This window comes from Polyodon spathula, chromosome 21 (assembly GCF_017654505.1).
Source record: "Polyodon spathula isolate WHYD16114869_AA chromosome 21, ASM1765450v1, whole genome shotgun sequence".
Taxonomy (NCBI): Eukaryota; Metazoa; Chordata; class Actinopteri; order Acipenseriformes; family Polyodontidae; genus Polyodon; species Polyodon spathula.
The window spans coordinates 9,560,409-9,670,819 of NC_054554.1; the positions used below are offsets into that span (position 1 = coordinate 9,560,409).

Consider the following 110,411-nt stretch of genomic DNA (forward strand, 5'->3'; position numbering starts at 1 on the left):
TGCACTCTTAACAATGGTTTCTTTGCAGCAATTCTTCTAGTTAGGCCAGCTTCACGCAATCTCCTCTGAACAGTTCATGTTCAAACATCTGTACTTCTAGTAGCATTTAGCTGAGCTTGTATTTCAGGGGCAGTTAATCGCTGGTTTCGCAGACTTGTGACTCAAATTAACTTGTTCTCTGATTCTGAGGTCACCCTTGGCCTGCCTGATCTCATGAGTGCCAGTTTCTTCAAATCGTTTGATGGTCTTGGCCACAGCAGTTACAGACACTTGCAATGTTCTTGCGATATGTCTTAAAGATTGACCTTCATTTCTTAAAGTAATTACAGACTGTCTTTTATCTTTGCTTAACTGAGCGTATTTTGTCATTTTCTGCTCCCTTACATTCAGGAATGACAAACTTGTGCCTATGCTACCTATATTTATAATAATCATGGACCCTCATCTGTTAACAATAATTGGTGACAAAAGGTTAATTAGGTAATATGCTAGTTAACTCAGGGAACATCTAACAAAGACACTTTTATACTTAGGCTAGTGTTCTAAGACAGTGTTATACAGATTTCAGATTTTTAACTGACTTGGGCTTCAGACTGAAATCCTCTTGCTTTGGGTGACCATTTCATTGAAACTGACAAGATTTACATTTTCATTTAATTTTTGAATGCAATTCACTTATGATTATCAGCTTATATAAGTACATGTATCATAGAATGAAACAGTAAGTGTTTATAGACAAGTTTATACAGTTAAAAGCATAGATAATCATGAAAAACCTGGTTTCAAGCAGGTGTACTCAAACTTTTGACTGGTACTGTGTGTATATATATATATATATATATATATATATATATATATATATATATATATATATATATATATATATATATATATACAATCAATTTAAACAATCAATTATACAATCAATTAAAAGTCTGTCTGTCTGATCGAAGATCCCTAGCAGGCTCGAAACAGACAATGATCTCTCCCTGACTCTCTCCCCCTGCCCTCTCACCCATATGCTCTGCTGCTTCAGTGCAGATGCCTCCCCCTTATTCCCCTCTCCCCCCCTTCTCTTCCACCTCACCCAGGGGGCCTCGCAGGACAGGCTGCAGCATGCTAATAGCCAGCTTTTCTCTCCTTTCACTTAGGCACAGATGTCTACTGGACATCTGAATTGATAATTAGCTGCTTTCTCTCTCAGCCTGTGTCTTTCAATTCAGCAGGTGCTCACTACAAATTGGGTGGCATTGATTTTCTCTCATCTGAATTAATTTATTTTTCACATTGCTATTTTTCCTTTGCCATGTCCCTCGTTTTAAACAAATTACAGAAACCTATCCCATTTTCACCCTGTGTTTCTGGGTGTGTGTGTGTGGGGGGGGGGGGTGTTGTCAGCTGGTGAATTATTGATGTGTGACAGATGTTGGGTATTACAGTGATTTCAGGCTTTCACAGACAGCATGCTGTCATTACATTATCTTAGCACATAGGGGGTTCAAGAACTAGTTAATTTCAGGTACTATAGTAACCAATTTTTATTGTATAAAAATATACTATTTCACTGTTTAATGGCTTGTGTTGCAGTTGTAATGTAGTAATGCATGTCCGTTATAGCGCTTTGTTTTATAATCCAGTTCAGCTATTCAAAGCATTTCATGTAATTTGTTACAACCTGAAATTACAGCCTGTCTCTTGGAACTAAATAATTATTCAATGGTCTTAGACCAAATGTTTCCATTATGATTCATAAGTATGAAGAAGTTATTAACCTTTCCCTGGTTTCAAACTGCTTTTAGTGATACTGCTTCAAGAATAGGTTAAGATAGATCAAGAATAGCTTAAGATAGGTCTAAATGTGGGTGTCTGTGTACTGGTAATGTTCACACCCAATTCATCCAGCATGATAAAACAAGTAAATCAATTCACGACCAGGCAAGTACAAAAAATAATTTGCATGAGAGGCTGGACGAGGGTTTGAATATTCAAATGCAAACCCTGCCTAGCCTAGTTTTAGCCTAATGAGTGACAAACCTTCCAGATACAGCTCTCATCTCAGCTACCATCCATCAGCCATGATAACTCAGAGGACACATAATTACTGGGCTCTGTGCCTATTCAGCACAGAGCCTTTTCTCACTGCTAAGTGTCTAGATTCAGCAATTATGCGCTGCAATTGGCAGAGTAATTTAGCAATTTCCAATGCTTACATTATGAATGTATAACAGTGTGCCGTGTTTTTTTATTTACTGTAGTTTACCAATCAATTTTTCTTTATGATGATTTCCTATGCTTCAATACCGCTGAGTAAAAATGACACTGTGGAAGGTGAGGGTGGCTCTAGAGTGCATTGCATAGTGAAGGCCCAAGAAGAACTACTTCAATGGGTTTCTCGGTCATGTTGCATAGCGAAATCATATATCACATGTGTGTACACTGTGTGCATTGCTTACTAGTTTGATTCTTCTTAATCTTTTTCCTTCCACCACAAAGCATGCTAATCTGAGACATTGACAGTCAGCTGAACACAGAAAAAGGGGCCAGGATCAAAGTTGCAAAAAGAAACACCTTTATAAACGATCATAGAACAGCACATGCCAATGGGACAATGGGAAAGCACTTCAGCAATGCTGGATGGGGAGATACAGGAAAGTGTAAACAATGCTATTGGATTACATTTATAGTACTGCTGTATTCTCCTGAAGAAAACCTAGTGCAATCCCAGTATTGCCAATAATGCTCGAGAAACTATTTGTATGTCAAAATATGAAAATATGTTACCCCTGTAGTACTATTCCAAACCATTGTAGATGGTAAATTACCATTGTCACCAAGTACACAACCAATGCATTGTCATTGAAGATGATTTGGTAAGTAGTAGGTCATGTTCTTAATGGCCAAAACAATTGTGTTGAACTGTCTGTGTATGTGTATTGTACTTGCAATTCCAACAAAGAACTGAGACTGAACTCAGAAACAAATTATATTACTACTACTGCTTCAAATAATAATAATAATAATAATAATAATAAAAACAACAACAATTTGTCGATTTGCGTGGGGTGGGGTGAGGGGGTGACCACCCCCCCCCCCCCCCCCCCCCCATACACACAAAGAGAGAGCCGGGGAGGGGGGGGGGTGTTTAGATCTGTTATCTAAGAGACAGGAGAAATAGCGCCTGTCTGCCGCCTGTGGCTATGTGACGCTAATGTATATTTTGCAGTCCACGTTCCTCGGTGTTCGCACTGCAGAAGCGATTATGTCTCTTTGTTAGGAATTCTGCAGTCTGAGGGTGTGGCACCGTTTTAAAAACCAGGAATTGAGCACTGGAAACTAAAATCTTTTCAGACATATTTTCCGTTATTTACCAAGTACTGTAATGCCGTTTTAGTAATCCTTATCCATTCTGAGTTTTTCTGTCTTTCACAGAAGTTTTTACCCTTGGGTGCAATTCATTTTTAAAAGACTTAATGCAGGACGCTCTTCAGTATCATAACCTAAGCGTGTTTTTTTTTTTTTTTTTTAACTGAATTTAGAAGTAATGTTTTCAAGTTTAGTTTTATGCTATTTCGGATAAGACAGTAAATTAACCCACCCCCTGCCGCCGTCCCTCCCCGACTGTCTGCAATGTGGGGAGTGGTCATAGAATGCTATACACTTCAGCTCAGCTGTAGCAAAATTGAAAATCAGTCAGTCGTATTCTGCATGTGACAATCGTTACCGTGGTTAAAGTGATCGTTAAAAAATACACAGAAAAGGAAGCAGAAACTAATCTGTTAAACTGCAATCATTGTGTAAAATTCAATGGTACTACTAGCGATGCCTCCGCAGTTGAGCTGGTCATTTTCTAAAACAACGTTTTGAAGACTAAAATGTTCAAGTTGCAAAGTGTACATTGTTGTAATTACATTAAATGAATCCAATATTATACATAATGAATTAAGAAAATATTGTATTTAGCTAGAAACTGTTTTTATCCCCCAAGGGCACGCCAATAAATTCAAGCATTATCAATTTTAAAAGAATATTCCTTTTTAAAATCATTTTATTTTATTGCATTTTATTTTACCTTAGCTCCAATCTGATTGCCACATTGGCCAGCCTGAATGTGAACAATTTCTCTCATTCTTCCCTCTGGTGTGATAGTGAGTCCTGTACAAATGCAGTGTGGGGATGCGGTGGTCTGTTCCAGGTGTTCCAGGCAGGCAGGCAGGCAGGCAGGCAGGCAGGCAGGAGAAGACTGTGAAACTACAGTCTCGGGGTTTTTATATTGCTCCTTGTGCTGCTGCACTGCCTCACAAAGAGAGATGCTAATTTCAACGTGCCGCTGACGTAACTTTCCCCAGGAGAGGTGCAAGGCAATGCCCAATCAAGACCATCAGAGAAATACTGCAACATCCCTGCGTCTAATCGCTTCTCAGCTGCGATCTGTAGAAGCCAGCTGCATCAGCACCGAGGCGGCCTGGCTGAGGGCGAGTCACCTGTCATGAGATCGAATAGCAGAATTACTGTACAGGAAAACTCCTGTGAGACTGGAAATCCGTATCGTTTGTCATAAACTGAAGTTTTCAAAATATACTCGTGCACTAGATTTGTGGCTAGCGGTATTTATCAGCACAAGAACAAAGAACGAGGGTTATTTACTTTAACCAGGGCATTAGGAAACATGTTGCCGTTTACCCTAAAACTTTACTGCGGTTTAACACAACATCGCAAAGGGTTCTAAAGTACAATGCAGTCCTGGAGGTAGCGCTAAGCACGCTCAGCTGTTTCCAGCAATATAGTTAACAATGCCACGCCACACTTACCCTTTGTGCAAAGTAAACATTTGCATCACGACAACAGAGTGGGTATGCCTAAACATCACGACCTGAACAAAACGACGGGGAAGTAATTGGGGTATTTTTTAATATATATATATATATATATATATATATATATATATATATATATATATATATATATATATATATATATATATATATATATATATATATATATTTATTTGGATAAACATGGATAAATTGTGTAATTAATCCTTTTAGTTTTTGTTTTCTACAGTCTGTGAAAACTCAGCAAGGCATGGGTCTTTGTGTCTGAAGCCGCACAATGAAGGCATTCTTTGTACATCACAAGAGCCTCACATCCCATTTCAGCTGGCTGCCTGCTTTTCACAACGTCTGCACGTGAACTGCACAGATTTCAAAACTTCAAAGGTTTTTTGCAGCTGACCTTATTTCAACAAATAACTCAAGATGTTTCGATATCTTGAACCCTGTCCCACAATCATTCTTTCGATATATTTTTATGTTTCTATGTTCTAAACTCCCTTACAGCAGTTTAGCCCTGGATGTGCACTCTACTTTATCAGAGCCTGCTTTCTGGTCAGTTTGTTCGCCAGATATAGTTTTAGCTGATATTTTCCTGCTGGTCACTGTGCTGTTCTAGTAGGAGTATGCTTCTGCTAATACTTCAGAGTCATTACTGTCCTTATAAAGCTACCAAAATAACAAAACAATACATATATCTGATGAAGATAACAGATAGTTTTAGTTTATTCAGTATTAGATAATTGCATACAGTTTTTTGTTATAAATTGCAACCTACTTCAAATGTAATCCTTGGGTAAATTATAACAGTAACCCAATTAAGCCTTTTCTGTTTTGTTCTAAGTGGGTTAATTTCAAATCATTTCAGGTACATAAACATGTAAGCACAATCATTCTCAGTTCAAATAAAATGAAGGATGCTAAATGTGGATTCACTGCAAAAAAAAAAAAAAAAAAAAAAAAAGAATTACAAAATGTACATGGAAGTTGCAGTTCATATAAACAGGCAGTTTGTTCGGTGCATAGTTACAATAGTATGGGGAAGCTGCTGCTTCATTGTTTAGCTACAGGGGCTTTGTAGCAGCCTAAAGGAATATTCATGAGTCATTGTAGAACCACCAGGCTCTGTATCCAGAGTAGAGCAGTGCCAGGACTGTCTTGCCTAGCCTAGTTGGGGGCAGGGAGGAATCAATGATTTAACAAAATGATTGAATCCACTGTACAGGTTCAAACGTGTTTACCAATTGCAGTAGTCAGCCCAACCCACTGTTTTCAACCTTAATGTTTTTAAAAGGTATTATTGGAGACTTCAGAGCATGATTCTGCAACAATACTGGTTATATGTTCAATACGAATGATGTGTCATGAATGTTGTTCAGCAAGAGATTGCCTGCTGTCCACTGAAACACAATCAGAACAAGAGGATTCATCTCATAGGGCTGTCCTGGTGAGCAGAAAATACATGTTGCATTTAATGCAGGACTGTCTGAGGAGTAAAGAATGTTCAAATGTTCACTCCATTCTAGAATTGGGAGACACTTATAAGCAGATGTTATAAATCTGCTAGGGAGGTCAACATTATTAATGTCATACATTTAAGATGACTGGCTATACTGATAACCTGACTGAGACCTCATCACCATCTGGTAGTAATATCCCTGCGCACCAAAATGGAGAACAAAGGAACTATTTTCCTCTATGTAGAAATGCTATGAATGAAGACCGCCATGTCTTCAGTGACATATAACTGCAATAATACCCCCTCAACAGGCATTACCAGCGATCATGGATGGGTAGAAATCAAAAGATTACAAACCTCTGACTCAATTCTGTTAAACTGTCTACAATCTTTGGTAATTCCCTCTGTATCAGGTGTTCATGCCTGACTATAATATTACTAATTATTTCTTAAAGAATATTATCAGGTGATATAAATATACATACACTATAATGTTTATTCAGCAAAAAAAATGAATTGCTAAACAACTTGAACCTCCTGAACCATTCTAGAATGGTTTAAATTCTCGATTTGCATGGAAAATTCATGCAAGGAATGCATAGACCTAATAAGTTTTAAAATCAATGAAATATTGGTTTAAGCAGCTATCAGGAGCAAATGAATTTTGTTAGATAGTTAGATACTCTTTTCTTATTGTCATCATGAGGGTACATTTTGGATGTACTCATTTTACTTGGCTAACTTGTCATGCAATTTGAATGTGAGAGAATTGATTGAAAAGTTTCAAAGTGATTTCAGTGCTTTTCCATTTGACAGATGGGGTGAGTAGGGACAGCTGCACTGCACCCGAGGGCAGCTCTTCGATTCTCTTAGGATATTCTGTGTTGAAGGAGGGCGTGTACTTGGGCAACGTGAAAAAAAAAATGGAGTCACTTTAAGCTTAATAGTGAAACTGTAAAAACTATTTAAAGGCAAGTAAGATAGAAACTCTTAGTTTGAATCACAGCCTGAATTAGCAAGTTTCAAAGTGGGCTTAGAACTTTTGTATTTGACAGATGGGTTCAAAAGAGACACCTGTATTACACCTGTATTTGAAGCTACTGTTTCAAATGAGCAATGACTGCATGTATTTTGTTAACTAATCTAATCCGTTTAGTAATAAACTGCACACCATTTTGAATTGGTGTAGTTCAATGACATACATATTTATAACTGTTAGAAAACAGTCACTATTTAGCTTATAAAAAGTTATGTTGGTGCATTAGTAATAAATAAATAAATAAATAAACAGCTGACAAAAAAAAAAACCTGATGTTATAAGCACTCAAAAGATCCTATCTATTAGTCATCCTGTTTTATGTAATGGGCCCGTTTTTCACGGCTTTACAACATGCAAGGATAAGGGCTCCCTCTAGTGGTATTATTGTAGCATTGCATTGGCTTGGATTTAGTTATAGGTCACATGCTTGTCCGTTATGTGGTCTCCCGTAAGGTTTAAAAGTAGTTTTAAAATTACCTCGTGCCCCAGGCCCTCTGAGATGCTGGTAGCTTTTTAGGGTGCCAGATTAACACTGCCCTTATGGAACATACATATATTTTTAATATATGGTAGAAAAGTATGATCCTTATACTTTCTTATTTATAGAAATGGGCCCCTTTTTTATATATTTAAATATATGGGATATATTTTAAATATATTTTAGTCTGTAATCCATAGATTTATTTTACAATGTTTACAGACTAATGATCATATATGGTGCACCATATATTTTCAACACACACACACACACACACACACACACACACACACACACACACACACACACATATATATATATATATACACACACACACACACACACACACACACACACACACACACACACACACACACATCTCTAAATCTATTTTCATGATTATCTCAATTGCATTGGCAAAAAAATTACCTTTCAATAACTTAATTGAAAAATAATTTTTCACCCCCCAGACACACCCAGTAAAGCTGAAAAACACACCAACATATATAACTAAAGAACCACTAGAGATAGCCTTTGGCCACATAGACATAAATCTTATCAAAAACATATCATTCTGTGTGTACAATTACATGGGACAGCCATATAAAGATGTGATATCTACAATTATTATGGCAATGGGTAACTACCAGTAACATGATTTCTATAAAACGGGACGTTGTTTTTATAACTTGTCACCTTTATATACTGTAGCTGAGGAATGTTTTCCACGTTTTGACTTTTTATTTCTCCTAACCTATTAACAGATACAAGCAACATTTAGATATGCATGCGTGTCAATGTCTCTACAGAAACTGAAACGCAGAATGGCATTGCAGAAATTGGGATTGCTATGATGATACTTTAATTTTCCTATGAAGTTCAGTCCTGCATAGGGAGTCGCAGTAGCTGCTCTGCCTTGTATTCTTACTTGCACACTCTTACACTAAAACACTCTTACCCATATATATTTAAGCAATAGTTTGTGTTTACAGTCAGACATTAGTATTACCGGTACTACATTTCCTTTTTATGCTTACAAAATATTCAAGAGAAAAATTTTAAATCAATTTTTAAAGATACAATTTTGATACAGGACTGGTATACCCAAGATGTATTTTACATATTTCAGATTTATTTTTGATCTGGCAGCTGTCACTTACCCTAATCAATACAAATAAAATTACCAAACAGAAAAGGGACATTAGCCTCAAAAAAACTGATCAAGGACAGATGTCACTACAGTGTACAATGCCTCTCACGTCACTCTCTTCCAGGTGGGTCAATTCAATATTTAAAGAGCTACAGTGAACAAAGTAAGGTTAAGGGTTCTGTGCACTTAATGTCAAAAGAACGTTTGCATTCATTGAACAGAAGAAAATTAAGAACAAGAGGAAACCATTCTGCCCTTCTTGTCCAGTGGTTAGTAGCTGATTGATCTAAAAACTTTGTCAAGCTGGGTCTTAAATTCAACAGAGGTCTTTCTAATTGTAATCACTGTACAATCATGTTTTTTTTTTCATTATCCATAAATCAAAAATATATGGTAAAAAGTTTAAAGCATTTTGGAGTACCCGAGAATCCACCTAGATTGAATGAACCTCAGATGTGTAATGGTAATACAGGGGTAAACCCATGTAGGTATATGTAGATAATACAATCCAGGCTGATTTCCCTGTGCTGCAAAATGCTCTAAAACAGATGAGGTTTATCATGGCGTGGTACATCAAATCAACTGAAGTCACATACACAAATATTTCGGTTAGTGCCTACAGTTTAAATATTTTCTCTGCTTTTTTTTCTAAGTTTTACTTTACAGCTTTCAAACCAGTAGAAAACAAAACAAAACAAAAAAAAACTTGTGTTAATCTCTATAGTATTCTCGTTAGGAAACCCAGGCAGAACTGTTAGCAAGCCACAACATTTCCTGGACTGACTGCACAATGAGTGGATGTTATGTGGACATGGTGTCTTGGTGCCATAATGGATTATCAAATATCACTGGTATATCAAATATGATAGTACAACTATTATACCATCTTATCAATGGCTTACTTGACTAGCTGCCCTAAATAGATTTTTTTTTTTTTTTTTTTTACATTCTATTTGTCTGTATTTAATTTTCAATGTAAGAATTATAACACTCTGAGCCTTAGGTCTAAAGATGCTTCTTGGCAATCAATGTTCCATCCCGTGCTGCCTGATCTTTTCCAAGAGTGAAGTTCTGTATACCATCATGCAAGGTACAACTGCACCCAGGCACATAAGAACAATAAAGTGTAAGTGCCAAATTAAAAAAAAAAAAAAAAAAAAAAAAAAAAACTGAAGAGCTCTGACATGCACTTTGCTGGTCTCTTACTACTTCTGCAACGTTAGCAGTAGCCATTCACAAACAAAACGCTGCAAACTTAGAGTGGTGTGTTGTGAACATGACCTAATGCTCTTCACCATTTAATACTGAATGAAAGGTGCTCAGAGGGCTACTGTTCTACAAATTCACAAAAGCAATACTTTTATCTGCGATTATTTTTTATTTCTAACCGTTTTAAATCCTGTTTTTCTAGTTTTCAGAAAACAAAGGGCCATTCTCTTTGCCAAATTGATCCCCTTAATGTTTCTAACTCTTAGCAAAATCACATTTTCTACTTTGTTGTTTATGTGGTAAAGGTCAGGAAACCATTTTACTCTGGTCTTGTGAGTCTAATAAACAGAGAGATCCATAGATACACTGGATAGTCCTAAGAGTTTATAAATAACAGAGGCAACAAAAAAAAAAGACAGCAGACATAGCTTTGGGATATTCAAAGCTGTAAATAGTTATAATATTTAACTCCTATATTCTTGGATTTGTAAACCATAGGGACAGGTCTCATGGTATCTGTAACTGAAGCATGTACTGCAAGTATATTATGTGTTGGGAATCAGACTTTTGTTGGTTATATGCCAATTACAATTCTAAAGCTACTAAGAAACAACTTAACGAACAATTCACACTCAAAAAAATATCTGGTTGTTTGGCAATGCATGTATAGCTGCACAGAGATATATATATAACCTTTATATTGTAATGGTGCATACATTTTAGCTTTACACTAGAGCTGAACCAAGTTACACTTTGTGAGGTTCACACAGTAAACGTGATCGTCGACTCCTACAGCTTTGGCAAGTTTTGTAGCACCTAGAATTTTAGGATTGAAACAAAAGAAAAAAATATATATATATATATGAACATATTATAGACCTTTTATTTCACATCATGTAGTCACAGGAACTGCCCTTTAAACCATTCTGTGGTTTTATTAGTTGAAGCAGATTTAAACACTGTGTTCTGCATTCTGAAATAGCTCCCAGAAGGAAAAAAAGAATAGAATGTAAAGCACATCCCCCTCTGTAAACAGTCTGAGCAGTGCAAAACGCAAGCAGCACATGTGCCACAGTGATTTTATAAGATTCAGCTATCACGAGAGGGGTAGTGGATAAGGCTGCCACTTTTAAACATGTAAACCCACAATAAAGGTTTAGAAAATCCATAAACTATAAACTATAAGGAGCTGGAAAGTCATTCATCTCCAGATTGTTTTTTTAAAACGTTTTTATTGAGTTGCACTCTCATACTGATTCAATGGCATTAAGATTCATCGTCTATATGGAACAGGTGATGCTGTAAGAAAATGGTAAGTGAAGTTCAATTCATTAAGAGCTGTAGTTGAGGTTTATCGAATGCTCCATACTCCTTCAATAAAGTATCTTTGTGCAAATAATTTTTTTTATCTTGTTTGTTTGGTTTTTTTATTATTTATTTTGTAAATTTAATGAAATCCTACTGGTATATAGGCATGGTCTGAGGGATTGTTTTGCGTGTTTAATAAACTGTAATCATCTTTGTACGCCCGATATTCCCTTGGCTCTGTGGGAGACTAAATAAACTAGCCAGCCCAAACACAATAAAGCCAGCAAACTTTTACATGCAAAAGGATATATTGACTTATCACTTGAAGCCAGTAGACTACCCTGTTCATGCCCAAAGTACTCTTCTCATATTATAATATTTACATAAAATAAAAAATAATCACAAAGTTTTTTGTTACCGTAATATTTATTTTTAATAAAAATAATTGTTGATTATGTTTCTCTGTCACGTTTCTAGTTCCTCGTGTTCTCTGTGGCTCCTCTTGCTTCTGGGGGGCCTCTCTGAGGGGAAGAGTCAATTGTTTTTGTTTTGCCCTTCTTCCCTCTCCCTCCCCTCTGACGCTTTTTTCGAAAGAGGGATTCTGGGGGTCCAGGGTGGACAGGGCTCTTCCTTGGTTCCCACATCTTCTTTTCTTCCTTGATGCCTTCCTTCACCTCAATCTCTCCTTCTACTCCTCCCTCCATCCCCTGTTCTTCCTTCACTACTTCCTCCCACTCACTTAGGTCAGTCTCCTTGTTCCAAGTTGGTGGAGTTGGAAGACTTTCCATGAGAGGAGGTAGAAACCACATTCTCTCCTTGTCCCTCCCCCTGATCTGCCTTATCCTTTGTGGTAAAGGAGGAAAGATTGGGGGCTGCAGTGTTTCTTGATTCAATGAGGCCTCCGTGTTCCAGAGCTTCTTTCTGTTTTGTCTCCTTCTTTTCCATTTTTCCTGTTCTTTTACTATCGTGGTTCCTCCTCCCTCCTCCCCCCTTTCTTCCTCCTCCTCAATCACTCCTGCTCCTCTCTCCATCTCCTTTTCTTCCTCTGTAATATCTCCTTCTGCTCCTCCCTCCATCCTCTTTTCTTCCTCCACCTGAATCTCTCCTTCTACTCCCCCCTCCACCCCCCTGTCTTCCTCTACTCTGCTCATGCATTTGTCTTCATCCCTTTCTATAACCTTCCACTTTTCTTCCTCCTCTCCCTTTATTCCAGTCTCTCTCTCTCCAGTTTTTTTGTTTTTCCATTGTTCTTCTTTCACTATTCTCCCATCATTTTTCTTTATTTCTCCATCTCCCTTCCAATCTTTAACTCTCCCTCTACAGGTTCTTTCTCTTCCCCTACCTTTTTCCCTCATAATACCTCCACAGGACTCTTTCGTGATACAGCACAGTATTTTTCTCATGTTAGCCTTGTCTGTGTCTGAATAAACACTGCTAGAAAAGCAGCTTGAACATTCCTTTACATCTTTGATTACATTACCGAAATTGTGACCTCAACTTTGACAGACAATAGGTCCATGATGACATCATGGGCAAAGCAGTGACAACAATACAGGAAGTTTTAAACAGACTAAATTTCACAACAAAAATATAGTTTCACTTGTATTGTAAGAAACAAAACAATTTAGACTACAGGACTGTATTACTATCAGTAATATTACATAACCACCCACAGACATTTTATTAATATTAGTACTGAAAAAAATATATTGTATTTAATCATTATTCTATGTTGCCATGGTAATAGAATGCTTTATTGAAATAAATATATACTAATATTATATGAACATACAGGTGAAAATGTATGCCTTTAAGACTTAGTAGACATTGAAAAACTTCTAGCAAAATTATTTGTCATTGACTTTAAGTTTTGTATAGTATTAAAATACATGTATAATTGAACTGGTTTTATTTTTATGTTATTAAATGTCTACAGTACATCAAGACAGTCTATAAGCTGTTAAGGGAATGGGAAAGCTTATAGAAAACCAGTACTAGAAAACACAATTCTGCTGGTCATGATGGGTTGAGCCCGCAAACTTAGGCAACGCACTTTGAGAAGCAGCAGGCATGTGACAGTGGCCAGAATCACTGAAATCTTCAACACTAGACAAGACATGCTCGTTTCCTCTTGAACATCATGGACTTCAGTAGGAGGCACTTTTTGCTCACTCCATGTATTTAAATCCCTGATTCAGTGTTTCAAAGCCGCGGTGTTAGTTGATGGTGAAAGGTAACACAGGACTATGTAGTCAGGAGAAGACAGCTGGAGCAAGGAGAAAGCAGAAAGTTACAGGCATCTACACACACAAGGCTGAGACTAATTCAATAAACTAGGAATGCACGCACACCAGAGGCGATTTGAATCCAATGACCTAATTAGTCAAACAAATGTGTGACAGAGAAAGTGAACTGACAAATGGACCAAATGTTGCTTGCCAGGTCTTAACTGATCTTAATTTGCAATGTAAATAAAAAATAGACAGCTCTGTGTAGTGGCTGGTGTGGTATGCATTGATTTGTGGGCAATTAAGGTTCTTCACAAAATTTGCATTTTCGGGCCCAGGGTCCATGGTCACCGAAGTCGGGTCTTGAGGGAGGTTTCCAGCTGGCATTGATTTAGGAACCCTTACATAAAAGTTTATAACTTTGGTTCAGGATCTATGACTGCCCCCACACTCGTTACAACATCTACTACCAATCAGGAGATTATAAATAAGCCAGACACTTACTCCTCCTTATGCGCAATTGAGTCATATACCTCCCCCAGTCGGGGGTCTCTCGTCTCGTCCAGCCAGCCAGCCAGCCAGCCAGCCAGCCAGCCAGCCAGCAGGTGGCCCCTCTAACCAAGCGGGTTTGAGGACAAATGACTCATCTACATCGTACTGCACAATCAGTAGGAATATCACTATTCTCAAATTCTGTCAGGGGTTTGTCCAGAACTACTGAAACACCTTTCAGCGTGATTTCATGCATAGAATACAGCTTTCTCACCAAACATACTTTCTTATGACCATCACTTTAAGGTTATTAAAAAAACGAAATAAATAAGTCCTAACAAGATGCTTGTTTACGGCTTCACAAAAAGAAAGGCCCCCTGGAGCAAGACAATGCTACTGTATCTTTTGTTGATGAGATATCCACATGATTTTTTTTGGACAAAATGGTACAGAAAGGGATGTTTAATGAAAGACAAAAACAACACTCACTCACATCAACCGCTCTGGGGTGAATGGTTCCTATGAACACATTATCTCTTCTTTTTTGTCATGTGTCTTCTGTGAGAAATTGCTTTTTGTCAGTCCTGTCTCACATGTTCACACACCACAAAGGGAATAGTTGATGCTTTTCTAATCTCATAACTGGTTCAAGTTTCAAGGACGTAGAACCAAAAGCAAGTCATTTTCCCAGGTGTGTGATGGTAAATAGCAACACCCTTTTGTAATGTACCCATATTTAAATGTTATAAGTAGATCAAAAACACTATTTTACAATGGAATCATTGGTCTTATTTGGCTCCAAGCTATATAGGCCACATTTATAACATGATGCAGAAAGTAACAGAGGTATACAGTACCTGTTTAGTGCACAGAACTGCAAGAAGGTTTCACTGAGGGAGGAAAGTAGTGTTAAAGTAGCAATGTCTTAAGCCTGGATGAAAAGGTTTAACTTGAACAACAATGAAGTCTGAAAAAGCAAAATAATCACTAATCTAAACACATTAAAATAAAATATGTTGTCATAACAACAGGGAATAAGATATTATTTGTGTGTGCTTTATGTATCCCGTTAACCTATATAAAATGCATCATTGTATTTGCTTTAGCTAACCTCAGATCATCAGGTTAAAGAGTTTCATTTCCATTTCTTTGTTATATTTCCTTAGTTATGTTCTATGGTTTGTATTCTGTCTGAGTGGTAGAATAATGACAATAACTCAATATTGGAGAAAAAGAACCCAGAACTACAAAAAATAAAAAATAAAATAAATAAAACAACATTTGGTTTCTCTCTTTTTTTTTTTTATCAGTGTGGAATACATCAACATTGTTCTGGAAACCTCAGCTTTAGAAAACATAACAAAACAGGTGGATTTTAAAATAGATAAATAGTTTCAGGAGTTGATGGGCCTGATGTTCTCCGCTTCTGAGGTTTAGTCCTGTGACTGTTAATCACAAATCACTAAAGATCATTTCCATGGGTCTTTATCTCAAATTATACATCGCTGCACTATCTCTGGCATATACGTTCCTAAAAATACTGAATTCTCATGAGTGGCAATTTTCATGAGTGACATTTATTTAATTAAATGGCCATAAAAATCACAAAATAATTGTCTAAAAACAGATCTGTGATACTTTAATCACCAGCCAGAGACCTTGTCACCAGAGGCTGGAATCCCTGTGGACCAAAACAGGGCCCAGCTCAGCCTTATTAGTGTCAAAATCGGGTCCCAGTCTCTGTCAGGTATAATTTCTTTAATATATTTTGCACCTTTTTCAGCTAATTTTTTTTTTTCGGAATATATATTTAAAAAAGCCAAATTTATTTGTCATTAACTGTTATATTGACATGGTTTATTATTAATATAAAAACAAAATTACACCATTTTACATTTTACAATATTGTACACAAGGCACAACAGTTTGCTTTTAGCCTTTACTGATGTTCCATAAATCATACTTTTTACTGCCAATCAAAACAAGGAAAGCATTACAGTCAATAATCAGTAATACAAAAACTGGTTGTGTTACTTTAAGATAACAATGTTTGAATCTGTTACCAACATTTGAGAACTCTAAACATAATCTTCTTTAGAATAACTATCCACAAAAAAATGTGCATTGTTAATAACATGTGCTCTTGAAACACAATAACTAATGAGTATAATAATAACTACTAATTTCAGAATAATCCAGGTTTTGTTTTTTTAAATATAACACTTGAACAGAAGGTTGTATATATATATATATATATATATATATATATATATATATATATATATATATATATATATATATATATATAAACATTTCCATCTTAGCTTTCGTTTAGTGCCAAAGCTCCAAATACCTGTTCATATCTCATAATTGGTAAATAGGTAATTGGTGCTAATTGGGGAATGGCACACACACACACTATTTACAGAAGCAGGGCTTCTGCCACACTGCACAATAACAAACTGACAGAAGCCAATGTGAATATACGGTAATATTTGACTTGATAAAAACAATTTTGAAAAACATTACAATATTGTAAAAAACAAAAAAAAAAAAAAAAAAAAAAACAGTTTTCATCACACTATCAGAATAATCACCCGCACTTCTAGGTGAACTTAATTGATTCACATTATAGTTCTGCTAGCAAATTAAAAATCTCCTATGTAAATAAAACAAGTAGTAATACTCATTTAAGTTGTACACTTGTCACTGATTAGAAGCTAACCAAACCCATTATGAAACAGGAAATATAGTAAAAGGGATTAATTACATATCCAAGACTAATACTTAAAGCAGGGGTCTCCAACCCTGGTCCAGGAAAGCCCCAATCCAGCAGGTTTTATAGGTGTCTTTACATCATCAGTGGCTAAAGATCTGGAACACCCGTTAATCTTGACTAATTAAGCCAATAATTGGTTCAATTAAGTAACTGAGAGATTGGTTAAAACGAAAACCTGAAGTCCCAGTAGTTATCCAGGACCAGGGTTGGAGACCCCTGACTTAAAGGGACTTTGTTGACTGACCACATAGGACAGTGTTTCCCTACCCTGTCTGCTGGTTTTCGTTCCAATGCAGCTCTCAATTGCTTAACTGAACCCTTCATTGAACTAATAAAGTGATTAACTGGGCATTTCCCCATTATTTTCAAGATCTTCTTTTGTTGATATGGTTCCATTAAGCAATTGAGCGCTGCATTGGAACCAAAATCAGCAGACACGGTGTGCCTCCAAACAGGGTTGGGAAACACTGATATAGAATCTTCCTAAGATTTACATTTTCCACAATTTGTTAATTAGATAAAATCTTCTTTCCTATTATTTTATTGGAAACATTCAGATTCTCTTTTCGATTTGTTCCCAATTGAAAATGTAAACTTGTATCTTACATAGTCATTTAAATTTGCATTTCTAGTAGTTTTCTTGAGTTATAGTTACATTTTCATTGCTCTTGTGTAATTTATCTTTTAAATAAAGCTTGTTTAGGTGATACAAATCTTTTTAATTGTGCTTTTTTAAGAGTCCATAAATTGCACAAGATTTTTTTTTTATATTCTATAAACAAACTTTATTCATAGTAGTTTATCTTTTTTTTTCATAGGACCAATTTCATTAAAAAATGTGTGTGTGTTTTTTATTGATGTGCCTCTTTAATATTGCTTCATCTGAGTCCGTTGCTTGTTTTAAAGATTAGTTTTCAATCCGCTGCTATTGTTACAAAAAAAAAAATGCTGTAAAGAACTTACATGCCAACATAAATGCCATATATCCATCATTTTTAGCAATATTCCCAACTGCACTGCACTGTGTCCAAAATACTGCTTTGTACTGCATTAATTGAATATTATTTATATCTGCACTGACTGTACAGTGTTCTGCTCAATTGCTACTTTCAAGTAAAATAAAGAAATTCCAGAACAATAATCTCTACTCAAATTTAGCAATTTTAAAATAGTAATCTTTAAAAAGGGTTATTCAAATTCGACAGCTTTATTCCATGGTCTTGTTCTGACTTTCAAAGCTCTCGCTCTCCAAGTGTGGCTGAAAAAACTGACACACAGGACAAAAATTCTGCATGAACAACCTTGGTAAACCATAATAAAAACAAAATAATATATATATAAAATATAATATATATATATATATATATATATATATATATATATATATATATATATATATATATATAATATGCATTTTTGTGTTCTGTTGCATTAGGAGCATCAGCAATTTACTCAAAGCATCCACTAGTGTTTTTTACTAACTATTATGACAACTTTGACTTGCATAAAGAAGTAAAAACATTGAGTGAAACAGCTTGCATCACTTGATTTTGAAGGTGTGGTATCCAAAGCATAATCAACAAGTACAAACACCATCTGTAATTGACAAACCCAGGACTGGAATACTCAAAAAGCTGTCTAACAAGGATGAGCAATACTTGAAGATAATATCCTTAAGAAATATAACGAAGACAATCTTTGAATTGACGACAAAACTGGCAGAAGGCACAGATGCCATTGTCCATCAAATCAACAGTACGAAGGTCACTCCTGAAATCAGGACTTAACGGATGTGTTGCAGTAAGAATACCTCTGTTAAGAAAGGGGAACCAGACTAAAATGTTAAAATATGCACAAGAACACAGCGGTGCTTTGGACTGTTTAGACTGTGCCTTCAAAAGGGAGAAACAGAAACGCAAGTTAGACTAAGAGGTTGTTTACAGTTTGAACAAGACCGGTACTGTATTTACTGTAGAAATATTGCATGAATCATTAGTATAGGGAATTGGGGAACATGCTGTAGGAACGTTACATCCGAGGCGTGTTATAATCGAGAGCCTTATAGCGAGGGAGCACTGTATATAAAAAGCTGATATTTATTTTATAGACATCTAATCTTCAACTGAACTTAATAATGCCACTGAAATGTTTTACAAAATGAATGAAAATGTACGTAATAAAGGGAATAAAGGGACATTTTATTAATACTATAGCAGTGCATTACACCAATACAATGTTTCTGTATAACGTTCTACAGTATAGATATTTGCCTTAGTGCTTTGCATGCATTGCACTGCCGTCAGTTAAAGGCATTCTATAGATGTATCCTAGTTTTTAGAAATGTGCAAAATTCTCTTACCCAGGTGTTATTCACTCTGTTAGTTTCTAATTCTGTTTCTTGTTTTCCCTGAAACATAAATCAGCTACGCCTTTAAGTGTTTTATCATACAAATACATTTTTTTATTTCCTTAGTGTTTGCTATTAAGCAAAGCATAGGCAACAGTGCAAACCAACAAGTGCAAAGCATCAACTACCAGAAGCAAAGTAGCAACTCCTTAAGCGTCTTTCGGAGTTCTTGACTTCTGAAGGCATAGATAATGGGGTCTATAAACGAGTTGCAGATGATCAGTATTAGAAACAGGTTGAAGTGGTTGAAAAAGCAGAGGCAGTGTGGGTTCTTGGGACAGGTGACAATCAGGGTTAGGTGGAGGAAGAAGGGACCCCAGCATATGAGGAATACTCCCAGCAAAATGAGCAGGGTGACTGCCCCCTTCATGCTAGTGGCCTGGTTTTGGCGTCGGTTCTTGTAGAATGTAGTGATGCGCTTGGCATGGAGGTGGGCGAGGGTGAACATGTGGAGGTACATGGTCGCCATCAAGATGAGCATGAACAAGAAAAAGGTGATGAGGCAGATGAGCACGGCGTTGTTCTTGTAGTAGGTGATAAAAAGTGTGCTGGAGAGGGTGCTGGCCACCCAGATGGCAATAATGATGGCAACAGCCCGTTGAGTGGTCATGATGCTGTGGTACCGCAAGGCGTAGAAAATTGTGATGTAGCGGTCTGCTGTGATAGTGCCCAGGAAGGAGAGCGAGGACACCACAGAGCTGCAGATCATCATGTCAATGATGTTGTCCATGTTCCGGATGATGTTGAAAGCGACCACCAGGACCCCTTGATCAATCAGTAGCATGAACATGGTTTCCACCACATTGCTGACGCTCACCAGCATGTCCGATACGGCAAGGCAACAGATAAAATAGTACATTGGAGAATGCAGGTTCCTGTTTTTAACAATGGCTAACACCACCAAAATGTTCTCCAGGAGACTCAGAAGCCCAATAGTCAAAAAGAGTTCATGGGGAATAATGATTTTGTTGCATGCCAGAGTCATTGTGTTGCTGTAGGAAGCATTGCTGGTCGTATTGTCTGAGTTGTTCTCAGAAGCAATATGTTTCATCACCAAATAATTAAATGTACTGAAGTTCATTTTGTTAAAGTCATCTGAAAAGCAAGAATGGCCTCTTCAAGCAGGTTTTCTATTCTAGTCTGTCTTCTGCTGAAGATTGGTAAAATAAAATACAAGTTAATTTCTTTAAAATGGGCTAAATCACATAATCCAATTGATAAAAATGCAGATTTGTTGGAAGGAATTGGCCAGGGAGTGAGGGAGAGAGACAGGGGCCTGGATAATGGTGCATGTCATTCCATTAAAGCAGGGTCCCCCTTTGGAGAATATCCTAAACATTTACAGTGAAGACTATTTTTTGTATTATTTATAATGACTTTTCCCAACAGAAAGTGAAAGATTCCTAAATTCTTTGCATCCAAGTTTTAAGAATGAAGCCTGCTGTTTAGTTTTCTGTCCTAGTCTGTGTGAAATGATATGTTAAATAAACAGGATTATTGTGACTTTTATTGCAACTGTGATACCATTAAGTGAGCAAAAATTGCAGGGCACTTTAGCTGAAACCATCCGACAGAAGGGGTACAGTTTTTAAAAAATGATTGAAAACCCCTGACTTAGAGTAATAAAGATTGAATATGTTTCATTTTAATTTATTATAAGAAATTATATTATCCATGCAATAATAACAGAATGTTAACTTATTGAACCAAATAAACATCCACTCCTGGACGTGTTTAACTGTATCAACACATAAATATAAAGTTACAAAGAATACAGAATTTTTACAGGGACAGCAACCTTTTGTGGTGTGCATCTCTACATGGCACACAACCTACAAAATAATAAGCATTTAAAACTGATACAGCTGATGGTCTGTGAGTAATACAGAAATAAAACTTACCAATTCAGCACATTTTTGCAGCAAGTGAGGATATGTGTAAATTGTGCTCCTCAGCACTTCTTGTTGCAAGCCTTCCTTTGGCACATATCCTAGAGAATTTCAGATTACCTGTGACTTACACTTATTTATTTTCCAAATGATGCAAGGAATCACATCAAGTTCTTAGAGAAGAAATAAAGTCGAGGGAACTGTTTAAACATTTACATTTGAAGAAATGCATTCTATTCTTTGAGTGTATTCAGCCCAACCAAGTTCAACAAGATGTTGACGTCCTGAAGGCTCAAACAGTTCTCCAGTCAATGTTGCTCTTTATATTATACTATGGTCCTTGTTTGTGATGCTGAATGCTTTCACTTTTCACTCACTTTGCAGATGCTTCCTTTTTCGGTTTTCTTATTTTAGGTTCTAGAATCGTTGAGATCATTCTTCTGAAGCAGCCGATGGCTTGGTTTGAGTCTTTGCATCAGGCAGCTGTGTAAATTCCAAGAAAACCAACTAAAAATGGTTCCTTTGTAATAGAGTGATAATTTTGCTTTTTTTTTTCCCTACTTCAACTCCTCATGTGACCAACCACATGATAGACTTCCAAACAGCTGCATGCCGCAGCAAGTGTCACTGAAGCAGACATTCACACTCGGTGTCTAAATGTGTCTTCAAGATTTATGATAGGTAAAGCACACTACTATGAGATATTTAACAATGCTAATGTCTTCTGTATCCTTTTTGAGGTTGCACATTAATGCAAATGTCCTTGCTTTAAAACACTTACTACTCAAAACATATTCGCTCAGTGGATGAAAATGTTCTACAGTGCAGTATTTAATTACTATATCTAAAAATGTCTTCAAGAGTTATGACAGGCAAAGTACACAGCAGTGAGATATTTAACAATGTCTATTTCTTGTGTATCGATTTATGACTGCTTTAAAATAATCCTTGAGATCGATTGGATTATCTCTCACTCTCTAAACCATTTAAAACTTTAGCCTCTACATTTAACCTCTGTATATATCATGTTGTATCTGTGTATTATCACATGAAATGTGTTATTAGTCATAATGTTTAATAATTTACATTCTCTGTGAAAAGCGTGAGCCAGATAGAATTTCAGTATTAAAAAATTAAACAGTTAGATATTTTCCATTATAAATCTTTAACAAAGTCAATGGGTGGCGATATTACCAGTGGGTATCCTTAGTGAAATCCTAATGAAAATAAAACTTAGAAAACATAGCCCTTTGCAGTCCAATTATTTTGACCCTGTCAGGATGGTCAGGTCAGTTAATTTTAGGGAAGTTATTATGGCAAACCCTTAAGACAATGACATTTGCAGCTTGGTAGAATTACTGCCCCTAAGCGATTCATTTTGCAAGTACAATATCCCATGATCAAGCCTGTCCACGAGATTAAAAAGTACAGTAGTGTACCGACCAGCATATTAAGTGTTTGGTCAGAAACCAAAAAGTCACATGATCACCATATAGCAGCACTTGTTTGGCAACATAAAGGATCTTCACAGACAGGTGCTATTTGCAAGCTGGTTGGTTAATGAAATTGATGTAAAACAAAAGATAAACACTACTGTCTAAGCATATAGATGCACTTTACAGTGTAATGTACTAAAATGCGTTTATAAAGCATAAGAATTGACAGTGCAGGTAGCTATTAGATACATGTTAGAGGTGATCTGACTTGTAAAAGCTGAGCTGAAGAAGCTGCTTCTTTGGTCAAAATGAAATAAAAGTACCTAAATAAGAAAAACAAACCTTGAAGATTTAATAACCCTACAGATAGACCTCACGTTTTTATTATTATTATTATTATTATTATTATTATTATTATTATTATTATTATTATTATTTTATAAAATAAGTACGCTCATCTCAACCTCATTATTCTTTTTCATTAAAAGAAGCACGGTCGCTTTTTTCTGCTCTTATGTAATTGAAGTCATGCAAGCAACTGTCGTCAGCGTTGCCATTCTAATTATGAAACTCAGTATATGAATTGAATTATTTCATATTCCTCCTTGTGTAACTGTTATTTAGCTTAATAAAATAACGCGCTTTCTCCTATGAATAGCTGTTTTTCTTCGTTCCCTGTTGTGTAACTAATTGTTTTTTCTCCTCAGATGCTGCATAGGAGTTAAAAAGTCCTCCACAGGTGATGTAGTTTTTTTTTTTGTTTGTTTGTTTTTTTTAATTGCCACTACGACGCGTCCGTAGAAACCGACTAGGAAATATTATTATTATTTTAGTAGATATGTAAGTATATTAATACATTGTAAATAATTTGTTAAATAGAAAGGCTTGCTATTAAGAAAATGATAACCAAGAATTTGAAATCAATGTTCTTCTCTTCGTTATCTTAATTAGCATTAGCAACATGGTGGAAACCCACCAGTTTGCATCTTACTTTGCTCTGGTGAACATTGTCACCTCGTGCAAGAATGACTGTAGAGGAGACCACCGACGAAGAAGACAGTACTGGAAGCCCCTCATGTGTAGGCAGCCGTTTGGGGCCAAGAGAAGGGCCCTTCAGAAATCTCGCTATAAGCCTCCTTATCAAAGCCCTTCTGACAAGAGACAGGGTGGCAGTAGTTGAGGGAGTGTCCAGAGTCTCCCCCAGAAAGTTAGCCGATCTAAAGCGGCCCTGTGATATCGGTTAGAGCTGAACTCCTTGAGGCTGAGAATGATGAGCCCCTGGCATGTCTGAATCCAGACCTGCGGCTGGGCTGGGCTGGGCGCAGGGAACAAAAGTTCTCAGTGCTTGCCTTGCTTTATGCGTGGTCTTCCTTCATGTCTGCTCCAAAATGCTTGTATTTCAAGGTGGCAGACAAAATTGCTGGATCAACTGTAAGATTTTTAAAAATGTCATTCTTATGACCTGTGGGTATTTTATGGAACCTGCAAGCCCTTTTTAAAGTAGGCGCTATCCCTGAAGGGGTTTGCCAAACTGACTCCACAGATTGCCACATTTCAGGGTTAAAGGGAAAACCATGAAACCTATCAGAAGCAGGAGTGTCTAGAATACTCATACATCCAGTAGACGTTCCTGCCCTGCCGCCTGCTGGACATTCAGAGCCACAATATGTTTCATTAAGCCCTCGGAATCTTTATAATTTAAAGAGGATTTAGAGACATCATCCTCATCAGAAGGGAAAGTCTGCCTTAAATTCACCCTCCTCTATTTCTGTAGAGGAGCCTGGCTGTGCGAACATTTCAGTGAGAGGCCCAGACAGCAATACATGATATGGTTGTTAATTGAGCTGCATAACAATTTCAGATACCATAGCTTTGATGACTGGGCATAGGCGTGTCAATACTTCTGCTATACTGAAGCCAGGCGGCAAAGACTTCGCTTGAGAAGAAGGGGGAGGGGGTGGAGACGGCGTTAGGTCACTCTTTGCCTTAGGCATCACAGATTGATTTCCATTACACGAGAGTAGATTTTAAAATGTTATGCTGATTTGAACTCTGCTCTCACCAAGATAAGCACCAAATAAGACCTAGCTTTACAGGAAACTAATGTGATCCATCATTATCTTTTCTGCACCCCAAATGCTTAGACTAGGGATTTTCACCCTTTTTTTGAAACTGTACTCCTTCTGTGCGGAGGTTTCAGCTAAAGTACCCTGCAAATTTCGCTCACTTAATGGTACCACAGTTGCAATAAAAGGCATTATAATCTGGTTAACACGGATTTTTTTCTCCCGTTTATTTAATATATAATTTTACACAAGAGACTGACTAATACAAAAATAGTCTGCACTGTAAATGTTTACAGTATCAACAACATTAACCTCAAGATAAAACTATAATTAATGACATATTGATCCAAAGGGGCTGCAAAACTTTATGTCGCGTTGCACTTTCTAACCTTTGCGTTTTCCTTCGTTTTTCTAATGTATCAAACACTGAACACATTCAACCAGCTGCTTTTGCTGTTAATAAAATGTAGCCGCGGTAATAAACAAAACCGTCAAAGTACCTTCAAAGTATTAATATTGTGATGACTATTTATGTTTACCTGAGCATTTACATTTATAAAAAACGTAGAAACACTGTGCTTCACTGATACAAGTTGAAAACAGCAAAGAACATGAGGAGCACAAAACGCTCTCAACAGGTACAATCGCCAGACGCCTGCGTCACCTATATATCAGAGCGGAAAACCACGCAATCGAAATCGCGCATGAGTACAGGTGGAACATGTGGACGTGATATACATAATTGTGATGTAGAGAATATATAATACCGTTAACAAATGCAAGATGATTATTTTCTTTTACTTTCATTTTTTATTTGTGCATTTCTGAGTCGTCCTACCTCCGGTTGAAAACCCTGGTTTAGACAGAGCAGTACAGAATGCAAGTGGGTATACTTTAAGCAGGGTTTTGTTTTTTGTTAACTCCGGGAAATCCAGTCGGCATGAAAGTGCCTCATGATGTGAATAGTAGCGCCAGGTAAATTAGTAAACAAGGCTTACTTTTTGAAGTTCTCTTAGCACCATCTACATGCGTGTGCAACTTTGTTTTTATCAGTTACATAATACAGCATGTCCTTTTTATTGATTAATCATTGAGGGCAGATAACACAATCAATACTAGGTATAAAGTTCGACAACACAGTGTTATTCAACCATAAAGCACAAAAGGCAAATAAATTGAAGAGGAATGATTGTTTCTGAGGGTCCATGCAAACTGCTAACCTACATGTTTTATACACATTGGTCTGTACATGTGATCTTTTAAATGACAGTTTTTTCTACAGTAATGATGCTCTTCACCTTTACATTTTAAACACCAAGCCTTCAGCTGTTGTTCTCACTACCAGTCCTCCAGACTACCAGGATCAGTGCATCAGCTTGACACAACAGAGCACTCAAAAGATCTTTTGTTGTAACTGTAGATATATTTGTAATGCATAGTTCCAGTGAACTCATGGCATAGGTTTTAATCCACACATATTTTTTATATATGACACACACACACACACACACACACACACACATATAATTTTATTTACATAAATCCATTTGGATTACTGCAAACAGACAAAATGTATAAATAATGAAATATTGAAAAAGTATGCTTTTTTTTTTTTTTTTTTTTTTAAAGGAGTTTTATTTTCAAATTTACATTTTTAATAAACAGCCTCATGCTGAAGGAGATTTTAAATGCATATTCATGGTCTTGCAGTTGTGCCATCAAAATTCCAAAGCTGCTGCTTTATTAAGAACAGATAAATTAGCACGGTTAATTTTGTCTTAGAGCCTCAAGAATGGAGGTTCTAACTGAATATGATAAATTATTGAATTTATAATGGTTTATTTGTTATTGCTGTTGTCTAAGCCTGGTACCCTTCCAACTTCCCTAGCCCTGGCCCAGCAGCCTACTGTCCTGTAGACAACTAAACTGGTCCTCAACTGTCTCAATCGTCTCAATCCCACTCCTCGTCGTCCCTCTCTGGGTTGTCCTCACGCGGTGGCTCCTGAAACTGGATATTAGCCAGCATGTCCCTCATAGCCCCCATTAGCCGGTTCACTTCCTGGTTCAGCTGTCGCCCAGCCCGGGCCACTTCCAGGTCCTCCTCAGGCCTTACACCACCCTGCAAAGAGCAAACAAGAGGCCCTGTACCTAAGTCAGCTCGTCAGAGGAAAAACATACAGCACTGGGTTCAATGAGAATAAAATACATCTTCGACATATTGATCAATGTTATTTTTAACAATATTATATTATTGGGTCAATAATTTAAGTTTGATAACAAAATTATTTTAAGGATTTCTAAGGAGACTACACATTCTGACCTGAAATGAGGAACATAAAAACATTTAAACCTGAACCTAGAATTGTATTTTCTCTAAACAGTTTTAATTACATTATATAGCACACATAGTAATGACACACAGTAACTACAGGATTGCCTAGAAGTTGGTGATTTTTTTTAATGAAATGTGGATCTGTTCAATCAGTAAGCTGCCACGTGTTGCAAACAATGTAGCCTTTTTAGATGACATATTAAAAGAAACTTAATTTCAATTACAAACATTTCGACTAGAAGTCTTTCAAAACATTTTAGACATTGAGAAAAAGAATGCCACTGAATTTTGTAAGTTACTTTTAATATGTTTAAATTTAACACTACTAAGTGTTCACTCAGACATAAAGTTGGGGAGTTTAGAACGCATTTTACACAAAAACTAGTTATTTATTTAAAACTCAACAAATAAAGACAAATAAAATACCCACTTACCTGTAGGTTGAAGTTTGGCAGAAGAGATCGTAAAAACAGCGACAAAGTGCTTTCATCAGTAGCAACTCTATTAGCTCTATGGAAAAGGGGTTAAAAACAATACATATTAGTGCATTTTCCTCCTCCTACAAGGAATGTATCCAACTTGTAATGTGGTACATTTCAAAAGGAGACACTTACATTTTGGCAAAATGGTTAGTAACATATCAAACTTGTGTTTTTAAAAAAAACTTGTTATCCCGTTCTACCATGGAACAGGTTATAAGGCGATATGGTCATGGCTCACATTTTCCCTATATGCCACTATAGAACACAAATTGCACGGTCTCTTAACTTTTGGCTCCCAACTACAGTGTTACCAAGGGGAAGCACTGACCTCAAATGTGTTTCTTCAGATGCACATTGAATTTCATACAAGCCTGGGCATTCACCATTGCAGTAAATTATAATATTTTTAAAGTCTGGCTTTAGGCAAATAGGCATATAAAGTACTGTGTATTTAAGTAAGCTGCATTAGTTAAACTATTTCTAAAGGGGGTATTGTAAATATATTTATTAATTACAATAGAAAACACAAGACCTGTATTCATATCCCACTCTATCTCTATTTTGTTTTTATTTCTATATAGGTAAAGCTGTCACAAGACCAACATTTTCAGTTCAACTGACTTCACATGACAGCAAAACATCAAATAAAAGTAGCTCCCATTTGTACATTTAAAAAGACAAAGATGAAATATCTACAAACCCTACTATAGTTGGATGGTAAATAAGGACAGTATATTTTAGTATAATTGTATTTGTTAATTTTTAATAATGATGTCAGGCAACCAGACAGATACATAAACCACTTCAAGCGTTTTATTCAAATTTTTGAAATGTATTGCAACATTCAGTTACAAACTACCTTTGCTTGGCAGTGTAAATTGAATTGACCATTTAACTCAATATATCTTACTGGCAAAATACCACATGTTTTTTTGTTTCTTTTCTGAAAAAGCTTGCTTTTATATAAGTAATCGTTATTAAAACAAATTAGTACTGTTCAAGCCAAGCTGACCTCAGAAATCATTTGAATATTTTTAATGTAAGTGTGAACTAATGATGTGCTCAAGGGACTTCTTACAGCATGTATGATTCTCAGATTAATCTAATCTTCTTTGTTTGAAAGCTATAGTCTACCAGTGTATATTTTCATTTGAAGTGACAGATGACTACAGATCTGAAAGCTATTTGAATAAAAAAAATGCAATTAGATTACAGAATAAATATGGGAGGTAGCATTCATAAAAATAATATCTTAATCACCTGTTGTTCATAGAGACCATGCATGACAGTCTAAAAAGCAAATATACCTTTCAGGTCTGGTGTAAGAAACCACCGAATCTAAAGGAGGCAAGGGGTCAAACCCCATCACTGGCTGAGCAGTCACTTCCTGCAGAGGAAAACAAGCATGCGAGTAACATACATCTCCTGCCAAATCTATAAATGCAAAATGCCACTGAATGTATGCACATGTGAAAATGCAAGTGTAACAAAGGTAGGCAGATGTGTGTCTAAACATATATTCATATTCTCATTAACTTGCAGCAAATAATGTTGTAGAAAAGTGGAAATGATTTAAAAAACAAAATATATATATATATGTTTGATACAAGATTCTGTGACTATAGAAATCAAGTTCCATATGTTTTCACTTTAGTAAAAGGAATGATGACACAGAATGATGACACCTGTGTGTGGCCTGGGATACGACTGTACTAATCTCTCTTACCAGAGGCAGAGCAGCTGTGGCCTCCTTTATCTCTGACAAGATAACATGGCGGTGAATGCTTCTTGGGGCACTTTGGTACCTCAGCTTCCTCCTGTAGATACAGGTATATATATATATTTTATAATGTTCGCCAGGAACTGCAACATCTAATCTTCATGGGTCCAGGGGAACAGCAGGTATGCATTAACCTTACATCAAGCATAACATCATAATGGCAACATAACATAATTAACCATTTAACCCTGCATTAAAAAGCTTTCAGGCAGCACACTATTTACATGTATTTATGTATTTTTACTCTTGCATACATTTTTTTATTTTTTTTTATTTTATTTTTTAAATTGAACAATATTAAAATGTGTTTTTATGATTTATTAGTTGGAATAATATAGCTTCATAATCTAATGTCTTGGTTTTTCAAATGCAATGTAATACTAATTATTAAGCATACTTATTGTATATTACTTGACCTCAAGCTATGACTATGTAATCACATATTCCCAGCCTGATGTACTGGAACAACATTATTTCTCTTACCAGCCCTTAAAACATGATATCTGGTACCACACTTGGTTCATTTCTGTTTGCAAGCCATGCTTTTAGATTGTGTTGCATTTACTTGGTCATCTCACCTGGACAGTGAAATGGTTCCCAGCTCTTCATAGCTTATTTATTGTCATTAACCAACCAGCTGCTTCTCTTTTAACTAACTTGCTTTGGCCCAGGGTGAAATGATCCAGGAAGTGCAAGTTTAACAGATATCCTGAGAATAAGGCATAAAAACAGAACTTTCTTTAACCTAAAGTGGTACCAGCCCAGACATCATGTTTGCAAATACAAAATTTGCATTGGAAAGCCTCAGTTTAGATTTGAACTCTCTTTTAACATATATTTCCACTCCCTAAACAGTTTATTGGAGCATTTCACACTTCAACAGGAGGGCTTACTTCTTTTCATACTCCTCCACCACAGGTTCACTGGCATCTACTCTCTGCAACACTTCTTTAACATTGCTCTCCAGCCACAGCATCACAGCCGGGTCTTTCCACAGAGAGTGACTCCTCCCGACGAAGAGGGCCACCAGCTCGTTCAGGGCAGGGGGCTGCCTGTACAGACACACGTGATCTCATCAGCTTTCCAGTATGTACGATTCCACACTGGTATAGCTACAGCATATCATATTGAAATGTTACACCAGTCACATGATCATTACAAAAAAATTAAGGCTTTGCAACTAACCCACTGTCTCATTAAAACATGTTTAATAATGTGTTTAACAAACAATTGACCTACATAAATCGAAAACAATCCACCTTTTACACATGTTACATATCCATTTATCTAAAGATGCAATTTCAAGCACCCACAACAGAAGGATAACTTTCAGCTGTGTACTTAATAGAATATGCTACTCTGAAGTATTTGGTCTCTAGATCAAAGTCATATAACTTAAAGGAAAATATGTTGTATTGTGTGATTGTCAGAGAAGAGTGAAACATCTGTATATGTTTACGATACCAAACGCCAAAACACTATTTGTAAGAAATTTTAACTTACTGTATCACTTTCATATCATATTAAGAACATTTAAAAAGAGAAATGAGTATTCTGATTTTGCAACACTTTTTTTCTGTTATCTGGTGGTCTTGACAATTCCTAAAAAGAGTCTTTAAAAGCAAAATGTATTTTGCATTTAATTAATGTAGTAAAGAACAGTTGGACAAGAACATTTGTATTTTCTTAAATCATTTATGGATAACCTCTGCATTTAAATGCCATCATACTACAAACAAAAGACCATTGTTCTTTCATCACTTCTGTAAAAGGTTGTTGGCTGGAACATTTTTGTAACAGTTAAAATCAGTTATAACAACACCTACCCAATTTGAGTCCTTGGTCCAAAAAATGCATGTGACGAGACAGCAGCATCAGGCTCTACAGCACATATCTCCAATAGAGGCATCAACACTACAAGTAAAACAGAAGCAGTAAGAATACCATTCTGAGTAAACTGTAAAGACAGAATCTGATTTCATCCAAATAGCAGCAGGACCTAAAACAGCAAACCAAACACCCCATAAAAATCTGAAAAACCGTACACCGTAGTGTGAGATTTACTAGAACTAATACAGATGCGTCTCTTACCGCTTGGAAACATCAACAGCGCATTTTGTAGGAAGCGATCAGCCATCTGTTGTTTCTGAGCGCACTCTGCAGCGGGCAGGTCCTCCTGCTGACTGAGGAAGTAATAGCACAGCCCCACTGAATAGGCAAAGTTTGGAAGCTGTGACAGGTTCCGGTGGGCCTGGAACAACAAAACCCAGGTAAACAATCTAGCAAAGTTTCATTCAAAATATGGGCATTCAAAAAACAGTGGTGCGACACTACATGTAGCTCACAATGTTTGAACTCAGTAAACAGCACGTGTGGAATTGGTAAATGTCCTGACTACTTTTATTCCAATAACCTGAAACCTTTTGATAAATAATTAATCAAAAGGGTCCACAAATTGAAGAAAGTTGCAGGTGGGCAGGTTAATATCTATAATCTGGTGTACCAGCTGAACTTAGAAAGAAGATGTGTTTGGACGCCCTTTTGAGGTCACAGGAGTGCCTTTAACTTTTTAAAAAGTTACAAGGATGTCACGATAGACATAAAATGACTTCCAGAAAAACTTTCCCAGTAACCAAAGACAATAATTTCACACAGTATACAAAAAGTGAAAGCCCAGAGTAAAAAAAATAAATAAAAATTACTTATAGCTTGAAAATAGCTTAAAATAAGCAACGAAAAATGAAATTAATAAACAGAGAAAAACAGAAGCCCTAAGTATATACTACATTTGGTACTTCTCCCTTCTGTATCACAGTACGAAGAGCTTCATAAGGACAAGCTTTATGAAAGGTGCAGAATGGAAAATGTCAAACAGCAGCTATTGCCAGCCAACCTTCATCAATATCTGTAAAGAACTAGTGCTCCAAAATACACAGTAGTCTCTACTATGAGGCTATAGGAGGCTATACTCTACTAGGAGGCTATACTCAAAGCCTAGTGACACAAAACATTGTAAACAACATTGTCAGGTCACATTTTAGTATCTCTGAGCTACTATCAAAACTGATTTTGTTTAAAAACATCTGACTTGCCCCCCACCTAAAGTGCGTGTGCAGTGCCTCCTTACCTCCCACTCCTCATAGATCCGAATCAGGAACGAATACTCCCGTGATCGCAGTGACAGGAAATCAAGCAGCAACAGCATGCACAGAGGGTCGTTATCAGGGTCAAAACTGGGGGTAGAAAAATAATAAAAATCGGCTTTTAAAATTGCGAAAGGTACTGTACAAGTGCACCCATTAGACAAAAAACAACGCATATTCATACGATTAACTTAACATGCAAAGTCATGATGGCACTATTCAAACACAAACTATTCTTATGTAAAAGGCACAAGATATATTTTCTATTTGTCATGGAGCAGCTTATTGTTTTTCCAAAGGCTTTTTATTTACATGCAGAATTTTTGCCTCCCGTCAAAGCCAAAGCACATAAACCCATTGTATTGGGGCGCGGGGGGGGGGGGGGGGGGGGGGGGGGGGGGGGGGGGGGGGGGGGGGGGGGTGGGGGGGGGGGGGGGGGGGGGGGGGGGGGGGGCAGAACTACAGACAACAGCATGGTAGATTATGACAGTACACCATATTAAAGCTTTTCACACACGAAGGGGGTTTCAAGTGGATTTCTAACATAGAAAATGTGTGCTTCCCTATGTTATTTTTACTTTTTTTGTTGTTTCCCGAGCTACAACAGAGCTGCAGATGAAATTTAGAAATTTATCCTCTGCAGCAAGTACTGGCAGTAGCATAAAGGCTATTTAAATTTGGCTCGGCGTGACAGTTTTCTCCTCCTTGAAAATGACAAGCCCCTGTGTAGCTACTTACACTGCTGTTCCACTGTGGAATAGAAAGGTACACTTACCTTAGTATGAGTTTACAGTACTCCAGTGCTGTCCGGGGACACCCTCTTCTCTCCAGAAACATCATGTGCTTGTACAGTGACAAGTAAAATGCCCTGTAAATGGATAAAAAAAAAAAAAAAAAAAAAATTGAATCTGTTCTTATTATACTGTCGCTTAGAGTACTACCCGTATTACAACAAACATGGTCAGGATTTAGGTTAAGTATTATTTATTATTATTATTATTATTTATAGATATGCACATGAAAAGGGGGCAGGGCAAAGCCCTGCCATAAATGTATTTGTTTATTTTAGAATAGGGTACCCCTCTGCCCCTGTGCAATTTATTATTATTTTATTCATTATTATTATTATTATTATTAAAATTATGACTGTGAAGCCATAGGTTTTGTTATTGTTTTACAGTGTGGATGGGAAGCCCCCTCCACATTAAAAACCTTGTGTAGAAGGCCATCTCCTGAATTAAATGATTCATTTGTTGCTAATTGAGAGATGGTCCTGTGCATAAGCCTGCAGCTCTCAGCACTCTGTGTGGGTGTCCGGCGGAGGAATGTGTGTGTGTGTGTGAGAGAGAGACGGGAGAAGCAGTGAATTTAAAACGAAACTGAAAGTCTAAGAACAGTGAAGGCAACTGCCCAGCCTGACCTAGGGTCTGTTTTGTTTTTTTTCGTGATTTTTGTTTTTGTTTGAACCTTCTATTTTGCTCTGTGAGTGTTTCTGTTTGTTAAAACTGTTTGTTTTATTTTTGTTGTTTAAAGTAAATACACGGTGCACGCCTGGTCTTTTACCCGCAGTACTGCATTTGTTTTTGTTCCTGTTTCTGGCCTGATGTCACCACAAAGCCATCCCGGTCACAGATGCATTGATCTTTTTTTGAGGGGGGAGAAAATGTGTCACGAAGGTGTTGGGGTGTAGGGGAGAAGAGATGTACTTCACAGCAATAATGAAATGTCTTGATACAGAGCAATGTGATGCATTCAACAATTCCCTTCACTTTCCATCATGAGGGGGGGGCAATAACAGTTGTCAGCTAAAGGGTTAATGATGCCACATTGCCACAGCCTGTGAGTTACCATTCAAAACAGGGACTTGTACATCTGTCTGCCTCACACTCCTTGTGGTAAACACTTAGATTTTTACACATTTTCTAATAGATGATTTCTATACTGTAGATCAGTAGTACTCAACTCTGGCCCCCAAGATCCATTCCAGTCCTGGTCTTTGTTCCAAGCAGGTCCTAAATTAGTTAATTGCCTCTTAGCAGCTTCAATTAACTACATTAGAATATGCTTGGAGTAAAAACCTGGACTGGATTTGACCTTGAGGGCCAGAGTTGAGTACCACTGCTGTAGATCTTTCTGATTTAATTTTGGTATGGTCTGATAGACGGAATCCTCTATCACACGCATTGTTTATTTCCCAATGCATTTACAATATTACTCTAAAGGTTGTCTAACCCGATACTCACCTATTTTCAGGTCGTAAATAATCAAGTCTGGATGTTCCAGAGGTTAGGCTGAACACAGGATGGGATGCACATTCAAAACTGTACAGGGCCCTCTCTAGGAGGAAAAATGTAATATTTTTTATTAATACATTACCTGATATATAATTTTGACCATGTATAGCTGTATCCAAAGGGTCAAAGCAGTGAAGTGCACAAAGGATGTTTGTCTTAATTTAAAATTGGGGCTGTAGTAGTCCAACACATACTGTATGTGGTTGTGATGTCATCATCCAGTCAAGACCCACACCATAAAAGAAAAGGTTTCCATATGCTGTGTAAGCTTTGAAGGCTTTTTTGTGTGCCTGCCCCCCGCCCCCACCCTGACACTGTGCTTTTCTGCTTTAGCTGGCAAACCAGATATAGACATAACCCCCAGCTACACAGTTCAGCTTAGTTCAGTTGAAAGGCACAAGCAAGAGTCTCACCAATCAGGTCTTTAGCCATTTCCTGATCATCTTGAATGCGACAGACATCAGAGAGCTGGAGCAAGGAGTCAATGTGATAAGGATTCATTTGCAAGAGGAGCTACGAGACAAGAAAAAGAAAGGCACATCAACACACTGTGTTGCAAATAAACCGCTATAGATTCAACAATCACCAATTGCTTTCAGGTACCAGTTGAAAGGTCTTTAAAGAATGTGACACTCACAACATGATCACAGTGTATCTGTAATGAAAATAGTCTCTTTGTATCACTCATCTGTAGACCTGCATGTCCTAGACCCTTAGATTATGTATTTTTTCATAATTTACAAGCTGTCCATCTGGCAGGAAGGTTGCTATAAAGCCGCTTATGTACTATGGGCAGTGCCAGGAGAAATACGCTTTCAAATTGCTTCTGGAGGTTTCGTTGGCCCATTCTGTATAATTCTGCTGGCAATCAGAATTTATATGGCATGTTTTTCGTTCATTAAAGTTGTGTGTGTTTTAGCAGAAGGAACTGGGAATAAGGTACAATTGAACATTTTCTTAATAATAATAATAATAATCTGGGAAAGTCAAATACAATACAACTGCTTGCAGCAAGAAAAAAAGTTGTATTTCAGGTAACCAATACACTGATCCAAAGAAAAAAATCCATTTTACAGTTTTCAAGTGGTGTCCTGTATAGTAACCTACACTTTTAAAATGCAGGCACTGGAATGAAAGGCAGTTTTGTTTTTTCAAGTACGCACCACAATGTTGTTTGGGTCCATAGACTCTACTGCCTCCAGGAATTTGAACTGAACTTGCTGATACTCCCTGCTGTGTTCAAAAGTGAAATACTGGACTCCATCTTTCGTCTCCAGAAGGCTCATGGAAATCCCTTCAGAGATTAAAATAAAACAATGGCATAAATGTTATTTGTCTGCATGTCAGATATATCATACAATAATATACACAGATTATAGCTATATATATATATATATATATATATATATATATATATATATATATATATATTACAGATTTCAATTTTGTTTTTGTTTTATAGAGCAACAAATCACATACACAGAATCCCCATTGGCAGCAGCAGTAGTTAGTAAAGACACATACTGTACTATTTTACTAGGAAGAAAATGTTTGTTTCACTATTTATTTTAAATTTGCACAATGACATTGTGTGCTGATCAGATTTTCACAGTTGACATACACACATAACACCTGCTCCATTAGTGGCTTTGTAACTTGCAATGCACTCAGAAAAAGAAACACTCATAGAAGCATAGGCACGTGCATTTACTTAAGAGGCAGTTATACCCCTGCAGATAAAAGTCTGTATATGAAATGGTTTCAGAGATATAGGGTGCTGAAAATATGACAACAGTGTTACATAAACATAAGAGGATCTTTAATAAAGACCTCCTACTCCGCAGAACAGGTTTAAAAAAAAATACCAGGTTTGCTGAATCGTGGCCAGGTGTTCTTTAGTGTTGTCATCCATGTGCTGCGGTGAAACTGGCGCTGTCTTTGCCTTGGTCTGCTTGAGGAAGACACAGCTTTAAAATGCCTTTCAGTTACTGACTATCTTAAGCTAGCTTCTTAATCTATTTTGAAGTATGTAATCCTATGACACATAGTATCAGTTTTATTTTGTTTGTTCTCTTCAGGCTGAATAGAGCATGATTTAGCTACACCACTTAGTTACTACAATGAACGTTGTATGTACTGAAATACTATTGTATACATATACACCTCATTAAAACCAACCACTTGGTGATGACGACAGGCACCCTGGTGAAACAGGGTTCCATTGAGCAATCACATATGGCTATAACAAAAACACCCCCCCACCCATTTAAAAATCCATTTAAGGAACATTATGAAGAAGCATAATGCTGTAAAAATAGAACTTTAAAAAACTTTTGCAGAAATAAAATCCATTCTAACCTTTGATCCCCCAAGACTGCTCGAGCCCCAAAATATCTCTTCAGCTCTGTTTCAGGATTCAGGTTTCTAAAACATCAATGCAAGAAAGAAAAACATGCTACACCATGAAATGTAATTGGTTGCAGAAAGTTTATTTAGTTGTATGTAAACAAATCAGTTTACTTAATTTAAAATAAGCCACTCCCCAAATTAACAGAATTCAGACATCAGCCAATATATTTGATAAATAAATATGTTATTACTTCAGTTATTATAGTAGAAAAGTGTGAATGTTTTAGAGAATAGACAATGCCATTAACCACTACAAGGTTTAATCACACTATTTCCGAGTTTTACCTTTATTCTGCAAGAGGGTCTAGATTAGATTAATAAATTATACCTGTATAGTATTTAATTCTCTGAATGACCTGACACTATTTTTGCTGTGAAATTGTAATCATCAGAATAGACATTTTCTGTATTTCGATTAGCCAATTCTCTTAAAGTTGTCTGGCATGAAATTTGGACTGGGGTTGTTTGTTAAATTAAATTAAACCTTTTCTTTCTATTTAACGACTTGCTGAATAATGTGCCAATTTTCAGTCTACTTTGTGAGAGTGCAATATGCAGTTCTGAAAGAGTGGTTTGAGTTACAGCTGAAATGGAAATTAATTCAACAAATTAAAACAAAAACCTCAATGCTAGACTATCGTGTGAAAAGCCACAACAGCCTGTTCCCAATCTAAAATCCCACACCCTCAAAGTGGGTGACAAATCATTTATATATTTTATTGTTCCATGTAGAAATGTCAGATCCAGATTAACTGATGCAAGAGAAAGAATAAGATTGGGAGAGTGCTCACCTGTGTTCTACATAAAGAACAGGCCTGGTGTCAGCGTTTCTGGAGCCCTCGTTCTGATAGGACAGGCCAGTCTGATTTTCAATTGTCTCTAGGATACTGTCAATGTCATCAGTGCACCCTTCCTCCTGCATGAGACAAATACAAGGCAACTGATGTCCTTAATTATCACAGACCTAAAGCAGCACTCATTAAAAAAAATGCATTAAAAAAAAATCTAACAGATAAATATGTAAAATACTTTTGCAGTGATAAAAAAAAAAATCCTTAGATAATTCATTTATCAAGCACCAGTAGAGAACACATGCACTTTTTATAATTGCATTTCACGCATATGAACTACACAAAATAAATGTAACAAGTGTGCAGATCCCTTTCTTTTTTTTTAATAGATGAGCAAATGTTATGCGACAGCTGTTGCCAAACAATTATTAAATTCAATGTTGAATAAACGACTCCCTTGTTAAAACCTGTTCTTGCATCTACTACATCTTCCCTTACATCTTTACGGCAAGGCCCATGCAACCATAAAAAAACTTTAATGAGAACTTTAATGGAGGCCAAGTACATAATATGGGGGAGGCGAGGGACACCTTATGATCGGTCACCTTTTTTAGATGCTTCTAAAAACAGAAATAAAAGTTATTGTTTCATACTATATCATATTTTGAATACAATTCCACACATTTCAAATGTTAGAAACACTTCTCTAAACATGGCAGTAGTCTAATTTTACTGTATAACTTCAACTTTTTCAACAGGGTTGCCCAGTCATGCCTATAATTAACAGGTATCATTGAAATCTGCAAAAATGGCTTTCTATTAACTCTAGAAAATACCATCTGAAAGGTTGGAAGTTCATTTGTTTTCTAAATCTTAATCATTTTAGAGAAAAAATGTTAAACAATTGTGTGAAAAAGAACAAAGCCTACTGGGGAAGCTCTGACTTTTCTACTGGACTGTAATATAATTGTATTGAAAGAACAATGGAATATAGCAGTGTACCACCACCAGTAAACTAAAGAATGAATCTTGCTGGGGGTTTTTTTTGTTTTTTTTTGCTTAACAAGACATATATTGTGGAATACAAAAAAATGAAATGCAAGATATTTGTTTGTTTATGCAGTAAGGAACGTGGCTTACAGTCAATATTTTGATGAAGCAGATCAACAGGTAGTTACTGGGGAGCTTATGCAATCAATCTATTCTTGATCTGTGATGAATATGATGGGCTTGAAAACAAATTGGGAAGTACAGTGCCACTGCAATGCAGCTGAGAACCACTTGATAAGAACTGCTCCTTCGCAAAAGAAAAAGCATCTAAGGGGACACTGCTGCTTCTTAAATGCAGTACACGATAGCTGCTTCCCAGTGCAATCAGAATGCCATCACTTGGTTAGCAGATGACCAAGTTCCTATATCACACTGGTTGATAGTTAAAATATGTACTGTGTGTAGCAATAACACACAAGAAAGAATAGGCTGTACTGATAAAACACCGTCGGAGAACAACTTAAATGAAATGTTCAGCAAGACTAAATCTGCATTGACTAAAACTGGAGCATGGTGTACCTGAGCATCCCCTGCTGTTGTCTTCTTGTTTTTCTTTTTCTTTTTTTTCTTGCTTGCTTTAACACTCACGCTCGACTGAAACAAAACAAGATACAAGTAACAAACATGTACCCCCTGCAAAGCTTATAAATAGCACATAACATGTACATCTGGTGACAGTGCAAAGTGGGAGGACACCATGAGGAATAACAGCTTGTTCATCCAGAAGAAGTTCCCTAAAAATCCGAGAGTTGTTCAAGATAAAATCTTTTTTTTTTTTTTTTTTGCCTCTTGTTCTAAATTACAGACCTCGTTCTGACGCTCTCTCGTTTAAGGCTGTTTTTCAAAGACTTTCCAGTGACACTGTGTATCACTTAAAAAATATTGTAGAATCTCTGAATGAAATCTGCAGCTCAATAAGAACATATGTTATTAATGATAAAGAATGACTGTACTTAATATTTTTTTCTCTTCACAACAAGATATATATGGTCAATATAGAAGCCTTCTGCTCTGCTTTTTTAGTTCTACCTTTTCTGTCTCCTGGGTCTCCTCTTGCTTTTCTGTCTCCCCATTATCACTCTTCTCCTTCTTTTCATGGTTGTCAGGGTCTAGCTTGGACTCTGCATGCTCTTCTTCTGCTGGGGCTTCAGCTTCACGGTTTTTATCAGTCTCATTCTCAGCTTCATTTATCTGTAAGAATATTCAGTCTCACAGTTAAAGGATTTAGTCGTATAAAAACAGAATTCCATTTAAAGCATTATGGTACATACATAGCCTATATAAGAAACATCTCATTATTCTATAGCAGATTCTATAAATGTCTTCTCAAATAACTCATTCACAGTTAACCATGAACAACACTGTTATCTAGAATGACCTTGTCTTTTATTACTATTTTTTTGTATCAAAGCTATGATCTGTGTACGGATATTTTTAATTACCACAATAGTACATAGTATTTTCTGTAGTTAGCTTTGGAAACAGGCAACACAGTATTTATGACATTTTTGCCAAGCATCAATCCAGTGTAGGGAATAGTTTAGTAAAAGTCTATATAACAAAACCACCATACAAAAGGCGCTTTTTAAATTTAAAAAAAATCACCGCACGAGTTAAGGAAACGTGACAACAAGATCTGCTTTCTGATTGAGTACAGAACGATGGAAAATTAATAAACATCGCACCATAAAACTGAACGCCACTGGAATCTGCAGCTTTAATATAGTGAATATAATGAAATATTAAAAGCTACTTTATTTATATAACTAGATTCCGTTTGTAAAAAAAAAACACAAAAACTTTTTGTTAAACTAGTGGCATATTGGTTGACAGTTCTGAACGTGTGCCACTTGACTGCCACGCAATGATTCTGTATTGCTGCAATTTAAACAATGTCCAGAAACACTGCCATTTTTATTAACGTATTTTGTGTTGTATGCACGCTCACCAGCTCGTAGATATTACAGATATTTTTTTGTTTCTTGTTTCTCTTTGCTTTCCGACTGGTGTTCTTTGCAGGTTCTGTCTGTGTCTCTTCCTCCTCTTCCCCCGTCTCAAGCTCCGGGTCAGCCGCTTGCAGGGCCTCCTGACCCCGGGGGTTCCCTTTAAGTCTTCGCAAAGCCCGACTTGACATTTGCCCGTTTAAGCAAACAGCCACTACGTTTCAAAAATATATAAAACCCGATTTTTCCTATCATTAGTTACACCATCTCTTCCGAGTTACTGGGCGATGGGAGATAGGAAGTGACGTAATACAAAAAAGTACGGGTACTGCTTTGAGTCAACATTCATAAATTGCAGTGTCCAGACGGTCATTATACAATAAAAAGCAGAACTGGCAGCAAACCAATGGAAATTGCCCTGAAAATGAATCGAATTCTAGTTTGAAAAAAATGCATTCATTCATTCATGTCACCAAGTGTTCATTCATTATGAAGCCGGCTTATACTGGAAGGATATGCTTTTTCACAGATGCACAAAGATGCTATACCCTACTGACACAATTACTTAAATTTGGAACGATTGTAAACAATTGAAATAACATGGCATCTGACACACCCTGAATACACACTGTTCATAATTACACAGATAGTACAGCATATGGCAGTCTTGTCAAACATACATTTTCATCCACAAAAACAACTGCGATCCACATGTCAGCTAAAGCTGTGTTTTCCAACCTTCAGTGCCGAATTGAACTTAGTGCAGAATGTACCTACATTTTGACCTAATTAATTAACTCTAGCGTCTTAATTATTTCATCATTTGGGAACTGATGTACACACACCTCAGTTTGTAAGTGTTGGGTAGGATATAAATGACGTGGATTTGTAGAAACGGGTGGAGATGTATACAACTGTAGCCCATTTTTTTTATGTGTGATCCTCCTAGACGTATTGGACCAATTCATAACTGTATTTTAGGAAAACTGGTTTGTATACTGAAGATACTGAATGAAAAACTCACTACAAAATAACATGATTACATACTGAATGCATTACTTTGTAGTGTATAGCTAGGTTTTTATACAGTATACCTTAAGTAAAAAAGAAAAGAAAAATACATTTCTGTTTAATTGTATTTATTACTGTATTGCTTATTTATATGGCAGGCTTTCAGTTTTTTCTAACTGCAGTTTTTTTTGTTTTGTTTTTTTTGTTTTTTACATAGACACTGTATTTCCATGTCATTAAAAAGGTCCACAGTAGTTACAGAATCAAAAGCATATTCTCTTGTATTATGTTGGATCATTAGTGAAATACTAGAACCTACAAAAACGACATGGTTAACAGAATTGAGGACTGTACTGCCATCTTCTGGCAATAATTCTCAAAAATGTTTAACTAGATTGGCCCAGACGTGTATATTTTTTAAAATCTAAAACCAGGTAACTATTTTTAATACAGTGATTCTACATTGCAACGGGGAAAAAAATAATTTGTGATCTTTTCTTTAATTATTCATATAATACAAAAGTAAAATTGTTTACTTGTGCACTTTTCAATTTAATTAGCAGCTGACATTACAACAAAACACTTGGGAATCTTTATCAAAGGAAACTATGAAGTGGGTCAAGTTGTAAAATAAAAATGAGCAAGGGGGAAATTAGGGAAAACTATGCTTTTGGAAATTGGGTTCAATTTTAAAAGGAGAAGAGCTGTTTAATCTATGGGATTACATCCATGTTCATAGGGGTGGGGGGGTTGTAATCTAGGGCTGGTCATTGAGGGCTGCAATCAGACTGTAAATGTATGGGTTAAAACTAATGTCCACAAATGAGATATTGCTGAAGTTCATAATCTGATAATTGAGGATTTTTTTTTTCTTTTTTTAAAAAACAAACCCCCAAAAAGATCTGAATTCAATGCTAAAAAATTCAGTTCAGTCAAATCGAGACTGGAATACAGATTTATTAAAAGCATCATTACCTTGTTAAAATAACAGCAACAAAAGCAAGAGACAAACCAGTACTTCCAAAAGGATTGATTGGAATATATCTTAAATATAATGAAAAGTATAAATCACTTCTATAAATATTATCTATAAAGTGTTACTGGCAACACCAATATCCATACTGTGCTTGCTGCACCTTGCATTTACTGATTCAAAACTGTCTATAAGCTATACTGTAAAAACTATATTGCCAACAGTATTGATTGATAGGAGCATTGATTTTTGAGTAGTCTTATAAAAAATTTTTTTAAAAAACATTAATTTAAGACAAAGTGAAAATGAACATCTGGTTTACATAAAGAACCGGCTATTAAATGCCAACACAAGCATGTTCTTGAAATCAGACTTTCTAGTCTTAAAACGTGTTGTTTTTTCTCAACAACTTGCACAGAAACTTCTTTGCAAAGGATTCTGAAAATGTGTTTCTCTGCCCCGGCTGTCTCCTTCATTTGGCTTTTTTCCCCTCACATTAATGTACCCTCCTTGATCTAACTAAACATCTCACACACAGCAAAGCGACTAAGAGAGTGTGCAAAGAAAATTATTTTAATACTCCAACCATATAATAAAGCAATCTGCAGTCCTCTTTGAACTGTACTACTGGTCAAATCGACATGGAAAAAACACCTGGAACTCATGAAAAAAAAACAGGTATCCAGCTTTTCGGATAAATGAGTCATCCTGAAGTTTGAGGGGTTTTTTTTGTTTGTTTGTTTTTTTTTTTTGCTTTTTGAGCCTGTTGGTGGTTGACTTGATCAACGTATTCCCGTTTGAGAAAAGCCACAGGTGTATTTTTAGAGCATTTTACAGCACTGAGGAATCACCCTGGATTATTTCAACCTGCCCTCTGCCTCTAAACATGTAATCCAGATTCCAGGTGAATTTTTAAGTACTGTAAAATACAGCTGGGTCTTATCCCAACAGGGTATAAGGTTATCAAATCAACTCCATAGCAAGCTTGCTGGAGAGAATGGGAGCAGTTATATAGCAAACAGAGCTAGCTTGACTTAAATGAAGGATATTAACCCCCCTCCCCCCCCTTTAAGAAGGGAAACATGGGAGTTTAACTATCAAGTACAACAATTGGAGCAAATAAAAACCTGATCAACAATTCAGAAACAAAAACACTAAAGAACTAATACATGGAATTAATATAATAACCACTACCTCCTCTTCAAACCTGTTTTGTACTTATATTGGTAAATTGTATAGAAAAAAAACAATGTATAGTAAAATACCAATTACAGCAGGTGAGGCTATTAAAGTATTTGATAAACAGGTAGGAAAAGGCGATAGAGGACTGGTTTACATAGATGGCAACCTGGAAGTACCCAGGTTATTGGGTACCTTTTCAGATCAAATGCATTGTTACATTTCAAGCTGCTGTACTTAAGAAAGTCGTGGTGCACACTATACAGGCAAATAATTTGGTACACTGGCTATTTTTCTGTTTTAACAGGAAACAGGCTTAATAAAATGTAACAGAAAGGGGACTTCCCAGTGTTTAACTGCAACACATGAGCGAGCAGAAACTTACGATTAAAAGAACATTTGAAACTCAAAAGCACCATCACAGAAGTTTAAAATAACACTCTATTTTAGTTATTTCCACAGAAGACTCAAATTCACGTCTGTGCCTGCCCATGTCGACACAGCAGCTGTGTGGCCAACCCAGTAGAGATGATACTACCATACATTAGAACTAACTTTTGTACCATCTAGCATCAGTGCCAGTAAAAAAGACTTTCAAAACATTTTCACTTCTACATGTCGATGTTGTTCCTTTATATTATGCACACTGTAGCAAAACAATTGCAATTTTGTTAATAAATAAAATTTGCACTGGTAGGCAGTACTAGTGCAAATTTCAAAGTACTAGTAGGGAAGTTATTAAAAACACTGACGATCACCAATGCTTTAAAATATCACTACAGAAACTATAACCCACTAATCGGTTGACTTGATTACCCTATTCCCCACCAGGATAAGCCAAAGCTGGGGGTTTTGCATCCACCACCTGTCCATGATTCGCCCTAAAAAAAGCAGTTAATGAAATCTAGAGGCTTGCCATGTGCTGACAAATAGCTCAGAAAATCCAGCGGTGGATTATCCCCCAAACAAAATGTAGTCTTATTAATTTACCTTAAAAGATGTACAAATGGGATTTATTGTTGGTGAGAATTCAAACAAATCTGATTCAACTTCTGCCTTCTAACAAGAAAATCTATTAATAACGATCCATCAGTATTATATATATATATTATACACACACACTGGTTCAAAAAGATCCAACTGAGAAACAGTTGGTATGATTTTAATGTATCAGAACTAATACTTGCTAGAATGCCAAACTGCCGAAATAAAAGACAAAGCAAAACAAATTGGGGGTATAAAAGATACACATTTCGTGTCCTTCCAATGGTAAAATCTAAACAGTACCAGGGTTCATAGTATTTTCAAGGGACATTTTTACAGAATATGTTTTTTGGGTAAAATAGAGGAATTCCTGTAAACTAGAACCCCTGCAGTGCAGCCTATTAGAGCCTGGAGCGATTGTTCAGTTGTGCCCGTCCTTGGTCACGCGGTCCTGTCGGAGGTGCTCTTAAACAGAGTTGACAGAGATGGGAATGGGGTTGACGTACGCGGCATCCTCTTGCCGTTTCCTCCGGAGCTCTGCGGGGGGGCGCGGGGGTGGGTTCGAGGGGGGTTCCTTCATACTTTGTCCAGGGCGTTCCTTGCTCTCTACTTGAGGCATGATGGGTTCCCACTGCTCTCCGCGGATGGCAGCCTGCATGGAATTAAAATAAGGACAAACAGTAAAACAGGTGTATTGCAACGCATACAGCACATCATGAAACCACAGTGTTTACAGATAGCTAACATGCATCACATAACATAGGTCTTAACTAAATACCTATAAAGATCTTAACTGTGCCAGTCTGAAAGGACGAAATGCTTAAGAAAATCTGTATTTTAATTTTAAATAATTGTATCTGTTGCTTTACTAGCTTAAAGAAAGTTCTTAGTTTGCAAGTAGCCTGTTACTGTTTTACTTCATTTAGCTAAAATGATTGACACCCAGATGAAAGGGAATTGAAATGACCCAGAGAAACTTGAGGAAGTCACTCACCAGTAAATAGATGAGGCTGGCAATCGCAACACACACACAGCCAAGGACTGTGGGCAGCATAAATCCTCCTGGAACAGATAGACTGAAAAGAGAGGAACTTTCATTACATGCTGTTCAAGCACGTAGGCTAGGCCTGCCAAAAATAGGTGCAGCGTGTAAAAAAAAAGAAAAGAATCACTTCCTCTTCTGTGGTAACACACGCACACACACACAGTGTAATTAATGTTTCAATAAGAAAAATGTTTGAAGTATGATACCAGGTTTATTCTAGCTTTGCTGCAAAAACAAACATAAAATGTGATATAATACTGAACAAACTAGTAATAATTCATTAAACCTTCTGGTCTATTTAAAAACTTCCTCATACATCTCCTTGACCAAACACAAAGTGATCTTGGAGTGATGTGTGTACCGTAACTCACACAGCATGCAGCCCTGCTCGGACAAAGTAGTTCCGTGTGAGTGGACCAAATGCTTTCACACAAACAGTCAGGTACCTCTGACCCCTGGAAAGACAATGAGAAGGACATCAGCTGTCATATACAAGAAATATATAAATAAAAAAAAGATCCCAAGTTAAAAAAAAAAAAAAAAAATCACTGTGTTCTATCTCTACCCTATTTCACACACACACTTTAACTACACCCAAGTATTTCTACCGTAGGCCTCCTATTATCATCATCTCTAAAAAAACAAAAAAAATAAATAAATGTGAGAGACCCAATACAACATCATGTAAATTAAATCTTTATAAACTTTAAAATATAACATTTAAAAAATAAAAGGTTTGACACTTTTCTGAAAAAAAAGCAAGACTACAACGGCAAATATAAAATTAGACCTATTAGTATCCTTAAAAAGTAGGTAACCTAAATCCACATTATGTACTTGTAATGTACTATAGCACAGACAGGTTTCTCTGTGTATCCTCAAATACAACTTAAGACTTAGAACTGCACCCCATTTTAGTTCTGTGAGTTCCAGCGCTGCTAATCTTACTTGCCTTCATCTGACCTGACTTCTTTACTCAGGATATTCCTGCCACCAAAGTATAGTTCTTACTTATGTAAAACAATACAGGCTAGCAGTGGACACTTGGACTTGGGTACACCTCTTTTTGTATGATCTTCCCAGAACGCTCATGAAAGCTCATTAAGGCAACGCTACAAGTTGTTGAGTTTCTCAAAGATATCGACAGGGTATGCTGCTCGCAGGATCTGAATAGACCTGGTGTTGATGTGTCCTGCACTCACGTTCTCTCAATGCTGGTGCCTTTTCTCCTCTTCCCTCTCGGGTATTCCAACAAACAGATGAACACGCCAGCAGCACTGGTTCAAAGGTCAAAGAAATGAAGAACTTTCAAAGTGATTCAGCATCTCTGCATTCCTCCTCCTGTCTATTAGCGAGCACTTGTTGGCAAAGAAATGGAAAAACACACCCAATTCATTCAGCCTTGTGTTTCCTCCACTTCAAAGACTGCTATTTTTGTAATTAAAAAAAAAAAAAAAAAGTTTTTGGAATGTATTCCCTTACAAAACTGGTTTCTAAATGTATTTAACTATTTCCTGGTAGCTTCTATTCCTAAACCAAATGTCACTGCACAACATTATACCAGTGAATCAGATAAGAGGTGAGGTTTAAAAAAAAAAAAAAACACTAATGTCACTTTCTTCACGGAATTTTGAAAGACCGGTTTGAGGAGGTTTGAATTCTGACTTTATGTTGCATTCGTTGATGACGTTGATCGGTAATTACTTTGTATCAGTTACTTTTCATTTTAACTAATCCGCATATTTTTAATGAACAAAAAAAATAATCTAGTTGGAATTCAGTTTGAAATAAAAGTAATGTCAGCTAGTTATTTAACCTTATTCAAAAATGCATTTTTCTGAAGCACAGTCAAATCCTATTTTTAAGGAATGAATAACATGCAAGTATCTGAATGAAAGGTGTATAAATGCAGTTTGTAAAGTCTGTTTGATTCGAAAGGATACATTCCATAGGCTGCAAATTGCCAGTCTTTAAATTGTCCAGCAACTCCCACTATGCCTCCTGTTAGCAGAACTGAAATAAGGAAGTAAACAGTGAGAAAAAAACTATCACAATCACCAGCAGTTATATATTGTGAAACATTACAGTAAATATGAAGAAACAATCCCTTTACAGATTTTTTTTTTTTTTTGCATGTGTTTTGTTGAGCTCTGCAGAAAATACACTGAAGGGCAAGTCGTTTTAACATTTAATCTTACATTTCTGACATCAACAATTTTATTTTGGATAACAACAATCCTATTTTTTAATATTTTAATATATATATATTATATATATATATATATATATATATATATATTATATTATATATTATATATATCTTTAACATAAAGACTATAGTTTTATTCCTACTATAAAGAATACCAGGGTTTAAGATAAAAAAGTATTTCTGATATCAAAATAAAGGATACATTTCTATGTCAACAATTCTATTTGTGATATCAAAAATTATATTTTTGAAATGAAAAATAATATGAGTTTTGTAATATTGTTCATATCAAAAATATTATCACTGATATCAACAAAACATTGCTCTATGGATCAGTGAATAACTGGAATAGAATCCCATGTGCATTTAAGCTTAAAGTTCTCCACACAATACAGCTTTATGTGCATTAATACAGGATGTAGCTTAAGCATTCACTAAAACAAATGCTTTACAAATCATATTAACTTTGCGCATACATATCATCAATAAAGACCAATTTCAGAACACTAGCAGCATAACAATAACGTTTCCAAAACTTTTTAAAAGTTTTACTTACTCAGTCCGGAGGCTAGAGCCTGTTCGTTTGCCCACATGGCCCATTCAATCTGACCCATTGTTCTTACTGCACTTATTAATGAAAAACAAAAAACAAAATGAAAACTCCGTTTTTTATTTGGTCTGTGTATTGCGGCGACAGTCTCAGCTACTGATAACTTGTTTCAGTGTAATATCGTGAAAAGTGCAATCCCTGCCTGCACGTACGCGTCACTTCCGACTGATTTGCATTCACTTTGTTTAAAAAAAAAAAAAGAAAAGAAAAGACGAATCTGTCTGGTAAACTGTGTTTCTCTTCTTTTAAATTCGTTTCAGCTTCTGTCTCCGTGTATACTTATATAAATGTAAATTCTCCCTTTGCTAAACGTAATCTAGTATTAGGAGTGTCCGATGTATTTTAGGCGGTGGAACAGTTTTGGAAGGGTTTCCTTTTAAACTATGCTATTTATTACTATACCTATAATGAGTGTGGGGAGAATATATATTTTGGTGATTCTAACATTTAAAATATTTTACAAAGGTAATAGTATCAAATTGTTTGTGGACTCATGTTTTAGATATTATTTTTTAGATGTTATTTTCAGTTACTCGCGGTTACCCCACCCGTTTTTTTTCTGTATGGTCATCCTTTGCTCAAAAAGGCGTAGACCTCAATGTGTAGCAAGACTAAATACATTTCATACAATCAACGAAGTGCTAAGAGTTGATCTTTCACTCTGCTGCACCTATAACATCTTTGTTCCACTTTATAAAGTAAAAACAAATAGTGTTTTAGCAGTTTATATCCGCTGCACAGCTGTAAATTAATGCTCTATCACTATACTGTATGCAAAACAGCACTGCGCAAGATAGAGCAATTAAGTTTAATAAAAACGGTATAAGTAGTATAACACAGACATGGCGTTAATTAGCTATGAGGACGTCCTCGGTTGTTTTTTGCATTATCAATACTGATGCTCATGTAAAAATTCTGGTAAAGTACAAAAGACTCCTTCATTTTCTCTTGGTTTGTCGTGTAACATAGATTTGGAGGTTGAATATTAAATACCAAGCAGTCATATAAATACCACCAGCTATAGCTTGAACCCTAACTTTGACCTCGGTAGAATATCAGCTCTAGTTACAATGTAATTGGTGAGCAAATCTGGTGCTTGTATCCTGTTTAAGTACTATTAAAGACACACCTCCATAAAATCTTAAAATCTGATACTTTTAATGATGTATGATTAATAATGGCTATACTAAGCGCCATCAAAAATGGATTGGTTTTCCAGATATATGGGAATAATAACTTGTGAGATCAAATTAATCAATGGGTGAATATGTGTAGCTTGTTCAAGCAGACTCCTATTCACATTAATGCATACTAGTTGAAATGAGGAAAATTTATGTTACTCTGACGAAAGCAGCGTAATGTTTCACCAGTAAATCATGAAAATGCTACACTAATAGATTCCAAATAAGAAATGTTGTGTTCTAAAAAGGAAATGCTGAAGGCGTTAGGAGGTTCAACCTCCTAATACTGGTATGCGATGTACAAGCTTCGTTTACACAGGTTTAAACAAACATACCGCTACAGAAATACATCTTTATTTTCATTCGATATAGAAAAGGTCTTTATCTGCATGTTGTGGCGGTCCTGATGGGGTAGCAGCAACACAGAGTCAACTCGTTCAATACAATTTCAATCACACCAAATAACAGAAAAAACAAGAATTATAAAATAAATGAAGGGTGTTGAAAACGTATAATTATACATCCTGTAAAACCACAAGGGCTACGTGTGTCTTGCTCAAATACCTCCAATTACCTTAAAAAAAAAGAGAGAGAAAAGTCAGGTTTCACTTCTGCTACAAAGAAACAACACTTAATCTGAAATTACCCAAAACGATGACACTTTGCTGCGCAAATTTTTGTAACTTCTCATCAAGTGTTCACTGATTGTTAAATAACTAGCCTGCATGCTTTATGCAAAAGGAGCTGAATGTGCTGCTACAGTATTTAGTTGGCTGTATTTCATCTGCCTTTTTAAAGATTTTAAAATGCACCAGTAGGTAGAAGGCCAAACAAAATAAACATGGGTATTTACTGTAGGTAAATCATTAGTAATAAACCCCTATGTTAAAAAAGCAACACATGTATTTCAGCCTCTAGTACTTTGTTAGAAATAAAGAGTACAAGAGTCCTAACAATAAATGGTTATATAAAAGGACCGTAAAAGACCAGGCTGTAAGGATGAAAAAATACAAAGCAAAATATATTGGAAACCATTGCAGAGCAAGCCATGTTAAACACCAGTCTGTGGTACCTTCACTAGGTTTAAAAGTAAAACGAATCAAACACCTACAGCAGTAACACAAATGAGGCATTCATGGGTAAACCATCAATGAAGGTGCCCTGCAAATCAATATATATTACTCTGCCAGGTTCCAGGTTGTTTCTTTCATTAAAACTGTATCAGTGTTCAGTGATATCATTTGCAGTGGATCCTGGCTACACATTGTGGAGGCCAATTCTCAAGCACTTTGCTTCAAGTGCTTTGGAAGCCCGTCTGAGCCCAGCAGGTGGAGGCTTGTATCTTCTGCAACCCGAGGGCCCGGTCCTGCCTGTAGAAAAACAAAGAAGCAGAGAGAGGATTCAACTGAAGCCAGTGCTACCATTTAGTTATGGTGCAGCTGCCCTTATACAGCAAGCAGCTTCAAATGTTATTTTCCCAGTCTGTGTTAAGGTGCTATCATCTGAGCTCCAGGATGCTCTTAAGATCTATTTGACTGCCATAGATAAATGTAACATAGGCTAGATCAGCCAAATAGCCAGAGCCATCTAGCAACATACTGCTGCATATTAAATAGTGCTGGTGTACTAACATAAAGACACTTTTGCTGATCTAGCCTTCATTAGATATGTCAGTGGTGGGCCACTAGAACTAAAGAGCAGCTCCTGAACTTGCAGTCAAACCAAGTCTTAAAAAAGCGGAGTATTTGACAAATCAAACAAAATATTTTTGTTTTTTTGTTTTTTTTTGGGTAAGGCTGCACAATCTGAGGGCTTTTCCTACCTTTGTGTTAATGATATAACTGATTCCTCTGGGACACGACTCCATCCCAATGGCAGATTTCAGCTCCTCTGTTACAGACACTGGGCTCACTGCCAGCCCTTTTAGGAACCTAGAGACACAGAAAGTGATTAACTACATGTATTTACAGTACAACACTTACAGTGCTTGCTTCAACATCAGCCTCTGGTAAATGCTACTGTATCACATCACTTTTCATTTCACATCAAAAATTGTTTTACAAACAATTTGAGTCAGTTTTTGTGGTTTTATCTGAGTCTGCAGCTGAGAAACACATGACAAACATGCACTGGTATTGAAAGAAAAACTGACATTTGTATTATAAAATTACAGCAAACATGCACAACTTGAGTATATTTGTTTTTCACCTTTCTTTTCAATTATTAACTCTTTTTGGCCATTTGAAAGTTTTATAAATGGTTAATTCCTCCCTAGCTCACCAAGAATGGTTATTTTTATATACATGACTATGAGAAATATTTGCTTTGCAAATATTAAATTTAATATTAAAGGCCCTATTCACAAAACTTTAGAGACTGCTTTAAAGAATGTTTTATTCAGGGCTGTTTTTTTTAAAATCCAAATCAAATTTATTTTTTAACTTTTTTTTTTTATAGAAGGTTAGAAGTGTATTCACAGTTCTCACAAAAACTTTTAACCCCAGAGAACTGTAAATAAGTTTTTTAAATAGTTCCCAAAAACCCAAGTTCACTGATTTTCTTTGCCGCCCTATAATATTTTTTTTGCCAACTTTCTTTTCTATAGAAAATTAATTACAGTGTTTCTCATTCATCTGCACAGCAACGACAGTAACAGGAATTTAGAAAGGCTTTCTAAATTCCTATTTGATTGAAAATGTCAGGAACTCTTTGTTTTCTTGTTATGCCAAGTTCCGTGTCTGCAGCCGGCAATCACTGTGTTGAAAGAAATGACAAATAACAGGAAGCCCAGCAGTTACAAGCAACCAAAACATAGTTATTTTGTTTTATTTGGGTCCTTATTCAAAATGTGGACCCTTATACACCTATCACCTATCGTGTCCATCTGTATATGGCATTTGTGTATAATCAGATAAACTATAACTTTATAAACATTTTACAAATATTGACCATTGTGACTGGGATTATTATTATTATTATTATTATTATTATTATTATTATTATTATTATGTTTGTGTGCGGACGGACAAAAGCCATCCAACGTTACTGTTTATTGCTTGAGAAAGCCAGTCTCATAGTGTAGCTGGGGGGGGTGGGGTTAAATCCCCATCCCAATAAAGCCCGTGGGAATGTGGCTGTAGCCTTAATAAGGTAATTGTTTAATAGGTAATTAAGACTCCAGCCACAGTATAAAACACCTACTTCAGGCTCAGACAAACGCAGAGTATTAGAGAGAGTTAAGGAAGTAAGAGCGAATGCTACCAGCCAGCGAACACGGTACTCGGTTTTTATACTCAGAATTATTTGTTAGTGTTTATTTTTGCTTTATTTTGGTGTTTTGTATAACCTGTGTGTTTAATTCTGTTTATTAATAAAATACTGAGCGCCATAGCGTTTCAGTTTCACCCGTACGTCCTGTGTTTTTGGTTTTCCTGGTCTGACGTCACCACCCACACGCACCACTCAAGCCATCCTTTCAAAACCATGTATTAGTATAAACACCCATTTATTAATAACATAAAAGTTTTATAAACAATGATATCCTTTTTCAATATAAAAAATAAATTGGCATTGCCTGTGCCTAATTATAGGTTGCAAAGCAATGTTCCATCTTTCATTCCTCCTTATTTAAAAATGATTTTCAATAATTTACAGTTATTTATAACTTGTGTTTTCGTTAGGTTTGTGTAAACAATCACTAAGACTGTTACACAAGACTATGGCTACTTACTGTTCACCACTGGTCTCTGGGGGGAAGTACTGCTTGATCAGCTCCACAAACTCATCCACGTGCTCCTCCAGCGTGTACACCACAGCGTTAGGACCAGCATCAAATGTGTACGCAAGCTGAAGAACCACAGAAGCACAGCTTTAGGAAGAAACTCGGGGATCAGCCTGTACCTTCAAGAGGGGGCTGGTTTTAACACTAATTGTGATCATCGTTACTGTTAGATGATAATCTAACTGAAAATAAATGATGGCCCATTGAAAAATAGAAGGTTTCGGAGATGCGCCTTGAAGGAACCGAACAGGATAGCAGTATCAACCAACGATCATTTGGGTGCGGTTTTACAATGTTTAGTAAGGAATTTGTGAAAGGAGGGGGGAAGGGTGGAATGTTTCAGTACACCATTAGGTTGGGTCAGATGTCCAGGGACAGTGGGGGGATGGTAGAAGAAGGGCAATGCCTGCTTGCTTGCTAGGTCATAAATTCCAGGTTAAAGTGAACATAACAACCGTAACGGGGGGGGCAATCATGCCCCACAGCTATCCTCTAGTATATGAGTTTAGGGGGTAGGGATGGATGAATTGTCTGCTGCGTGCCAAATCCTGATAGGAGCAGGGGATGTTATGGGGAAACTATATAACCCATGTATGTGCTTTACCCCGGTAGAATACACTAGTTATTGATGAAGTGACTGTTATTCTCTGGAGCGCTCTGTATTTTGATGACCGCTGCAATAAACCTTTGATGCAACGATCGGTGTGATCGATTGTCTCTGATCATCTCTGCACTTCATTTTGCGACCCTACAGCCTGGAAGCCTTTCTCTTGTAACTATTATAAAAGCAAGAGAATCATAGATGACAAAAAAAGGGTCATTTCAATAGGTCTTTCATACTTACTTGCGTCCTTCCGTAGTGAGTGTTGTAGCGATGCACTAGGCTGATGATGCGCTTGGACACATCATTCAGGTAGAAGATGGGAGGGTATGTGTCCAGACAGGTGGCGTGGAATTGGTTGCTGTCTTTCATGGTCAGTTCTCCGAATGTTTCAAAATCCCGCCGTCGGATTGCAGCAATCATCTCTTTCATCCGATCAGGAACCACAGACTCTGCCCGATACTGAAGCGCACAGAAAAGACAGGAATAACTGAAGTACTCTATATTCCAAATGTCCACTTTGCTCCCCTATAATAGCTTCAGTACCACATGTAGCATAGCTCAGAGTCGATCAAGTGGACCACATTCCGAGAAGGTCTTTCAACCTGGAGAAACGGGTTCCAGGGTAATGTTGCCTGCATGTAAACTAGCTCTGTACACATAGTCCACATGGTCAGAAAATGACTGAAGCTTTTTGATTATTTTCTTCACCTCATTTTTTCATATGGGCTGCAATGACCCAACACATTTTCTTCACTTTAAACGCAAACTTTATTCAGTTCTTTCAGTCGGAATAAATATACTATGATCTACCTGACCACAGAACTAGATTGACAATAAAGGAAGCTGTATTTTCAACTGTACCTTTAGGAGGGGGCTGGTTTGGACACTTGTCTGCATTCCAGCTGTGCTTCCTACTGGCTTCCGCTCTGCACTCACCTGTAAAAACACACCATTATCTTACATGATTGTACAGTGTACATACAGTTCATTGGATATATGACACAGCAAACATACAAATGCATATGAACAAAAGCTGGTGACAATGGGCCCTATATTCCACTTGCTGTAATCATCTGGCACCATATATTTTATATCAAGTTCTTAGAAACTTCCATATCAAAGTACGATACAAAACTTAAGAGAGTCAGTGGCTCACTTAAATAGTAATACAATGTAAGACCATACTTTATCTGAAGCTAGTGTGATGACATATTTTTCCAAACAATATTCCCACATTAATTGTTGGCTTTGCAAGGGTACAATTCTCTGAGGGTCTGTGAACACCTCTAGCCTGCTGTTTAGACATTTTCTTTTGCAATACAGAAAGCAACTGTCTTACTCAAAGCCCCTGCTTACCACCAGTATGAGGACTCGGAGCTCGGGCCAGTGAGTCTCTGGCAGTATCTGCTCTGCGATGCTGTCCTTTCCATCAGGCTTGTCTCCCATGATCCACTGCACAAAGCCCCCGTACATACTCCTGCAGGCACTGCCCGACCCCTGGCGAGCCACTTCAGACAGCTCCCCCTCCACTCCATACAGCCTGGCTAGCGTGTACACTGTCACACAGAGAGAGGTTCACAACAGTCTGAGTGGACAGCAAGATCTTTATCATTACTGAATTGTGTATAAGGGCTATGTTAGCTCGATGACAAGTTTTATGATTTTAGATGGCCTGTTTCAATTTATAAAGGAGGGGGGGGTGAGGAATCACAATAACTCATACCGACTGCTCTTGACATGCATAAACCAATACTCTTCAGATTACTATGAAACAATGCATGCCAATGTAATACTCCAAACCCAGACATTTTATGTATTTTATTTGTTTAAAAGTATACAATATTTTATAAATGTATGTTTAGGTTTGGTTGCTGTAGTTCTATTGAGCTTTGTGCACAGTATTGCAGAGCTCTGTGTAAGCACTATAATATCCCCACAGATTAAAAGCCAACACTTGTCAGTTACACATCAACACACTGACAATCAATACATTACACTTATATTTACTTATAAGCAAGCCTACTACAGGATCAAAATTCTCTTTAACATATTATAGCATGTACTGTACTAGTAGAAATACTTTTAACGCTGTAAAACATTTTGACTAAAAGCCTTTCTCAATGCTTATAAATGTTGAAAATGTTGTCAAGAATGTATAATTTACCACTACTGAGATTGCATAGTTATGGATGTACCCTTTATTACGCAGTGCCACATTAGCAGTTTTTCTTCTTTCAAAAGACATGTGTAAATTATAGACTGGAGTCATGTTGTTAGACAAGGTTAAAGAGTTTTCCAGTTACCCAGGCAAGCGTAGCCTGCTGCAGAGGATGCCAACCCAGCGGCTGTTGGAAAGTTGTTTATGGAGCAGATATGAACTTTGTGGGACAGGTTTAACTTCTCAGAGTTACTGTCTCCATCACTGCTTCGTTTCCTGGCCAGGCGACGGACTGGAACACAGAAAAATAACAATTCAGATTCCTCCTTAAAGGGGAGGCTTCAAGCTGCTTAAAATAAATACAGTATTCAAAACGGAGTAGATTTCCCAGGTAAACAATTGTCGTTTTTTGTATCATTGGAGTCTCAATGTTTTAAACAAGCGTCCCCTGTATACATTCAATGTTGTACAACTTTATACTAGCTCTCATGACTGCTCCAGCATTGTCATAGTAATGGTATTGCTTGCTTGTTCATTGCTATACAGTGAATGGTTCATTCTAGTGAAAGTGACCATTTTAAAAGTCACCCACTTTCTCTTAAGCAGGACTGGAGCCGCGGATGGTTGATATTGTCCTCTTTTCCATTGAGCCAGATTCGATCCTCCTTAAAAAGCCGACTTGATGCCACCGTTGTTGTTGTCTTTAGCTAAAATTGTAAACAGATTACTCTTCAGCATGACATAGTAAAATAAGTACATGTAACACTGCCAATTAGCTTCCATGTAAAAACAACATAAGTACAACAAATTAACTTTTTTATGTGCAAAAACCAGTGGGAGAGTTAACCTTTTTACACTTAAGAGAACCCCGACAGGATCTGCGCCCCACAAGGCTATGGAGAGACTTCCCAGGCTGGGCTTCTGTCTCCACGGTTCAGTAACTTGGCAACATCTGTTGCTTAAATTCAGGGGGTAAAATGAAGTGATCAGCTTGATAGAGACAATGGAAGTTGCTCACTGAACTACAGTCTACCTGCTGGGTTCCAGCAGTGGTGCAACATTCAAACTGGTCCTTGGTCTATGTGCAGTTGGACTGGTGCCTGACATTGGAAGAAAACGGCTACAGATGATTCTAACTCCAATAGGCTTCAATCACCGGGTTCAGTAACACCGAACACAGGCTGTGTAATGAGCAAACTGTATCACCCAGAACAGGGAGCTACACAGGGAGGATTTTCAATGGATGTAGTGGCCACATTTCTTCTCATAACGTGGCCATATCATGTATGACCCCAGGGTCCTTACCTGGTCTTGATGAAGGGTGACACTCAAGGAGGAATTGATAGGTAAAATTAAACCTTCATTCCTCTTTCCCCCTACAAGAAAAACAGTTTAGAAAAACAGGCACAATTTTAGTAAATTTAAACACAGCTTCTTCACATTCTTTCTTATCCCCCCCCCAAAAAAAGTTTTTATATCAAATAGAAATATGTAGACCTGTGCCTCTGTTGTGTCAAAGCCTGGTCTGTCACAGTGCTAACAGTGAAAACACCCTGTTTTTAATAATAATAATAATAATAATAATAATAATAATAATAATAATATTATTATTATTATTATTATTATTATTATTATTATTATTTACATAAGGATCAGGTCGTTAGTCGATAACATTTTTTTTTTTTTAATAACTACATTTAATGTGTCGGTTTGGTGCACGTTTCGTTCGGTGTAGTGCCCGCTAAATAATTTTAGTTTTATAGAATTCTTAATAAAACAGTTTAGGAAAAGTTATATAGAGAAGGCTGAATACAAAATACAATATTACCAAACTATATCAATATGCATACTTACAGTATTTAATGACAGCAATATTTACGGGAGCAGTGCAAGTCACCAGTGACTTGACATTAGACTTCTCGTCAGACATTAAAAGACAGAAATAAACTAAATCCGATTATCTGATAACAGCTGCAGCTGTACACCTTTCATGCTGTTTCTTCAAAATCTCTCAGTTTCTTTAAAATCTGTCCATACACCACATTATCGTACCCAAAATTCGTGTGCTGTTAATGATTGGCTAGTGTAAAAGCGGAAAGCAGTATTTCTACCAATCAAGACAAATCCTTACGCCCTCTAAACAAGGCGCAGCCAATAGCGTTGATCAGACTATTCTCATACGAAAATGAGATCAGAATTTTACGCATGAGCACTTGAAGAATTGAAGCAAGTGGTGGCGCTTTATAAGAAAGGGCAATCTTAAAGTCGTTTAAGAGTACACGCAGGGTTGCACGTAGGGGGGTTTAGCTGAGAAACGGTGGGTTTTATGTCCTCTGTAGTGAGCTCCTTAGTATTTTCCCATAGTGTTCTCATGATCTTTTCAAAATATGAACCCTGCCTTCTGACAGTGATGGTCTATGCTTACTAGCCAATAGTACATCATTTTTACTATAAGTCCCGCATTACACTTGACCCCCCTCCACTGCATTGAATATTACGCCGGCCCCAAAGAAATGGCCATTGCGATGGTGAAGGAAAAGTGTGGCTATGCTGGTGAAGATGGTCCACAAACTGAGGATGCGAAATATATCGCGCAAGCGATTGTAGATGTCTGCTATTTGAAAGAAAAAAAGTACACCAAGAATGGAATCTAATTCTTACATTCATGCATAACATTATCATTCACACAAAGTAATAACAAATAGTTTGTTACATTAGTACAGCAAGTACCACATTACATTTCAATTGAAAGCAGCTCTCTCTCTCAAAATGCCTGCCCTCTTTCCCACTCGTGTGACGAAATGTTCCTGTGACAGACAAGGACCAATGAAAACGCGAGACTGTTATGCGGTTCCATCCCAAAAAACGGGCCTGTGTCACACCCAAACTTACTTTTGTTTCTTCCAGGGCAGTAACTCAGAGTTTCCGGATAATTCCGGGTCAACCCGACTCTTGCTTTACGAATTCCGAGGAAAGCCGAAGAGAACTCCGGAAGTGGTGTATCGCGCGAGTGGGTATACAATGGGGGAGACTGCAATAGACCGAATCAAATCGTGTGTCAATTTATTTTAAACAACTGAAATAAGAACACCGTTGAAACCAGCATTATACGGTAAGTGAGATATTATATTCAGTTGAAACGTGATCTTATGGTAGTATGATATAATATTTCTGATAAATGTACACATGTTAATTATTAATTTAGGTTGCAGTAATCTAGTGCTACACACTGCTCACTGTATTTGAACACGCATAACATTTCTAAATTCGCACTGAACTAAATCAATGTTTGATTGCATGACTGAAGTTTAGTTCAGTGGCTTTTTAAATATGATTAGTAAATACAAAACGCTGACTGTTGTTTTTTTTATTAACACCACCACCCCCCCACCTCATTTTTTTTTAAATCGTCAGACCGACCAAATGAATCTGTCGCCAGATATTATTTATAAAGATGTAGCTGTTACGTGCTGTTTTAGAATTGAAAACGGATGGTATCTACAGTACATACAGGAGGGATCATTAACCGATTGTGACATTCTGAGGGGGTACCCAAAAAAGATCTGAGTGCTGTACTCTTATGTGATCTGTAATTCTCTTTAAAGATTCTTTGGCCAAATAATGCATTTGGACTTGCTGAAAGGGTGTGTTCGGTTTAATCTTCTAAGCTTGATTTACTTTGTAATGTCAAGGTCTGAGTACGAAAAGCGGAGGTCTATTACCTAAGTAAACGGTTAAAAGTGCTGGAAACTGAACGCGTATTTATTGCTGTCGTGCTGTATATTGTTTTATTTGTGAGTGCCGCTAAACCCAAACGTCTTGGCAAATACATTGTAACTTTTTACATTGTTTCTTTTTGGTGACAGCCTGGTATGGTAGATGGCTGGTGAATTGCGGTACGTTGACAGGTGGCTGATGCACAAGTACAGTGTTTCAGGAGTAGTGACATAGTGGCACTATGGATTTGTTACAGCCAAAGTTATATACAGTCGAAAATAGAGACTGGCTAACCAAGCAATAATGTAGTAAACCGTTAACTTAATGTACACTGTAACTCTTTAAAGATGCATGTGAAATTGGAATACATTTTCTATTTTAAAAACAGTTATTTTTGCGCTTTTTACAATATTGATTGCTAGTATGAGTCTGCATTAGTCTGCAGGGATGGAAATAAGACTCTCCTTGCATCATTGTTTGATCCATTCCTGTTTTTACTATGAGTTGAATAAGACATACCTGAGATTTGTTACCTGTACACCGGCTAATGCTGCTCGTAGTAAAACCTGAAATAGATCAAAATGCTCTACAATAGGAATCTCATTTCCATCTCCGGTCTGTGTGGGGTCAACTGTTCAAACCTCAGCTCTGTGACACCTAGGTGCAGGCTTACCCAAGTGAGACAGTATTCAGTACACAACAGTTTTACAATCACAATAAAACAAAGGATTATAAAATTGTCCTCAATAGCATTGTTATACTACTTAAATCTGAGCTGCCTGGGTTGTGGGGTACAGTAGTCTCCGGCTAAGAGAACATCCCTCGTTAGGCAAGAGAAGTGTTCTCTTAGTGGAAGTGGAAGATGCAGTTGACCACCAGACACCAATATAAATCCATAGATACATAAATATGTATTACTTGTCATGATGCATATGAAAAGAACAGAATAAGTAAGAGAAAAGCAAGAAGTGTTAATAAAGTAACAGACAAACTAACATTAATAAACTAACAAAACTGAATTTACACGGCACCCTTACACATATTAAAAAAATGCAGCAGCTCAAGATTAATAATGAATAAGACATGTTCAAGACATGGACAAAATTATTTAACAGAGTGGTAAAGCAAGTCGCCAGAACGGAAAACATCAAATTGCTCTGCGTTTTTTTTCAGGAGCTCGAACAATTTCCAACTTTTTGTAGCAAGAGAAACAGCGGTGCGTCCCTCCGTTGGTTTGCATGACAGTCTGCAGCGACGAGATGCACTCGTGGAAATCGGAATACAAAACGAGGCAATGATGTGCACGGTTCTGGAAAGATTGAATAAACCAATCGGTGTGCTTCAAGACACTCTCGCGATGACAAGTCACACTTGAAAAGATTGAATAAACCAATTGAATTTAAGTTTGATGGTAATGAGTTGTCAGGTTACTAAATGGTGCTGTATCCTTTCTGAACGAATCTCTAGCAGTGCCAAAAAGATGTTCTTTTAAGTTAAGTTCCTTTTCCTTTAGCCAGAGCATTTACAATGGGGGAAAAATCTGTTTCACCACAAGGGTGTTCTCTTAGCTGAAGTGTTCTCTTCGGAAGTGTTCCTATACGCAGAGGCTACTGTATTATTTTTTCCTTCAAATACATCGAAAGTAATTTGATTAAACGAGGTGTTCCACAGGTGAAGTGGTTCTCTAAATGATATACGATGCAGAACTTCTGGGTAACGTTTCTGTTATTCAGTGAAAAATTTGGTGTACCATGTACTTGTGAGACTGCTTGGTCATTAAAATCACATGAAGAACTGATTAGATATCTATTCAGAGGTACCAAGAAATGTTTTAAGCAAGTGTCCTGCGGGGGATAAAATGCGCAACACGTATCCCACCTGAGCACTGTTTCCTGCATTCTTTGTAGGCCAGGAGATTATTTATACTGTGAATTATGTTTACAGTACCATGGCAGGGAATGGTACCTGTTGTTTTACAGCGCTTGATAAGAAAAAGGGTGTGACGCAGTATACAATTTCCCTGAGGCAAGGATGGTTCTATGTGTTTACATAATAAGTGGAAGTCTGTTGTGTATTAGCATTTTCTACAGACTTTAAGCTATTATTTCAAAACACCTGGGACATATAAATTCAACACATATGACAGGCCGAAAAAGCCTAGGCTGTAAAGGATACAATTAATTGCTTTTATACTGTTTTTTGGGGGGGGGTTTTGTGCTGTTAAGCGAGTTAAGGTCCTTTTCAGGGTACATTATAATATAATGATTTGTTTAGTGACTCTTGTGATGAATGCTCCAAATTCTCAAATAGAAGACTCATCAGGCCTCGTTGTTTATTCAAATTTGGATTGTTTCTTGTCTTATACAGTTTACTCTATTGCACTTAAAAATATTTGCCAAAACTGCAAAGAGTTTTTTTTTTTTTTTATTCTTGCTCTAGTGGAAGTCTACCTTGTCCAAAACAGTGTGTGCTGTTGGATGGTTGATGCTGGTTGCCAACTTGGCCTTATTGTTATAGTGTTTTGTAAGAAAGAACACTCATTCAAAGCTGATGATGAGTGTGCGTGTTATACAGTATTTCCCCGTAATCTGATATTTATATCCATGATGTCCTTATGATATCACATACACTTGAGACCTGACAGTGCTTATAAATATTCAGATGTTTACCATGCTCAATTAAATAAGGCAGGCAGTTATTAAATACAAAAGAAAAGCCCACAAGGTTCATAATGCAAACCAGCCCATCCAGCTGTAATACAAACAAACACTAATAAGTACTGCTCAATGGGGAGTGTTGGTTTAGGCCTCGGTACAGGCAGATGCATGCTGGAAGTGCTCTGCTGTGAACCCAAAGGCAGCAGAGTGTCACCTTGGTGATAGCACTCCCTTCTGAATGAGACCAGAGGAACTAGTGTAGCATCCCCTCTGCACATGACCTGCACTGATAATGGAAGCATTACTAACTACCTCAAACTTAAACACATCTGATAATAGAATAGATGCAGCTATGGGTTTAGTTGCATGTTGTGCAGAGTAGTTGACAAAGCAGTATTTAAAATGCAGAGTGCTGATGCAGTAACCGTACTCGCACCAAAAAAAAAACATGACGTGCCATTAGAAAGAATTGATGATGAATAATCCAGCCTTTGTAGCAAATCCCACTTGTTTTTCAGATTTGGTTTTAATGTAGTGGTTTGGAAGCATACTTAGGGGTAGATGTACTAAAGCGTTGTATCTGTTGCAGTCATTGCAAACCAAAAGGAAGTGTACTGTGAAATTTATTAAACAACTAATGCTTTGCAGCCGCAGTTCTTATTTGCGCTTTAGCCTTAAATGAATATGTAATTCTGGGCATTCCTGCAGAAATTCTCAGAAACAGGGTGCAAATGAGGGATCGGAAATATTGTAATGATGTACTAACGCTGCGGGCAATTGCGACACAATTGTATCAGTTTATTAAGAACTTTTGAAATCATATTTTAAACAGTCATAGTTGTTGCTGGCATTTCCTAGTCTGCTTTTTCTTGTGTGTTGCCAGTTGTGCTCAATGTATTTGCGACGAACACCCAAGCACCTAATTTTCACTGAAGTCAGGGTGTACTTGCAAGCCTTGAAAACACATTTCTATGACATTTCTGGTTTTCCCAGCGTGTTGGGAGTAATAGACTGCACACATATGCCATCTGTATAATCATGATCTATTGTGTGTTAATTCTCTAGGCTACTAAGTAGACCAAATTAAAAATAATAATAGTTAAAATAAAAAACCCTAAAACCATCATAATCTTTTATTCGCATTGTACACCAATGTGTACAATGCAGCAGCATGATTTATTTTGTGTTATCAGTACAAAAAAGTTCGCTAGGTATTCATTTGATTTTACTACTGTACAGATATATATCTTTACATAATGTAATGTGCAGCATACCCAAAACACATTAGTATTTCAGCACAATTTGTATTTCAAATACATAGAGAACTGTAAATGAATGCGTGCGTGTGATTTTATTGTATTGTTTTTAAACCCAACACCTCCTTATGTCGGACAAACATGTCCGGTTTAGCGAGAGGCTACTGTATGATTGTGAAAAAAATTTTGGAGGTGAATGTTGGGGCCCCACTGTAGAATCTAAAGGGATTAAACTGCCTTTCATTTTTTATATATAACAGTATTGAAATAGGTCAAATGAATACGGAACAGAGTGCATTGTACAGATGATTTTGCATTTACAAAAATAATGTTATTTTGATTCTTGCACCCTTGCATGTGTAGACTTTATTCTTCGGGCACCCTTTGCTGCAGCAAACCACAACTCAACTGCCGATATTTTATTTGAAAAAAATGTTGCACAACCCTTGCTAGAGATCTCGCTAAGATATTGGCTCTCCGTTAATTATGGTACATATGACAAAATGTGCACTTTGTGAATTGTCGGAAAGAAAATGCAAATTGCGATATGTTTGTACAGCGACTGGCCCATATTAGTACATCTATCCCTTAATGTGCTTCTCATATTTTCCATTTGGCTATTTGTGTGGGACTGAGAAGGGATTTTGTACGAAAAGTTTATCATTGCATTTTTATAATAAAATGTTTCACAAAATTAATTGCAGTACTAAGTTTGTTTTTGACTGTATATCTTCAGATTGAGTCTTTTTAAAGTTACGAATAAGACAAGAGATTGACACACTTTCCTGTCCTAATGAGTCTCTCTGTTTCTCTAGATCCCCTGTTCTGAATCCAGTGCTGTAGAACTCGCCAGAATAAAGAGCCCTGCTACAAGGACACTATGGCGACATACCGTTGATGTAGAAAGGTAAGTTATTGGAGCTGACGCAAAAAGCCTAGCCTATATATCGGCAACAATATCATATTTTTTTTTAATAATATTTATAAAATTATTATAATATTTTAGAAAACCACAAATATGAGTAAAATTTCCATTGAAAATTGTATCTGCAAAATACTTAGAACTTCCCTTTCTGTTTACTCGGGATACAGGCTGTCATTCTGTAGCTGTTCCTGACTAAAGCTGTTACAAGTATCCAGATATTTATCTCAAACTTTTCTTAGCTTAAAAATAAATAAATTAAAAAGAATTCTGTTGGCATTTCCAGTGAAGAAATTAACTGCGATTAGAATTAGAAAACATTATTTATGTACAAGGTGGCAGCCAGATTTATAAATGTCTCCCATGTAAAAAAGCCTAGCAAAGTGTAATAAAGCATAGTGAAAGTATGGTAAAGCGTAGGTAAAAATTATAAAATTCTGAGAGGTGTAGTAAAGCATTTAAAAAAAAAAAAAAAAAAAAAAAAAAAACATGGAAAACCATAATAAATTAATAGTATTAACATGGGAAAACTTCTAAATTATCAGTACATTTATCATGGTTAACTTTTATAAGGGTACTGTGATCGGATCCAATGTTGACATGGCTTGTAATACCATTAAAACAATTGTATTCCCTCTCCTCATCTTTCTGCTCTTATTCCACAATGGAGAGCATCATGTGTCAATATATTAGGGATTGTTCCAGTACTATGCCTCACAAGTTGCGCTTTTGCAAAACTAAACAACCCCTTTCTTGTATTTCTTTGTTGCCTGGGCTTGTAACCCTGAAAAGCTGCCATAAAGACCACTGCGAAGCAGCAGCTGTTGCAGAAATGAATGCTACAGTTTTGTTTTGTTTTTTCCTACAGAAAATCAATACATGTTTCACTTAATGTAATTCTAGATTAGCATGTGTCTGCAAGTGCTTTAACAGTCTTTTAAAGAGAATAGGGCCATTTTAACAGACACACAAAGTGCACATATCACTTGTTATCAGACGCTATCCACTGTAAAGCAGAAAATGTACCACTCTCTCAAACTGGTACTATTGGTCATGAAATACTAATATTTGCATTTAGTTAAGCTTCAGTTTCTTCTGACAATGTCAACCCAAGGGACTTTTTCGACCTGAAAAAAGAAACAAGGACCAGGGGTCACAAATGGAGATTAGACAAAGGGGCATTCAGAACAGAAAATAGAAAGCACTATTTTACACAGAGAATCGTGAGGGTCTGAAACCAACTCTTCAGTAATGTTGTCGAAGCTGACATCCTGGGATCCTTCAAGAAGCTGCTTGATGAGATTCTGGGATCAATAAGCTACTAACAACCAAATGAGCAAGATGGGCCGAATGGCCTCCTCTCGTTTTGTAAACTTTCTTATGTTCTTATGTATTATAGCCTTGGTGTCTAATAATGGCAGTCTATATTAAACTGCCGCTACAGAACTGATCAAGGGACAACCGTTTTCTGCTGTCTATGTTTCTACTGGGCACACAATGAGTGATATTGCATTGCAGTGGGTCGTACAATTCGGTATATTGAACAATCGAAACTGGAGCTGAGCCTTCTGCCATTAGGATCGTCATAAAAGGGAGCTTAACAAACTGTCTGTTTATTTGAGGGGGGTGGGGGTTGGTTCCGTTTGCATGAGTATTGACAGGAAGGAATACAGTGCAGGGTTAGGGACAAATTCTAGAGTCCCGGAAGTGCAAGACAATCTAAAAGAGTGGTTTGCAAACAGGGATTTTTTAAACTACAGTTGCACAAGTTTTCATATTTTAAAATGAAAATACATGTTTCATAAAACATAAATTTCTTACAAAACTGGCCATTTTATATAATAGTATAATGAATGAACACAGACATGGTGCTGTTTGGGAAGAGTAGGAAAGCTGTAAACAGAAGTACATCTTTAACTTTCATTTTTATTTTATAATCTTTTTTTATTTATTTATTTAGGAGTCGCCAATTCCTTTTTTTTTTCCCCCTCCCAATTTAGAATAGCCAGTTCGTTTTTTGGGTGGGGGGGGGGGGGGGGTGTAAGCTTGGCTCACCGCTACAACTCCTGCACTGACTCGAGAGCTGCAAAGACGAAAACGCGCTCTCCTCCGAAGCATGTGCTGTCAGCCGACCACTTTTTTTCACACTGCAGACTCACCATGCAGCCACCTCAGAGCTACAGCGTCGAAGGATAACGCAGCTCCGGCCATTTACAGGCAAGCCCGCAGGCGCCCAGCCAGACTACAGGGGACGCTGGTGCGCAATGTTTGGAATTCCTTTAATTTTAGCACTGGTTCCTTGTGGTTTACACTGTGTGAGCTGCTTTGCTGGGCTCCTTTGTAGCTGGTGGGTAAATACACACAGCATTTTTAATTCCAGTGACGAGTCTTTAGGTCAGAGGGAAAATTCTAGTGAAGAAAAACGAGAAGGGGTGAGGGAGCTATTAAATCAAAACAAATCACCTTCATTTTCCATGCATACCATTGACAACAAGGAAGAACCGTAACACATTGACTCTGCCAAAGATAGAAGTACAGTATAGATAGTCCTGTGTTATGAGCGTTTTTTTTAATTACTATTTATTTATTTTTAGCTAATTTAAGCCATGGGATCTGCCAGCGTCAGCAGTCAATTAAGCATGTTATTGATGGTTTTTGCTTTCACAAAAAGAGCTGACATAGTAGTTTAAAAAGAAAAATATGCTAATCTAGCAGAACTCCCTAGATAGTAAATAGAAGCTGACGTTGCATGGGCGTGACTGGCAGCCTGTTCAGGGCACATTGGGCTTCAGGAGATTGTATGTTGGAAGTGGATATGTAAAGACTGTGGTTTAATCAGTCAACAGGGAAGATACAGCAGACACTCGATTATCTCATCTCCTTTGGCAACACATTTCGTTCTGATAACCTGGTGTTTTGAAAAGCCGGGGTGGAAATAAAACTCTTATTGCTTAGCAGTTTCACCCATTCCAGATTTACATGCTTGATTAGTCACAGTGTGTAGGTAACAAGCACAGACAGAGGTCTTATTGAACTCCTAGTAAAACCAGGAATGCATCATGGAACTGCTATGCAATGGAAAATTCTAGCCCCTGGAAGGTATGCTTTTATTGTACAGAGTGGCATAAAACTTGTTTTGGTAATTTGTTTCAGATACCTGTTAACAGCTGTAATTACAAAGTAAAAAACAGGACAGCAATTTTCTTTTTTCCAACATCTGCTATTCCCTAAATTCATCTGTTAAGCACATGTATTGTATTGCACACATGTCATTTTTGCTTCAGCATTTGAAGGAAGAAAATCGGATTGCTTTAAAAATTACATTTGTAGATCATTTTTAATTTGAGATATATTTTGATAACTGGTCATTACTGTGCCACATCAACTTCACTGAAATTAAACCCTGTGTGGCATATTAATTCATCATGTTAACACATTTGATTGCCTAGTTACAGTCCTTGTGGAATGAGCTATGAATTTAAGTCTGACCTCTCCGGCATAGAATATAGTAAACAGAAGATTAAATTGAAGTTTATAAAATGCTTAATGCTATTGATAGTTCTATAGTGATATTGTTGAAACAAGAAGCCATTTGTTTTTATTACCAGGACCCAAGTGCTATATGACAACTTTTAAGTGGAAGAATGTCTAAAAAAAGTCTTGGCTGTCTCTGCATGTCCCTGTCAAAGACAAACATACATGCAATAATGCAGTGTTCCACAGTTATGATCAGCTATATACCTAAATATAATTACTGGGTAGATAGTGACTATTCTTCCATAGTCCTTCCTGTGTGCACAACTTTGCAAACCTTGTTGGCTTTCCTGTTTGTGTATATTCCCTCTGTTACATGAATCTGCAGGCATGCAAGTTTCCTCCCTCTTTGAAGCCTTCTTTTTACACTAGCAGTCTGTAAACAGACACATTCTTGCTGTCTACCTACAGTACAGCATCAGGAAGATATATAAACAGATACTCTTTGAATATAAAGCTTGGTATGAGTATGAAAAAATGCAGTTCCCTTCGCTAATGTACTGTTCATTTATGTTGCACTCATCTTGGTGACTTTTTAAACACCCCCTGTAGCCTAAAATGTGTTCCCATGCAAAGAAAATATAGTGATGTATACTGTATCCCAACAGCTATAGTCGGTTGAATCATGTGTAACCTCCAAGTACAGCTGATACAGTGACGTGTAACTAACCTGTCCTCCTGCAACTTCTTGTACAAAAGTCTTTTCAATTTAGAAAAAGGCATCTTAAAGTATTTGGAGAGTTGCTGATTTATTGGATGTGCGCACTTAAGGTATATATGAACCAAAACAGGCAAAACCACTTTCAACTTCCATATCGGTCCTAAAAAAGGTATCAACTTTAATGCAATCACTGCAGTTATTCATTTAATCTGATTAACTGTTGCATTACTACTCCTGGCACAGAATGAAATTGCTGTACATATTTTAGTGTGCAGTGTGCCGTTCTAGTTTTATTTGCAAGTCCCACTACTAAGCCTTCAGTATGCCTCGGGCAAAAAGAAATTAATTTTACTGTCTGCCAGGGATAAAAATAGGGTTAAGGCAATTAAAACTTACCCAGACGCTTCCTGGGGAGGACGATCTGTTGCGGAAGTCGCTGTGTAACGATTAGCCTTTTCTGGTCGTGTATGTAGGGGGCTGTTTTTTTTTTTTTTTTTTTTAATCTCTTGAGACAACCAACCTGGTTTCACCAAGCACTGGTTCTGAAAATCCTCTGTATGAACAGTGAACAGATTTCACACTTTGATTTGAGCTGTGTCTTGGGCAGCATCATTTCGCACCTCTTTATTGCCTGGGCTAGTTATTCCCCATATTGTGACTGTAGGTCACTGTGACCCATTTATTTTATGTCACTGACATCTGCAGGACTGAGCTATTAGAGCAGGGGTTCCCAAACTTTTTTTACTGCGCCCCCTTCTAATAAACAGTACACTATTTAGAAAAATATGATTTTCCTTAAATAGCATATTGTAACACTGCGTGTAAAACGAAACTGCACTCAGGCATGCCCTCCTATTTATCTCCGCGCCCTCCCTCCACCTTCGCCAATCTCCCGCCAGTGTTCTTGGGGTACAAATGGATGTCCAGGATTGGTGAACCTGGATAGACTGGCAATGAACACCTTTGTTAGCCATAAGATGGTAATCTACACACCATGGATGTCATGGTTTAAAGCAGTTATTTATGTCCCGTGAAGCTGGTTTTACTAACCCCGAATTAGCACTGGTCTTGTAGATTGAGTGTAAATTAGTGTAGCTTGTGTGGTTAATTGTTGAACTGATCTTTATGGGAAGACGTATTGAGTCAGAAGGAGGGTGATGGCAAGCTCATTTGGGTATCTGTAAACCACAGTGGCCAGGACATGCCTAGAGTCGGTACAGCAACTATCTCACAAGAAATCAGGTTTTCATTTTCAAGATTTGACCCAGATACAAGCTCACTCAGTTTGAGGATGAACACTGTTTCCTGTTTGAGCTCGCTTCCTGTGTTTTTAGACTGGGGAAAACGTGACCAACGTTAAAATAAGAGACCTGTACAAATGTTTCTATTGCTGTTGGGAGATGAGAAAAATACTTTTAAAGATGACATTATCACAGTATTCCTGTACTTCCTGTAACCTTCACTAAAAGTATTTAATCAACCACTTTTTATACATAGCAATCCCAGCTGCCTGGCTCTATAGTGGATATAAATACTTAGAGTCCCAGAACCCCGTCAAGTTTTGTTTACTTTCTTTCTCACTATTTATGACTTTTCCTATACTTTGCACAATTTTGTGAAGATGGGTTTTTGCAGTTAGCCGATAAATACATCAATATGATGGATACTGCCTATTAACCTGCAGCTTAACCATTGTTGGTTTTTCTATTGGGTGTGAAAAAAGTAATTGGTTTGTTGGTTGGTTATAGAAATGAGGTAAGGTTAAAAGCTCTATAACCACTAATTCAGACAAGCCTAGCTCTTTTGCATAGTGGTTAACACACTTGCTTGCACTCTGCGTGGTCACTGGATCGCCGTGTTACACTAGCAGTGCCAATACTGAACACATATTATTTTATTTGCTTGCTCTTTGAGTCTGTAGTCTTTCTGTTGATTTCTTCATCAGTGATTCCTAAATGTTGGTCTTCTGAGTGATGCTACAATTCCAGCAATTGATCTTGTACCAGTATCCAGCTTGGGGTTGACACCGCTTCAGTTCAATCTTTAACAAGACAATTCAGTCTGCAACTGGGAGTTGTCAGGATGTATCAAGCCTTATCAGTATTAGCTGTTAGAACTGTGCTCTTAATGTAGGTAATTTAACTTGTAACAAGTGTAACATTGGAATTGCAGCAGGCAGCAGTGAGGGACAATGCCGTCTTCAGGTCATCGGCTCCGGGATGTGGAGCACCACCCTCTTCTCAACAATGAGGAGGACTTTGATGGGCCGTCCTCCGAGAGCGAGCTGCCTGACCGGGTCTGGTTCATCCGGGACGGCTGTGGCTTGGTCTGTGCGTTCATCACCTGGTTCCTGGTCCTATACGCAGACTTTGTGGTGACTTTTGTCATGCTGTTGCCTTCCAAGAGCTTTTGGTACGCCTTGATCAATGGAGTCGCTTTCAACTTCCTGGCAGTGCTAGCCCTCACGTCCCACCTCCGGACAATGCTGACAGACCCTGTAAGTAACTGTATGAGAGTATAGGAAATTTGAGTGCTTTCTTCTCATACAGCAAAACCAGTGCAACCATTAAACCATGTCTTAGTCAATGTAATTAAGATATGGTTTCCTGAAATAAATTTTGCCCCACATCTAAATAGTGACTTTTTTTTTTTTTTTTACATATTGGTGCTTTGCTGACAATTTAAAAATAGCTGGCATGTTGTGTATTTTTTTAAAATTTTATTTACACATGTACACATACATGTCTCTATTACCGTATGCATACTGTATCTCCCAGCAACTAACAACATGGGAGTTTTGGCAGCAAAAATTGCTATACTTAATCTTTTTGTGGCCAAGATTCCTGCCAACAGGCAGAGACAAAGCTAAAGATGACTTTCAAGCAACCGTTAACGGAGTAGCACCCAATGCCTTGTACTCAGACATGCCAACTTTCGAAAATGACAGAGACAAGGAACCAACTTATTGCAAATTATTTTAATGGATTTAACATAAATATGCTAATGTACAGTGCTACTTCCTTTATGAAAGAATAGCTGGACTCTGATGAGGAAGACCTGTAAAATTTCAGTTTTCACTCATTTCTAATCTGCATACCTGTTTGGTGCTGCTTTTCTACTGAGTAAGATGCTTGCAGACACTTGAAATTGCATTACACAGATCTGGGCAATTTGTTGAAGTAAAAAATGCTTCACGAAAAATCAAAAATTCTTAAAGCAGTTCAGTTTTCATTTAGTTCTTGTTTATCCCAGTACTACTTTAAGCAATACAAATGACAATACCATTATGGCTAATACCACAGGTATTAGAAAAGATTCAATTACTGCAAAGCAAGCTATACACTGGTATGGGTGCAATGAACACTTACCAAGCCAGCTAAATATAAACTCTTCATTAAAGGAGTGATACACATTTCTTATTTTACAGTAATAAGGGATGTTCACGTTGTTCATGTACAGTACCATGCTTTGTATATGAAGGCTGGCTCTTTAAGGCTTTACTTTGGTGGTTATCAGGAAGCAGCAGTTTTAAGTTTGGTATTTGAAAAATCTGAAAAGCTAACAGAACACCAACCACAAAAATGTATTTAACCTTTTTCTTTTCCTGGTAAGCAATAAACATAAAAAATAACATGAAACTGTTGTTCTAATCTAAGAGAAAACTCTTCTCCTGGTACAGTGAAAAAAAGACTATGGTTCTCATTTTAAGACCTCTCTGATGTGGAAGAGATCAGGCTTGTTTTCTACTCCTGCTCACTGTGCTCCTTGTATTATCTGTTTAATTCTCTTCCAGGGAGCTGTGCCAAAGGGGAATGCCACTAAAGAGTACATGGAGAGCCTGCAGCTAAAGCCAGGAGAGGTCATTTACAAGTGCCCCAAGTGCTGCAGTATAAAACCTGAGAGGGCACACCACTGCAGGTAAAGAAAAACAAGAATCTCACTGTCCCTCACCTGCAGATTCACCAGGAGCATATTGGACCTGGTTGATAAACAGACTAAACACAGAATACTAAACAAAACTACATTGAGCCAGCTGATCGGTAAGCATTATAGAACACGCTATTGGGTTTTCTGAGCTTTCCATTCATGTATTGAAAAAGTGAAATAACTCGGTTTAAGGGAAATGTATTTCAAACACAACTCTTGAAACACTGCCGTGACTCCACTGAATCTAATATGTAGATAGATATAGACATAGGACACTTAAACTATCCCTTAGTTGTCAAAGTTTTCTTGTTACATTAACTTAGTTTGGAAAGAGTTAAATAGTGAAAGAGAAATATTAAGCATCCCTAGCCCAAATGGCTCATGAGACAACACGGGTGAGATGGGTTGATTTATATATTTTACTTATTGGAATTTGCTTTCTCTCCAACAGTATTTGCAAGAGATGTATTCGAAAGATGGATCACCACTGTCCCTGGGTAAACAACTGCGTTGGGGAAAACAATCAGAAATTCTTTGTACTCTTCACAGTAAGTACTTCTTAGCTTATTACTTATATGTAACATCCATAACTACTAAACACCCAACCGTGCTGAACTTAGAAATACTTCTTAAATTAAATTACAAATGTTTTGACTGGAAGTATTTTTCAATGTCTTTGAAACAATTGCATATAACCCTGTATTTAATATGAACTAGTTTCAATCCTTAATACAACACTATCCAGGTGGGTTCGTTCTAATAGCCGCTACAGTTATATTTCAATTTAATCTACTTCTGCCTTCCATCAGTTTGCTCATGAAGCAGTAATTGTATTTATTCATTGATTTATTTATGTTTTATTTATTTATTTACAATAATACATTTGTTTTGCTCACAGTATCTGATTATTGAAATGTGTGCTTTGCCATTGATGGGCAGATCAGAAGCTGTTCTGTTTTTTATTAGTACTATTATTTTGTTGTTTCTCGTGGAGGACGCTCAGATCTCTGTCTCAGGTTTTGTGTTTCTTTCTGCAGATGTATATATCAATCATCTCTGCTCATGCCCTCATCTTAGCCGGCTTTCAGTTTTTCACCTGTGTCAAAGACCAGTGGACTGGTGAGTGTCTGACCTGGTCATCTTTGTCAGCTCCAGAGATACTTGGTGGCAGAGTTCGGTGGCATTTTTACAAGCGGGGTTTTTGTAGTGGTGCTGTTCAGGCTTTAAAATACCAGCTGCATGGATATGCCTCTTGAATTGCTTTAAACGGAAACAGATTTTGAAAATGATCAACCAACCCAATATTGTTGGCCGAGTACAAATAGTTACTACTTTAAGCCAGATATTTATATTGATTCCTGATCGCACGTCTTTGACATTCTGTACTGCTTGAATTGTCAAAGAACCGGTTTGAGTCATCTTGGCATGTGACACTTTGTATTCAGTCTTGCTGTTGCTGTGTAAGTATAGATATTCCATTAACAATACTGTTGTGTATTTCCATTCGCTAGATAGGTCTGAAATATGTATTTTTGTGAGTACCATTCTCATAAAAAAAAAAAAAATGAAGTTTTACCAGGTACTATACAGGATAAAGAAAGTTCAGAGTTCTGTAATATCAGGTTGACTGTTAGAGTTTAATTTCAGCTATGTTTTCGTTTCAAACCACGATACTGACCGCAGAGCATGTGAGTCGCTGGTGAAAACATCTGACTGGTTGATGGCAGGTAATAAGTTGAAGGGACAAAGATAATGTCTCTCTCCACGTGAAATAATGAAAGAGGTTGTTAAAGTATTTTGTTAGCTATAACCCTTTTAAGGTTAGGGCAACATCTTTCAGTCAGTGTCTTGGGTAGGTCTAGACCATAAGAATGTGGAGGTGCACAGTTAATTTAACCCTTCAAACGAAAATGGACCTTGGAAAGAAGTAGTAACCCTGATTTATGAATGATTCTGTGTAGCATTTCTTTATTGTTGACAATACAGAATAGACTGCTGCAGTTGTACCCGTATTAATACAATGGCTGTCCCTCTGTTTGGTTTGCCTCCAGAATGCAGCGACTTCTCCCCCCCTGCAGCAGTGATCCTGCTGATCTTCCTGTGCCTGGAGGCGCTGCTCTTTCTCACCTTCACAGCTGTGATGTTCGGAACTCAAATCCACTCCATCTGCAATGACGAAACGGTATGTCCATCGTGTCCGCTTCTCTTTTTAAAGCTGCACTGTCCCACTATCCCCACTGTTTTACACTACAACATAGTTCCTTGGCTTGTTACATTGGGTCCTATTCACTAAATCTCTTGCTTGGCTGACTTCTTTGTGTTTGTAATGAAGGTAAGAGGAATTAATTCAGTCTTTAAAGTTTTGTGAACAACTCCTGCTAGTTAAATAGCTCCAAATGTCATTTTTAGTGTGTGTGTTGTTGTTGTTGTTGTTGTTGTTGTTGTTGTTTTTTTTTTTTTTTTTAATGTTCCCATTCCCATGTTTGCAATCATTCTGAGCAGTGTGGGTTCTGTTGCTCCAGTATTGAGCTCTCTTTTGTCCTTCTGTCTTTACCTCACTGAGCTGTCTTTGAACCTACATGTACAATCCCAAGTGTCTTGTATTGACAGACTTCCTTATTCCATTCAATACAAGGTGGGCAATAAGTTGTACAGGGATTATTACATTTATGGTACTAAATTCTCCAATGGTTTTCCTTGTTCTCGCAAACGTGTTTCAGCATGCCTGAAATGAGTGTTGAACACGATCTAACATTTGTTGCCTAAAAAGGAAAAAGGACACCATTACTGGATGTTGCATGACTTTTTGCTTACACTTTGAGCAGGTGAGAAATCAATAAAAAAAAAATCTGTTAAAACACAAAGCTACTTTCAGCTGTAAAGACACACGCTGCCTCCCCTATTGAAATCCAGTGTCCACAATGTCTCTATGTGAACCAGACGATTCAACTGCTGCGTGTAGCAGGGCTCTGTGTGGCATCGTCCAGTTCTGCGATGGTTCAGAAAGCAAATCAGAAATTCAAAGGGGATTACCTGCTTATAATGGTAACATTGTGCAGGTAACACCTGCAGAGATGATGTTTACAGCATGGGTTTCTAAGGTAATAACTTACTTAAACAAGTCAAATATATAAATAAATTATATATATATATATATATATATATATATATATATATATATATATATATATATATATATATATATATATATATATATATATATATATAATATATATATATATATATATATATTATATATATATATATGTATATGTGTGTGTGTATATATATATATATATATATATATATATATGTGTTTGTGTGTGTTTTTTACCATTTGGTTATTATATTTACAACCAAGTCATGTGTTGATACCTGCTGTAGTGAGGGAGTAGGGTTCGGACCTCTTCAGCCACAAATAAGCATATAACGATATTTGAAAAACCCTGATAATTATTTAATGATTAGCACTTCTAGGCTTTGTTAGTCAGCTGATAAAATTTATTGGTTTAACGTATGTGTACATGTAATTGTACTTTTACTTGGGAAAATATTATGACAATTTAATATGAAGATGAGCATAGTTTTAAATAATATTTAACTTTTATTTATTTTGTTAATGGCAATTCATATCTGTAAAGTGTGTCATAAATCACCCTCTTTGTCCTTGTTGCAGGAAACCTGTGGTGTGTTAACCTGATTGTTAGGCAGCCAAGCCCAGATGTTAGGCAAGCCCAGAACTGATTTTTTTGGGGGGATCTACTACCCTATATAATATATATATATATATATATATATATATATATATATATATATATATATATATATATATATATATATAATAATAAAATAAATTATATTGAAATTATTTCAGATGCCATCTCCCAAGGTGCGTAGGAAGAGATGGCAGACTGAGTGCCTCTAATATGGTAAATTAATGTTTACATCAAATTTGTTTGGGGGGAAAAAAAGGTTAAATAAAATTAAAGATGTAGCGTCCCATATGTTGTCTCTAAATTTATGACCTTATTACCTAATTTACTATAAAATGTTAACAGAGCTTGTGTGCAAACCATTGCAAGTAATGTCAGAAATGTAGTTTTTTGGTGACAGCAGGTTCAAGCGTGGGCAGGAAGATTGCGTCCCTACAACTAAAACTATCTTTGGAAATGTAAACAAACTAGCTGGTAAACAAGGTCCACTTTCTGACAATCTTTCAAATTCTAGAGACTGCAGTCTGTGCTGCATGTTGTTGTTTTTTTTTTGTATGTAACATTAAAGATAGGACACGGCAGATTTAAGTCGGTTATCTTTTGTTATAATTAAAGAAGTTGTTCCACCAGTTAAGCCTGTAAACATTGTTTAAAACTTGAGAGTAAGTTAAAGAGCTGTTAGTTTAAAATCACTCAGGTGGTTCTTTCTGAGATTACTCAAATCACTTTAGAAGTTATTGTTAAGGTGGTGTGTGTGTTCTGGAGCTGCTCTTCAGTTCTACCTACCACAGACATATGAAATGTAGGTTAGATCAGCCAAAGTATCTTATATTAGGAATCTTGCGCCAAAGTAGCACTGGCTGTAGCTTCTACAAAGACACTGGCTGGTCTAGTTCATACCTGTTCATCTATGGGAGACAGCTGGAACTAAAACGTAACCTCTGTACTCTGGTGAAAGCATCCTAATAAAGACTTAAAAAAATAATTGCAGTAAGAACCATTGTGAATTATTACAAACATATCAAAGTGAAGGAAACATTTAAAAACCTTTGAGAATGAAAATTGAAGCTACTTAAAAGGCTTCATTTACCTACAATGCCCTTGGACAATATCAAATATTAACAAAGCGATAGCATAATTATTGATTCAGACCACTGCTGCATGACTTCTGTGTGTTTGTGATTGACAAGTTTCTAAATCAAGAGTGAAAAAACAAAGGTTCCTTTCATATGGAGAAATAAATGAGAAAAAAAATTCTCATTTGTAAAGTGCAAACTGAAAGTTGCATTTAGAAATTGCAATATAATAGTGATAATGCTAATAATTACAAGCTTGAGTTAAAATTACGTCTTTCTTCTTGGCCAGGATTGCTGCTGTGCCTATAATGTTTGGCACCATTAACTTTCATCATAAAGTTTTATTACCCAAAATAGGATTGTCTGAAGTGGAGATAAAATATTCGTAAGGTTTGTGTGCGCTGGGAACAAAAGCCACTTTCCTAATTTTCATATATGGTTTGGTACTTGTAAAGCTTTCAAAATGTATAAAGTCCATTTTTAAATAGTCTTGTGTGCTGCGAGTTCTGTGCCTGTGATGTCGCACAAAAACAATACGTAGTAAACTGTAGGCAACAAATCAGGAAATCATAAAGGGATTCAGAATGTAGCAAAAGTGACAAAAATGTTAAGTGTTGCATACAAACCAGTGGAAGGTTTGCTACGAAATGTACTGGTGAGACGACACTTGGAATACTGCTTTCAGTTGTGGTCCCCATACTGTAGAAATGATATTGTGGCTTTGGAGAGAGGAAGGAACTGGACCGATTTTAGCTTGGAAGAAAGAAGAGTTAGAGGTGACTAAATCAATGACTTATTTTAAAAATATTAAACTAAAAAAGTCACTATTTCAAAGGCAGCCAATGGAAAGATGTAAATGGATATAGACTCAGGTTAGTTTGTAGGATGTGCTTTTGGATACTTAGTGTTGCAGGTAGAAATCTGATTCAGGTCACAAAACAAAGACTGTTTAGGTTTTCAGTGGATATTTGACCATATCATGAAATTACCACATAGCTCAGCTCAATTTGGCTATCCTGGCATATGCCAGCACTGTGCCTGACTAGTTTAAAATACCTCCTTGTTTAAATTATACAATACAGCTTAAGGAACATGCAATATGAAAATGCATGTAATTGAACAGCAAATGGGGAAAACATGAAACTAAACCAGTATGAAAATAGGGTCCATTATCCCTCTCCTTTCATGAACAAGAAATATACAAACCCCAACATTCCCTCCTAGTACAGTTCATTGCTGGGGCAATATTAGAAAGTTTCCACTGTCCCTGCTGCACCTAATCTCATAATAAAGGACTGTGGTCCCAAATGCAGACTAGGAAACGTGCACTAACATCATATCTAACAGCCTTATTCATACAGAGAGTGTGAGTGTATTGTTTATAGATCAGATGTACTGCTAGAACAAGCAAATGTATTGTAAGGCCATGTTAAAATGAGACATAATTGGAGCATGCAGTATAGAACTGAGTGCAGTAGCATTAAAACATTGCCTTGTAATGAGATTTTAATGATTGAGACTGAAGTGTGTATACAATTCATGTTGTCTATAAAAACTCATTGGAAATTTGATTGGGATTGCTTTGTAGCGCTAAAACAGAGGCAATAGAAGGATACTGTAATGCATTTATGCTTATGTAGTTTTATGAATGGATTTAATCGATCGCTGTCCTTTTTTTATTGGAGTAGTGCAATGTTGTGTGGAAAGGGTGTGGAGGTCAGGTCTTCAATGGAATAGGAATAACAACTCTTCCATAACCTCAAACATTATCCTGGATTAAAAGTTAAAACTTAGCACAACCAAGTAGGCAACCATTTCAACTAGTGCCTTCATGGGTTCTTAAATGAACAATAAAACAGTTTTCCAGTCGTTTAGTCTTAAACCGTATTAACTTTTTTTTTTTATATATAGTTTTTTAAAACAACAAAAAAGTCCAAAACAATTCATATGAAACCCACAACTTCAAACAGTAAGCTTCAAATGTCTTTTTAATAAGAAACAGGAAGTCTGCTTAAAGCCAGGCGGTCTTGATTTGGCAAGGCAATCTCTGAGCCAGGTTAAGACAGATAGAGAGGAAAGGGATAATATTGTAAATCAATATTGGACCAACATAATCCTGAGCCACTTGGGATTTGGGCATTCAAACTGTTTATCAAGAGTTGATGCACAAAGTAAGTTGATTTATCAGCTGTCTTGAAGCCTCAAGTTATTACAGAATCAAAACTTGGTAGTCCCAGTGGTCCATCTTTGTGAGAAAATACTGGAAAAAAGCTAAAAAATAAACCCACAGAAAGAAGTAGAATGTAATTCTGTGCGCAGGTGCAGTATGATAATGCTGTTATTAAGTGACTTCCGTATTTCTACAATAATTGTAGGTTTAATTACTAATGTGTGACAGCAGAGGGGCGTGATAAATGACATACAGTTGTATGGGTAAAAGAAAGAAACTATTTTTTGTTATTATCCCACTTGGGGATATAATGTCACATTACATTTTAATTAATACCTGGTCATTGAATTGTAATTCAAATTGGTAAATACATTCTTGATGTTTTCACACGACATAGCTCTTAGATGTCTACTTATTCATGCTTTATGGCCATGGAAGTGCAAATATCTAATTTTAGATCTTGCAGGAACAAGACCTGGATGGCAGTGGCTTTGCTCAGCCGTGACAAAGAGCTGTTTTCCTAATAGCTACTGTGCATTTTAGCACTGCCCAACTTTTCTTATTGGCTCATAGTATTTCCTATTATAAGTAGCATTGGTGGCACGGTTACTTGAACTACACAAGAATAATTCCTCATGTTATAACCCTGCTAAGCTCTGAGTGTTTTATCATTAAGAAAACGTAAGTTGCAAAGGCGCATGCTTTTTAGGTGGGTTAGAAATCCACAGCTACGCTTTGTCACAGTCTTTGGCAGTTCAAGCAACCTTTTAAAAGGCAGTATGCTTAAGCTGCCTTCATAATAATTCAGAAATTCTCTTAACATCAATTCTTAACCCAACAATAGTTAACCAACTTAAAAATGTAATTTTAATCTAATGTATTGTCGCAATCTATTGTAATGCAATAAATGTTGTTTTTTAAATAAGTGTGGATCAATCAAGGTTTTTGGTCCAGAGCCCAGAATGTCTCCAGTTCTGATCTCAGAAGAGCTGAAAACGATATTCCCCAGACTTCTTCAAAGCTTCTAGATGAGTTTTTGTAGAAGTCAGATGTAGGTCATGGTGATCTACTTTTTATTTAGGAGGCTATTCTGATAAAAAAATCTGTTCTTAACCAAAACCACATTGAGTCCTGCTTTTGTCTTTCTTTACTAATTATACTATTGGTGTGTTTTAAAGAAATTTGATAACCCTCCTTACACAGGATGTAGGGCTAGGAAACTGGTTTTCCTCACACCAAACGTGACAATTAAATCCTCGTCCATTACTGTTGCAACTTTCCATTGATAGCAGTAAATCATTTTTCACACCATGTGTCCGGTAAGTGGAGGAGAACATATTTAATGAACTAATAACAATATCTTCAATACCAGCTAAATGATTGATTCTCTGAAACCACAGGTTGTCGATATGTACGAGCCCCACTGTGTATATACTCAAGCAGAAGGTATTCGGTTATGAATGAAACCATTATCGGTGTAATTTGCATTGTTTTAATAGGTCGCTTGTTTGCTTTTCAGGAAATCGAAAGGCTGAAGAACGAGAAGCCCACCTGGGAGCGGCGGGTGCGCTGGGAGGGCATGAGAACGGTGTTTGGGGGCCAGCCCTCCCTGCTCTGGATCAACCCCTTCGCTGGCCTGCGACTGCGACACCTGCATTCCAGGACAAGAAAAGGAGGAGCAGAGTTCTCCGTCTGAGCCCCGTCACACACTGTTATATACCAATATCCTGTATGTGTATAATTATACATGTACAGTACAAATACACAGAGACAGTCAGTCTCCTATATGTAACATAATATTACTATGGACTGCATCTGTATTTTAAGCTGGGACTAGTTAGTTGTTGCTTGCCTTCAGCAAGACCTGAGTCTTAATACTTGTGGATGAGCAGGATCTCCATGAGATTACCTGAATTGCAGTACAGCTGGAATTTTTTTTTTGGCTTTTTTTTTTTTGCTGGCGTTTTGATTGCTGTTTTGCTTTTACTTTTAAATGAAGACTTTTTTTTAACATGTCCTAATGTCTACCCTAAAGGAACTCAACCAGTGCTTTGAAGAGACTTTGCTTTTGATAAGTGGCCAGTCTTAAAAGATGACAAAATAACCCTGGTGAAGTTCATTGTGGGCTGTAGGCACCTGTAACAAAGATGCTAGTTTGCCAAAGGCACTGGTCTCGTGTGCTGGATCATCCTGGATCATTGCTGCTGACTCGCTCATTAACAGTTCTCGGGCCAGTTGTAGGTCTGCAATATGTAATGATTGCTACTGTGTCTGTGTAAAGAGCTAGTTAGGAAACCACTAATATACTGGAAAAAAAAAAAATCTTGCTCAAGAGGTTTCACTATTATTTTTATTTTATTGTGTGTTTGAGGCTTAAAGGATGTAGTTCTAGTTTTAGCAGATTACATCCACATTTTATGAATGGACGTACTAAATTACTTTAATTATAGCTGTTTGTGTTTTATTCTGTAATCGTTCATGTATATATTTTAAAACATCAATCCTCAATGCTTAGGCGTCCGATTTGTTTTACCAGGTTTCATTTTGGTTTGAGTCAGACTGAATTAATTCCAGGGTAGTGTATTGGCTTAGACTGGGTATCTGATTTCAGTATTTCCAGGCAAGTTTTCAAAGCTACATCGTATTATAGTCATCATCCAACAGCTGAGACAGAAAATGGGAGGGGGGTAGAGGGATTATATATATTTATCTATATCTCAATGTTAGTTTTCTCCATAAATAAATTAACAGAATCTCCTGATGAGATACGTGTTTAATATGGCTTTGCAAATAGGCATAATTTGTTATAAAAATATGTATTGGACACAAGTTTAATTTATAAACAAGCTAAAATGTGAGATATTGCATCTTTATGCTGTCCTCGAAGTATAGGAACTTGATGCAGACTCCTTCTGTTTGGATGATGTCAAGCAGAACAGCTGCACAGAGCCCTGTCCTTAAAACAAAGTGATTTAGACAAAATCAAAGCAGATTAGAAAGATTTGAGTAGTTCACAGGAAAAGAGTGTGCCGCAGAGCGATGAAATTTGGTGGCAGACGAGTACCCATGGGTGAGATACGGCTGGTACCATGCTTCAGAAGAGGTGCTGCCTGTGTTGCCTACGAAGTTTCACTGTTGTATGGCACATATAACTGGCTCAACATTTTTTTTTTTATTAAACCATGTAAATAATTTATGTACTGTAATATTTGCATACAATCGGGTAACCTTTAAAAATAGTTTCCTAATGCATAACAGCTATCAACTTTATACACTCAGCAAGAGATATTGCTAGTCACAGAGTTTGGATTTCAAGTGCAGTGGTGGAATTGTACCCCACCCCACCCCCATCCTCAGAGAGCACACACTATGCCTGTTTTATGATGTCTGACCATAAAAATGTACAAGCAAAGTGAATGAACAAAATAACCAGTAGATAATTGCTTACTTTATTCATGTACTCTCGATTTAAAGCAAATGCTGCACAATCATGCAATTCCCGTAGACTATACTGTGGTGTGCATGCTCGTCATCCCTGCATTACTACTGCTGTTTAATAGAAAATGAACAACTGTGTCAGGTTTGGTATACTTCTAGAATTTGTTATGAGCGTACTATTTATGTTTTTTTTATTTTTTTGGTCACCTTATTTGAACTATACAATGTATATAAGTCAGAATTCAAGAATACAGTATTTATCATTTGAATGATTATGGCTTTTTTAAGTTAGCATTTTTGTAGAAAAGGGTGTGTGTGTGTGTGTGTATATATATATATATATATATATATATATAATATATATATATAATCATCTGTAAATCCTATTGCTGTGCTATCACTACTGTTTTGTTTGAGGAAAACTGTATTAATATTTGGTTGCCCATTAAGCCAGACAGCAAATGTTTTCAAGTTATTTTTTTAAAGGTTTAATTGAAGTGAATTTATCTGAACTCTAAAGTATTCCTCCTCTGTTGATTATTACATGTATCAATAAGAATGATCGCTGTAGTTTATTCTGTATTTATAAGTTCAGTAGTAAAAGGAACAGAATTACAGAACAGAGCTACCTTGTTATAAGCCGGACCATTATACCGCAGGACTGGTTAATTTAATTTATCTAAAGCGACTTACAGAAATTAAACAAAATATAAAAATAATACATTAAAAAATTATGAGGTAGCAAGAAGAAACAACTCCATTTACAGATTTGAGTTGTAACCCATTGGAAGCATCTTCTGGTTGAATCAATTTTGCATAAGTTTTTTTTTTTTACATTTTTAAAAAAGTGCCACAGAAGTGTGACTGATCTTTAGTTATTTTGAGTAGATCATTTGATAACATTATACACTGTTGTCCTCAACTGTAATAAATTGCTTATGCAGAACTTTGGACTGATATGGAAAAGCATAATGTAACTTGTTATATTACCATTTCAATAAATGTATTTGGGCAGACTGGCAAGATGACTATCGTATTAAATTGAGGGATGCTTGTTCGTTCCCCTAAAAAAAAAAAAAAAGCCTGTTGTATGTTATCACTTGGATTTGAAAAGTCTGTTTACAAAATATCCTAGTTTGTTGCAGTATCTTTTTTTATGTATGTAAGCAAATAAAGAATTGTACATTTGTTGTAGTGCGTTAAACACCATTGTTAATTCTCTAAATCCAGCCTGCCCTAATGGAGTTGGAAATATTGTACTTCAATTTTTTTTCATTAATTCAATTTAGTAGGGACTTCAAGAGTATATAGCAGGGTTCCAAAAAATACAACATTACAGGTTCCCACGTGTTGCTACAACTGTTTAAATATGGTACCTGTCATTTCTTTTCATTGTAACATCCTGACAACTTTTTACACTTTAAAGTCTGTTTTCAAAGCTTTTTTCAAAATGTCCGCTGCTGTGCACTGATAGTGTAAGGATTATTGCCCACATTGTCAAACAGGTATCAGCAATAACGATCCATGATGTGGTACGGAACAGAAAAGCCAGAGTACTTGGTTTTTTTTTTTTTTTTTTTTCTTCCTGCAGGGATTTAGAGGACAGATTTCAAACCCCAGTGCATTAGAGCGACCATTTTGAAAAGCAGCTTTGAAACAGACTTTAAATTTATAAGTGTAAAACGCTGTCAGGATGTTGACAATGAAAAGAAAAATGACAGGTACATTATTTAAACGGTTGTAGGAACACGTGTGGATGTGTAACACTATTTTTCGGAACCCTGCTACTTACTCTAAGTTTCCAGTACAATGGCAGAATAGTTGTCTATCTTGCCTCCCCTACTATTCTGCCTCCATAAAATCAATGCAGATGCTAATGATAAACCAGGATTTTTAAATGGCCTAAAGCTCTTTGATACTGTATTGTGTTAGCATGTACCTTTGGGTGACTATGGTTTGAATTGTTTTCTAACCTCTCCCAAGAAGACTTTCTCCTTTTGCTATAACACATATAAATGTAAGTCCTGTCTTATTCAGTTGGTCTGTTATATTGGAGCCTGACCTTTAGAATTCTGGTAAAGCTGTGGGTTGTGTTGGAAAAGGCTGAGGGGTGGAGGTTTATAAGAAATATTGCTGCTTTTTTTGGTGTTACAGTGATGACAAGCTTGTTCCTATCCCAAGTATTAACATATTTACTTTTTTTGTAAGAGAAACTGGAAGCATTATTAATGTAACGAGCCATGGAATGCAAGAGGGGAATGGTTAACCTGAAGACAAACCGATCCACTGTCTCTTATTTTTACACAATCACTAAAAAGAGATATCACAAAGATATGTCTTTGTATCCAGAACTGTCTGTTTGCCATTAGTGTTTCTTGTAAAATAGGTTAATAAAATGGTGCTAACAGGGTTTTACAAATGTTATGTCTTGCTGTCAGTACATTTGCCAAAGTGTGTATCCTACAGCAAATGATTCTGTTAATGGAGTTGCAGCTGTTCCAATGTGTTGTTATTATGAATGATTGGTTATGTTATAGATTTATTTTAGATATGGTAAGACAGGGAAACAATGTAAATGATAAAGAAACTGGAAAATGTATTAAGTTATTTGTTAAATTTCTCTAAGTCTCAGTTTGCAGTTTGTGTATCATGATGGTGAACCCTTGGTATCAGATACATATTGCAAAGACCCAAAGGGTGACTGTATTTTGTCCCCAAAATATAGGCTTTTGCATTGTATTTATCATTGTGGATTCAATGTTGCCTTTATTTCTTTCTGTCCTAGTCTCTTTTCACTATTTCATTTCCAACAGTCTAAGTAAGAGGTTTTCAGGGGAGCAGTCCAATGAGCAATCTACCTGATGGATGCTTGATCCAAACTTACACAGCGGCGTTACAAAGACATATATATCCACCTATTTTTTTTTTTTTTAGGTCTTAATTGCTAAAAATACACAATTACCGATGGAAAGTTATTCCTTGTTCCTTTATCTCTCCTGTCCTTTTAAAATAACAGCCATGCGCGACACATTGTTGAAGCATTTCTAAACTTAATACCTGCTCTACTAAAAATGCCAACCGGTAACCATAGGAATATCTCAGAACTACGTAAGATGGCCGACGCCTGACGTACTTCAACAGGGGGTGTGTCGATCTAGTGTCCTAATAAATAGGTCTGTACAACCAACATTGTCTGTCGCAGATCTTTTACGTCATTATCTGAAACTTTTTTTGGTTTGTTTGTTTTTTTTTGTTTTTTGTTTTTGTTTTGTGGGGATAAACATGGCGGGACGGGGTGAGGATGAGCCCTGCTGTAGCACTCGTAGCATCGGACAGGGCCAGGTTCAATCCCTGGGTCCCGAAAAAGTCGTGGCTCGCTGGGTTCTGGATTACTATGTCTATTCTGCGATGGCAGCTTTTCGAGATGGAAGTTATGACGATTTTTGTAAGATTCGCGATGTCGTTCAGGGTAACCATTTTTTGTGTGTGTGTGTGTGTATATAAATATGTTAGTATATATAAAGAATGATATCATATATACATATAAAAATACATATGACTACCTTTAGTTCACTATTAAGGTCAGGAGAATTGATATTACAGTTTTTTTCAACTGTATACCCCGAAAATTTGGAATTTTAGTGGCATTGTTTATCAGAGAATATCTGGCAGTTTACAATGTTGTGATTCTCAGATCAGTCCATTTTCATTAATACAGCAGTTTGTTTGTCGTTTGGTGAGTACTGACTTTTATTAATGTGATACTGATGCATGGTGTTATACAAATGGAATGGTGTTTTGTGGTGTAAACAGTAGCTCAGTAAATACCGTTGTTTTCATTCTTAGACATGATAGTTAGCCCATTTGAACAGTCAGAGGAGGTCACCAGGAAGCTTCGGGTAATGCAGTTTATGTCCCGAATCAATGATGGAGAGAATCTGAGTAAGTTTTCATGAGCTAACATCAAACCGTACTTCTCATTTTGTCACGTCTTTCATGCTTTCTCCAACAGTATGGGTCAAATGTTACTACTACATATACTTGCAGCAGTAGGCGATGCATTATCTTCCAGTTCTGTTGTAGCTCATTCATGAAAAACGTGTTTCATTTTTGTCATGGCATCACTTTTATGTTTTTGTTTTACAAGAAACAAACCTGATTTTCAGGCCTGTTTCTTTATAATATATGATCACAATTGACTGTGTTAAGCAGAGTGGTGGGAGGGAAATGAATTGATTCGGTTTACATATGGCAGGATGCTAGGCCCTTGTTTCTGTACTACACTAAGCAGTGAAAAAAGTGTATAGCTCATGCCATGAAAGTCACCGACATTGTTTTCTTTTGATTCTAATATGCGAGCTGCACTGTCTCTTCCAGGTTATCAGTTTGATTCAGAGGGGGATCTGACTCCCCTGGAGTCTGCCTTCAGACTTTTACACCTAATAGATGAAGAGGTGGTGCTGCCTCAGGACTTGGTGGGGAGGGTCTCTAACTCAATCAGAGAAATGGTAAAATCTGTTTCATTTTTTAACAAAAGTACCTTTTTAAACATATTCCATCTCAAGTGGACCAGATTCTGGGGAGGTTTTCTCCATTTGTGGTTGATGATACACATACAGTTTCATTTTATTGAGAAAACTGTGCCAGGATGGTGTGATGTGCAAGCAAAAGAAGAGCCATGTAACTCCCTGCATGGTGTGAAAATGTCTGGTGGTTTAATATGCCCTTTTTGATGTCCTTTTAATCTATTCTTTTTCTAATGTGGGAGATGACCTGGACAAATCACGTTTTCATAATTTTAAAGCTTGAGCTGAGTTGACTGTATTAAATTAAGACTTAACCACGCTACTTTTAAAATTGTTTGTTTCTCATTAATCAGGAACTCTGACAATTGATTATCTCGACCATATGGGGACGCATATTCCAACAGTGATCTTTGAAGATGAGATAAAATCTACATACATACAGGACATCTTTGGTTTATCTTTTAGGAATCATTCATGTCAATACGTTTGTATTTTTGCAGGCTGTAATTGTGTGTATTAAACAAAAGAAGTTTGAGAGGGCTAGTTATATACTGAAGAACCATTTCCTGGGTGACACTGCTAAGGTTAGTTGCCATGTTGATTTCAATGTATTTGTGTAGGAATTGATACAAGAACCAGAACCATACACTGCTGTGCAAAAGTGCCTTCTGCCAATTCTGTTGTCAATTCAACACTTGTCTATCTTTCTATTCCTTAAGGATATTATCTTCAAGTATTGCTCATCCTTGTTATACAGCTTTTTGGGTATTCTAGTCCTGGGTTTCTCAGTACTTGTTGATTATGCCTCGGATAACACAGCTTGAAAATCAAGTTATGTGAGCTATTTCACTCAATGTTTTTCCTTCTTTATGCAAGTCAAGGTTGTTATAATAGTAGAAAATACTAGTGGAGGCAATGAGTAAAGCAGTGTGTGTGTGTATCTATAGAGAGAGAGAGACAAAATGTTAGTAGTACGTGTATTGAATTATGTTGCATTAACATTAAAAGTAAATGGTGCGTTAGATGTGTTTTTACTACCCAGTGTTTCAGTTGCTCAGGTGCTGTTTTGGTGGGTGTTGTGTGGATGAGGGATATATGTTGGTCTTGCTTAGATCTGTATGAACCTGCTTGCTCAGGGAAGGGAGTGAATTGGTGGAGCAGAGAGTTCAGTTAAATCCTGTGCAGTGACTGTGACGCTTTAGTCACTGGGAAGACCACAAGCGCCTCGACTTGCTTCACCACTCCTCAGTTGACTTATTTTCTTTTTCTTTCTTTAGAAAACCTTATTACTGGGCATTATCCAGCAGAAGAAGCGTATTAACTCAGCTTTAAAGAAGACATATGAGCAGTTCAGGGAGGAAATGTTTCAGTTCACTGAGAGTCTTGTCAGTTTCTCTGAGCCTTTCTTACTCAAGGTATGTTTACCAAAAATGGTTATTCCAGCAAAGAATATACAGTTTGGAAAGATAGATATATGTATTGTTGCATGGTTCTGCAAGGCTGAACTTGCTCTTAATTGCTTCAGAGTAAAAACTCCTGTTTTATCAGAAACAAAGTTGACTGTCTCTTGGTTTATCTTTGAAAGCAATAGTCACTGTCTTTATTCCTTACATAACTTGTTCTTTTTTTAAGACTGCAAAACATCACATTGCCTCAGAAAGCACAGTGAGAGAAAAGGAAACTGAACAAACAGCTATAGAAGAGCCCCAATCCTCATCAGAAGCTAAAAATGTGAAATCTCCTGTCCACAGGTATGTAAGGTTTAAGATTATAGTTTTGTGTTAGAGAGAGTTTTAGGTTTTAATCTTGGAGTGTTTTAGATCAACTTAGTTTTCACTATAGAAAATGCGCTGGTCAGACGTTATACATTATTTACATTGTCAGAATAAAAACACACAAGCTCAACAGATATTATCCATTCGAATGTCACACTAATGTTTGTATCCAGAGAATACCTTATCCAGTTGTGTTGACTCTTAAGAGGTTTCAAAATCTGGAAATGTATGTTTTGTACAAATATCACACATTTTGCATACTGTGGATATCCTAGCTCAAGGGGATCTCCTATTTCATGATATTGATATCTCTGAAGCATTTTCATTGCCACTGAGAAATTTTAGTTTCAGCTCACAAAATGTTTAACATTCTACCATGCAATTGAATATGAAATGATGCTATTTTGATGATTTGAATGTACTACCAATCTGTTATAGTATTGTAAACTGCTGTTTAACGTGCCTTTTGATTTTGAGGGAGCCCTCGACAGCCTGGACCACCTTTGGCCGCTTGGTTCTCAAAGCTGCATTCTGTGCCATGTCCACGATGGAGGAGCCAAGCTTAGAATTCACTCGCCTGGAGGAGACGGATCTTGACCCCCGAGAAGCAGAGAGACCCAGCAACTCACTAAGAAGCTCTAGGAGCCAGGAGTCAGTGTTCGAGCCAGACACCCCTAAACGAGTGAGACGCGAGCAGCCCGTGTCCCGCCTGCTACTAGAGCAGGACAGCCAGACGGAGAGTGAGGGTGTGGAGGCCAGCCCACACAGGAGCAACACCCCGTCCCGCTGGCAGCAGCACCACAGCAACAACCGTCCACAGAAAAGGTAAGCGCTGCTTTGCTCTGAAACTTTATCAAGAGAAACAGGTAACCAATTGTAATTAAACTTGATAGGGACAATATATTGTGCAAGCTATTGAATCAGAGTACAGGGTTATATGGAGATGTAGGTTATGATGGCTGTTTACATGATACATATAGCCAGCGCTCCATACAGAGGAGTCATTGATTTTTGGGGTTTGGGTCATTGAGTAATTTACCCCCCCAATTTAGACATGGAGTAGGGTGTATTTTGGGTGTGTAAAATGCCACATTCCCTTAGTCATGATTACTTACAATAAATATGGTACATAGTTTAACTTATGTGGTATGCATTAACTACAGCCTTACATTTGAACTGTAATGTTACTTAGAACTACTGTACAAAAACTTGGTCTACGATAAAAACATAAACCACACTTACTTTATTTGTTTTATTGACCACAAAAAATATGGCTGTGAAGCAAATAAACACAGAAACAGAAAAAAATGAATTCCAGTGCTGCAGACGGCATATACTTAACAAAAGGTCTGCAGGCAGATACTATATATATATTTTTTTTTTTTAAACTATACCGATAGTGCACCAATGCAAATAAAGAAATGATAATAATGTATTCCTTGTTGCTCTCCTTGCTATAGCAATATAGAGCATCTCGACTCTTTCCAAATCAAAATATTGTATTATATAGATTTACCTTCCAAAAATTCAGTTGACAGATAGGTAAATTGGTAGGTTAAAAGGTTGAGAGGGACTAAGGCTCAAGAATCCAGTCGCTTATTCACCAGTCACAAACACGTTTTAGTCACATGTTTCTGACAATTTCCAGGCATGCTACAAATGGCTGTCAGTGTTGGCATTTCTCTGATCCATTCTCTAGCTACTGAATGCAGTATATTCACAGTTGACCATAGAGATGCTGGGAATCAACAAAGTACATGAAGCTTGATAACATGTGAACTTGGCAAAATTGTTATGCATATTCTTTCTGCATTCAATTTAAATACTGTACATAATTCATGTTTTTTCAATGTGTAAGACACCCAGTACACATCTTATCTGCAGTGCTGCTATTAGCACTTACTCTTATATTTTACAGCTGTGGTGAGGATGTATGTTACTAACATACTTGTTTTTTTATGTCCATTTCTGGTTAACAGTGTAATAATCCAAAGATGATTGTCACAAATCACAAATATTCTTCGTCTCTCAACGCTGTGACGGACCTTTCAGTGTCGGTATAACTAAAATCAGTCTGATGCTGAATCATGTGTGCTCTCTAATACTTTCTGCTACTACTACTACTAATAATGTTAGATGGGGATGAAATATGGAGAACCGCTTATCCAGTTGTCATGGAATCTGGTAGTAACAATATTAAGTGTAAGTTATTGAGTGTCAAATTCTGGGGCTATAGAGACAATTCTGCCATTGTGGTCAGAAACACCAGAGTAAGAACTACGCAGAAAAGAAAAGGTAAAAAAAAATAATAAAACTCCTTAACTGAGCATTGAGCAGGATCTCGACTTCCGCTAATACAGGTCAGGGTGGTCTTTTTGATTTTTGGATCTTGGCTATAATTGGCAGTCAGTATGGAAAGTAGTGAGAGAGGACTTTCTGCCAGTCTGTAAACTTCAATCACTTAGGTAGTGATTGTGAAATCTCTTCTTAGGAGTCCAGCTGCGCTGATCCAGGAAGAGACTGATGATACTGACGACTCCATTTTACAGAATAATTTCGTACCAAGGAAAAGGTAGGATCGCCATTGAATGTGCATTGATTTGTCCAGCAAAGGCTAGTAGCGAAAACAGATTGTAAGTTATCAATAACACACGAGAAGGAGTTGGCACCTCGTGCCTCTGAATGCACCTGGGAAGTGGGTTGTATCAGTACAACTCACGCCTTCAAGTGTGTTATTGCGCTTCTAAAGCGGCTTTACAAAAATAAAAATAAAGCTACATTTTAAGCTTTAAATTGCAATTTATTCAATGTCTCCTTCCACCAGTGCTAAATAGTCCCTATGCGTTGGCTGTAGAGGGCTACTAATTGGCTAGAACTTATTACTGTTGAATTAATTGTTAATTTACTTTGCAGATATGCAAATGTGTTTATATATTTATTAATGTACTGCTGCTTGAAGATATTGTTTTGTCTGAAAAGAAAAACTACACAATGTTTTAAATGAAACTGCCTACTTGTGTGTTTTATAAACATTGGTATGTACATTTGAAATTACTGTTGCCCTGCAATATTCACTCTCCTGCAGCTTTACATTTTAAATGCCAAACCTTTGATTAAAGACACCAGGCTCTGGCTTAACACATAAAGGGGCAGTGGTTTGATTTCTTGCTGGTGCCACTCATAGTAAAAACAAACAACACTTTTTACTGCATGTTAATACACAAAGATGTCTGCAATTACTGTACTGTCAACTTTCAAATCTGAATCTGTTTTCTTTTCCCTGTCATACGCGTCCCTTGGTGATTGAGGTCCGTTGCAACTGCGCTCAACCCCGGTTTTAGAAACTCTTAACCCGCTGCATTTGGTACTAAAGCATGAGGATTTAAAAACGTTCTTGCAGCGGCCGACCAGATCAAAATGTCATCATTTTAAAGAAAAGACATCCGAACAGATTGGCATTTTAAATGCATTTTGTAGACTACTGCAGTGCACTGAATATGAAAATCCAAACATGGCTACTGTTTAATTCTGCTTTTAAATGTAACCCATTATATTTAGAATACTATTGGAATTTTTGTATGGATGTGTTTTTTACATGACCCAGAACTGTTGTATTAAATATTGCTATCCAGAATATTTGGTACTAATATTTGTCTTCATTTTAGGTTAAATGTGTCCAACCCAGTGAGAGAGGAAGTGGAGCACTGGAGTGATGAAGAATCTTTATTCTGCCCAAGATTAGGACCTAGTAATTTTTGTTTTGCTTTTAAACTACCAACTATATTACGTAACCAATCCTCATAGGATTCTTGCAAGTTAGTTTTTGTTCACGCTTTCCAAATGTCAACGTTCTCGTCTTTATGATGTACTGTAGCGTAAAATAAAGGAAGTACAAAACTTAAAGTGGATAAGTTTGCCAAGCCAACACCTGCTCCAACCCCAGTTCTGCCAATGGACTTATTTGAGTCTGTATATATCCATTCTTAAATTGGGGTATGTGGTTCCAACTGAACACTTTACAAATGTGTAATACTGTTTTGTTTTCTCTTCTTAGACTACAAAAGTAAGGCATTAGATGAAAGCTGTATTACTGGGCATAGTACAAAAAAGGTAAGAAACATTTCATTTTCAACTTATCAAAATCTAACACCCCTGGCCAAAATATCTCATTATTTAAACTGGTCCGATTGGTTTAGGCAACATGTTCTTCTTGCATTTTCTGTAGCCTCGGAGACCGATCAACACAGTTTTGGTATGAATGCATGTTACTTCAGTTCTAATTACATAATTTCCAGTGCTTAATTTTACTAGAATCTTTGAGATTCATTTTGCTTTTTCAACCTCTGCATCATGGGATTGATGGATTCTGAAAATGACTGTCCCAACGGAAAAATGATCAGTGCAGTTACACTGTTGCGGTTTCTTTGCTAGTGATGTTATGAGTGTTAATACTTGTGTATTGTCTGGCTTCCATAGAAAAAATCTTTATTTTTTTTTTTATTTGGTATCCCTCCCTGGTGAAGCTGTGCAATCTGAAACTGCACAGCAGAAATAATTTGACTTTTGTTAGGGTTGTCTTTTTGAAAATGTTCATCGTGCTAACAGTACACTGTAACTCTTTCCTTTTCTTTCTGCAGAAGTGGACCTGGGAAGAGACAATGTGGGTTAAGAAAGGGGTGTCCAAATTCGGGGAAGGCAACTGGAAGGCAATTCAGCTAAACTACCCATTTGTGGGAAGGACAACCATAATGATCAAAGATCGATGGAGAACGATGAAAAAGCTTAAAATTACTTAGTTAAGATGCTCCACGGACACTGTATCTCTGTAGATGGTTAAGTCATTTTTCTTTAAAATTAGGGCTTGAATTTTTAGGTTTAGTTAAGTTTGTAGTTGCAATTTTAGGTTTATGGCTTAATTATTGCATGTTTTTAAACCGGCTTTTGAGAAAGATATGTACAACATATCGAAACGTTGGGCAGCTGGCTCTTTGAGCTAATATATATATATATATATATATATATATATATATATATATATATATATATATATATATATATATATATATGATATGATTTTACCTACACTTTCCAATTTCTAGCTGAAAAGAACAGTTTTTATGAATGTTTTTATACACAAAATTGTAAAGTAACCCTGAAATTATGTCCCTTTGCAATCAATATTAACATGACGTGCTCTACTAGGAAGCTTTGCCTCTCTGCCCAGTTAGTGGAGGGGTACGTTTTAACCTTTTTTTTTAGTGATAGCACCGCTGCTACTGCAACTGAGCAAATACCAGCTTGCCAGGGTCCGAATACCTGAAGAATATGGTATTGAAATTTTTATTTTGATGCAAAAATTGGGTAATATGCAAATACCCAAAGGTGCACAATGCATGCGGAGAAGGGGGTTCCAGCTGTCAAACCTGTTTTGTTGTCCACTGTTTATATGCCAGTGTTCTGTGTGATCACCACATGCCTGGCAAAAATTGTGTTTGAAGCCGTGTACATAACTATTGAACATTTTATTTTGCTTAGTCATTGTCTTTTAAATACTTTGGAATCCCAGAATAGATCCCTCCCCACCTCTACTTTTCAAATATTTGAATAAGCTGTCCAGAGCTATCCCAGCGTGTTATACATTTTCTAGGAATAAAGAACTGGGTCTTCAAACGTCTACTTGATAAGTGACAGTATTTTAATCACTAAATCGTATTAAATATGTACTTTAAAATTTAAGGTGACGTTGATTTATCTACCTATTCAAAAGGCAAATAAATCAACATCACCTCAAAGTACTTGTTGATGTGTGTACAGGGATAATTGAAGGCACCTCTCTGGCACACATTTTTTTACCTTTTATCTTGAATACTTTATAAAAAATAATTCAACTTTTTATTACATTTTATGACAAAAACTAACAATGTTGATCAATGTGAAGTTGTCTGGAAAGAACTACTGTATACTATATAAAGATGTTCAATTTAATTTGGGTGTTTATTCTTTTATTCTGATACAGCAAATTGCCAAACCCTATTATAGTGAAGAACCTGACAACGAACATTTCTCCAGGTCCCAAGGGGGGTTGTTTTTTATATATATATATATATACAGTGAAGGATTGGTTAGGAAAGGAGCAAAATGTGAAAGGAGAATGTAAACCAAGTGGGTGGTAAGAAATTTAATGATATGTGTTTGAAATTAAAACTAAAAATGGGTTTATTGATAAACTGGTAAATGGTAATGGTGTGTTAAAAAAGGGAGACTAAAAAAGTAATTAAATCTGGTTTAAAATAAATGACTTATTTAGCAATGACCATACGGGGGGGGGGGGGGGGGGGGGGGGGGGGGGGGGGGGGGGCGGGGGGGGGTGGGGTGGGGGGGGGGGGGGGGGGGGGGGGGGGGGGGGGTGGGGTTGGGGGGGGGTGGGGGGGGGGAGGGGGGGGGGGGGGGCGGGGTGGGGGTGTAGCGGTTTCTGGAGTCAAGACCAACTCCTGGTTAAATCAATTAACTAATTAATTATGTTTAAAAGGGTGTGAGTGTGTGTGTTTCGGTGTGGGTGATAGTAGGAGTCTGGTTGAGAGAGTTGCAGAGTAATGGAGTATTGAGAAACTGGAAAACGAACTATTGGAAAATGTATTTGGATTACGATTTGGTTCTGGTGATGAGGTAACAGGCTTGTTATTAGTTAAGAACATGAACTGTTTAGCTAAGGCCCGAAATCGGGTTAGGTTTTGTTTATTTTCTTTTTGTTGTAAATAATAAACACGCAACAGCGTTTCCTGGCATCCTGTGTCTAAAAGTGTTTATTTGAAGAAGAAAAACTTGTGACCAGAGGGCAATCTGTCACTAATATATATATATATATATATATATATATATATATATATATATATATATATATATATATATATATATATATATATATATATATATTAGGGATAGGACGAATACAGCGGTTCTGAATAATTTTCCTCACTGAACCGACAATTTTCACTTGAAAGACGGTTAAACTTTGAAATCGCACAATACCAGCCTGCAAAGTTTAAAGGGTTAATTACCATTCAGTAGGTACCTTTTTGTGAATCACAAACACTTGTATTGCTGAGCACATTGTTCCACGCAGCAGCTGCAGATATACCCGACAAGTAGTGGCTGCAAAAACTTTTTAAAGGAAAGGGTTTGGAGGGAGGAGTTTAGAAAAGTTAATCATTCTCCAGGTCTGAAGAAGGTATCAGCATTCAGCGAAAGAAACAAACCTTCCTGTTCACTGCATGTGTTAGACACAGCAGTTTCTTGAGAAGATGCTGAAGCCCGGCGCAGTGTGTGTTGTAGTGTTTGTAATCCTGTGTGTTGGGGGATGGTGTCAGAAGTCGGAGCCCCTAGCTGTCCGTGGAGAGCAGTCCTTATTCCGGGGGTCTGACCGATATGACTTCTCCTATGTGCTCCCCGCAGCTGCACTGGAGTGTTTCTGGCATTTTGCACACCAGAGTGGGAATTTTTACTTCAGTTACGAGGTAAGGGTTTCTGATTGAATGATCCTGCAACAATACACTCTCTATTGGGATGTTACATCACAAAGAGCACAAGAAACATCAAGATTACACTTTTTCAAAGGTACCGTATGTTTATTAAACAGATGCAATTACCAGCATTAGTGCTAAAAAAAGGTGTTGGTACAATTTAGAATCAGATAACACTTGATTGTTCAATTTGCTTTCTCCGAGCGTTGAGGTTTACAGGGAATACATGCAGATATATTTTCATAGGTCACTTTTGAAAGTAGTGGACGATTCAAGTTTTTGAAATCCGTCTGCCTACAGGTTTCACTCACTGCTGTGGGGAAAGTGCACCTCACTGTTTCTGGAAAGGTACCCGGCAGGAACTAGTGGTCCCTGCTTCCAGCGTTCAGTAGGTTAAGCAGGTTGGGCAGTTAAAGAGGTGATTGGTTTAACGGTGGTCATGTCTTGAATTTAAGTTCTCCAGATCAGTAATGGGTTTTAAATAAAGAAATAGAATGCTAGTATAGTGGGACTAGGTGAGGTCAAATATCTTCAAATTGTCTGACACATAAATATCATGTTTATGGATTTTTAATAAAATGTGTATGTTTTTTGCAAGGAAAAATAATTGGTAATATAATTAGTAACTGAATACAAATTAAGATTGCAGTTCCTTCAAGAGGAAGTCTATTTTATTATCTGTAAGCTGCCAATGTCAGCCCAGTGGTGATTTCTTCTCAGAGAAAGGGCTTCAGAGAAATAACCCATAGGCCTCAGCACACAAAGCTCATGTGAGAAATACCCACAAAGGGTTATCTTTTAAAACAAAGTAGAAAAAAAGAAAAGACAAATATCCTCAAGGGTAAAACTTTCTTTCTGTAATAGCTGGTGAGGTATATAGTTGAAAGGTTGATTAAAATACCTCTAAATCAAATGTTTTGGCTAAGTACTATGAAATAGTCTGCCTGACTTGATTGCTTATCTTTTCTTGAAGTATTGTTAACAGTACAGCTTATCTTCATCTTCCATTAAGTACTAAGTAAACTAAATAATAGTAATCCTTTTTCTATGTTTCCATGTTCTATCAGTAAACCCTGCCAGGAATAGATTGAAGGATTACTTTAAAAACTTCTTTCCACAAGAATTACAAAAATTCATTGTATTCACAGTGGAGTTTTAAGTATGAGCATTCTAGTCAAGATTCCCTACACCAATCAGAGGTTCAAATCTTTAAAAAGCTTTAGAAGAACCTATTCACAAAGTATTTAGAAAAGTGTTTAAGGACCGGCTGAAAGTGCAGTATATATATATATATATATATATATATATATAAAAAAATTAGGACTAATAAATGATTAGTACTGTATGTGTCTGCTCTTTAAATTATCTTTAATAATGCTGTATTATGTATAGACAGAAGTTATTCATGGTGTACACTTGAGCAATTAGTACTGAGGTGTGCATTATAAGTATGAATTGTATTTGCTGTAGATATATAAAGGTGGAGTTGTGTGCAGCCTGTTCAGTTGATGCTGTTGGGTGCAGTTATATTTAGCTTGTTCCAGTGATGTGTGTTTTTGTGTAGGTTCAGTGGGTGACTGGGATTGGGAAGGACAGGCACATCACTGCCACTGTGAACTCTCCAGAGGGGCTCCTCATGGGCACCTCACAGGATGTACGGGGTCAAATCAACTTTAGGACCAAAGAGACAGGTACCAGATTCGCATGAGAGCAAGGTGGGGGTAAAATCCTGTTCTCCAATTCCTTTTTTAAATCAATTCCCCAATTGATTTGGGGCTGATATTTTTGAGACCTAATAATTGTTGTGATTGTTCAAGCGCTTTAATTGTTCATGCTAATTTAATTGACTAACAGTGACTTCAAGTAATTTGTTGCAACTGTGAGCTCATTGTAACAGAAAATTGTGAATTGCAATTTTAATCAATGATGTGTTTGAATTGATTTAAAAGGGAATGGAAATTGGTATTGGGAATTGTTTTATAAAAGAAATTGGAATTGAAAAACAGAAATTGACCCCAACCCCACTTGAGAGAAATTTCTTTACAGTTTCTAGGATGTCCTTGTTTCAAAGGTCCACAATCACTCATTGCATATGAGGAGTCTACAAGATGTTTTAAATGATCAATTATTATTATTGCAAATGTGCTACATGTTGCATGTGCAGCTTCATTTTAATATAAAATATTATTTAAAACTACATATTTACATTTTCATACCACAGTGAATTTCAAACTTATTCAGCTCTTTATCCACATTTGTTGTGCATAATTACGTTGTATACTTAGGATTTTTATCACAACTGTGTCCTCGCCAATTACCATTAAAGAAAATACCCATTATAGCTCCTAATGTAATTAACCACAATAAACACAATACCTCAATAAGAACTAGCAATTCTGGCTTAATTATCCATAGATTCATGATGAAAAGAGATAAACAATTAATATTATGTATGTTTAAGTATTTCAAATCAATCATAAATGAATATTTGTTATAAGACAAAAAGAAACCTAACAGTCCAAATGTATTATTACATTTATTCATATTCTCAAAGGAAGAAGAATAAAGGTTAGGCTTCATAGTTAAAAACATATGTATAAAGAAGAAAACATAAAACATTCAAGGAAAAGTAATGCATTGTTAAATGTTCATAATGAATCCTTGATGTGCTCTCTGGTCAGAGAGTTCTGCATTAGTGAAGCAGTCTTAATAGTTCATCATGCATTGTTTGGTTCAGTCACACATTACATATACATGTGCCAGCTTCCAAGTGGCTAAGTACGCATATACAATGTTCAGTATCTACTTGAATAGACGCACATTATGTATTGTAACAATTTCAATAGCATGGCTTCAGTTCAGTTACTTCTAAACACACAATATAAATTTGATACTTATTCTGTTGGTGCAATGTTTAAAACAAGGTCTTCTTAACACAGTCATCCTCTGTGTAGAAGTTAGTTGTGCAGCAGCGCAGTGCAGTATCTCTGTGAAGTCTGTAGGCAAAAGCTTTCGTCGTTCTGGAGGGAGACCATCTTCTACGGGACAGAGTTGAAGATTACATCATTGCATCTTCGTTGAAGAACTTCAGAGTTTGATGAGCAGAGAGCGATGAGATATTTTGAAGAAAGAGCGAATCCAGTGAGCAAGAGCGAATCCAGAGAGAGAAAATCCTTATTTTGAGTTTAAATAACAATGTATAGGTGTTCCCTTATACTGTAAACAAGTCCTTGTCAATCCTTCCGGTGGTTCACAGTATTTGATAGATAGTTGCATGTCACACAAAAAGGGTGTGTTAGAAATGTAATGTGTCGACCTATTTTGTTATCTAAGGATTTTACATTTATCATTTAAACCTCCTATTCAGTATAACTTTAGTTACATTCATTAGAGAAGCATATAAATTTCAGTTTCATTCTCTATACAAAATTAAAATTACAAGCATATAAATAACATCCTAATACAATCAAAGGATAATATTCAAAAATAGTTTATTAGTTTATAACATTCATTTAAAACACAATAGACCCTTCAGGTTTATTGGGAAACTTACTTTAATAACTGGTAAACTTGTGTCTACAAGTTATGTAATTAAAAATGATTCTTAAAGCATTTTAACTAACTTTTAACACAATAGTGGTACAACAGCATACTTAATGCAGCTTGGCTTGGTAAGTTTTATGACACCTTAGGAGACTAGACAATCAGATTGGAAGGCGAGCTTCAAATAGTTAACATAGATTTTGGTCTGTGTCTTAGTCTAATCAACAAGCTTTGAAGTAGATCTGGTTAAGAATGTTCTGGAATCGGTGTTAACAACCTAATCGCCAAAGCATGTCACACAGTCAACAGTCTCAATTAAATATCTGGGAAATGCTTATATTAAAATTAATTTAACCATGAATTTCCTTAACACATCTGTAATAGAATCAAACATTTAAAATTAAGTCAAATACATTTTTTTTAAATAGTTTTACCTGATTATGCTAACAAAACATGCTTTTATAATGTTATTTTCTTTTTTCCCCCCGGCCTCAGGGTTTTTTCAGATCTGTCTGAGCAACTTTCATAACCGTTTCGGGTCCATGAAAGTGTTCCTAAACTTTGGGGTCTATTACGATGGGTTTGAAGAAATGCAGCATCAAAAAGAACAGGAAAAAAAACAAATGAATGACACATTGGCTATGATTGAGGTAGGAAGCCTAAAACCACTGAAAAAATAGTTCCACAAGGTAACAACATTGTCCATTCCTTCACTTTTGGTGAATTTTCTGAGATGTATTTCTTAAGTTAGGAGTATGCTACCATGTAGCTATTATATTTATCCATAATGTTAAACACACAATCAACAGATCTGCAATAAAACTTAAAACATTTTGTAGTCAGTTTTGTCTCAAACTTTTATTATTTCTGAATCCATTTACTTACTTCTGCACTGTATAACTTACACTTTACTTTGAGCTGCAGTAATGAACCAAGGAGCTCAAATGGAAAGAGACATATGTTAAGGCTACCAATATCTGGGGGAGATAAGAGTTATTTATTTATTATCATTTATTAACCTGGTACAACCTTGAGAGGACACACACTTGTACATGACCGTGTTTATGTTTATTTTCCAGACGAGCGCTGCCAGGGTGCAGAGCTATGTGTTTCACATGTGGAGATACTACAACTTTGCCAGGATGCGCCAGGGGACTGATTATTATCTGCTGCTATCTAACTACAACTACGTGACCTGGTGGTCTGCTGCTCAGAGCCTGGTGATCGTATTGTCTGGCTTTTTACAGCTTTACTTTCTCAAGCGTCTCTTCTACACAAAAACCACAACAGATACACAGAAGCCAAGGTGTTAATGCTGTCAAATTCCCTCTCAAAAAACTGATAGCAACTTTGATGTGTTATTTACTTGGAATGCCTTAAATGGGCTTACATGTACAAAGGTGCATTAAAATGACATTTTTGAAATAGAGCAAGTAGCTTCAAATGACTAACTGGTTTACTTTCCCTTACATTTTCAATGTACTTGTAATTCTTCAAAGTTATGTTTTATGTGTGTGTATCTCCAAAGCCAAGTTGACCACCTCACTGAAAATTGAGCCTCTGCAAATAGTGATACTTAGTGCATCAATTTAATTAGTGTTATCTTAACTATTTGTATTCAATTTAATTTACAGATTGCCGACTGTCTTTTTTTTTTTTTTTAAAGAGACATCTTTGAGGGGCTATGGGACGCTACTGGTAGCTATGGAGATAGCACCTGCATCACTAGGAACTGAAAGACTAATTATAACTTGGGGCTACTTTGCTAAGGAGCAGGGCTTTCCAATACACTTTCCTAGGTTATACAAAAATACCTATAAACTAAAGGTAAAGAGAACATTTAGTGTAATTAGAAGCTAATTGTTCTTTAGTTGTGATTTTTTACATGCTTTTTAGGCAGTATTAAGAAGAAGATTAGAACTGAAAAGTTTATTGGATTGAACAGAGGGGGGAATTATTTATAAACTTTACAGAACATCTGAACTCTTATTTAGCAAATCGTCTTTTGACAGTAATTGCTTGACGGGTAAATTACATTCACTTGCCACCAGTGAATTATTACTGGTTTGGCATAGGTACCATATGGATCTGCCTAGGTAACTCTAGTAATGACAGTACACTTTAAACAAGGTGAGGGGTACAGAATCATTCTTCAAAATGTGCATTTATAAACACCAAGCATTGTATTGATGTTTTGCAGTAAAATACTAAACACAATGTAACATTTCTTATTTATTGTGTACCACATCTTACACAAGAAGCCCACTGTTGTAAAAAGTCCAGATCAATACATTATGACTCCTTCTCTGGAGGCACCACCACATTGTTTTTTCCATTGCAAGGGTTCCAGAGCTTATATGCTGTTGACCATCTTCCCATGTTGGGGGTTGAGGGTTGGGTTGAGGTGGGGGGAGCTTGGGCAACACTGCAAGAGGCTTGTAGATCGTGGATTCGCTCACTTGGTCCTTGTGCTGTTATTTATTGTACAGTCATACTTTATAAAGAGCTTGGTGCAGTTTATGTAAGGCTGTCCTCGCTTCTTATATAGTCTCCAACGTCCACGATCGCCGTTGGATCCACCTTTCGGCACTCCTGAGTGGTTTTTGCTGCAACTCCAAATCCCTGCTTTAAGGTACTCTACTGTGAGGTTACAAATGGGTTATACATTCAAACCTGCATCCTTAGTTATTGTAGCAAACAAAATAATTTAAAAAATCTTAGCCATTCTGCAATTTAGCTAGTTACATAGGTCTGTGCAGTTTTAAAACTAAACATGTTATAGCACACATGTATTTTGTTTTTCAAACATCATATCTGGTGCTACTTCAGGTTTAAGGAAGCTCTCAGTTCTTGGGTTATCTATTTGCACTTGCTGGGTCATGTCACCTCAGCAGTGTGTTCTGGGTCAAATGTGTATTTCAAAACTGCACATTTTAGACCTACGAGTGGATGTTTTATGGAACTTTTAGCTACAATTACTTTAAGAAAAACTGTTCCCATTCTTTTTTTTAAAGTGCAACTATTTTGTAGAAAGATTTGACACCTGACAATCAGCAAAATACAACATTTTCATGTATTGATAAACTAATACATAAATGAGTATGATTTCTTTAATCATGTAGACTGGATGTCAACTGCCCTATAGTTTGAATGCCAATTCAGCAAATAAAGTTATTTGCTACTTGTTTCATAAAATTTGACAATCATGGACAATGGTATTATTGCTTTTTTTTCTGTTTATTTTTGAAAACTTACCAGTGGTATATCAGCCATTGAATAGACAACTATGCCCTGGTACTGTGCAGTGTTTTCTGGAATCTGTCCCAGACCAGACTTTAAAATGTGGTTTCCATATAAATAGGACTGCTCAGCTCCTGGCTTCACCCACACCTTAAACTGAAATCAGAGGAAAAAAGGCAACAGGATTCAGTGTAGTCACCTCACATGCAACATTCCTGATACCACCATTCCCTCACTCATGCAGGCTCCTTTTGTCGTGTCTCAGCACCGAGTTAAGTGTGTTTACTATTGATATTGTACTGCTTGTGATGTTTGTGACCGTGCTTGCTAGATTTAATGCAATGGAGCCTGCGTCACCCACATATCATGATGGCTAGTACAGTGATTTTATATCGTTGTATGTACTACAAATACTACATGACAGAAAATTAAAAGGAGATGGTGAAATAGACACGTCTTCCCAATATGAAGACATCGAGGCTGTGGCACTTATACAATGAAACAGATCGTACTGTGTGTGTGTGTGTGTGTGTATATATATATATATATATATATATATATATATATATATATATATATATATATATGTGCACGTAAAATGTAACTTTACCTTAAGTAGTAAACACGGTCGATATGCAATCTGAAGCAGTAGGTTCCATCTGGGCGATCTACCAAAAGCTTGATGTTTGATCCAGTACTGCACAGGGACAAAAACGACAATGCTGTTGTTTGTATTTCTTTTTTTGTATTATTATTACCAAAACTGACTAGTGTCTACTTACTACTTGGAGAGCTTCTCAAACATGGTCTTTATTTCTTCGTCTGTCAGTGGTCGCATTTTTGAGTGAATACAATTTATATTCTAGATGTATAATGCACACACCGCTATAAACTCACAACGTGGGCAAACAGTGCACGAAATTAGAAGCACCGGCTTTCTTGAACCATAAGAGATACAAAATGTGTTAAATAGCTTTCTAGTGTGTGAACAGTCCGGTCAAATAAGAACAGCGACCTCTCCAGTAACACAGGCATTACTGACCAAACAGAATTTGTTTTGTTTTATTTGCTTCGTTAATTTTAAAAAGCGTACATATATTTAAATAAATGTGCAAACTACATTTAAAACACCATAGTTACATATATCTTCCCTGTTATTTGTGCTTCAAGATAACACAAAACCACTTATCAACTGTCTTTTCTATTTAACTTTTTAAATAAAGTTAATTGATGACGCCAAGAAAATACCTCACCAAGATGGCGGCTGTGGACGTGGAAGATGAGAGTATTTTGGCTTCGATTTTTAAAGACAGTTTCCCAGTAAACTGGCGAGAAAACCCAGATTTCGCGACATATCTATCGAAGCTAAGCTCGTATGGGGTAGAGAAGTTAAACAGGGAGCCCGAAAGGCTGTCGGAGGAGCGGGCTCAGATTCTTCAGCTGACCCGAGAGCTGGCGTTCTCCAACTACAAAATCTTCATCCGCACAGCAGAGTGCACCAAAGAGATCTATCGGGACTTCGGTGTGGTGGAGAGTAGCGTCTCACGACTTCTAGATAAGCTACCAGGCTTTGGGGAAAAATGCAGGTGAGTTGCGTTTCCATCAGTAAACTTGACAGAGGTGTTGTCAGATGGTTCGTCTGTCCTGTTTATTTCATATGAAAAAAGCATAATTGCATTCGAGCTAAGTAAAACTGCCTTCAGATACTACCATTGTTTGCTACCTGTATCCAACATCAACGATTACTGTCAACAATAAACTAGCAATACAGTCCTGTCCAAACATTCCCAACACGCCATTAATACTACCACTAGTTGTTTACCCCAGTAGTGTATACCCATGCCAACACAATGCCCTTGCAAAAACTGCAAGATTATTGCATGTTGTGGAACACAATTGTAATAAATGGCCTACTTTTACTATTATGCCACACATTTGTGAATATTTTAATGTAAGGATAAGTGAATGTAGGTTATGAGTGGGTGTAAGGATATGCACTAGTTGGGTTATATTTTATTTTTTCTTATAAACCAAATCGTTCAGAGAGCTTCACAAAGCATGTTGTCAAATTTTACTTTTGTTTCAGTTCCTTGTGCTTTCCCCAGAGTTCTAATAGAAATCCTTCAGAATGTTGGAGTGCAGTATAGTGGTCTCAGGATGCTGAATCACAAACCCACCTCTCCGCCTCTTTCCTCCAGAGGTTTTCTAAAGGAGGCAGAGGAGATCGGAGCCAGTCGGCGAATGAACAGCCTGACCCTGAATCGGCACACAGAGATCCTGGAGATTGTGGAGATCCCACAGCTCATGGACACCTGTGTCAGGAATGGTTACTATGAAGAGGCTTTGGAGCTGGCTGCCTATGTCAAGAGACTGGAGAAGAAGCATTCCTCCCTTCCTGTTATACAGGTAATGCACAGCTCTCATGCCATGTATTTTACATCAATAAGACATCCCAGCTTGATTGTAATGTATTATAACTTGTGTAACCTTATACCCTGATCCCCAGCTCCATATCATTTGCATTGAATGGTTAAGAGTTCAGTTTATTCTTTGTTGTGTTTTATTAATGTAGTACCTATTTCAATTTAGATTCTTTAATGTTGATTGCTCATGCACTTGGAGTGTCACAAAGTTGCATGTATTTATGGAATGAGGAAATCAGTATTAGGACCTGAGCAGTTCACATTTAGCTGATGAGGTGAATTTAGATGGAAGGAACAGAACTGAGAATCACTCTAAACTAAGGAAAAGTTAAGAAAATTGGAAGGTTGTTTATTGTGGTGAAGGCAGGCTCTCACTCTCCTCTTGTTTCTCCCCACGACAGGGCATCGTGAATGAAGTGCGCCAGTCTGCCCAGCTGATGCTGAACCAGCTCCTCCAGCAGCTTCGCAGCAATGCCCAGCTGCCAGTCTGCCTGCGCGTGATCGGTTACCTGCGGCGCATGGATGTCTTCACCGAGGCCGAGCTGCGCATCAAGTTCCTGCAGGCCCGGGGAACCTGGCTGCGCTCTATCCTGGGCTCCATCCCCACCGACGACCCTTACTTCCACATCACTAAGACCATTGAGGCCTGCCGGGTGCACCTGTTTGACATCTTCACCCAGTACCGTGCCATCTTCTCCGACGAGGATCCCCTCCTGCCCACCAGCGGGCAGATGGTGAACGAGAGTGCCATCTTCCACGGCTGGGTGGTGCAGAAGGTGTCCGAGTTCCTTCAGACGCTAGAGACAGACCTGCAGCGAGGGGTGGGTGGCAGGCTGGATTCTCTGCTGGGCCAGTGCATGTACTTTGGCTTGTCCATCAGCCGAGTCGGGGCAGATTTCCGAGGTCAGCTGGCACCCATGTTCCAGCAAGTTGCTCTGGAAACATTCCACAAGGCTGTGCAAGAAGCCCTCAGCAAGTTCCAGGAGGATATGAATCTCTACACTCTGATCTCAGCCCCTGCTGTGCTGGGCAGCACCATCCCTCAAGTGTCCCCCAGCAGCCAGCCTGGGACCCTGCAGCCTCCCATGACACTCCTGGACTTCCCGCCCTTGGCTTGTTTCCTCAATAATGTTCTAGTGGCTTTTAATGACCTGCGCCTCTGCTGCCCTGTCGCTCTGGCCCAGGATGTAACCATGTGCTTAGAAGATGCTCTTGTCAAAGTATGTGACTTTTTTTAAAAATATTTAACTTCTATGTAGCATGTGTACTAAGCTTTTTGTACACATGGCATTATGTCTTTTAACTGCTTTATACTTGAAGCCTCTGCTCTCTGGTTTGTTCAGGTGACAAAGGTTATCCTGCTGTTCCACCGTGCAGAGGAGACTGCGTTCAGCAGCAGGGAGCGGGAGCTCTTCATCCAGTTCTGTTCTGCCTTCACTGAGGACATGGTCCCCTTCCTCAATCGCTGCTTACAGGTCCTCTTCCCACCCGCCCAGGTTGCACAAATACTTGGTAAGTGTTCTATGACTATATCTGTTTTATTTTTATAGAATAGTGACATGGGGAAAAAAACAATTCTTAATGGCTTAATCCGTATTTATATTTATTTCAGGAATCCCATCAACTCAGGTTCACAAATATATTTCCCTGGGTTGCATCAATATGAACATGGTTCTGGAGCCTCTGGAATTCATTTTACCCAAGAAGGAGCTCACCCCTGTTGGCCCAGATACCAGCAGTGACCTGGAGACAATGATGTTGCCTGGCCCCCAGGAGGGGCTTAGTGCTGCAGCAGAGTGTAGTTCTGGACCAGTGGAAGATCAGAAGGGTGATGTGCCTGTTGAGCACACAGGTTCTGCTTCTACAATTTCAACTGAGAACACACACGCAACTCTGAATCAGAGTTGACATAGTGAATAAGAGTAATCCAAGACCAACTCCGTGACTGTTCACGTTTAAGAGTTGATATGCAAGCTTCACTATAACGAACCCCCATGGGATCTGGAGAAATGTTCGTTATGTCAGGGTGTTCACTATAATAGGGTTTGGCTTTTTTTTTTGTATCAGAATAATCACAAAACGGCAAATCTGAATTGAGCATCATTATATAGTACTTTTATGAAGATTCCTTCACATTGATCAACATTTAAAAGGTTTTGTGACAAGGTACTGGTGTCACGTGTGGGTAACCGCATTGCAAGACAGAGAGACATTGGAGTTTGAGTTGGAACGCCGACACAGGTGCGCAGGATTTATTAAACGCAAAACAGAAAGTAAACAACCGGTCATATGACGCTACCAACGATTGTAACGCAGAGGACACATACAGAAGGCAGGCAGACAAAGTCTCAATCGAACGTCCGTCTGTAATTAATCATTAGATCAAACATCCCAACACCAAAAAGCACACAAAACAAACCCGTTTCCACATATAAATTACACCAACGCTAATTTCCTCGTGAAGGGCAATCGCCCTGCTACAGGTATGTTTAAAAGAAATGAAAAAGGAAAGAATGTACGCTTACTTGCTGAATACAGTAATTACATGTCCTTTCGCTTGAAAAAAACTATCCAGCGTAGATTGCTCCTCACGGCAGTTGCCTGGTTACAGTTTGTGTGAAGACGACGGACAGGCAACGATTGCATTTGTCATGCACGATTACAACAATAGGTCGTCTTTGAATTAGTCAACAGTGGTCTTTGTTTTCACTGAGAGAATAACACTCTTGCCACTGGAGAAAGTTCGGTGTCAGTCAGTATGGAAATTGTTTTATCCGGGTAAATTTGGTAAAAGTAATTTTTCTAATAGGGCTAATTTCCATTGAAAAAACGGTTCTTGCTGTGTTCTTTTTTTTTTTTCCCACCACCACCCCCAAGCAATATATGACTTCAGCCTGTGTGTGTGTGCACACTACACAAAAATTTATATATATATATATATATATATATATATATATATATATATATATATATAGATATGTGCAGTGTTCAAGTAACATTTTTACCATGTGATATGATACAATATTAGTACAATGTATATTAAAATGTGAACTTTAAGGATTATAAATGAGATGTACTTTTAAAACATCAAAACACATCTAAAAAATAATGCTACATTCAGCATGACACTGTACTTAATACTTTTAGATGTGTCATGCATTAGAGAAGATTCAATTACTTCTGGATTGGCTAGTTTGCGCAGTGAAGTACAGTATATAAATATTTCGGTTTTGAGGTGGCAGATGATGGCATGGAATAGTAAAACAATATAAGATTACCTTGTTTTTCTCCATGGGTATTAAGATGCTAAGTTAAAGTAAGTTATTGCTTTTCTTATGTAAATATCTGTTAACGTCTATATGTATATGTTTCATATTGCAATTGTTATAGTTTTCTGTGTGTTGGAAGGCTTTATATATTACTGATATACAATTTTCATATTGTTGCCCACCCCACCACCATATATATATATATATATATATATATATATATATATATGTAATCATGTTTGTGTACCAACCAAGGGAAAATATCATATGAAGAACATTAAATCTAGTTTGTACTGTACAAAGTGATACACCTGTG

General features: G+C 37.0%; 9 protein-coding genes and 1 pseudogene across 13 annotated transcripts in view; 4 read left to right on the forward strand and 6 right to left on the reverse strand.

Moving 5' to 3' along the window:
• Positions 1–4,310, reverse strand: part of LOC121296579 (tubulin beta-3 chain) — an 8,355-nt gene extending 4,045 nt beyond the window's left edge. Inside the window, exon 1 of the mRNA XM_041222288.1 lies at positions 4,070–4,310. Coding sequence (XP_041078222.1) covers positions 4,070–4,126 — 57 coding nt within the window. The 5' untranslated portion in view covers positions 4,127–4,310. The remainder of the gene's footprint in view (positions 1–4,069) is intronic.
• Positions 4,311–19,502: 15,192 nt separating this feature from the next.
• mc1r (melanocortin 1 receptor) lies at positions 19,503–20,517 on the reverse strand. Its single transcript, XM_041222289.1, has one exon. It carries the CDS (start codon positions 20,457–20,459, stop codon positions 19,503–19,505), a length of 957 nt encoding a protein of 318 aa, XP_041078223.1. The 5' UTR covers positions 20,460–20,517.
• A 5,885-nt stretch (positions 20,518–26,402) lies between these two features.
• Positions 26,403–41,310, reverse strand: tcf25 (transcription factor 25 (basic helix-loop-helix)). Of its 2 annotated transcripts, none has more exons than XM_041222224.1 (18): positions 40,999–41,310; positions 40,080–40,241; positions 39,570–39,644; positions 38,001–38,125; positions 37,159–37,224; positions 36,666–36,748; positions 35,964–36,094; positions 35,214–35,313; positions 34,750–34,843; positions 33,282–33,374; positions 32,491–32,596; positions 31,455–31,614; positions 31,190–31,277; positions 30,257–30,415; positions 29,310–29,400; positions 28,891–28,970; positions 27,536–27,611; positions 26,403–26,888 (listed from the first exon to the last, which is right to left on the reverse strand). In XM_041222224.1, the coding sequence occupies exons 1-18, from the start codon at positions 41,182–41,184 to the stop codon at positions 26,721–26,723; spliced, it is 2,043 nt and encodes a 680-aa protein (XP_041078158.1). In that variant the 5' UTR covers positions 41,185–41,310; the 3' UTR covers positions 26,403–26,720. The 2 variants fall into 2 exon arrangements, with proteins under 2 accessions (XP_041078158.1, XP_041078157.1); XM_041222223.1 differs by having other exon boundaries at positions 36,666–36,751.
• A 2,226-nt stretch (positions 41,311–43,536) lies between these two features.
• LOC121296377 (cytochrome b-245 light chain) lies at positions 43,537–49,103 on the reverse strand. The gene is made up of 6 exons (XM_041221868.1): positions 48,951–49,103; positions 48,129–48,198; positions 47,388–47,462; positions 46,557–46,640; positions 46,135–46,216; positions 43,537–45,792 (listed from the first exon to the last, which is right to left on the reverse strand). Exons 1-6 carry the CDS (start codon positions 49,006–49,008, stop codon positions 45,607–45,609), a joined length of 555 nt encoding a protein of 184 aa, XP_041077802.1. The 5' UTR covers positions 49,009–49,103; the 3' UTR covers positions 43,537–45,606.
• Positions 49,104–49,191: 88 nt separating this feature from the next.
• mvda (mevalonate (diphospho) decarboxylase a) lies at positions 49,192–58,786 on the reverse strand. 2 transcript variants are annotated; one of them, XR_005947057.1, is made up of 11 exons: positions 58,583–58,786; positions 58,034–58,104; positions 57,321–57,435; positions 56,874–57,020; positions 55,927–56,126; positions 55,432–55,506; positions 54,811–55,029; positions 53,916–54,031; positions 52,008–52,116; positions 51,368–51,555; positions 49,192–50,759 (listed from the first exon to the last, which is right to left on the reverse strand). XR_005947057.1 is itself a non-coding variant. In XM_041221867.1 (10 exons), exons 1-10 carry the CDS (start codon positions 58,656–58,658, stop codon positions 51,466–51,468), a joined length of 1,218 nt encoding a protein of 405 aa, XP_041077801.1. In that variant the 5' UTR covers positions 58,659–58,786; the 3' UTR covers positions 49,192–51,465. The 2 variants fall into 2 exon arrangements, 1 of the variants encoding a protein (XP_041077801.1); XM_041221867.1 differs by having other exon boundaries at positions 49,192–51,555.
• An 879-nt stretch (positions 58,787–59,665) lies between these two features.
• Positions 59,666–84,993, forward strand: LOC121296538 (palmitoyltransferase ZDHHC7-like). 2 transcript variants are annotated; one of them, XM_041222216.1, is made up of 9 exons: positions 59,666–59,840; positions 65,174–65,265; positions 71,648–71,972; positions 73,269–73,393; positions 73,854–73,950; positions 74,440–74,521; positions 75,454–75,584; positions 77,277–77,331; positions 81,881–81,967. In XM_041222216.1, the coding sequence occupies exons 3-8, from the start codon at positions 71,667–71,669 to the stop codon at positions 77,325–77,327; spliced, it is 792 nt and encodes a 263-aa protein (XP_041078150.1). In that variant the 5' UTR covers positions 59,666–59,840; positions 65,174–65,265; positions 71,648–71,666; the 3' UTR covers positions 77,328–77,331; positions 81,881–81,967. The 2 variants fall into 2 exon arrangements, with proteins under 2 accessions (XP_041078150.1, XP_041078149.1); XM_041222215.1 differs by lacking the exon at positions 77,277–77,331 and having other exon boundaries at positions 59,671–59,840; positions 81,881–84,993.
• A 2,040-nt stretch (positions 84,994–87,033) lies between these two features.
• On the forward strand, positions 87,034–95,088 carry LOC121296505 (telomeric repeat-binding factor 2-like). 2 transcript variants are annotated; one of them, XM_041222132.1, is made up of 11 exons: positions 87,034–87,268; positions 87,646–87,741; positions 88,177–88,307; positions 88,826–88,909; positions 89,603–89,740; positions 89,958–90,076; positions 90,578–90,925; positions 92,592–92,672; positions 93,766–93,848; positions 94,155–94,210; positions 94,738–95,088. In XM_041222132.1, exons 1-11 carry the CDS (start codon positions 87,082–87,084, stop codon positions 94,894–94,896), a joined length of 1,482 nt encoding a protein of 493 aa, XP_041078066.1. In that variant the 5' UTR covers positions 87,034–87,081; the 3' UTR covers positions 94,897–95,088. The 2 variants fall into 2 exon arrangements, with proteins under 2 accessions (XP_041078066.1, XP_041078067.1); XM_041222133.1 differs by having other exon boundaries at positions 87,034–87,244.
• A 2,145-nt stretch (positions 95,089–97,233) lies between these two features.
• LOC121296503 (transmembrane emp24 domain-containing protein 6-like) lies at positions 97,234–102,491 on the forward strand. The gene is made up of 4 exons (XM_041222130.1): positions 97,234–97,614; positions 99,185–99,311; positions 101,659–101,813; positions 102,243–102,491. The coding sequence occupies exons 1-4, from the start codon at positions 97,402–97,404 to the stop codon at positions 102,474–102,476; spliced, it is 729 nt and encodes a 242-aa protein (XP_041078064.1). The 5' UTR covers positions 97,234–97,401; the 3' UTR covers positions 102,477–102,491.
• Positions 102,492–103,680: 1,189 nt separating this feature from the next.
• On the reverse strand, positions 103,681–105,515 carry LOC121296504 (annotated as a pseudogene).
• A 135-nt stretch (positions 105,516–105,650) lies between these two features.
• LOC121296013 (conserved oligomeric Golgi complex subunit 8-like) lies at positions 105,651–109,292 on the forward strand. Its single transcript, XM_041221143.1, has 5 exons — positions 105,651–105,989; positions 106,602–106,809; positions 107,228–108,046; positions 108,170–108,338; positions 108,439–109,292. Exons 1-5 carry the CDS (start codon positions 105,661–105,663, stop codon positions 108,732–108,734), a joined length of 1,821 nt encoding a protein of 606 aa, XP_041077077.1. The 5' UTR covers positions 105,651–105,660; the 3' UTR covers positions 108,735–109,292.
• Positions 109,293–110,411: the final 1,119 nt, after the last annotated feature.

Coding starts and splice junctions, on each gene's coding strand:
- mc1r (XM_041222289.1), bottom strand. CDS start 20,459: ATGAACTTCAGTACATTTAATTATTTGGTGATGAAACATATTGCTTCT.
- tcf25 (XM_041222223.1), bottom strand. CDS start 41,184: ATGTCAAGTCGGGCTTTGCGAAGACTTAAAGGGAACCCCCGGGGTCAG. Junction 30,416..31,189: donor GGACCAAGGACTCAAATTGG/GTAGGTGTTGTT, acceptor GTGTCTGTACAG/GCAGCCCCCTGCCCTGAACG. Junction 28,971..29,309: donor CCACAGCTGCTCTGCCTCTG/GTAAGAGAGATT, acceptor TTTCCTCTGCAG/GAAGTGACTGCTCAGCCAGT.
- LOC121296377 (XM_041221868.1), bottom strand. CDS start 49,008: ATGGGTCAGATTGAATGGGCCATGTGGGCAAACGAACAGGCTCTAGCC. Junction 47,463..48,128: donor CAATTTGCAGCCTATGGAAT/GTATCCTTTCGA, acceptor CCTTTGAACCAG/TGCTGCTGGCGTGTTCATCT. Junction 46,217..46,556: donor CGAGCAGGGCTGCATGCTGT/GTGAGTTACGGT, acceptor CTCTCTTTTCAG/TCTATCTGTTCCAGGAGGAT.
- mvda (XM_041221867.1), bottom strand. CDS start 58,658: ATGTCTGACGAGAAGTCTAATGTCAAGTCACTGGTGACTTGCACTGCT. Junction 58,105..58,582: donor TATTGCTGTCATTAAATACT/GTAAGTATGCAT, acceptor TTTTTCTTGTAG/GGGGAAAGAGGAATGAAGGT. Junction 55,507..55,926: donor TCCGAGTCCTCATACTGGTG/GTAAGCAGGGGC, acceptor GTGTTTTTACAG/GTGAGTGCAGAGCGGAAGCC.
- LOC121296538 (XM_041222215.1), top strand. CDS start 71,667: ATGCCGTCTTCAGGTCATCGGCTCCGGGATGTGGAGCACCACCCTCTT. Junction 73,951..74,439: donor AATTCTTTGTACTCTTCACA/GTAAGTACTTCT, acceptor TTCTTTCTGCAG/ATGTATATATCAATCATCTC. Junction 74,522..75,453: donor TGTCAAAGACCAGTGGACTG/GTGAGTGTCTGA, acceptor GTTTGCCTCCAG/AATGCAGCGACTTCTCCCCC.
- LOC121296505 (XM_041222132.1), top strand. CDS start 87,082: ATGGCGGGACGGGGTGAGGATGAGCCCTGCTGTAGCACTCGTAGCATC. Junction 88,910..89,602: donor TCCTGGGTGACACTGCTAAG/GTTAGTTGCCAT, acceptor TTCTTTCTTTAG/AAAACCTTATTACTGGGCAT. Junction 90,926..92,591: donor AACAACCGTCCACAGAAAAG/GTAAGCGCTGCT, acceptor ATCTCTTCTTAG/GAGTCCAGCTGCGCTGATCC.
- LOC121296503 (XM_041222130.1), top strand. CDS start 97,402: ATGCTGAAGCCCGGCGCAGTGTGTGTTGTAGTGTTTGTAATCCTGTGT. Junction 97,615..99,184: donor ATTTTTACTTCAGTTACGAG/GTAAGGGTTTCT, acceptor GTTTTTGTGTAG/GTTCAGTGGGTGACTGGGAT. Junction 99,312..101,658: donor CTTTAGGACCAAAGAGACAG/GTACCAGATTCG, acceptor CCCCGGCCTCAG/GGTTTTTTCAGATCTGTCTG.
- LOC121296013 (XM_041221143.1), top strand. CDS start 105,661: ATGGCGGCTGTGGACGTGGAAGATGAGAGTATTTTGGCTTCGATTTTT. Junction 106,810..107,227: donor CCTCCCTTCCTGTTATACAG/GTAATGCACAGC, acceptor TCCCCACGACAG/GGCATCGTGAATGAAGTGCG. Junction 108,047..108,169: donor TAGAAGATGCTCTTGTCAAA/GTATGTGACTTT, acceptor TGGTTTGTTCAG/GTGACAAAGGTTATCCTGCT.